Genomic DNA, 104,486 nt, shown 5'->3' with positions numbered 1-104,486 from the left:
TATTGACCTCAGTCTAGCATTAGTAAAATGGTGTCACATTTATCTTCTTCTACTCCAGCAATTTCCTAGTGGTCACCAGGCAATTAGTATAAGCCCCCTACTGTTCTCAGTTATAAGTCCTGGTGGCATCCTAAGTACCGGTGTCGTACACTAAGGGAACAGCACCTAGCTGTTATAGGCAGAAAACCTTTCTAGAGTAACTCTAGGGGCCTTATATAATTGCCTGAGTGTATCCTAACATTAAAACATTTTATGCAAACATTCCCAGGCACCAATAAGTTGCTGAAAGTATTTAGAATGACTACATTATACAATATTTCATGTGCATTACAGTACAATAACATTTTATTGCTAGAGTTTAAAACCTAACTGATAGGAGGGACGGTTTTATGCAGGTCCTATAAAAGCACAGCTCCGGCAGACTGTAGATATAGCTGTTTTATATGTACGTCAGTGACACCATGGAAACAAAATGGCAGTCTTTCCTTCCTGAAATCAGGACGGTGAGGAGCTAATAAGGAATACAGGGCCTGGTTCAAAGTTGTACACTAATGCCGCCGCCACTGCTTCAATAATGTAAATGTGGCAGCCGCCAGGAGATGTATTGAGGCACCCGTAGTATCTAAAATTTAAGAAACACTAGTGTCTGCGCCTATAAACACCTGACCATATAAACAAACCAGAAAAGTAATATGAATGAATTTATTTCAATAACAATAGACCTGTTAGAACTGCAGCTCCTCAGGACATAAATTAAAACAATGCAGTGATATAATAAACCACTTTTGATGCTGAATAAAAAAAAAATGAATAACAAATAAAATGAACCAGTTCCTGTGTGGATGACAAAAGTTCCTCTGAATATAGAAATCTGGGTATAATGATTCAATAAAGATGGCAAACAATTGTCCCAGAGGTATAGGTTATCCACATCTCCTTGGACCAAAAAAGGGGACTACTCACTGCTGATAAATTCAAGTTCCAAGTAAGCCAGTATGGATGGACATACGATGATTAATGGGAACCCGGTCAGCAGAAAATTCCACAGTGGCAATGATGGGCAAATAGAAATTCAGCCTACCCGTTACAAGAGTCTCCAGACTCCGGGCTGGTATGCACAGTCTCAGAAAATCGATCCCACGGACAAGATGATGTCCGCCGCCTGCAGACAACAGAGGGCAAGGAGCTGTAATGTGAACTTCCACACTCGGGATCAGCTGAAACAGGTAAGCGGTGATGTGATGTAAGCTCCAACACCCGGGATCAGCTGAAAACAGGTAAGCGGTGGTGACAGCGGGGAAATGCCACAGAGTGGAGAATAAGAGCCGCAAGGTCCGCAATGGTCTGTGACCGGGATAAACACTCCAGTGTGTGCAGTCTCCTGTAGCAGCAATGGTCCGTCTGAATTACGGAGCAGCAGTTAAGAAAAAGGTCAAAACCTTAAAGAGACGCTGCTTGTAACTAGGGTAATGGACTTTCACGCATGCGTAGTGGGACTCAGAAACATGGGCAGTCATCCAATAATCACTCAACTGCGAAAACATCGCCATAGCGTACAGCTCTGAAACAGGCCCAAAGATGTTTATTCAATTAAAGAGAATAATCAATGGCGCAGATGATAAACGGGTGATAACACTGATGTGAAGTTTATTAGGACCGATAATCAAGGTTTGTAAATAACACAACTAAATTTTTTGGAAGTGTTTCTGTATGTATAAACCAGGTAAATAAAGTCATACAGACTTACAGTACATGTCTACCTTTATTGCACATGCAAAGACTGAAACCTCCTGGCTTGAAGGCCGGGTGCCCGCAACAACGCAAAAAGTTTCTCTACTTGTGAATTTTTACATGTGCGGACAAAGCGCCCTTGCTCACAAAACTCCAGCCACACTCCGAGCAGGAGTAGGGCTTCTCTCCCGTGTGCCTCCGCCTGTGTACGACCAGATCAGAGTTCCTGATAAAACATTTCCCGCAGTCGGCACAAGCGTAGGGTTTCTCCCCAGTATGACTTCTCTGGTGTACGGCGAAAACGGAGCTATTGGCGAAACACTTCCCGCATTCCGAGCAAGAGTACGGCCTCTCCCCAGTGTGGCTTCGGTTGTGCACGGCAAGATCAGAGTTTCGAATAAAACATTTCCCACACTCAGAGCAGCAATAGGGCTTCTTTCCTGTGTGGATCTTCTGGTGCTTGACTAATTCAGAGTTGCTGATAAAACATTTCCCGCATTCCGTACAAGAGTACGGCTTCTCACCCGTGTGAGTTCTCTGGTGGATCACCAGGCTTGAGTTACTGATGAAACGTTTTCCGCAAGCAGAACAAGAATAGGGTTTCTCTCCCGTGTGGTTTCTCTGATGTATAGCCAGACTGGCATTAGTGATAAAACACTTTCCACACTCAGAGCACGAGTAGGGCTTCTCCCCTGTGTGGATTTTCTGGTGTATGACAAGATGAGAGTTCTGTATGAAGCATTTGCCACAGTCAGGGCAAGAGTATGGTTTCTCCCCTGTGTGACTTCTCTGATGTTTAACCAGACTCGAGCGAAAAGCGAAACGTTTCCCGCAGTCAGCGCACGAGTAGGGCTTCTCCCCCGTGTGAATTCTCTGATGCTCCACGAGTTGCGAGCTGCTGGCAAAACACTTCCCGCAGTCCGGGCAGAAATAAGGCCTCTCCCCCGTGTGGGTTCTCTGGTGCACCACAAGATTCGCGTTGCTGATGAAACATTTCCCGCAATCAGCGCAAGAGTATGGTTTCTCTCCAGTGTGGACTCGCTGATGTTGGACAAGATGGGCATTGCTGGTGAAACACTTCTCGCAACTCGTACAGGAATACGGTTTTTCTCCTGTGTGAATCTTCTGATGTTCAAGGAGGTGTGACTTCCTAACAAAACACTTCCCGCAGTCAGAGCAGACGTACGGCTTCTCCGCGGAATGGTTCTTTTGGTGTTTAACAAGATGCGAGTTGTGGGTGAAGCACTTCCCGCACTCGGGGCAACAATGTGGCTTGTCGCCGCTGTGCGTTTCCTGATGTTGGACAAGATGCGATTTCCTCATGAAACACTTTCTGCACTCAGAGCAAGAAAAAGGTTTCTCCCCTGAGTGAATTTTCTGATGTCTGATAAGACTTGAGTTACTGCAAAAACATTTCCCGCAGTCTGGGCAGGAGAAGGGCTTCTCCCCTGTGTGAGTTCTCTGATGTATAACAAGATGTGAGTTATTGATAAAACCTTTCCCACACTCAGAGCAACAAAATGGTTTATCTCCTGCTGTGGTCCAATGGTGAACAGCTAGCTGCGATTCATCAGATAAATCTCTCCCACATTCAGGTAGGTTTCCCATAAAAACATCTGTAACCGATTCCTCCTTAATATGAGCAGATATATAAGGTGTATGATCTTGGGGTGAATAAATGTCAGTGTCTATGAGCTTTCCTTCTTCCCATAAGACTGATTCCTCTTTATTATGAGTAGATGAATACTGTGTATGATCGGAAGTGGTAATGACAGTGTGCGTGAGGGTTCCTCCATCACATGAGACTGGTTCCTCCTTAGTATGAGTAGATGTATACTGTGTATGATATGTGGGTGTATACATGTCATTGTCTGTGAGGTCTCCTCCATCACACGAGACCGATTCCTCCTTAATAACAACAGCTAAATATTGTGCATGATCTGTCGCAGAGTAAATGTCCGTGTCTTTCAGACTTTCTTCTTCACATGCGTCCGATTCCTCCTTATGATCTGTCAGGGTAGAATGGTCAATGTCTCTGCGGTGCCCTCCTCCTCCACATGAGACCGATTCCTCCGCCATATGAGCTCTTGCAGATTCTTTGGGTGAATCTGTTCAAAAGAAAGGCACAGTCATATTTTTATGAATGTATTTTATCCTCCATAAAACTGAGGTCATACCGCGAAGGGGCTTCTGAAACAGATCGTTAAACTAATAGTGTATTTTACTATAGATCTTAACGGGTTGGGTATGGGATGCCTGCACTCAGGATCCCTGCGGTCAGAATGCCGGATTTAGGATACCGACACCTGTTGGTAAGTATCCTAACCCTCCCTCCCCCGCACCCTAAACCTAACCATAACCCGTAACCCTACTACTTACCGCTAGGATGCAGGCTCTGGGATTCTGACTGGTGCCGGCGCTGAGTGCCAGCATCCCAACAGCCGGCAAATCAACTACCTCCCATCTTAACAATTATTCCATAAGCAAAGTCACAAAAAACTTATTTACTAATGACATTTTAACATAAGAGACTGTGAGAGATGGGATGATTCCCTTCCTTCTGTAATGTATATATATGGATATTACAAGTCACCAAGTTCTGTTATCATGTAAAAGTTTCATATTGTAGTTTTAGTATTTTTTTCCGTAATACCAGAATTTCGAGGTGACCACTAACCAGCTTTAAAATTTACAGTAGGGGGTGCGTTATCCCTTATAAAACACAGGCGAGACTACAGCGTCAGAACACACTGTATAAACACAAATATATCTACAGGAGTTTATGCGTTATTACTTGCGTACTACATAATAATACAAATGTCTAGAGTTTAGGAAGTGTGTGTATATTTCCAGTATATGTACACATTAATGACATGGAGCACCCCCTACTCCCTTTCTTCTTCCCATTTATATAATTGTTTTATGTTTTTACACTAAAATTCGCAATGAAAGCTATGTGGAGGAGGGAGTCTTTTCTAGTAGAATGCAATTGCTGTCTCGTAGGTAGTTTACAACCACCAGCAGTATAAGCGAAAGTTGGTTAATAAATCATAGTAATTTATAAATAATCCACCATTCTAGGATTACGGATTCCCGGCCTGAATTCTAGGCAGCCACATCCCCTAAACCAAATCCAGGTTTCGGTCAGCTAAGAACGGGAAAATGAGGCAAATAAAACAGTATTAATAAAGAGACTACACCCATTGTGGTTCCAGCTCTCCATTCAGTGTATTCCAGAGACTTCATTCACATCTGTTAGTTCACAAACATCCATATGTCTTCTAGTAGTACTGGTCTAATGAGAAAGAACTTGATCTAGGCCTCAAGCTTCTGCTATTATAATTACAAAGCTAATCCGGATTTTATATATATATATGGACCAGACACCAAACAGTTAAGCTTTTGCTGTGCCAGGATGCTCTGGTCCTTCTCCCCAATACCCCACCCACAGCCTAAGGCAATCAGTTTTGCCAACAAGCCCAAGGCAGGAACAGAATAGGAGAGAAGGAAGACTGGTACACGGAAGAATCACACTCTCATACAACAGAGAAGGAAACCGGTGACCAAAAGAAAAAACCCTTAGAAGTGAGGTGCATCAGGGCGGGTGTCCTGTGGACCCTATGCACTTCGAAGATAGAGAGTCTACCATGACTCTCCTTTTCTTCTTCAGGGTCCACAGGGAGACAATGGGGATGTCCCAAAGCAGTTGTTTAAGGGCGAGGACACTCTTGAGCTGAGAGGAGAATCCGGCGTCCAAATGAAGCATCCTGAGAGGAAAATGTGTGAAAGGCATAGAACCTAAAAAAGGTTTGGACAGAAGACCACGTGGTCGCCTTGCACAGTTGTTCGGCAGACGCACCACGGTGGGCTGCCGACGAGGGACTCACAGAGCGAGTAGAATAAAGCAGAGACAGTAGCTGGCACAAGAAGACCAGCTTGCGAGTAAGTGAGATAGTCATGCGAAGCCATCTGGCCAGAGTCTGTTTATTAGCTGGCCAGCCCTTCTTGTGAAATCCATATAGGACAAAGAGGGACTCAGTTTTCCTGATGGAACTCGTATGGTCCACGTAGATCCTCAGAGCACGCACCACATCCAACAAGGCCTCACCTGCTGAGAGGTCTGGTGATAGGATGAAACCACCTTGAAAAGGAAGCCATGGCGAGTCCGAAGAACAGCCCTGTCCTGATGAAAGATCAGAAATAAAGAGCGACATGAGAGGGCCTCCAAACCTGACACCCTACGGGCAGATGAGATAGCCAGAAGAAAAAGTCTTTGCAGTGAGCCATTTGACGTCTACTTAGTCCAGGAGTTCAAACGGAGGTCACGGAAGTGCATTTAGAACCACTGTCAATTCCCACGGAGCCACAGGAGGGAGAAAGGGAGGTTGTATACGGAGGACACCCTGAAGGAAGGTGTGAACATCCGGTAGTGAAACAATTCTGCGCTGGTAACAAATGGACAGAGCAATAACGTGCACTTTCAGAGAGGTCTGATATCCAATCTAGCTTGAAGGAAGGCAAGGATCCGAGAAACCTGAGGGTCATAGCTTCTGGTAGCAAAACAATGGAAGTATGATGCCACACCCGGTGATAGATCCGGATGGAGGCTGGCTTATGCGCTCTGAGCATGGTCTGGACCACAGAGCAAGAAAAATCTTTGGACCTTAGCAGGGATGTCTCAAGACCCACGCCGTCAAAGACAGACGGACCAGGTCCGGATGTAGACAGGGACCCTGAGACAACAGGTCCGGTCGTTGAAGTTGGAGAGGAGCGTCTATGAAGAGACTTTCAGGATCGGAGTACTAATGGCGTCTAGGCCAAGCTAGAGCTACCAACAGGACCGTGCCCGCTTCTTGCTTGAACTTCCGAAGGACCCGAGGAAGAAGGGAGACTGGAGGGAAGAGGTATGAAAATTTAAAGGTCCACTTCACTGACAAAGCGTCCACGAAGGTTGCTTCGGGGTCCCTTGTCCTGGACCTATACACTGGAAGCTTGTGGTTGTGTCGTGAGGCCACATCCAGTAGACCCCATTTGTCCACAAGGAGCTGAAAGACTTCTGGGTGTAGAGACTACTCCCGGGCATGCACATCGTGACAGCTGAGGAAGTCCACTTCCCAATTGAGAATCCCCGGGATGAACACTGCGGAGATGGCGTTCGGCCCATGTGAGAATGCGTGATACTTCTGCCATTACTGAGCGACTTAAGAGTGCCTACCTGGTGATTGAGGTGGGCCGCCGCCGTGGTGTTGTTGGACTGTACTTGTACTGGCCTGCCCTGAAGAATATCCTGAGCGAGGGCTCTGTAGTCGGCTTGAAGTTCTAGGACTTTGATTGGTAAGATCGCCTCGGCTGGTGACCAGTGTCCTTGGAAGGAGTGCTGGCCGGTCACTGTGCCCCACCCTTGTGTCCGTGGTGAAGAGTACCCATTCCAAGATCCAAGAGGGGCGACCTTTGTTTAAGTGGGATGTCTGTAACCCCCCGGAGGACAGGCAAACTGCCGGAGACAGAACCATCATCTGGGATCTGATCAGATGGGGCAGCCCAGCCCATTCCACCTGGAGAGGATTAGAAGTTGTAGGGGCCTGGAGTGGAACTGAGCGAACTCCACCATGTCGAAGGTGGTGAATTGACACTCGGTGACTGGAGTAACCTGCGCACTTGTTGCTGCAGTGCGGAGATCTTGTCTGCTGTCAGGAAAATTCTCTGAGCCGGAGAATCCAAAAGAGCTCCCAGATGTATTATCATTTGTAAAGGGGTCAGGGAAGACTTTTTCCAGGTGATCAACCAGCGTGCCTCTGTAGAAAGACAGTGAAAATGTTGGTGAAGGACCTCTGGAGAGTGTGCTAAGAAAGGTCATCCAAGTATGGGAGTAGCCTGATTCCCCGATGATGGAGGTGGGCTGCTATAACTGCCATGATTTTGGTAAAGACCTGTAGAGCTGTAGAAAGCCCAATGGGCAGTACCTGAAATTGAAAATGTTACTGTAGGACAGCAAAACGGATATATTGCTGATGAGAGGGCGCTATAGGTACATGTAGATAAGCGACCTGAATGTCCAGAGATACCATAAAGTTCCCAGGTTCCATTGCTAGGACAATAGAGTGGAGTGTTTCCATACAAAACCTGGGCACCCTGATAAACTTGTTCAGAGACTTGAGGTTGAGGATAGGCCAATGAGAACAATTGGGCTTCTGAACCAAGGAAAGGGTGTAATAATAACCGTTCCAACGTTGTGACGATGGGACTGAAATTATTACCCCCGTGTGCAGCAAGGACTGAATGGCCTTCTGGAGGAGCAGGGCTTTGCTCGGGTCTGATGGAGGGCCTGTGTAAAAGAACTGCTGGGGGGAATGTCTCAGGAATGAAAGGACGTACCCGTGAGAGACCACTGCTGAAGAAGTCGGCCTCCCACTCTGGGATCCCCGAGGGGCAGGCCCGTCCCGTCAGGCTGAAGGTTTGTCCTCTGATTTAGCAGCTGGATGTCTGGTGGCCCAGGCCTGCTAGGTCCTGGGATTGGAGGCCTTTGTGGATGCCGACAGCCGAGGAAAGGACTGACCTCTAGCTTTTCCCTGGGAACAAAAGGACATAAAGGATGACATCCAAGGCCTTGGTGTAGATGCTGAGGGCAGAAAAGCAGTCTTAGAAGCCGCTAAGGTAGCCACAATCTTGTCCAACTCTGGGCCAAACAGTGTAAGGCAGTGATTTCAAGGCCTTCTTAGAGTTTATGTCGGTCTTCCATGAACGAAGCCAAATAATACAGCAGGCTACTACCAAAGTAGCAGATGCCTTGGAAGCCATGAGACCAGTATCCAAAGCCACTTCTCCCAAATAGGAGGCTGCATCCCTGATGTGGAGAATGTAGGACAGCTGTTCCAGGGAGGTATCAGAGGGAAATGTGTCCTTTAGAGTATCTGCACAGCTCTCAATGGCTTTTGACACCTAGGCAATGACCATTGCTGGACGAGTAATAGCTCCTGTAAGAGAATACACAGATTTGATGCAAGCTTCAATCTTCCTATCCATCGTATCCTTTGGGGAGGATGCTGTAGGGATAGGCAAAATGATAGTTAAGGTAAGGACTCTTACCTTTGTTAACTCTCTTTCTTCGAAGTCCATATGGTCCACAGGGAAACCTTTGGGTGTAGGTGGTGGATCAGGATCCGGGCACCACGCAGTTAAAGCTTTACAGCTGCCAGAATGCACTGGTACACTCTCCCTATGCTCTGACCCCCGAGCCAGAGGCAACTCCGTTTGCAACAAGCCAAAGACCGGAGGAGGATAAAGAGAGAAAGAAGACTGGTACATGCAAGAATCACACTCTCACAGTGTGAAGGAGAAGGAAAAATGGTGACCAGAAACAAAACCCATCTGAAGCCAGGTGTGTCAGGGTGGGTGCCCTGTGGACCCTATGGACTTCGAAGAAAGAGAGATAACAAAGGTAAGTTCTTACCATAACTCTCATTTTCTTCTTCAGGGTCCATAGGCTCCACAAGGAGACCTTGGGGATGTCCAAAAGCATCCCTCCTCCTCCTCACTCCTTTAAGGGTGGGGACGCTCCTGGAGAATCTGGCGCCCAAAGGAAGCATCCTGAGAGGCGAAGGTATCAAAGGCACAGGAACCTGAGAAAGGTCTGGACAGAAGACCATGTGGCCGCTTTACACAGCTGAACAACCGAGGCGCCACGGCGAGCTGCCCATGAGGGACCCACAGACTGAGTGGAATGAGCATTAACAGAAGCCAGAGCAGGAAGGCCTGCCTGCATGTAGGCCTCTGAGATAGTCATACGAAGCCATATAGCTTGTTTGTTGGCGATCCTTTCTTGAGAAATCCATAGAGCACAAATAAGGAGTCCGATTTACGGAGGGAACTGGTACGGTCCGCATAAATCTTGAGGGAGCGGAGCACATCCAAAGAGGCCTCACCTGCCGAGAGGTCCGGTGATTGAAAGGCCGGGACTATAATTTCCTCATTAATGTGAATAACTAGAAACAACTTTAGGAAGGAACCAGTGTGAGTGCGAAGCACAGCCCTGTCCTGGTGAAATATCAGAAAAGGGGAGCGACAGGAGAGCGCCCCCAATTCTGACACCCTTCTGGCAGATGCAATCGCTAAAAGAAAAAGAGTCTTATCTGTTAACCACTTGAGCTCCACCGAATCCAGTGGTTCAAATGGAGGACCCTGGAGGGCCCGAAGAACTACGGCCAAATCCCAAGGAGCCACAGGGGGGATAAAAGGAGGTTGAATCCGTAGGACACCCTGGAGAAAGGTGTGGACATCCGGTAGCGGAGCAAGTCTACGCTGGAACCATACTGAAAGAGCAGAGACATGTACTTTCAGTGAGGCCAGGCGGAGTCCAAGGTCCAGTCCAGCTTGAAGGAAGGCCAGGTCTCTGGAAATTCAAAACACCTGGGGGTCATAGATTCTGGGACGACATAATTAGGTAGCGTTCCCGCTAGGCTGTTTTAGCGGGGCGCGGCGCCCTGCCCTCCTTCTGGAAGGCAAAAAGCGCCCTACCCTCCAGAAGGAGGGCAAAAAGCGCCCTGCCCTAACAGCCCGCGGGAGCCGTCTTCACCCGCGGGTCGCAGTGTCCCGCGGGTGAAGAAATGTGCGGTGACCCGGTCACCGCCGGAGAATAGACACCGGACGCATGTGCCCGGCATCTATTCTCTCTGTCTGCAGGGCGTGTCCGTAAGTGCCGGGTACACCCCCAAGAGTGACGAAAAGGGGACGCGTCTTATAGACACGCCCCCTTTTCAATGACCACGCCCCCTTCTCGGTCGCGCGTGCACAAACGTGCCCTCTCTAGCTCCGGCACCCCGCCTCGCGCCGGAGCTAGAGTGAACACTAATTAGAAATATGTATGCCATACCCTGTGGTAGATCCGAGCAGAGGCTGGCTTACGCGTTCTGAGCATAGTCTTTACTACATAGTTATAGAACCCTTTAGACCTCAGGAGGGTCCATCAAAGACAGATGGACCAGGTCCGGGTAAAGGCAAGGACCTTGAGACAATAGATCCGGTCGTTGAGGTAGTAGGAACGGAGTGTCAATGGAGAGACTCTGAAGATTTGAGTACCAATGACATCTGGGCCATGCTGGAGCCACTAGCAGGAAAGTGCCTCCGTCTTGTTTGAACTTCCGAAGAAATTGAGGAAGAAGAGAGACTGGAGGAAATACGTACGCAAATATGGAAGGTCCCACTTCACTGACAACGCGTCTACAAAGGTTGCCTCGGCGTCTCTTGTCCTGGACCCGTACACTGGCAGTTTGTGATTGTGTTGGGAGGCCATGAGGTCTACCTCTGGGAGGCCCCATCTGTTCACTAGGAGTTGAAACACCTCTTGGTGAAGAGAGCATTCCCCGGGATGCACGTCGTGACGGCTGAGGAAGTCTGCTTGCCAATTGAGAACTCCCGGAATGAACACAGCAGAGATGGCCGGGAGGTGACCATCGGCCCATGTCAGAATGCATGACACTTCTGTCATATATGCCCGACTTCGAGTGCCTCCTTGATGATTGATGTAAGCCACTGTTGTGGCATTGTCAGACTGAACCTGTACAGGTTTTCCCTGAAGTATGTGCTGGGCCAGTTTGAGGGCCCTGTAGACAGCTCGAAGTTCCAATATGTTGATTGGCAGGGTTGATTTGTCCGATGTCCAACGGCCCTGAAAGGAGTGTGGGCCGGACACTGCACCCCAGCTCTGGAGACTGGTGTCCGTTGTTAGGATTACCCAGTCCGGGATCCAAAAGGGGCGACCCTTGGTCAGATGAGATGTCTGTAGCCACCAAGATAGAGACAGATGCACTTCCGGAGAGAGCACCATTGTTTGAGCTTTGATCCGATGGGGTAACCCATTCCACCTGGAAAGGATCAGCCTTTGCAAAGGCTTGGAATGGCACTGAGCATATTCCACCATGTCGAAGGTGGACACCATGGATCCCAGTACCTGCATTGCTGAGTGAATTGACACTCGGCAACTGTGGAGACATCTGCGCACTCGTAGTTGAAGTGTGGAGATCTTGTCTGACGTCAGAAAGATTCTCTGATCCTGAGAATCCAGCAGGGCTCCCAGATGAATCATTCTCTGTGAAGGATGCAGGGAGGACTTTTTCCAGTTGATTAACCATCCGTGCTTGTGCAGGAAAGCAATAGTTAGCTGTAGATGTCGGTGAAGCACTTCTGGGGATCCTGCAAGGAGCAGGAGGCCATCCAGAAATAGTAACAAGCGGACACCCTGACCACGTAGGTGGGCAGCCATGATAGCCATAATTTTGGTAAACATCCGTGGAGCTGTGTATAGTCCAAAGGGCAGAGCCCGAAATTGGAAGTGTTGCTGTAGTATAGCAAACCGGAGATATCGCTGATGTGAGGGCGCTATAGCTACATGTAGGTACGCGTCCTGAATATCCAGAGAAACCATGAAGTCCCTAGGCTCCATAGCTAGGATGATGGAGCGTAGAGTTTCCATCCTCAACTTTGGCATCCTTAGGAATTTGTTCAGGGATTTGAGGTTGAGGATAGGCTGATGAGACCGATTCAGCTTCTGAACCAGAAAGAGTAGAATAATAACCAGTCCATCGCTGAGGTAGTGGGACCGGCACAATTACCCTTGCCTGCAGCAAGGACTGTATGGCTTTCTGGATTTGTAAGGCCTTGTTCGGGTCTGAAGGAGGGCCTGTGTAGAAAAACTGGTGGGGAGGCCGTCTGAGAAATGAGAGTGCGTACCCGTGAGAGACCACTTCTCTTACCCAAGCATCCATGACAGTTTGACACCAGCACTGGGAGAACTGAAGAAGTCGGCCTCCCACTCTGGGATCCCCCAGAGGGAGGCCCGTCCCGTAAGGCTGAGGGCTTATCCTCTGGTTTAGAAGCAGGGCGTCTAGTGCTCTAGGCCTGTTTCCTGGGTTTAGCAGCCTTCTTGGCAGCAGACTCTCTAGGAAAGGATTGTCCTTTGGGCTTTCCTTGTGGACAAAAAGACCAAAAGGAAGAAGTACGAGGTTTAGAAGACAGTAGAAATGCTGACTACGATGTTGCCAATGTGTCCACAATCTTGTCTAGATCTGGGCCAAACAAGATCTCCCCATTGTAAGGTAAGCCTATCAGGCCCTTTTTAGAATCAGCATCCACCCTCCAAGAGCGCAGTCATAGGGAACGTTGAGCAGACACTGCCCTGGATGTTAGGAGATTGGTATATTAGTGTAGCTTCTCCAATGTATGCAGCAGCATCTCGAATGTGATCAGCCAACACCTGATCCTCAGGAGCCTCCGAGGAGAAAGAGTCTTCAAGTGCATCAGCCCAGCTATCTATGGCTTTTGCTACCCATGAAATAGCCATGGACGGGCGTGCAACGGCACCTGAGAGTATATAGACTTCAGGCAAGTTTCCACCTTCCTATCTGTAGGTTCCTTTAAGGAAGAAATGGAAGGCATAGGTAACATAGCACTCTTGATTAGACGTGTAACATGGGAATCCACCACAGGGGGTGACTCCCATTTTTTGCAATGAGCCTCAGGAAATGGGTAACATTAGGCCAAACACTTTTGAGGTTGGTACCTCTTACCAGGCGATTGCCAGGCTGCAGTCATTTGTTCAAATAGTTGATCTGACAGAAGGAATTCCACTGAAGGGTGCTTGGATTTAGAGTCCGGCTCGTCATCTTCTAGAACTAAGACGGATCTGACAGCTCACACCAGAGCAGGAATATTAATTCTAGACCGAGTCTCCACCTCCTCCAGAGGGGGGTTAGAGACATCAGCTACCTCTCTGTCATCAGATGATATCTCAGACTCAGAAAGCTGTGTTGACTGTGATGACAATACCGTATGTTTAGCAGGTTTCAGGGTTTTCTCACCCTGCAGCTTAGTCTACATGGCCGTAGAAGCAGCCGCCAGACTCTGCACAGAGGTTGAGAAAACGTCTACCCGACTCCGGCTGGGCACCAACGAAACTGAGTTGCCTCTGGCTCGGGGGCGGGGTATAGGGAGAGTGTACCAGTGCATTGTGGGAGCTGTAAAACTTTAACTGCGTGGTGCCCAGATCCTGATCCACCACCTACACCCCAAGGTCACCCTGTGGAGCCTATGGACCCTGAAGAAAGTAGAGCTTTTAACTAGATGCGTCACATGGGAATCTACTGCTGGGGGAGCTTCCCATTTAGCGCAATCAGCTGCTGGAATAAGGTAAAAAGAATCCGGGCATTTTGGGGGCTGAAACTTTTTACATGGGGTATTCCATGCTTCGCTCATGAGCTCAGAAAGCTGATTAGAGTGAGGAAATTCCAGTAAAACCGCTTTGTCTCTTAAACAGTGGCTGTTTTGTTTTAGGAGCGGGCTCAGCATCTTCTATCTGAAGAATTGATCTGACAGCCCGCACTAGTGCAGGTACATTCACTTTAGACTGAGGCTCCTCCTCCCCTGAGGGGGGACTCAGTGAGAGAGCGAGATCAGAGTCTTCTGCCTCCCCAGATGACACCTCAGAATCTGAGAGCTGTGTAGACTGTGAGAATAGCACTGTACGCTTAGTAGTTTCACTGGGAAGGGGTCTCTCACTTTGCAACAATTGTTGAAAAGCTGTAGAAGTAGCCGCTAGACTCTAGAAAGCAGATCTACCCATGGAGGAGGCTCCTATGCCTGGTATCGCCTGTACCTGTTGTGGCAACCCCATAGGAGGATTACTGCCGGACTGCTAGGTAGTCTGCAACTATAGCTAACACCTGTAAGAAGGAAGCCCAGGGGGGGGGATCCTGAGCAGGGGCTGGTTGGCCTGGTGTATTATAACAAGTTGCACATAGCCCACCCTGAATTAAATTCTCCTGGGCTAAGCCTGCTGATCAGGACCTGTAAGAGACCAGTAAAGGAGCAGCAGTCTGCTTGCTACCCTTGCCTTTGCTAGACATAGCTGCAGCATAGTACAGCACACAATATGGCACTGAGCAGCGTGTAACCACACAGTATGTGACAGCCTTCACAAATACAAGTACTGTAGATGTGAAGTACAGGGAACCCCCTATACACCAGTATTCCAGGGTTATTGTGAAAGAAAAGGGAAAGGCATAAGCTGACAGTGAGAAAATGGGATTTTGGTACTTACCATTAAATCCTTTTCCCTGATTCCACAGGGGACACTGGAGGTGCTTACCCTGGGGTATAGAGGCGTGGATAGCTGGAGCTGGCACTTTAAATAATTTAGAAGTGTGAAGCTCCTCCCCCTCTATTCCCCACAATCCCTCAGTTTAGAAAATGAAGACCTAGAGGAGATGGAGAACAACAGGAGTGAAAAGGAGAGAAGATCACACAACAACAAAACCATACAACATATGGAACAAACTGAACATGCAGGCGAAGAGCGCTGAGGTGGGCGTCCAGTGTCCCCTGTGAAATCAGAAAAGGATTTACCGGTAAGTACCAAAATCCCATTTTCTCTTTCATCCACTAGGGGACACTGGAGGTGCTTACACTGGGAACGTCCCAAAGTTTTCCCCACGAGCGGGAGCGCTCTGAGGAACTTGCAGAACAAGGCGGCCAAAAACTTGATGCAGAAGCCGCAAATGCATCATACCAGTAAAACGTTATAAAAAAAAAAAAAGGTGAACTGATGACCAATTGGCCGTACGGCACAATTGTAAGAGGAGGCACACTTCCCAGGTGCCCACGACGCACCCACAGAATGTGTACAATGAGTCGAAAAGGACAAAGGAGGCTGACTATCATCATTGAAATAAGCCTGACGGACAGTCAGTGTAATCCAACAGCTGCGTGAATGCTGTTCAACCCTTCCGAACAACAGCATAGATGAGAAAAAACTACTCCGACTTGCGGAAGGACGCCGTCCGAGCAACATAAATGCGGAGAGCTTGAACCACATCAAGAGTAGAAGAAACACCCGAGGCCTCTACCAATAAGGCACCACAATAGGTTGGTTTATGTGGAAAACCGACACCACCTTAGGAAGGAAAGCGGCTACCGTACTGAGTTTCACCCCATCATCATGAAACACACGGTAAGGCGGCTTATAGGACAGATCCCCCATTCCGAAACTCTGCTAGCCGAAGCCAAAGTCAGGAGGAGGACCGTCTTCCAAGGTAATTACTCAATACCAACCTCCTCAAGAGGTTCAAACATGGAAGACTGAAGAAATAAAAATACCAATTTTAAGTCCCAGGGAGCATAGGTGGTACAAAAAAGGTGGCTGCACAGTCAAAACCACCTGAAGAACCGTCTGCACTTCAGGTATTAGGGCCAACTTGCACTGAAAGAAATTGGGAAGAGCTTAGAAAATCCCAAGTGCAGGCCCGACTCTTATCCGGTTAGGAGAAAAAATAAAAAACAGGAAAACCGGAAAGTCCTAGACGGAAGTACCCGACTTATACACCAAGTATATAAGAACGCCAGAGGCGATGATAATGCGCAGCCGAAACCAGGTTCCTGGCACGAAGCATAGAGAGGATAACAGAGTATGGGAAGCCTCTGCGTCTTAAGATATTGTACAAGAGCCACCCCGTTAACGCAGCAGCGCTAAGTTGGGGTGTATGAAAAGACCCTGAAGCAGAAGGCCCGGGCGAAGAGGAAGAGGCCTGGAAAGTCTGTTAGGAGGGACCGAAGGTCCGAGAACCAACTTCAACGAGGCCAGTTCGGACCCACGAGAAAGACGAGACCGACTCGTGATGTATTCTAGAAGACGAGGAGTTAAAGGAATAGGAGGAAACAGGTGAACCAAGTCATAGTTCCACGGAACTGAGAGCGCGTCAACAGCCACCGACTGTGGGTCCCGGGTTCTTGACATGTATGCTGGGAGCTGCTGATTTAATCGAGGCGCCATAAAGTCCACCTGAAAACGATCTCATTGATGTACTAATGTGTGGAACACGTCTGGATAGAGCTTCCCTGCTCCGGGATGGATATTCTGGCGCCCTAGGTAATCTGCTTCCACTCCCGAGATAAATACTGTCACCAGAATTACTAACTCTTGGCCCGCCGGAGAATCTGAGATACTGCCCGCATGGCCATGCAACTCGAGTTCCTCCCTGGCGGTTGATGACTGAAATCTTACCGGAAGAGACCCTAGCCACTGTGCTGCTTCTAACAGAGCATTGTAAAATACTCTGAGTACCAACACATTTATGACCCACCGTCTCTCCTGTGGGGACCATCGACCCTGAAAATGATAGTTGAGGACCACTGCTCCCCATCCTCGGAGACTGGCGTCCATTGTCACTATTAACCAATTCCACACTCCAAATGGTATTGTTCCCACCAAAGGAGAGCTACCCTGGTGGTCGAAGCCAAACGGATCAGTCGATGTAGATTCAGGTGAGATCCCCGGTGATAGCAGGTCTAGCTGGAAACCGCGCAAGTGGAATCGTCCGAATTACAGTGCCTCTAAAGCAGCTACCATCTTCCCCAAGAGATGCAGGCAAAAAGGCAAGGACACCCTCTTCAGTTTGAGGACTAGCTGAACCAGCAACCGGATATCCCGGCCTTATCATCCGGAAGGCAAATCCTCTGTAGTGCTGTATCCAGAATCATCCCCAGAAACTGGAATCTCTGGGCCGGACTTATCTTAGATTTCTTGAAATTGATTTTCCAACCGTCAGTATTAAAGTCTAATATGTCAGAGAGGTGGTCCAAGAGAGGAGATTCCAAATGGAACCTTGATTAACAGGTCGTCCAAGTATGGAATTATGTTCACTCCTGACGACCGAAGGTCTGCAATCACGACATAATCCTTATGAAAATGCGGGGAGCTGAAGATAACCCGAACGTCAATGCCTGAAACTGATAGTGATTTTGCAAGACTGCAAAATGCAGGAAGGCCTGATGAGGTTCCCAAATGGGGACATGGAGATAGGCATCTTTTATATCCAGGTAAATTAGGAACTCCTCTGGTTCCAAGTTCGCAATGACAGAGCGAATTGACTCCATATTGAAACGATACATCTTCAGATACAGGTTTAAGGATTTCAGGTTTAAGATGGGCCTGTCTGATCCATCCGGCTAGGGCACCACAGAGAGGTTTGAATGAAACCCCATACCTCAAAGATGCACTGGAACCGGAACTAGCACTGCCGATTCTTGCAAAGACTGGATAGCTTCCAGCAGAATCCTGGCCCTGTGTGTATGTATTGGCAGACTCGTGGTGAAGAACCAATTTTGTTCCAAACTTGTTGAACAGTCTGTAAGCGAGCTCCCACCGCAGGAGATCCCAGGTGGGACGGAAGATTGGCATGCCACCTTGTCTTGCAACTGTATGAGAGCGACCCTACCTCTGCTGCCTCTTGTGGGAGCACCTCTGGGCCTACCTCAAAAGGGCTGTGGCGTACGAAATAAAAGGAAATAGGAACCCGTGTAAGTACTTCTGGGAGCCGAAGCAGTAGAAATGTAGAAATGGAGGAAAGAAGACTTACCCCCAATTGCCTGGGATACTCCTTTGTCCAATTCTAGGCCAAAAAGCATATCACCAGTGAACTGTAAACCTTCAACAGCACGTGTGAATACTGCGACCGCATGCCAGGAACATACCAGAGAACTCTGCGGCCAGAAATGGCAGAAGCGGATATGCGAGCACTGATGTGACTGATATCCCTGAAAGCCTCGCCCAGGTAAACTGCTGACTCACGGATGTGTTCTGCTAGAGGACATAACTCTGCTCTTGAAGCCGGAGTCCCAGCCTCAACTTATACCGCGTGAACATGATTGAGTAATTTTGTAGTATGCACTCAACCACCACATGGTCTAATCTCTGTGTGCGTAAGCAACTGGACTGCCCAGCAAGTAACAGCTTTGTTAACCCAAGTGCTAACAAGTGTAGGTCTAAGTTGAGCTCCCGCTGCAGTATAAATAGATTGCAGTGTTGTCTCCAACTTAAGATCAGAAGGGTCCTTAAGCAACATTGCACCCATCATAGGAAGTGTTGTATTCTTAGACAGACGAAAAACAGACGCATCAACAGGAGGTGGTGTTTTCTACTCTTCCATCATGGATGACGGCAATGGATATGGATGGGAAACGACGGGGAATCTCTTATCCGGTTGTTTCCCGGGCACTGACAGCTGTTGTGAGAAAGGAAAAACAGCCGACCCTTTTATGGCTGGCTATTAAATAATTCAATAGGGTTGCAGGAACTATGTCCTCAGGATTAAGAATCTGCCTGACCCCACCAATTAAGGACTCCACCCCTGTAGAGGTGGATTCCAAATCTTGGGGGGCATTATCGAAAACCTCCTTCAATTCCCCTTCCTCAGTATCCTCATGTGCGAGGAGCTCCTCGTCCGACTCCTCTGACTGGAGGAATGTCGTGAGAGGCCGCTTATGAGAAGGCTTTGATAGGAAGCGGTGAATAGCAGTAGCCCCATAACCTATACCAGGCCATCTAGAGACTCAGCCCTGCCACCCAGGGGGGTTGGGACTTACAAGTCCAAGTCTGCTATAACCCCTACCATGTCAACGGCACCTGGTGGGGTGGGTGATGCAGTAATAGAATTATCTAAACAGTGCTTTTAGGATAAGCGCTGTGCACTCCTTCCTGATCCTAGCGATTCAGGGCGCCAGGTACCCAGACCCCACCTTTACAGAGGTGGCGAAGGGTACCCAATAAGTGTAAAAAAAAAAAAAAATTAAACTAAATAAAATAAAATTCAATGTATTGCTGGATCATAGCAGATTGTGACCAGCTCCAAAGGGCACATTTTCTAAACTGAGGGATTGTGGGGAATAGAGGGGGAGGAGCTTCACACTTCTATATTATTTAAAGTGCCAGCTCCAGCTATCCATGCCTCTATACCCCAGCTTAAGCACCTCCAGTGTCCCCTAGTGGATGAAAGAGAAAAACACAGACAGCAGCGCTAGCATAAGTCACATACAATGCAGGAAATAAATAACTGCACTGGGTACTAAATTCAACTACACAGACCGCAGTGGCTGGTAGAAAATAGTGCTACATAACCTTGTTCCTAGGAGAGGTATGTGAGGAGACTGGACCCAGCGTTCCCTCAAAGAGCTGTGGCTGCTGTTTAGAAAATGGCCGCCGGAGGTCTCTGAAGGAGCTGGGGGAGGAGGAGCAACTCAGAGGCGGCAGGACCGCAGTGGAATGGCGCTCTGAGCTGGGCCGCAGAAAAAGAGAGCTGACCTCCCCTAAGCTGAAATTAACCACCGGTTCCCTGGCCTCTTGCGCCAGTAACGTTAGCCCTGGTGGTCTAGTGGAGTCTGGGGCGTACCTGTTTCCACATTAGCACCTCCGGCCTGTCTCCAGAAAACGGAGGTATGACTGCGCTCGATGCCTTACCTGTCCCCCTGTGTCCCTGCTGCAGTCTGGGGTCTGCCCGTGGAGCCCGCTAACAGGGCCCCCTGTACCAAACCGAGGGCTGGAGTTGCAACACCGTGATGGAGCAGCAGCACAGACGTCCGAATGACTGTCTAGTGTTGCTTGCTCTGTCTTGAAGTTAAAAGAAATAAAATAAAATAAAGCAGCCCCACTGTTCTAACGGCGATCCAGCTCCTGCCGGACACCAAGACAAACTGATTGCCTCAGGCTGTGGGGGGAAGGACTGGAGCATCCTGGGACAGCAAAAGCTTAACTGTTTGGTGTCCGGTCCTCCTATCCACCACCTATAAACCACTGTCTCCCTGTGGAGCCCTACGGACCCTGAAGAAGAAAATTATGTACATATACAAGACAATAATTAACACTAGGCTTACCCAGTGATGTGAGGGACCATTGATTCTCTATCATAACCTTCTTGCCCAGTTCCTTGTGTCCCTCTATATACTCCCATTGCTCCATGTAGATCTAGTGAAATTAATGTGCCATTCCCAGCAGCTGAATGATCTTGTTGATGAATTCCAGGAACTTCTGGTCATTGTGTCTCTCATGTATCAGTGAGTGAGGTGGAGGCACCATGATGGGGCTCTGGGTCCTGCTCAGTTCTCCTGACACATGGGAATAGCCCACTGGTGTCACCTGCTCAAAATAGGTCTTCTTCACTACTGTGTAATCCTGTGTAATGGGAGCCAGGGTGTCTGTTGCAGTGAGTGAGACACAAATGATTTCACAATTGCCGACTCCAAATTCCTAATTTCACTATACTATTTGAGATCTTTGTCTCTTGTGAATAAACTTTTCCCTTTCCTCGGCAGGATTAGGTCTCCAAGGCAGCATTCTCTTGACTGTTTTCTTAACTGCTAGATCTCTTCTTAGGACTTACCCTGCCAAAGACATTCATTTAAATTATCAGCTCATTAGATATTCATCCTACTTTGGCCTTCTAAAGATATAGGGGGTCATTCAGACCCACTCGCGAGCGGCAGTACGCTCGCAAGTGGGTCGATGGTCCCCACTGCGCATGCGCACGACGGAGGGAGCTCCGTCGTGCGCATGCGCGAGACCCGGCGAGCGAAGGACTTTCCATCGCTCCGGTTCTCGCACCAAAGGGGGCGTGCTGTCAATCAACATCGACAGCACGCCCCCTTTGGTGGGCGTGCCGAGGGCGTGCCTGCCAGACGGAGAACGCCTACCGTCTGAAGCCGGCCCCACTGACATCATTAGTGATGTCAGTGGGAGTGATTTTGGCTTTGATAGAGCCAAAATCACTCCAGGGCTTGTGGTTGAGAAACCCGACCACAGGGTTTCACTCGCAAGTCCGATGGTCGCGATGGTCAAGACCATCGCGACCATCTTGTTGCACGCTCGTATATGCTGTGGGTGGTGACCCACAGCTATACGAGCGTCCAGGAGGACGCTCCATATTAATGGAGGAGGGCCCTGATTCAGAGCGAGCGCTCTGGTCAGAGCGTCCGGCTCTGAATCAGGGCCATAATACATTTGATGATGTTGATATCACAAATATACAATCAATTAAAAAAAAAGATTGAAATTGGCTGCAAGATGTAACGTTGTTGTGACTCTAGCCAACTCTTACACTATTTTGTGATAACAAAAATGAGAGATATGGTAAGAACTTACCTTTGTTATCTCTCTTTATACGAAGTCCACAGGGTCCACAGGGAGACCTTGGGGTATAGGTGATGATGGGAGTCATCCGGGCACCACGCAGTAAAATTTTTCTCCCAGGATGCACTCCTATACCCCGCGCCTGGGCCAGAGGTACCTCAGTTTCGTAGCAAGCCAAAGGCCAGAGGACGATAAAAAAAAAGAGAGAAGAAAGTCTGGAACACTCAAGAATCACGTTCTCACACAGAAGGAGACGGAAAACCGGTGACCTGAGCAAAACCCATCTGAAGCACAGGTGCGTCAGGGTGGGTTGCCCTGTGGACCCTATGGACTTCGTAGAAAGAGAGATAACAGGTAAGTTCTTACCATATCTCTAATTTTCTACTTCAGGATCTATAGGCTCCACAAGGAGACCTTGGGGATGTCCCAAAGCAGTCCCTTTAAGGATGGGGACACTCCTGTGCAGAGAGGAGAATCCGCCGCCCAAAGGATGCATCCTGAGAGGCAAAGTCATCAAATGCATAATACCTCCGAAATGTCTGGACAGAAGACCACGTGGCCACCTTACAGAGTTGAACAGCCGAGGCGCCACGGCGAGCTGCCCAAAAAGGACCCACAGACCGAGTAGAATGAGCAGTAACAGAGGGCGGCACTGGAAGGCCCTCATGATTTAAAGCCTCAGAGATCGTCATGCGAATCCACCTAGCCAAAGTTTGCTTATTGGCTGGCCATCCCTTCTTGTGGAATTCGTAGAGAACAAACAAGGAGTCTGACTTCCGAAGGGAACTAGTACAATCCACATAATTCCCGAGGGCCTCACCTGGAATTAAAGGACGGTACAATAATTTCCTCATTAATGTGGAAACTAGAAACCACCTTAGGAAGGAACCCAGGGCGACTCCGAAGCACCGCACTGTCCTGTTGAAAAACTAAAAACGGGGAACGGCAAGAGAGAGCCCCCAAATCAGACACTCTTCTGGCAGAAGCAATAGCCAGAAGGAAAACAGTCTTAGCTGTAAGCTATTTGAGATCCACTGAGTCCAGGGGTTCAAATGGAGGGCCCTAAGAACAACAGCCAAATCCCAAGGTGCCACAGGAGGGACAAAGGGAGGCTGAATGGGAAGGACACCCTGTAGGAAAGTGTGGCTATCAGGAACAGGAGCAATCCTTTGCTGGAACCACACCGAAAGAGCAGATACATGCACCTTCAGTGAGGCAAGGCGGAGACCAAGATCTAAACCCGCCTGCAGGAAAGCCAAAACTCTGGATATACAAAACACCTGGCGATCGTAACCTTTGTGACAACACCATTAAAAGTAGGTATGCCACACCCTGTGGTAAATCCTGGCAGAGGCAGGTTTCCGTGCTCTGAGTATGGTGTTAACCACAGAGCCGGAGAAACCCTTGGACCTTAGGAGGTATGTCTCAAGAGCCACGCCATCAAAGACAGACGAGCCAGGTCCGGGTAAAGGCAAGGACCTTGAGACAACAGGTCCGGACATTGAGGCAACAGCGAGTCGATGGAGAGACTCTGAAAATCTGAGTACCAGTGGCGTCTGGGCCACGCTGGAGCCACCAGGAGGACAGTTACCCCTTCTTGTTTGAACTTCCGAAGTACTCAAGGAAGAAGGGAGAGTGGAGGGAACAGGTACGCAAACTGGAAGGTCCACTTGACTGACAGAGCTTCTACCAAGAGAACCTTGGCGTCTCTTGTCCTGGCTATGAGGTCCACGTCTGGAAGGCCCCACATGTCCACTAGGAACTGAAACACTTCTTGGTGAAAAGACCATTCCCCGGGATGCACGTCGTGATGGCTGAGGAAGTCCACTTCCCAATTGTGAACTCCTGGGATGAACACTACCGATATGTGAGATGACCTTCCGCCCATGTCAGAATGCGTGACACCGGTACAATCATTTCCTCATTAAACTAGAAAATACCTTAGGGAGGAACGTCCTGGTGAAAAATCAGAAATGGGGAGCAACAGGAGAGCGCCCCTAAGTCTGACACTAAAGCTATGGCCAGAAGAAAAACAGTTTTAACTGTCAACCATTTGAGATCCACTGAGGCCAGTGGTTCAAATGGAGGGCTCTGGAGACCCTTAAGGACAACAGCCAAATCCCAAGGAGCTACCGGAGGGACAAAGGGAGGCTGAATCCTGAGGACACCCTGTAAGAATGTGCGAATATCCGGCAACGGAGCAATCCCTCTTTGAAACCAAACTCAAAGAGCCAAGACCTGCACCTTCAGTGAGGCCAAGTGGAGACCAAGATCCAAACCAGCCTGAAGGAAAGCCAAATTTCTAGGTATCCTAAACACAAGAGGGTCACCTCTGGAACGACACCACTGAAAAACAGGTATGCCACACTCATATGTGATATATTCGATCATAGGCTGGTTTACGTGCTCTGAGCATGGTATTAACCACAGAGCTGGAGAAACCTTTAGACCTTAAAAGGGATGTCTCAAGAGCCACACCGTCAAAGACAGATGACCCAGGTCCAGGTAAAGGCAAGGACCCTGAGACAACAGGTCCGGACGTTGAAGCAACAGCAACAGAGTTTCCATGGAGAGACTCTGAAGATCTGAGTACCAGTGACATTTGCGCCACACTGGAGCCACCAGCAGGACAGTGCCTCCTTCTTGATTGAACTTCCAATTACTTAAGGAAGAAGGGAGACTGGAGGAAACGGGTACGCAAACTGGAAGGTCCACTTTACCGATAGAGCGTCTACCAAGATCGCCCTGGCATCTCTTGTTCTGGAACCGTACACTGGCAGGTTGGGACTGTGTCGGAAGGCCGAGGTCCACTAGGAGTTGAAACACCTCTTGGTGAAGAGACCATCCCCTGGATGCACGTCGTGATGGCTGAGGAAGTCGGCTTCTCAATTGAGAACTCCTGGGATGAACATTGCCAATATGGCTGGGAGATGACCTTCCACCCATGTCAGCATGCGTGACACCTCTGTCATTGCCGCCTGACTTTGAGTTTCCCCTTGATGGTTGATGTACGCCACGGTCGTGGCGTTTTCTGACTGAACTTGCACGGGCTTTCCGTGAAGTATGAGTCTGGCTTGTTGCAGGGTCCTGAAGACCGCCTGAAATTCCAACATGTTGATTGGCAGGGCAGACTCCTCTGCTGTCCACCGTCCCTGAAATTAGTGTGGACCTGTCACTGCGTCCCAACCCCGGAGACTGGCGTCCGTTGTTAGGAGGAATCCAAAAAAGGCACCCCCTGGAGAGGTGGCCCGTCTGCAGCCACCAAGTCAGAGACAGACGCACCTCCGGAGAGAGCACCATCGTTTGTGCCTTTATCCAATGGGGTAATCCGTCCCACCTGGCGAGGATCAATTTCTGTAGAGGCCGAGAATGAAACTGGACATATTCCACCATGTCGAAAGTCGACACCATGGATCCCAGCAACTGCATTGCTGAGTGGATGGACACTCGGTGACTGTGAAGGCATCTGCGTACTCGTGACTGCAAAGTGGAGATCTTTTCCGCAGTCAGAAATATCCGCTGCTGCTGAGAATCCAACAAAGGTCCCAGATGGAGCATCCTTTGAGATGGAATCAGGGAAGACTTCTTCCAATTGATCAACCACCCTTGCGCCTGAAGCACAGATATTGTCAGATGTAGGTGGTGGTGAAGTACCTCTGGATACCCTGCCAACAGTAAAAGGTCGTCCAGGTAGGGTAACAGGCGGACTCCTCGCAGCCGCAGATGGACTGCCATTACCGCCATAATTTTGGTAAACACCCGAGGTGCAGTAGAGAGGCCAAACGGCAGAGCCCGAAACTGGAAATTTTGTTGTAGAACAGCAAACCTGAGAAAACGCTGATGAGCCGAAGTGATTGGAATATGCAGGTATGCATCCTGAATATCCGGAGATACTATAAAATCCCCATGTTGCATAGCCAGTATAATTGAGCGTACGGTTTCCATCCTGAACTGAGGTACCCTGAGAAATTTGTTCAGGGACTTGAGATTGAGGATAGGATGATGGGATCAGTTTGGTTTTTGAACCAGAAAGACATTAGAATAATAACCCATTCCCCTCTGGGGCAAGGGGACAGGTACTATGACCCCTGCCTGAAGCAAGGACTGTACGGCCTTCTGTGTTTGTAAGGTCTGGTCTTTGTCTGACTGAAGACCTGTGCAGAAAAACTGATGAAGAGGTCTTCTACAGAAGAAGAGGGCGTAACCGTGAGAGACCACTTCTCTTACCCAGGTGTCTGTGGTGGTCTGACACCAGTACTGGGCAAACTGAAGTCGGCCTCCATCCTGGGATCCCCCAAGGGGAGGCCCGTCCCATCAGGCTGAGGACTTGTCGTCAGGCTTGGCAGCCGGACGTCTCGCACGCCAAGCTTGTTTCTTGGGCTTGACAGTCTTTTTGGGGACTGAGGGCCTAGGAAAGGACTGACCTTTTGGCTTACCTTGAGGCCGATAAGTCCGAAAGGACGAGGTCCTAGATCCAGTGGGAGTAGGAGCAGAAGGCAGACACGCAGACTTAGCTGCTGCCAACGTATCTACAATTTTATCCAAGTCAGGACCAAACAAAACCTTACCGTCATAAGGTAAGCACTCCAAACCCTTCTTGTCCACACCCGCTCTCCAAGAACATAGCCACAGGGAGCGGCGAGCTGCGATCGAAATTCTGGAATTCAAGAGGCTGACATCCAGAGCCGTCTCGTTAATATATGTAGCTGAATCTCGATTGTGTTACCCACTAGAGTCACCTGCTCGCTGGTAGCATCCGAAGACAAGGACCCTTCCAGGGAGTTCGCCCAGACCTCCATAGCCCTGGCTACTCAGCAGATAGCCATGGCCGGCCTGCAAGCTGCCCCTGAAAGAGAATATATGGATTTCAGACAAACCTCCACCTTCCTATCCGTAGTATCCTTTAAGGATGACATGGATGGCATAGGTAACCAAGTGCTTCACATGAGAATCCACCACTGGGGAAGTTTCCCATTTGGTAAAATAGTCCTCAGCAAAAGGATATGCATGGGCCAGGCGTCTTTGAGGCTGGTAATGCTTTCCAGGCGTTTTCCATGTCTACCAGCTGATCCAATAAAGAAAATATGGCAGCGGTTTAAACCTGGGAGCTGGAGGTTCGTCCTCCTCTATGACCAATGCCGCCCGAACAGCCCGTATCAGACTTGGAATATACATTTTTTACTTAGGCTCGCGGTGGTAAGGCGCGCTGTGAAGCGGGGAGGAGACAGCTGATGAACAGGGAAAGCTGCCTCCCCTGGCCAGCGTTTAACCCCGGGGATGCTGGGTTCTCTCGCAACTATTTCCAGCCTGTGTCCCTGGTGGCCCAGTGGAAGCGCAGGACTCAGTGCCTGGATCCACTTGCTGTCATCGCCAGGGAGTGCCCAGCCCTGGGGGAAAAGACTGCATTTCAGCGGGTCACCGCTTACCTTGTCCCCGTAGCGCCTGGCCGCAGTCCAGGGATCCTACGGGGACCCTGCTAGCCAAGACCCCAGAGGCCCGGAGAGATCCCCGGATCCATACCGGTGTTGGCGGAGTGACGGAGCGGCAGTGCGGACGTCTCTTGGACTGTCCGCACTTGAAGAAAGCTTGACAAAAAATAACAAAATCTTCAGGGGCTGAATAACAGCCCCCACTGCATCAGTGACCCAACTCCGTTGGGCACCCAACGAAACTGAGGTGCCTCTGGCCCGGAGGCGCGGTATAGGAGGGAGACCCAGTGCATCCTGGGAAAAAAAATTAACTGCGTGGTACTCGGATGACTCCCATCATCACCTATACCCCAAGGTCTCCCAGTGGAGCCTATGGACCCTGAAGTAGAAATAATGTAATGTAAGAGTGTTGTGGACAAAAACGGCTGTCAAATTCCAAACAGGAACAATATTCCTTCTCAGCAGCACTTACAGCCTTGCTTCCATACAATGTATAGGTAGCTCAGAGGATGTGCAGCGCCATACATACACAGAGACGAGAGCATAACATAGGAGCTGTAGGGAACATATAGGATAACAGGAGATGTAGGGATAAATAATAGTATAACAGGAGGTATAGGGATAACATATAGGAGGTAGAGGCATAATATAGGATAATATAGGAGGTGTAGGGAGAACATATAGGATAATATAGGTGGTGTAGGGATAACATAGGATAATATAGAAGGTGTAGGAAGAACATATAGGATAATATAGGAGGTGTAGGGATAACAGGATAATATAGAAGGTGTAGGAAGAACATATAGGATAATATATCTGGTGAAGGGAGAACATATGGGATAATATAGGGGATGTAGGGAGAACATGTAGGATAACATAGTATAATATAGGGATAACATATAGGATAATATAGGGATAACATATAGAATATAGGGGATGTAGGGAGAACATGTAAGATAATATAGGGAGTGTTGGGATAACATATAAGATAATATAGGGATAACATAGTATAATATAGGAATAACATATAGTATAATATAGGGATAACATATAGGATAATATAGGGGATGTAGGGAGAAAATGTAGGATAATATAGGGAGTGTTGGGATAACAAGATAATATAGGGATAACATATAGGATAATATAGCGGATGTAGGGAGAACATGTAGGATAATATAGGGAGTGTTGGGATAACATATAGGATAATATACGGATAACATACAGGATAATATAGGGATAACATAGTATAATATAAGGATAACATATAGGATAATATAGGGGATGTTGGGAGAACATGTAGGATAATACAGGGAGTGTTGGGATAACATAAGATAATATAGTGATAACATAATATAGGAATAACATATAGTATAATATAGGGATAACATATAGTATAATATAGGAACATATAGTATAATATAGGGATAATATAGGAATAACATAGTATAATATAGGGATAACATATAGGATAATATAGGAATAACATAGTATAATATAGGGATAACATATAGTATAATATAGGGATAACATAGGATAATATAGGGGATGTAGGGAGAAAATGTAGGATAATATAGGGAGTGTTGGGATAACATAAGATAATATAAGGATAATATTAGGATAATATAGGGGATACAGGACAGAGTATAAGGACAGGGACAGGACATTCAGACTATAACAAGGATAATAGAGACAGAGGACACAGGTGGGGACTGACAGACAAAATGGTGGGATGATGACAGAGAGGTACAGCCATTTCCCACACCCCCTCTCACTGTCAGCCTATCACCCGGCCTGGGGCAGAAGAATGTATGGGGCTTATCTACCAACCCCGATGTGTCCGCCCGATTTCTGTTACCTGCGGTCACTCTCAGCAGTGTTTTCCTAGTAGGAGCGGTAATAAGTTACAAGGGAGGAATAAAGCGAAGCACAATCCGGTCAGGTGAAACGCACCACCAGGAAGTCAGGTGGAACGCACCACCAGGAAGTCAGGTGGAACGCACCACCAGGAAGTCAGGTGGAACGCATCTGTTCAACCTCATGTTTTCCTCAAATGTCAAAATTAGATTCTTAAATCCCTACTATGTTTATACAGTACCCTATATATCTTATTTTATATTACTGTATATTGTCATTTTACTTGTGATAGTATTATATGTCCCTTATATAGATTTATTTTTTTTTATCTTTTTTTTGTGCATATTGTGTTTGCCCCTTCAGAGAACTGGATCTTTCCAAGTCGCATCATATATTATTAGACATTATAGTTTTATAAGCAGGTTGCACTTGAAAATACCTTGTCCCTCGGTCTTGGCACTGTAATGCAGTATAAATATATGTAATATATGAATAGAAGTATAGCATCAGCAACTGATATGGAGTTGAGTTTAGCCATGGGCATCAATCTCCGATATTTCCAAATGATCAATGTTTAAAGTGGAAGGAGAGAAAGTGAGTTATGCTGATATACATAAGCTTTCCAAGTAGTTTGGAAGTAAATGGGAGGAGGGAGACATGGGGGTAATTGGAGCGATTAGAGAGATAGGGCTGAGAGATAGTTTCTTGATGATAGGAGATTAGAGCATATATTCAAAGTGATATCCACTCTTCCCTCTCTTATTCCCTCTGCGTGGGATTAGGCAAAGCAGTGTGCCATCTGATCAACATCCAACTCTAACAGGGGTATTCAATATGGGGCGAAAACTCAGTTTCTGCAAGGTTTTCGCTCGGATGACGTCATTTTCGCCGGTTTTACTTTTACACCGTATTCAATTTGAAAACTTTTCGCCGGTGCGAAAAGTATATTGCATTCGACCCTGCGAAAAAGTATCATCAGGGAATGGGTGTCGAAAAAAAATGCAGAATTGGGGTTTTGGAGTGCAACATTTCGGAAACCACCCTGCACCCTTCAAACAGTCCCCCAAAGGTAAACTGTGTCAAATTCTTTTTAAAAAAGACCTTAGAACACCCCAAAAAAAGCACTTTCATTTTGGGGGCGAAAAAAAAAATGGGGGTACAAAGGTAAAAACTAGCAAACTAGAATCTAGGGGGGTCCCCAAGAATGCCCCAAGTGTTTTTTTCATTGCAGGTGCTTGCGGCAGGTGGATTTTTCACGTTTTTTAAAACTTCACTTTAGCAACTTTTAAATATGCTCACCCCCATTTTCAAGCACCCCAAATTTGCTGGGACTAGTTATTTTCAGCTAAAAAAACTTTAAATACTATTCTTCACCACCTTCCCAAATCCCCAAAATAGCAGCTATTGAGCCCGTTTAAAGACCCCAAAAAACTTCTGAAGGGCTAATCGGGGGTACCCAGAGTGATCCCCCGTGTCAAAACAACTTTTCGGGGGTGTTACGGTCTTTCTCCCGAAAATCAGCGAAGTTATCGCCGTTTTCAACGATTTCATATTGAATACGGGGATATCGGGAGCGCGCTAAACTTTTTCAGCGTAAAAAACCTCCTCCGACGAGCGGTGAAAACCTCGCTGGCGAGGTTAACGTTTCATATTGAATACCCCTTTAAGTGTATCCCTCAACCCTTGGACTTCCAGACTGCCTTTTCCTGAATGGAACACAAATTTTGCATCTCAATTCATTTCTGCATATCAATCGTTTGAAACTTCATTTGGTTAATTGGCATGTTTATTCTTAAACCTGCTGCCCATTTGGCAGCTTCATCTGCCCTGTTATTGCCCAGTGACACCGGATCATCCTCACATGGGCTTTACACTTAATTACCACCAGTCCTTTTATATGTCTGGAATGTGCGATTGGTGTGCCTGCTGCTGTCATAAAATTTCTCAGACGCCATAGAGCGCCGAAATCATGTACCACCCCGAAGGCGTACCTAGAGTCAGTGTAGATATTAGTAGATTTACCTTCCGCTAATTCACACGCTCTCTTTAATACCATCAGTTCCGCCACATGGGCCGAGTGTGGTGGTCCTAAAGGTTCGGCTTCTATGATATCTTCGTCATTTATCGCAGCATAACCTGTACATTACTCTCCAGTGTCAGTTTGTCTATGACAACTCCCATCCGTGTAAAATGTCACATCTACATTTTCTAAAGGTGTATCCCGTATGTCAGGTCTTGCAGTAAAGGTCTGATTCAGATATTCCATACAATCATGTGCATCAATATACCTGCAGAACTCACCTTCCGCCAGCGACTCACCTCTCTCCACCCTTTGTGCAACCTGAGGCACATATGGTAAATACGTTGCTGGGTTTAACATACTGCACCGCTTAATGGTGATGTTTGCAGGTGCTATGAGGAGTAGCTCCCATTTCGTGAACATAGCTGAGGAGACATGTCTGGTTTGGGCAGAATTTAGCAAAGCAGATACAGCATGGGGTGTATAGACAATCATATCATGGCCTAATACCACATCCTCACTCTTACTGACAAATAGAGCAGTTGCTGCTACACTTCTTAAACATGTTGGGAGTGAACTTGCCACAGTGTCCAATTGTGCACTGTAGTATGCTACGGGTCTATTGGCATCACCATGTTTTTATGTGAGGACACCTGCTGCACAACCATTAGCTTCCGTACAGTACAAATCAAACAGTTTTTCATAATCTGGTATTGCCAATGCAGGTGCTTTTGTCAGACTGTCCTTAAAACGAAGAAAAGCCTGCTCTGTTTCCTCTGTGTGTATGACACGATCGGGCTTTGAGGAAGAGACTAAGGCTCTTATTCAGAGTCGATCGCAAGAAGCGATCGCTCACTCTGAATGAGGGCGGGCACTTCTTGTTTAGAAGTGCTGCCTCCAGGTCGCAAGCTAAGCTGTGGGTTACCACCCACAGCTTAGCTTGCAATCAGGGTGATGGTCGCGATGGTCATCACCATTGCGACCATCGGGGCTTATGACCAGACCCTAAGGTTGGGTCTGGGCTCTCGTAAGCCCCAGGGAACTTCCTGCTCTGTTTGAGCAGGAAGTTCCCCACTGACATAATCAATGATGTCTGTGGGGCCGCCCCCAAACGGCAAGCGTTCTGACTGGAACGCCTCCGTTTGGCTGGGCACGCCCCCGGCCCGCCCAGCAAATGGGGCGAGCTGTCACTCAACATCGACAGCTCGCCCCGTCTGCTACGAGACCCCAAGCGACGGAGCGCACGTCGCCAGCCGGGTCTCGCGCATGCGCACGACGGAGCCGGCTCTGTCGTGCGCATGCTCTGTGGGGACCATCGACCCGGTTGCGAGCGGCAACTTGCGACCGGGTCTGAATGAGACCCTAAGTCCTGTAATGGCACGGCCAAAATAGAAAAACCTGGGATCCAAATTCTGCAGTATCCACACATTCCCAAGAAGGTACGTATTTGCTGTTGGTTCTGCGGCAGTGTCATGGTCTGTATGGCTTGGATTCTGTCAGTGGTCAGATGTTGTAACCCCTGGGTTAGGCAGTGTCCCAAGTATTTAACCCTGGTCTGGCATGGCTGTAATTTGTCCTTAGCAACCTTGTGTCCTGTCTGTGAGAGATGAAGCAACAGTAGTTTAGTATCCTTTAAACATGCCATAAACAAATCAGAACACAACAATAAATCATCTACATATTGTATTAGTACAGATCCATTGGCAGGTTGAAAAGATTGTAAACAGTCGTGTAAGGCCTGGGAGAAGATACTGGGGCTGTCTATGAAGCCCTGGGGCAATCGTGTCCATGTGTATTGTACACATGGACACGATTGTATGTAAAAGCGAATAGGTACTGACAGTCAGGATGAAGAGGTACAGAGAAGAAAGCAGAGCAGAGGTCAATGACAGTGAAATGGGTTGCATTTGGTGGGATCTGCATAAGAATGACAGCTGGATTTGGCACTACAGGAAATTGGCTCTCTACTACCTTATTAACCCCTCTTAGGTCTTGTACCAGCCTATAACCCCTCCCACCACTTTTCTTCACAGGAAAGATGGGACTGTTGACTACACTTGCTGTATGGACTAAAATTCCCTGTAATAACTGCTCAATTATGGGATAAACCCCTATCTCTACCTCCTGTTTTAATGGGTACTGGGGAATTTTTGGAGCTTGCCTACCACTTTTTAGATTTACCATTACGGGAGCTACATTTGCCATTAATCCAGTGTCCTGTCCATCCTTGGTCCAAAGTGAATCTGGTATTTAGGATAACATTTGATCTACCTGAGATGGATTTTTACCTGAACCGGTAGAGTGATACATTAACCTTTGGGGAGTGTTCAACATATCCCTCACCTTGTGCGCAACTCTCTCTGGGATATCTAGAAATATACCATCAGGGGTACAATATATGACACATCCCATCTTACATAACAAATCCCTTCCCAGTAGGTTAGTAGGAGCCACTGCTGCCAGGAGAAAAGAATGCCTGGTATGCAATGGCCCGATAGTAACCTCTGTGGATTTGGTTAAAGGATAATGTTGCACTTTACCCGTTACACCCATTGCTGGTACTGTCTCACTGGTCACCTGTAAATTAGCTGGAGATTTTATCACTGATCTGGTCGCCCCTTGTGTCTACAAGAAAAGGATGTTTAGTACCGCTACATCAACCATCATCACCGGTTCTTCCCTAGTACTTCCCGTTAACCTGACTATCTGTAGACTACAGGTATGACCTGACCCCTAGCATTGACTCTCACTCTAAAATACAGCATTTAAGGCCACAATTGGAGCTGGTGACTGTTGGAAATTTCCTGCACTCTGTGTATATCCCTTATGTGGATATCCAGATACTCCCTGGTTAGGGGGTCCTACATTCTTCACCTTTCAGTTTCTACTTGGTTGCAGTTAAAGCACCTTCGTGAGTGGAGTGGGTGAAAAGGTTGCTGTGTGGGTTAGGCGGTAGGGAAAGATCGTGGGTGTGGATAAGGATTTTGAGGGTAATATGGTGGCTGTGGATAGTATGGGTTTTATGGCTGTGTGTGATAAGTGGGGTAGGGCTGTGTTTGTGGCGGTGCAGGATTGGTGAGGGCATGTAGCTGTGCAGGTGCATGTGTGTCTGGTGGCTGTGATGTTACATTCATTCCTTCTAGAGCTTGAATACTAACAGCCATTAGCTTCTCGTTCTGGGTCTCTCTCTTCTTGAGGATGTTTTTATCATACTCAATAGCAGACTCCCTGAGTGTGTCTAAAGTAACTCCCCTCCAGCCAGGTAGAGCGGTCTGGACTCGGGTTTTTAGATTGTCTTTAAGACCATCCATAAGCACCGTGATGACCATTTCCCTATGGTGAGTGCTATCTTTAATATCTTCTATCCCAGTGTACTGGGTGATAGCCTGCAGAGCTCGGGTACAGTAATCCTCTGCAGATTCACTCTCTTTTTGTTTTATGGTGAAAATTTTACTGCAGTTAACTACTACTGGAAAATATACACCCAATTGAGTTATTATGCGGGTAATGTTACCTTGGTTACTCTCGTCTGTTAAGGGACCATCTCCCTCCAATACGCAATCCGTGAGAAACTTTTTCACATTGGTATTGTGTGGAAGACAAGCCCTTAACACCACTCGCCAATCCTTATTGGTTGGCTCGTGAGCATTACCCACATTTTTCAAAAATCTTTGGCATTTTGTTAATTCCTTCTTAGGGTCAGGGAAAATCATTCATTATGGAATTTAGCTCCGCTCTTGTCCAAGGACAATGCATTGCTACCTCCCTTGTGGGCACTACACCGTTCGGATCCAGATTCCCATTGGGAACAGTTATTGTCCGGATGGGATGGATACCAGTCACACTGTTACCTTTGACCTTGTTACCTGGCTGGGGATTTAGTCTATTACTGCTACGTATAGGGTTAACAAACTCCTCTACGGGTGCAATGGATGTTAACACTTCCTGTACTACCACTGATGAAGATGGGGCCACCACTCGTGCTTGTTGTGGTGGAGCATCTAACATGTGTACAGCATGGGTAATGGCAGACATAACAACAGGTTCATCATCCGCATCAGAAACATTTTCTTTGTGATTACTCAAGAGATGGTACAAGTTACCTGTTAAATTTTAATGAGTTTTTACATTGACTGTACCTACACCCCCATCCGCATAGGGCGGTGGTGGTGCGCGTGAACCACTGGCAATACCTTCCGCAATGCTACCTTGCCGTGCGTGCTATTTCGCGGCGCACGCGCCCGCACCGCAGTTTAGCGCTGCGTGCGCACTCCCTTGCATCGTGCACATGACGCTGGTTTGCGTCGCATGCACACCCTTAAGCCACGTATGCCCCTCGTGCTGCCACAATTTCAAACAGTCGTTATACTTTATCTTTTTCATTCGAGAGTGCACCATACAGATGCTATCTCGGACATTGTTCAATACCTCCTTATCAAAGCTGCCAATTCTGGGAAATGGTCTAACACTCTTCATCGTCATTTTAAACCATACATTACCATACCTAGTTGCATAAGCACCGTGCCTAGTATGCATAATATGCCGTGCCGACCCAAGCGGCGCTTCCAACAGCAGCACATCATCTAACATCTCTACCGTTTGTTTGCCTCCCATCTTTGGGAAAATAACGCTAAACTTTTCAATAGAGATTTAGACTGGTGAAAGAACGTCAAGGCTACTTTCACTTACCTGTGGACGATATTAACAGGATGCGCCCACACACCTATGGAAGAATAACCAGGCTGCTTCCACGCACCTAATCCCTTTTTGACAGGGCGCCAGCACTGAAGGGGCACCTCCTCCATCACCCACAATGTATTCACCCCACTTAGGGCTGTAAATATGGGGGATAGGGGGGGCACTAAATGATAACTTGCCTCCGGGCGTCAGGGATGAACTTACAACATGGTTTTGACTACCTTTCAACTGCTAGCATTTAGGCATTCCAATAACACCTACCCTTTTCAGTGATTTCGTCCACCCTCTGCTCAGTTCACAATCACAATTTGCCGCAACTGTGCGGTTCAATCACAATGCCCAATAACCCTAACTGATCACTGGATGCTGCAATCACACTGAGAGCTGATACCTACAACAAAGACAACAACTACACCCGCTTATATGTATAGACTGCGGTATCTACTACCGAGCCACTAGGCCGACACCAGGCGCCTAGCACTTAAGGGTCCTACGATACCCTTAACTAGGGAACATGTTACCCCTACCAACACACGTTCACTGTTACACACTCTTTTCCTGCGCAGAAAAATAAACGATTTCCCAGATTATGGCAACATTGACCAAGATTTTATAACAATGTTACCTATCAATGCAATCTCAACGGCTTTGTTTAAAACATGTGGCAGCAATACAGGAAATACGTATTCGCTATTGTGCGACTAGTCGCATACACAATAATGCGACTACTACACAAAACGTATTATTACCCTTACGCTATTATGCGACTTCCCCTTTTAACATGAAAATTCTATCAACGAAGGAAAACAAACTTCTTCCTCCCTCTAAGCAGCGCTCCTTGAACTCACACAATAACGGGTAGCGGACTCTCAGCAACAAAGTGGTAGCAGGTATTTGAAGGCACAATGCGTTCTTTCCTGCTATGGCGCCTCCACCCTTTTGCTGAGAGATCGCTGACCAAGTGTTACCATATGACTGGTAGCGTGATTCACACTGCGAGCCCCCAACTATCGATTCCTGCCTGTCTATACCTTCTAAAATTGTCGCTGTTTAGCGTTATGAGTTGCACAAGAAATAATTGCTTTCAGACTTTGATTGTGGTTCCAAAGCACAAAAAGTTATTATCCACCATAAAAGCAGATAGTTACACGCTGTGATCTAAATACAATAAGCGCAAACAAATTATACAGACACACAAGGTACAGTCGTTACATACACACATGCTCTGGACCCAGATCCCGGCATCAAAGATGAAACCTCCGTCAACAGCAAAGCAAGAAGACTAGCATCTAGTTTCAGAGAGCCTGCATATATATACTCTAGCAGAGATAGGCAATACAATAGAATAGGTTGGCATGATTCCATTGGTTCTTCTTCTTGGTTCTTCTGTTACAGTACAGTTCATAGGTCAATTCGTATGGTCACATTCCAGCCTCCAACAGCCCTTTGTGTCTATTTTCCCGCTGCATAATAAATCTAAGATGGCTGCATTACAGAAAACATTTCAATCCCTAATTCTTTATGATCCATAACTTGCAGACACATGTTGCGATCTCCTCACCGATGGAACCGGAAATCTGCAAAGACACAGTAGTTTAGAATGACACCAAACACTGTCTGCTTATTATGTACTAAACCTCAGATATCAAATAACATGTATTCCACAACCTTGCTAATAATGAATAAAACCTTAAATATAAACCTTTATGCTAGGGAACATTTTTATGTAAGTGTGCAGTGTGTAAGTATTGGGGTATTGAGAAAAGACGCTAGTTAGCGTTGTGCGACTACGTGTTTGTGAAGTACACTGTGGTACGTGTTTTGCAGGGTTGATCATATTATGTTTGTATCAATGTATGCATTTATATAATGAGGACTTTTAACATCTTTCTATTGCGTAGGAATCGCACAACGCTAAATAATAGCATTGCCGTATGTACTTAGGTGTGAGTTCGCTAAAATGGCGCTGGGCGGCCAGTCGCAAAATGGCGTCTTGTTGCCATCCGCAAAATGGCGTCGTGCAGATTTAATTTTAAACAGATTCTGTTTTAGCCAATTATCTGGCTACGACAGTGTATAAATGTCAGTGTGTGTGAGGTCTCCTCCATCACATGAGACTGATTCCTCCTTAGTATGAGTAGATGTATACTGTGTATGATCTGTCGGTGTATAAATGTCAGTGTGTGTGAGGTCTCCTTCATCACATGAGACTGATTCCTCCTTAGTATGAGTAGATGTATACTGTGTATGATATGTGGGTGTATAATTGTCAGTGTGTGTGAGGTCTCCTCCATCACATGAGACGGATTCCTCCTTAGTATGAGTAGATGTATACTGTGTATGATCTGTGGGTGTATAAGTGTCAGTGTGTGTGAGGTCTCCTCCATCACATGAGACGGATTCCTCCTTAGTATGAGTAGATGTATACTGTGTATGATCTGTGGGTGTATAAGTGTCAGTGTGTGTGAGGTCTCCTCCATCACATGAGACGGATTCCTCCTTAGTATGAGTAGATGTATACTGTGTATGATATGTGGGTGTATACATGTCAGTGTGTGTGAGGTCTCCTCCATCACGAGACTGATTCCTCCTTAGTATGAGTAGATTTATACTGTGTATGATATGTGGGTGTATACGTGTCAGTGTGTGTGAGGTCTCCTCCATCACATGAGGCTGATTCCTCCTTAGTATGAGTAGATGTATACTGTGCATGATATGTGGGTGTATACGTGTCAGTGTGTGTGAGGTCTCCTCAATCACATGAGGCTGATTCCTCCTTAGTATGAGTAGATGTATACTGTGCATGATATGTGGGTGTATAAGTGTCAGTGTGTGTGAGGTCTCCTCTATCACATGAGACTGATTCCTCCTTAGTATGAGTAGATGTATACTGTGTATGATATGTGGGTGTATACGTGTCAGTGTGTGTGAGGTCTCCTCTATCACATGAGACTGATTCCTCCTTAGTATGAGTAGATGTATACTGTGTATGATATGTGGGTGTATACATGTCAGTGTGTGTGAGGTCTCCTCCATCACATGAGACTGATTCCTCCTTAGTATGAGTAGATGTATACGGTGTATGATATGTGGGTGTAGAAGTGTCAGTGTGTGTGAGGTCTCCTCCATCACATGAGACTGATTCCTCCTTAGTATGAGTAGGTGTATACGGTGTATGATATGTGGGTATATACATGCCAGTGTGTGTGAGGTCTCCTCTATCACATGAGACTGTTTCCTCCTCAGTATGAGTAGATGTATATGGTGTATGATATGTGGGTGTATACATGTCAGTGTGTGTGAGGTCTCCTCTATCACATGAGACTGATTCCTCCTTAGTATGAGTAGATGTATACTGTGTTTGGCACCTATTGCTATAAAAGGCTTGTTCCAAAAGAATCGGGTGAAAAAAAAAATTGTTGCAAGATGTCACAGAAGCTGAAATCCATAAATAAATAAATATATATATATATATATATATATATATAAATAAAACTTACATTAAGGATGATGTTTAATCTTTGTAAAGTTGTCATTTTCCAGAGCTAAGTGGCTCCCGGGATCTGGGAGAGAGATCTCTTTTGCTACGGGATAATACTGGAGAGTTAGCAAACGCTCTTCAATTCACCATCGGCTAAACTCGAGAACCTTTTCACTAGTGAAGATAGGATTCGGGAATTTACAAAGCAGAGAGTTCCTAAACTCTCATGAGATGGGACAACTCTCCTGTAAAAACTCGTGAAATAAATTCACTTGGCTGTGATCTGCGAGTTTGGCAGAAACATACACAGATCACTGTGATCCATGTATGTTTCTGTCTGTAAATATAAAAAAAGGATTCATTTTTATTAAAAAAGACATGAGGTCCCCCCGAAAAGCTTAACCCGCCCCAGACTTGTCAGCCTGTCCTGGTACCTAAAATTACGGGGAACAAAACGAGTAGGGTTCCACCGTAATTTAGGTACCAGCACCAGGCTGCAGTGTCAGTCCTGGTTTTAATTATAGGGGGGGGGGGAATGCCCACCTCCTTAATCTCTCCCTCTCTTCTGGCACTGTCCCTTCTGCATTCAAGCATGCCTTTGTCTCCCCCATTCTTAAAAAACCTACCCTTGATAATAACATTCTCTCCAACTACCGACCCATCTCCAGGGGCGCCGAGAGGGGGGGGGCGGGTACAGTTTACCCGGGCCCGGGCTTCCAGAGGGGCCCGGCAGGGGCCCAGGTTTGGCGCCGCCCCCCCCCTCACTTCCTCCCTCCCTCCCTCTGCAGCAGCCCAGCACACAGCGTGTGCTGGACTGCAGCGGAAGATTGCTTGCGGCTGCTAAGTAGCAGCCACAGCAATCTCCTATGCCTGAAGGGGGGAGCGATCACACTGATCGCGCCCCCCACTGGCTTTGCGCCGGGCTGAGGGGCTCACAGCGCCCCCTCCCCGGTGCGCAGCGCCGCTTGCAAAAATCTTTTTTTTTCAAGGGGCCGTGGTCACGCCTCCTGAAATTAAGCCACGCCACCCTCTTTACCGGGGCCCCGCGTGGCTCTCTACGCCCCTGCCCATCTCTCTCCTCCCTTTTGCCTCTAAACTCCTTGAGCGTATTGTTTACAACCTCCTTGCCACATTTCTTTCCTCCCACTCCCTCCTTCACCCTTTCAGTCTGGCTTCCGTTCTCTCCACTCCACTGAAACTGCCCTCACGAAAGTCAGCAACGACCTCCTTCCTGCAAATCCAAGGGCCACTACTCTCTGCTTATTCTGCTTGACCTCTCTGCTGCTTTTGACACAGTGGACCACCCTCTACTGCTGCATATCCTTCACTCCCTTGGTCTACGTGACACTGCTCTCTCCTGGCTGCCCTCCTACCTCTCTGACTGTACCTTCTGTTTCCTCTTACGACGACTCCTCTCCCCCTCAGCCTCTTACAGTAGGTGTTCCCCAAGGTTCTATTATTGGACCTCTCTTATTCTCTATACATCCTCTCTAGGTAAACTCATCTGCTCTTTTGACCTCCATTATCAATTCTATGCTGATGATACTCAGATCTACCTTTCCTCACCTGATCTTTTACCCTCTCTACTGACTCGTATCTCCAACTGTCTCTCTGCTATCTCTTCCTGGATGTCCCAGTGATTTCTCAAACTTAATATGTCTAAGACTGAGCTGATAGTCTTCCCACCCTCCCACATAACCTAATTTCCCACTATTTCTTTATCAATAGATGGCATAACTATCTCTTCTGGTCCCAAAGTGCGCTGTCTTGGAGTTATCCTGTACTCTTCCCTCTCCTTCAAACCACATAATCAGAACCTCTCACAGTCCTGTCGTTTCCATCTCAAGAATATTTCCAAGATAAGACCCTTTCTCACCCAGGATGCCACTAAAACCCTCATACAATCCCTTCTCTCTCCTCTCCAGTCTGTGCGCAATGCTGCTGCTCGGCTCATCTTCCTCTCCAAACGTGCTACATCTGCCTCCTCCCCTCTCCTACAAGCCCTCCACTGGTTCCCCTTCCCTTTCAGAATCCAATTCAAGGTTCTCATACTCACTTACAAAGCCCTCACCCATTCCTCTCCCATTTACATCTCTGATCTAATCTCCCTTCACTCTTCTGTCCTCCCTCTTCGTTCACTTAATACACACCGCCTTTCATGCCAATTGATTACTTCCTCCCACTCCCGCCTCCAAGATTTTGAGAAACTTCCTCCCTCCCCCATCAGACTCTGCACCTCTCTACAATCATTCAAACGAGCTCTTAAGACCCACTCCTTCATTAAAGCCTTCCAGCTCTCATCCTAACTTGCTGCTACATCTTCCTTCCTCCCCACCTACCCCATCTGTGTCACTCCTGTTTGTCTGCCCCTCCCTTAAAGAATGTAATCTCTTTTGAGCAGGGCCCTCTACCCTCTTGTGCTTCTCCCTACTGTCATTTAATTTATTTCTTACTTCCCACTAGGGCAACTAACTCTTGGCTGCTTATGTGGGTGTAAAGGTCGCTAATATAACAATGTTTATTATCCATGTCCGTGTCCTACTTTGTATTGTATTGTAAGTCGCACGTTACTTGTTTATGTACTTTGTAAGGTGCTGCGGAACACTTGTGGCGCCACATAAATAAATAATATTAATATATAATTGAACGATATCGTTATCGTCCATAAAAATCGTCTAGTTAGGTACTATGGGAGGGTTAGGCACTAGGGGGAGGATAAAGCCAGGGGGAGGGTTTGTTTATGGGAGGGGAGGATTAGGGCTATGGGAGAAGGGGTTAGGCACTAGGGGGAGGGTTTGTTTATGGGAGGATTAGGGCTATGGGAGAAGGGGTTAGGCACTAGGGAGAGGGTTTGTTTATGGGAGGGGAGGATTAGGGCTATGGGAGAAGGGGTTAGGCACTAGGGGGAGGGTTAGGCTTTGGGAGAGCGTTAAGCACTAGGGGAAGGGGAAGTCACTAGTGGGAGTATTAAGCTATGGGAGAGAAGAGTTAAGCACTAGGGGCGAGGATAAGGCACTAGGGTTAGGCACTGGGGGAGGGTTATGCTATGGGAGGGGAGTTTTAGGCACTAGTTGGGGGTTAAAAGTTATGGAAGGGAAGAGTTAGGCACTAGGGGGGAGGCTAAGTTATGGGAGAGAAGGGTTAAGCAATAGGGGGAGGAAAGGCACTAGGGGTAGCGTTAGGCACTAAGTGGAGGATTAGGCTATGGGAGGTGAGGGTTAGGATATTGGAGGGAAAGGTTAGGCACTAGGGGGGGTAAGTCACTAGGGTGATGGTTAAGCTATGGGAGAAAAGGGTTAAGCACTAGGGGGCGGATAAGACACTAGGAGTAGGGTTAGGCACTGGGGGAGGGTTACGTTATGGGATGGGAGGGTTGGGTTATGGGAGGGGAGGGTTAGGCTATGGGAGAGGAGGGTTAAGCAATAGGGGGTGGAAAGGCACTAGGGGTAGCATTAGGCTATGGGAGGGGAGTGTTAGGCACTAGGGGAAGGGTTAGGCTATGGAAGGTAAGGGTTAGGATATAGGAGGGAAGGGTTAAGCACTAGGGGGCGGATTAAGCTATGGGAGAGGAGGGTTAAGCACTAGAGGAAGTATAAGGCACTAGGGAAGGTTAGGATATAGGAGGGAAGAGTTAGGCACTAGGGGAAGGGTTAGGCTATGGAAGGGTTAGGATATTGGAGGGAAGGGTTAGGCACTAGGGAGGGTTAGCATATAGGAGGGAAAGGTTAAGCACTAGGAGGAGGATTAAGCTATGGGAGAGGAGGGTTAAGCACTAGAGGAAGTATAAGGCACTAGGGAAGGTTAGGATATAGGAAGGAAGGGTTAGGCACTAGGGGAAGGGTTAGGCTATGGAAGGGTTAGGATATTGGAGGAAAGGGTTAGGCACTAGGGAGGGTTAGGATATAGGAGGGAAAGGTTAGGCACTAGGGGGAAGGTTAGGCTATGGAAGGGTTAGGATATTGGAGGAAAGGGTTAGGCACTAGGGAGGGTTAGGATATAGGAGGGAAGGGTTAGGCACTAGGGAGGGTTAGGATATAGGAGGGAAGGGTTAGGCACTAGGGGAAGGGTTAGACTATGGAAGGTAAGGGTTAGGATATTGGAGGGAAGGGTTAGGCACTAGGGAGGGTTAGGATTTAGGAGGGAAGGGTTAAGCACTAGGGGGAGGGTTAGGCTATGGAAGGTAAGGGTTAGGATATTGGAGGGAAGGGTTAGGCACTAGGGGGAGGGTTAAGCTATGGGAGAGGAGGGTTAAGCACTAGAGGAAGTATAAGGCACTAGGGAAGGTGAGGATATAGGAAGGAAGGGTTAGGCACTAGGGGAAGGGTTAGGATATTGGAGGGAAGGGTTAGGCACTAGGGAGGGTTAGGCTATGGAAGGGTTGGCACTAGGGAAGGTTAGGATATAGGAAGGAAGGGTTAGGGACTAGGGGAGGATTACGCTATAGGAGGGTAGTGTACGCTAGGGGAAGGGTTAGGCACTAGGGCGAGGGTTACGTTATAGAAGGGGAGGCTTAAGCTATGGGAGAAGAGGGTTAAGCTATACAAGGGTAGTGTTAGGTGCTAGGGGAAGTGTTAGGCTATGGAAGGGAAGGGTTAGGCACTAGGGCACAGGTTCCCAATCACGGTCCTCAAGGCTCCCCAACAGTTCAGGTTTTAGAGATATCCATGGTTGAGCACAGGTGATTTAATTAGTACCTCAGTCAATTTGATTTAACCACCTGGTAAAATCAAATAACCATGGCTATCTCTAAAACATGAGCTGTTGGGGAGCCTCGAGGACCATGTTTGGGAACCTCTGCACTAGGGGGAGGTTAGGCTATGGAAGGAGAGGGTTAAGCACTAGAGGTAGGGTTAGGTGGAGGGTTACGCTATACGAGGGTAGTGTTAGGTGCTAGGGGAAGGGTTAGACACTAGGGGGAGGGTTAGGCTATGTGAGAGGATATTAGACACTAGGGCAGTGGTTCCCATACTTTTTTGAATCAAGGCACCCTGGAGTATCAGCAGTTTGTTCAAAACACCCCTAGGCCAACATTTTCTTATTGAGAAATTCAGCAAAAATTATTAAATTAAGCAATTGTATTTACCCATCATCCATAGGGTCAGTTATGTGGTGGTGGGCAGGCTTTGACTTCTGTTTGTCCACATATTTTACAGGGTTTGACTTCTGTTGTTTTGCCTATCACATGAGCCATAAATAATTTGATTTGGTCCTGGACCACCAACCCGTGGCCCCACTGCTTGTCCCCCAAGTAGGAAATGTTTAATTTTGAGGTTACCCCACACCTCTGCGTTAGGCAGTCACCATGTGTTCTGTATATTACCAGAGGATGACACACCTGCTGAACCAACCAGCTGGCCTACATGTGTTATCCCTTCTATTTTGATTACAAGCATTACTGATATAGCCATTCATAGCTTAACATCCTACATTGAATATTAAATACTAAAATCAATATTTAATATTTAATTTAAACACCACTCCTCTCTCCTCCTAGATGGTAATTATTAGGCCAATATTAACGGAGGGTGTGACACCCATTTGTTCCATTTTCCCAATTGTAGAGATTGGTCAGGTCACATTTGCATAAGTATCGCTATGTAAACCGCTCCACCGTTACGGGAGACCACATTCCTTATGAAACTGGAGACAAAACTTTTTTTTTAAATTTATTTCTATTTTTTTTTTTTTTTTTTAATGCTTCTAGTTAATTTTATCTAAACGTTTTGTTCTGGATTGTGCAGTGGGCTGCATAAATATACTATACCACTAATGTATTAATGACTACAGATGACAACTTTTGGATCATTTTACTGTAATATTATACAAGGTTGGTGTACAGAGACAAGGATATGACCAAAAGTGGTATACATACACGATAAGAGTTTAGACAAATTACTCTACCCATGACAGTTTAAATACAACAATATTCGTGTTCGGACTTTTCCCCCATATTCCTTTAAAGATCCTTATTTGTGATACTACAGGTCATCTCCGACATACTTATTCAATATAACTAATTCATAGGCAGTTCAAAAACATCTATGAGAATTTGGTACCTTCAGTTGTATACTATAAGCGTTGTCATCTATGTTTTTTTTTTTCCCTATAAACAGACCATTGCTTTGCTCGCTAAGAAAATAAAAAAGAAGGAGTGGCATCTTACATTAAGTATTTCTTTTAGGATGTCAATTATAAATATTTTATTATTAGTATTAGCATTTCTGTGGTACAAGTGTTAATATATATATCTCTATATTTAACTACATTTGCCATACAAGACTTATTGCACAACAGGTTTTCTTTATATGTGTTTTTTTTTTTTTAAACTTATCAACATGGGTACAGCACGGCATTATCCGGGAACCATATAAAAAATTGGGGGAAGAGTCCGAATCTCTCGAGGCCCCTGCTGTACTTTTCTAAGCATGTCTGGGGTGTGAGGCATGTCCAGTAAAAGCCCAAATTGTGCTTGGAGCAGAGGTCTCCCTTCTATTAATTAGGATACAAAAATAGGACAAGCATGCAAAGTAGTTATCCAATGGAATGTGTAAAATGTCATACGCTTCACAATTCCATCATTGTCCAAAATGCTCTTCTAGTGAGGCCGATTTATTTTATGGTCTATGGGACTGTCCCATAGTTGGGGGCTTCTGGTCCCAGGTACGCATTACTAGGATCAGTAAGAAATTACTTTTAGTAATTAGCGCAGCTGGTAAAAAAAAATACATTCTTAAAAATTTTATTCAAAAGCAGCCTCACCCTCTCTTGGCTCTTCTCAGAGAGAAATTGGGACATGTTTTTAGACTGGACTGGATCGAGACGTTATGGAAAAAGGAGAGATGCACAGGCTTCTTTCTCCAATTCTGGGAAAGTTGCATTGCTACACTTTCTGCAGCCACCAAATATCAAATTCCTAAGAGTTTACAAACATACCTCCTGGTATGAGTTTAGAGTGCTTACTAATGAATCTACAATTTCTGTTAGTAAACGTTGACTGGAGTCTAGGTTATTGTTTATTTCATTCTTTTTTGTAAGTGCCGGTTTTTCTGCTTATTGCATATTTGATAATTTCCTGTTTACACAACACGTTCTTCACAAGCTATTTATTCAACGGTCTTTGGATTTTTTCAATTATTTTTTACATTTTTCTGTACTAATGTGATGTACCTTCTGTATTATTGCAATGCACTTCAATAAAAATTGTTTAAAAAGTACAATACTAGTAGACACGCGATCAGACCAAAGTGGGATCTATTATATGGAATGCTTGCCGACTCCCTGGATATACTGCAAAATATATATGAAATGAAAAATAAAAAAATTGTCCATGCCTGTCCCTGCTGTTAGCTGCCTCCAACTGTTTATAAGTGCCCCTCACAGTTAATGTAGGCGGGGGTACGTTCAGTCATCATTTTTGTGCATATAACATTATCATGTGTTAGCTGCATTTTCTTTTTCATTCTGTTTGTGTAACGTCCTATGTGAATTTTTTTTTATTATTTATTTTACAAGCAGTATTGCTGACAGTTGTATTATTATTTAAAGCACATATAACCTTTTTTTTTTCATATATGTTTTTTTTTTACAATTAAAAAAATTATAATTATATATACAATTTTTTTTTAAATTGTAAGAAAAAAAAAAAAAATCAGTAGTACCCATATTGCATTAAGGATAATATTATTAGAGGGTGTGTCCCAAATGCTCAACTTACCAGACAACCAGTTTTGGGTAACAGATCACAGAACAGTCTACGGAAATCAACCAGTATTTTAGAAGATACATCTTTATTGACTAGGAAAACTTAGCATGCAAGTCGCATATAACATAAAAGGAGTACATTAATAGCAAACAGGGACCCAACAAAATATCTCTTACATGATATATAAAGAGGTCCATGTCAGAGTTGGAGAAATACTATATGATTCCTGAGCTTTTTTTTAATCAAACATGCCTTTTCTGTTACTTGTGTAAAGGTAGGTGACTTTTCTGATGGTCTGCAAGACTTGCTTTATTTGAAAAACAATCCCCGCATTCGAAGCACAGGAAGGGCTTCTTCTCTTGGTGGGTCCGGTCATGTTTAATGAGATGCGTTTTCTGTGAGAAACATTTGCCGCAGACAGAACACTAAAAAGCTTTCACTCCATCGTGAGTTTTCTGGTGTTTAACTGCTGTGGATTTCTGGGTGAAACGCTTCCCACAGTCGGAACACGAAAATGGCTTCTCGCCGGTGTGAACTCTCTCGTGGTCATTAAGATTGGACTTGTACGAGAAGCATTTCCCGCACTTGGAGCATGAATACGGCTTCTCGCCAGTGTGGATTCTCTGGTGGTTAATGAGGATGATTTTCTGCATGAAGCTCTTCCCACACTCCGAGCAGGAGAATGGCTTTTCCCCCGTGTGGCTCCTTTGGTGTTTGTGCAGGGCCGATTTCTGTGAAAAGCTTTTCCCGCACTCAAAACAGGGAAAAGGCTTCTCGCCTGTGTGCGTTCTCACGTGAATCATGAGATAGGACTTGTGCGCGAAACACTTGCCGCAGACTGAACATACAAACGGCTTTTCTGTTCTGTGGACTACCTGGTGAGTAGCAAGAATGGACTTCTGCACAAAACACTTCCCGCACTCGGGGCATGAAAACGGCTTCTCGCCCGTGTGCGTCCTCTGATGTTCTACTAGGTAGGATTTATGAGTAAAAGATTTCCCGCACTCAGAACATGGAAATGGTTTATCACCTGTGTGGGTTCGTTGATGCTGAACAAGGCATGTTTTACGGGTAAAACATTTATCACATTCAAGGCAGGGAAACATTTTACCGCTCGGTTGAGCTGTACTGGGGGTAACAGTATCCAAGTTGTCAGGAGAAGAACTGCTGCAATTAGAGCGCTGAAATGAGTTAGGGGGGTTTTCTCCTGGAGTCTCTTTACGGTCTCCCGAGGTATTCCTGTTGTAGCGTCCATCTACTGCGAATGAAATAAACATATTAAAGTATCACTGTTTGTAGTAGCTGAATGGTTTACCAAGCTTTCCTTGAGCACGTGATATGATGATATGACAGCAATTCAGGTCGCTATATAACAAGAGATATGGTAAGAACTTACCTTTGTTATCTCTGTTTCTACGAAGTCCATAGGGTCCACAGGGTTGACCTTGGGTTATAGCTGGATCTGGATCCACGGGCACCATGCAGTTAAAGCTTTCACTGCTCCCAGGATGCACTTGGGTCCGTCCTCCTCTATACCCCGCCCCCGAGCCACAGGCATCTCAGTTGGTAAGCAGCCAAGGCCGGAGGAGGAGACTAAACAGAGAGAAGGAAGACTGGAACACACAAGAAACCATACTCACAGAAATGGGAGACGGAAGACTGGTGACCAGCCACATAGCCCATATGAAGCCAGGTGCGTCAGGGCGGGCGCCCTGTGGACCCTATAGACTTCGTAGAAACAGAGATAACAAAGGTAAGTTCTTACCATATCTCTTGTTTTCTACTTCAGGGTCCATAGGGGGTCCACAGGGTTGACCTTGGGGATGTCCCAAAGCAGTTCAACTAAGGGCGTGGATGCTCCTGAGCAGAAAGGAGAATCCTGCGCCCGAAGGATGCATCCTGAGAGGCAAAGGTGTCAAACGCATAAAACCTCAAAAATGTCTGAATTGAAGACCAAGTGGCTGCCTTGCACAGCTGAACAGCGGAGGCACCACGTCTAGCAGCCCAAGAAGGACCTACAGACCGAATGGAATGAGCCTTAACAGAGGCTGGAACAGGTAAACGTTCCTGTATATAAGCCTCCCTAATAACAGAACAAAGCCAACGGGCTAACGTTTGTTTGTTGGCAGGCCAACCCCTCTTATGAAAACCAAAGAGGACAAACAAGGAATCGGACTTTCTTACAGAAGCCGTCCGATCAACATAAACTCTGAGAGCACGGACAACGTCCAATGAAGCCTCACCAGCTGTAAGCTCAGGAGATTGAAAAGCTGGCACCACAAGTTCCTGATTGATGTGGAACTTAGAGACTACTTTAGGCAAAAACTCAGGACGAGTACGAAGCACGGCCCTGTCCTGGTGACAAATTAGGAAGGGGGGACTACAGGAAAGTGCCCCCAACTCGGATACCCTCCTGGCTGAAGCAATTGCCAGGAGAAACACAGTTTTCAGTGTTAACCACTTGAGGTCAACGGACTCAAGAGGCTCAAAGGGAGGTCCCTGCAGGACCCGGAGAACCACCGCCAAGTCCCATGAGCCACTGGAGGCACAAAGGGAGGTTGAATCCTAAGCACACCTTGGAAAAAGGTGTGAACATCAGGCAGGGTAGCGATCCGTCGTTGGAACCAAACAGACAGAGCCGATACGTGAACCTTCAGGGAAGCAAGACGTAAGCCCAGGTCAAGACCTGACTGCAGAAATGCCAAAATCCTAGAAACCCTGAACACTTGAGGATCAAAGTTTCTGGACTCACACCACTGAAAGTAAGTGCGCCACACTCTGTGGTAAATCCGCGCAGAGGCAGGCTTACGTGCCCTCAGCATGGTACCGATGACAGAGGTATAAAAACCCCGGGACCTTAAGACGGCTGTCTCAAGAGCCACGCCATCAAAGACAGCTGACCCAGATCCAGGTAAAGGCAGGGCCCCAGAGACAGCAGGTCCCGACGCTGAGGCAGAAGGAACGGAGTGTCTACGGACATGCTCCTGAGATCGGAGTACCAAGGACGTCTGGGCCACGCTGGAGCCACCAGCAGAAACGTGCCCCCGTCCTGTTTGACCTTTCTGAGTACCCGAGGTAGCAGGGAGATCGGAGGGAACAGGTACGCTAGGTGAAACGTCCATTTCACTGACAGCGCGTCCACTAGGCTTGCGCCTGCATTTCTTGTCCTTGAGCCGTACACGGGCAACTTGCAGTTGACGGGAGGCCATCAGGCCCAACTCCGGCAGTCCCCATTTGTCCACGAGAAGTTGAAACACCTCTGGGTGAAGCGACCATTCCTCGGGATGCACGTCGTGACGGCTGAGGAAGTCTGCCTCCCAGTTGAGGACTCCCGGGATGAAGACTGCCGAGATTGCCGGAAGGTGGCACTCCGCCCAAGCCAGGATCTGAGACACCTCCGACATCGCAGCGCGACTGCAAGTCCCTCCCTGGTGATTTATGTACGCTACCGTGGTAGCGTTGTCCGATTGCACCTGAACTGCTCTTCCGTGAAGAACGGTGCCTGACGACAGTAGAGCACGGCACACTGCCCGCAGCTCTAGAACGTTTATGGGAAGGGCGGCTTCCTCCGCCAACCAACGGCCCTGAAGAGACAACGAGCCTGCCCGAAACTGGTAGTGACGGTTCAGAATAGCATACCTCAGATACCGCTGATGTGCCGGTGCTATGGGCACATGGAGATAGGCATCCTGGATATCGAGGGAGACCATGTAATCCCCGGGTTCCATCGCCAGAATGATGGAACGTAACGTTTCCATCCTGAACCTGGGAACCCTGAGGTATTTGTTCAGAGACTTCAAATTCAGGATAGGGCGATGAGAACCATTGGGTTTCTGCACCAGAAACAGAGACGAATAGTACCCCGTCCCGCACTGAGACTGCGGAACTGGAACAATGACCCCTGCGTGTAGCAAGGATTCTATAGCTACCTGAATCTGGACAGCTTTGGTCTGGTCCAGAGAAGGACTCGTGCAGAAAAACTGGCGGGGCGGCCTGAACCGAAAAGACAGGGCGTACCCCTTAGAGACTACTTCTCGAACCCAGGCATCCGTGGTGGTACTGTGCCAACACTGGGCGAATTGGAGAAGTCGGCCTCCCACTCTGGGGTCCCCCAGAGAGAGGCCCGTCCCATCAGGCAGCAGGTTTATCTCCTCCTGCTTGGAAGAAGGGCGCCGAGCACTCCAAGCCTGCTTCTTGGGCTTGGGTGCGGCCTTGGTCGCCGAATGCCTCGGGAAGGACTGACCCTTGGCCTTACCCTGAACCCGAAAGGACCGAAAGGCAGAGCTCCGAACCTTAGCCGGTGCTGAACCCGAAGGAAGGAAGGCCGACTTGGATTTAGCCAAGGTATCCACTATTTTGTCCAAGTCCGGATCAAATAGTAACTCACCATTAAAAGGCAATGCCTCCAGACCCTTTTTAGAGTCCGAATCTGCTCGCCAAGACCTCAGCCACAAGGGCCGACGAGCAGACACAGCTGCAGCCGACACCCTACAGGTCAGCAGACTAGCATCCAACGAAGCTTCCCCTACATAGGAAGCGGCATCCCTCATTTGTCCAATTAACGCTCTCTGGATCTCCGGAGCATCCTCTGGAAAAGTATCCTCCAAAAGCGTTAGCCCTGCTCTCAATGGCCTTAGCCACCCATGAGATGGCCATGGACGGGTGCGCCACCGCCCCTGAAAGAGAGTAAATGGATTTCAAACATATCTCGACCTTCCTGTCTGTGGGATCCGTCAAAGAGGAAATAGACGGTAATGGGAGCGTAGCGTTCTTAATCAAGTGGGTGACGTGGGAATCCACAGCGGTGGATTTTCCCACTTCCTGCAATGCGCTTCAGGAAAAGGATAATTCGATGCCAACCTCTTTTGTGGTTGGAATCTCTTACTGAGCAACTGCCAGGCCCCCGCCATATGATCGGTCAACTGGTCAGACAAACGAAAGACACTCGACGTAACCTTAGCTTTTTTAAAGTTAGGGTACTTAGATTTCGGGGCCGCTGCATCATCCTCTATATGAAGGATAGCGCGCACCGCCCTAACCAATGCCGGCACATTAATGGAGGACTTAGTCTCCATCTCCTGGGCCACGGCGTCAGAGTCGGTGTCTTCATGAACTTCTCCATCATCCGAAGACACATCCGAGTCCGACAGCTGCGCTGTTAGAGAACTCACAACGTGACGCTTGGGCGCCTTAGGGGGCAAATCACTCTGCAACATAGACTGAAAAACAGAGGATGAGGCCGCCAGACTCTGCACAGAGCTGGAGAGTACATCCACCCAAGGTGGAGGCGCAGCATGAGGATAACCCTGAAAAGGCACCATCGACTGCTGAGTCACAGGGGGGGACTGGACATACACAGGGACCCCCGCATAAGGACCCACGGTTTGAGACCCGGGGGGAGACTGCAATAAATGCGGAATACCCGGGGAATGGGGGATGTTAGGCTGGGGCAACGCCCTAACAGGCACCGCAGCCGGCACCGCTAAACGGTCCGCAATAGATGCCAACACCTGGGAAAACATCGCCCAAGGAGGATCCTGTGAAATAGGGGGCACAGAGGGGCCAGGCACCAGCTGGCACCGCCCGCACAGACCATCCTGAGATAGATCCACCCTATCAACTCAAGCAGCACAGCGTCTGCAGGAAAACAGCACAGGAGCTCCGGAGTGCTCAGTCTCCTCATCAGACATGATACAGAAATGCTCAATGAAAACAAATCACCAGAGGGAATACGGTGAAAACACCTCCGCACTCACAGTATGCAACACCAACAGCCCACAATATGGAACTGTGCAGCACACAACTGTATGTGACTGACCTCGCAAATACTTGATTTATACAAGCGAGGTCCACAGAAAAAAGCCCTTCCCCCACACACCTGTCGGGCCGTATGGAAAAGGAAAGGGATAGGTATAGGCTGACAGTAAGTTAGAAATAAGTCACAGACAGCAGCACTAGCAAAAGTCACATACAATGCAGTAAGGATTTGACTCACTGCACCTTCCGCTACAATCAACCTCCCAGATTCAGTGTCTGGGAGGGCTATAGCGCTGCGCACACTGTCCCTTTGCAGAGGAGAGGTACACAGGGGGACCGGTCCATGCATCGCCTGGGAGTCTGCGTTACAGCCTAGAATATGGCCGCCGGAGAGCTCTGAGGAGGAGTGGCCGCATGAGGAACAGCTCAGCGACGCCAGCACACGTGGGAGAAGGCGCGCTGAGCTGAGGGGAGGAGCCACTAAACCTCCAGCCATTATTCCCTGGTGGTCCAGCGGACGCACGGGGGATGCCTGCAGAGGAGGAGCCCGCCGCCGCTACTAGCGCCGCCGGTCTGTCCCCAGAGACCGGCGGCTAGAGACTGCATTTCCCTGTCAGCGCTGCACGCGGCTTACCTTAATCCCCGTAAGCCCGGCAGCAGTCAGTGGGAGGTCCCGGAGCCACGCTAGTACTGACTCCGGGGTCACGCTGCGATCCCCAGATCAGTACTGGCGTCGCAGCGCCAGCGGGGTTGTTGGAGCGGCAGCGTGGACGTCCAGCTGGACAGTCTGATGCTGCCGCTCAGAAGAGTAAAAAAAAAATAAAACAATAAATCTTCTATCTCCTATCTTCTTAAAAATAAAGCTTAGGGGCTGCCATAAACAGCCCCACTGCGACAGGGTGACCCGACTCCGGACGGGCACCAACTAAAACTGAGGTGCCTGTGGCTCGGGGTATAGAGGAGGAAGGACCCAAGTGCATCCTGGGAGCAGTGAAAGCTTTAACTGCGTGGTGCCCGTGGATCCAGATCCAGCTATACCCCAAGGTCAACCCTGTGGACCCTGAAGTAGAAACACACCACAAGGATGTATAGGTCCCACCATCTCCATCATAGCATGGAGGACACTGAACAATACCCTTAGATGTGAGAGAATACAGGCAATGTGTGTCAACTAAAAAGTCCATTACAATCTGCAAATATTTTGAAGAATTATATGGTCATATATAAGAACAAGGCTGCAAGATGAATGCTCTTATACAGCCTGAGGGGGACCTCTAATATGCAGGATAATTTACTATAAGTTGTGTCTAATAAAATACATGGCTTAATGATATAAAAACACAAACAGACTAAAGCTGCCCACACACACAGCGATTTTTCATCCAATTAGGCCGATTTTGACGAATCGTGACGACGAATCGGTTAAAATAAGTCCAAATCGTGAGTTTATACTCACGAGCACGAAGCGCGTCCCCGCTCATCGTACCTCGTATCCTCTGATCTGCCGTGCTGTAGGGCAGATTAGCCAACCTGGAACACGATGGGAGCCGATCGTGAGGGTTTTTTTTAACTTATGACGAATCGTAAGATTCATCGCACAATGCAGATTTTGATTGGCAGAACCCTGTACACGCCCCTCCACCATCTTGTGCAGCATCGTGTATGGAGGAAGAAAGAAGCACAGTCCGGAGCCTGCACACTGAAGTGTTTTTTTGTGTGGAAGTTTAATCAGTATTTGTACCATTTAAATGCAACCACACTGACCACCAATGTGTGCCCTCCACTACCCACCAATGTGTGCCCCCCAGGTAATAAATGCATGACCCAGCCACCGTCAGCCGTAATGAGGCGGCGCGGTGGCTGGGTCATGCATTAAGCTCCCACTACCCAATGTGTGCCCCCCACCTAACCAACTGGCCACCAATGTCATGGACCCACCTAATAATTAGAAAACAATTAAACTTTTTGAAAAATTAATAAACAAATATATTTAAACAAGATAAACAAATACATTACAGGAAGATTCTTCATATTAAAATAACATAAAATAATTTGTCAAAACATGTTCAAAAATAAATACAATACAGATAAAATAAAAATAAATTTAAAGTAATAAAACTTAAAAAACAAACAAACAAAAAAAAACACGTGTTTACTGTAACCAAAAAAACACCATACATTACATTTAAAAAGCACACATCATTCCTGTAAAACAGGGGTCTTCAACCTTTGGTCCCCCAGCTGTTGTGGAACTACTCATCCCAGCATGCCCTGCCAAGGTTTGGAAATATCAGCATGCTAAAACTGTGGCAAGGCATCCTGGGATCTGTAGTTCCATAACAGCTGGAGGGCCAAAGGTGGAAGACCCATGCTGTAAAACAAAGAAAATAACATTAAAATACCACAAAATAAACACATGACATTCCAGTAAAAGAAAAAACACGATTACAATACCATACCAAATATTAAAAACCTGTAAAAAAAAAATGAACATTAAAAATTTTAACCATAACATTAAAATATAACAAAACTATAACTACTCATAGATATGTCCATGGATAGTGAACGTGAGTTCGTTAGAGGATTCATCGAAATCCTGTACTCTAAAGAGTGTCTGTGGAGAATAAGTTTGCGCAAATACAACATCAAGTCGCACAAGTTGGCCACATTACAGCTGCTTTTGGAGTATACGAAACGGTACATTGTCGATGCTGACCTGAGAACTATCCGGCACAATATTCAAAACCTCAGGACAGTGTACATTAAAGAAAAAAAGAAGGTGGATGACTCCAAAAAATCAGGAGCGGGCACAGATGATATATATGAGCCCACGCTCTGGTACTACCATATGATGTCCTTCATCAGTGATCAAGAGCCACAAAGGGAATCTATCGTGTTGATGGCTGAGCGAGAGGGAGAAGAGGAGGTTGCAGAAGTGCCTGGACCGTCTGCTGAAGTCTTGGTAAGTAGTGACACAGTTAATACACCAAAATCCTTAATGTTTTTGTTGTTCAATCCCAAATGTTCAATATAGTCAGCTAGTTCACCTGGTCCGCTGAAATAGGCCATGTACTCCTCCCTCACTTCTTTGGCACGTGCTGTCGATGTTGTAGAAATTGGTGGTGCAGACACAGATGTAAACTGGGCAATGTCCTCCGGAGGTCCTACATCTTCTGGTCTAGCTGGGACTGGTCCTCGTTGGGTAGTTTTTCTTCGCAGAAAGTTGTGCAGCACACAGCACGCCATCACGACCCAGTCTATCTTCTCCACACGTAGGTTGATGGTGGTGTGGAAAATGCGGAAGCGGTTGCTCATTATTTCAAACGCATTTTCCACAATGCGCCGTGCCCGGGATAGACGGTAGTTGTAGATCTTCTTCTCTCTGGTCAGGCCCCTCTGTGAAAATGGTTTCATCACATGTTCATGTAATGCAAAAGCCTCGTCAGCGACGTAAACGTAATTTAGGCCATGCTGTGTATTGTCCAGTGAGGGCAAGTTGAGGGTTTTGTTGGCGAGTCTCTGGTAGAAAGTCGTCTGTTTGAAGGACCCACCATCCGAAGCACGGCCATTCTTGCCGACATCCACAAACACAAAAATTCGTAGTTGGCATTCAGCACTGCCATGAGAACGATGCTGAAGAATCCTTTGTAGTTGTAGTAACAAGATCCGGTGTTGGCAGGTGGGTTGATGTTGATGTGTTTCCGATCGATGGCTCCTCCACAGTTAGGGAAATTCCAACGTTGTTCAAATTCTTCAGCGATCCTCTTCCACTCCTCCACGGTGCTAGGAAACTGTAAAAGTAGTAAAAAAGGGGTTAAAACATGACTATAATATATTTTTTTTTCTTTGCTTCCTATATAGACTCCCACCCAAGACCTTGATTTGGGATCCACACCGGACCTCAGTCTGCTTGGTGACAATGAGGTGGAGAATACCACACAACTGGCAACACCCATTGCACCTGGACCCTGGGGAGAAAGGAGAACCATACGGAACGGGAGGACTTATTTCTCAAGAATGCAGAACGCCTGCTTCAAAAACCTCCTGACACTATCGATGACTTTACGGCACATGTAAACAGCACTATGAGGAATATGGATGAAGATACAAAAAAAAAAGTTCCTAAGGCTAAATTATGATCTATTGAGTAGGTGTATGAGCGAAAACATACACAATTCAACGTATATAGCTGACCCAATGCTATATTCCCCTGCCCCAAACACCTATATCAGGCCCCCCCCAGCCCAATTAGAGATACTCCCCCACCCAGCACCCCAAGCACCAGCACTACCGTGTTTAATGCTTTGCTGGATGAATCGCCCCGTTATAGATATCTAATTTATTTTTCTTTATTTTGTTCTTGCTTTTACCATCACCACATTTTATGACTCCCAATCGGTGCTGGCTGCATGGGATAGGGCGGTGATGACGCTGTTTGAACAAGGTCACTACGCACATGGCAGAAGTACACATTGATGGAAGCCGGGGCCACAATGTATACTTGTGCCATGTGTGTATTGGCCTGTTCAAACTGGCGTCTGACCCACCCTATCACATACAGCCGGCTACCTATTGGGATTCATAAACTTTGGTGATAATGTTGTTTTGTAAAAATGTTATTGCAATCTAAATTGTCTACAGTTTAGTGCACACTTTGGGTTGCCTACAGGTCGGTGCATATTGTAGTTAATGCAGCCTATTTGCTGCCTAAAAAGAAAAAAAAAAGTTGTATACCAAAAAAAAAAAAATACATTTGTGAGGACATAGGACCTCATTCAGAGGCGGTCGCAAGAAGCGATCGCTCTCACTGAATGAGGGCGGCCGCTTCTTTTATTAAGTGCGGCCTCCTGGTCGCAAGCTAAGCTGTGGGTTACCACCCACAGCTTAGCTAGCGACCAGGGTGATGGTCGCGATGGTCAAGACCATCGCGACCATTGGGGCTTGCGACGAGACCCTAAGGTTGGGTCTTAGCAACCGCAAACCCCAGGGAGCTTCCTGGTCTGATTGAGCAGGAAGCTCCCCACTGACATCACTGCTGATGTCAGTGCGGCCGCCCACAAAACGGCAGGCGCTCCGTTCGGAACGCCTCCATTTGTGAAACCACCCCCCCGCCCCGCCTACAAAACGGGGCGAGCTGTCGATCACCATCGACAGCCGGAGCGAAAGATTTTCTCTTGCTCCGGGGCTTGCGCACGTGCAGTGCAGCCGCTGCGCGTGCGCAGGGCCAAAACCGTGTCGGTTGCGAGCGCTCAGCGCTCGCGACCGACTCTGAATGAGGTCCATAGTGTGCAAGTGTTTTTTTGCCACAGTGGCTGTGTATGGTTCGAATGTTTTCAAAAACCTTTATTACTACTATGTAGTGTTGTTTAAGCAAAATGGTTGATATGCAGCACAGTTTTCTGCCTTATTGGCATAGTGTTGTAGTGTTCTTTACACCAGTTGGCTCCTATACAGCACAGTTTTCTGCCTTATTGGCATAGTGTTGTAGTGTTCTTTACACCAGTTGGCTCCTATACAGCACAGTTTTCTGCCTTATTGGCACAGTTAAAAACTCAAATTTAAAACAATATTTAACAACAAATAAAAACAACATTTTTTCTTTGCACAAGAAACCAATGTGTGGTGTTTTTTTTTTACATACCTTGTAATACTGGTCCTGCAGCACTTTAACGATGGCTTTGCAGGTCTCCCGAATTATGACGCCCAAGGACAGAGGTGAGATGAGAGTCCCAAACTTCAGGTTTTCCAGTGACCTTCCTGTAGCCCGATACCCCAGGGTAGCCACCAGTCTCTTTTCAGCAGGGATTGCCCTCCGCCACCTTGTGTCCTGTCTCTGGATGTGGGGGGTCACCAGATGCAGCAATTTCTGGAAGGTGGCGTCATCCATGCGCAGGTAGTTCCGATAGTCCTCCGGGTTGTTCTCCTTGATCTCCATCAGCAGAGACATGTGAGAGCGGGTATCCCTTTGTAGAAGCCACTCCTTGGTCCAGCATGCTCTGGTCCTTCTTTGCTGGGCCCTCTTCCTAATCTCCCGGACCCCAGCTTCAGCGACCAACACTCTATACCGATAGGGATGCATCAGTACAGAATTCAGGAACAGGATAGAATGCAGGTAGGTAGCACACACTTTCAGGTAGAATAAACTTTGTATAAGGCAAGCCAAATACAAAGAGCACAGTAGCAATGTACAGGATTCAGCAGGAATACACCTAGCCTCATCTAGTAGCAGAGCAGAATGTACACAGAGTTTAAAGGGTGCCTGCCTTTTATACTCCCAAGCTAGCCCCTCCCATTGTTATGGCTATTTAAATTTCCCACCAATAGTCAAGAGCCTATTTTTTTTTTTTTTTTTTTTAAACTCACGATTTGTTATGCCCAATCTCACGACGCGTACGATCCGATAGATCGTGAGATCGTAAACAGATTGGGTGAGTTTTTTGCAAAATCGTGATCACGACGGCAAGGGAGCTCCCGTGAAAGTTCATGAGGAAATTGGACAAGAAATCGGATCATGAGCACATCGGTATGTGTGTGGGCACCTTAAGAAGGATGGATCTCTGGGTGAAGCACTGCCCGCACTGCGAGCAGGAAAACGGCTTCTCAGTTTTGTGGCTCTTTTGTTGTGTAATCACAGTTGCATTCTGGGTAATGTATTTATCAGATTCCCAGCACCGAGACACTGTATAACCACCATAGACTGCCCCGTGTGTATCTACATCCTCATGATGTGAGGGGGAGAGCAGGAGTATAATAGGGGCTGATGGCTCCTGATGTATGAGATACACCAGAGAGTGTGGGGAGGAGACTGGTCAGATCTCTGGGCTGGTAACACACAGTGACATGATGTGAGGGGGAGAGCAGGAGTATAATAGGGGCTGATGGCTCCTGATGTATAAGATACACCAGAGAGTGTGGGGAGGAGACTGGTCAGATCTCTGGGCTGGTAACACACAGTGACATGATGTGAGGGGGAGAGCAGGAGTATAACAGGGGCTGATGGCTCCTGATGTATGAGATACTCACCTGTGCTGATAGCTGTAGGGATTTCCTTCTCCTTACACTGCTGATCACCCCTCACATACGTCTTCTCTTTCTCCTTTATATTGTTAGTACCAATCAATTCATCCTAAAACAATAACAATGACCCCTTTAATATTGTTTAATGTAATGAACGGAGGAACAGGATGCTGATCCCTGTGTGTGATAAATGTTCCCCCTGTAGCTGGGAGGGTCAGGGAATGTCTTGCTGAATACAGATTAGCCTCAGTAATGTAGTTACAGGTCTCTGTATATTCAGGTTTCTGCGTTTTTTTTGCAGAAAAGGGACATTACTAAGCTGAATTTTTGTTACTATTCTGTCTCTGCACCCGGACGTAAACCTGGGATAGACGTTCGGAATAATGGACATTAAAATTTGCACCTAGATGTAATGTTCCTCTTAACACCTTTGTAGAAAATATATGTCTTACACAAGATATAGGCCAACATGCCTGGGTCATCCCATGCCAAATCATCACAGCTTCCAACCCGACCGTCTCAGATTTTCATGAAATTTGGTAGGATAATAGATGATACAAAGTAACGTTCGTACGTAATATATTAGCCCTCAGTGATACACGGTGTTCATGTTACAGAAAAATGATGCTTGTAAGGTCAACTAAAACCAATCATCACTTTGCTTCTAATTGCGGTAGAACTTTCATGTTGGTCTTGTTTTGAAGCTAAGGGACCAGAGAGCCTGATTCTGACCCGCTCGCGAGCGCTGTACGCTCGCAAGCGGGTCGATGGTGCCTAAGTGCGCATGCGCGAGACCCGGCGAGCGACGGGGCAACCGTCGCTCGGGGTCTCGCACCAAAGGGGGCGTGCTGTCGATGGTGAGTGACAGCACGCCCCCTTTGGTGGGCGTGCCGGGGGCGTGGCTGCCAGACGGAGGTGTTCCCATGGGAACGCCTACCGTCTGGGTCCGGCCCCACTGACATCACTAGTGATGTCAGTGGGAGTGATTTTGGCTCTGATAGAGCCAAAAGCACTCCAGGGCTTGCGGCAGCGAGACCCTACCGCAGGGTCTCGTCGCAAGCCCGATGGTCTTGACCATCGCGACCATCATCATGGACGCTCGCATAAGCTGTGGGTCGTCCAAGAGGCCGCTCCAATTTTAGGTAGGAGGGCCCTGATTCAGACCGAGCGCTCTGGTCAGAGCGTCCGGCTCTGAATCAGGCCCAGAGTTTTCATAAAAAATTGTTTTAGATTTAAATATTGACTTTTACATTCCAAGGTCACATGATGTGACCTTTGATATTGAATATCTAAAAAAAAGTTGTATGTTAATTTTTTTTTTTAACATAAAGTACATTATACACTTAAATACAATCTCTCTTTGGCATGGCAGTTGAACCCTTCTTCCACTAACCATGCAACTGGCAAGTTCAGACTTGTCTTGTAGGGTCTCTCTCTGTGTTCTAGGGTTGGCCTTCGGTGGGTTTCCATCGATGATAACCATCGATGGTACAATAACAATCCATGGTGAACCATGGATGGTTTGCACCACTCAGTCTGGCAGCAGCTTCTGCATTATTAGCCAGCATTGGAAGTGGAGTGGGGCTGGCGTAACCAAGCAATCACATAATTTTGGTCCCGCCACCAAGCACTGGTCTGGACCATAACGACGCAAGCCTTGTCAGCTTCTCCCTTGGGACCAGGAGTGCCACCTGATGTTTAGGAGGCTCCCAGCCGGTTTTGTAGAGTAGCAAAGTATGATACAAGTGACTAATTCAGACCCACTTGCGAGCGGCTGTCAACTCGCAAGTTGGTCGATGGTCTGCACTGCGCATGTGCACGACGGAGGGAGCTCCGTCGTGCGCATGCGCGAGACGCGACGAGCGAAGGACTTTCCTTCGCTCGTAGTGTCTGATCAAAGGGGGCGTGCTGTCGATGTTGATTGACAGCACGCCCCCTTTGGTGGGCGTGCCGGGGGCGTGCCTGCCAGACGGAGGCGTTCCCAAGGGAACGCCTACCGTCAGAAGCCGGCCCCACTGACATCTCTAGTGATGTCAGTGGGAGTGATTTTGGCTCTGATAGAGCCAAAATCACTCCTGGCCTTGCGGTTGAGAAACTCAACCGCAGGCTTCTGCTCGCAGTGGCGATGGTCGCGATGGTCAAGACCATCGCGGCCATCATCCTGCACGCTCGTATATGCTGTGGGTGGTGACCCACAGCTATACGAGCGTCCAGGCGGACGCTCCATATTTATGGAGGTGGGCCCTGATTCAGAGCGAGCGCTCTGGTCAGAGCGTCCGGCTCTGAATCAGGGCCTAAGATAGTTTATCTCAGAGGTTCCCAAACTCAGTCCTCAGGGCATCCTAACGGTCCAGGTTTTAAGGATATCCATGCTTGACCACAGGTAACTTAACTCGTACCTCAGTCAGTTTGATTTAACCACCTGTGCTCAACCATGGACATCTCTAAACCCTGAACTGTTGGAGTGCCTGGAGGAGCACGTTTGGGAACCTCTGGTTTACCTAATACAGTTTATCAGTGAATAGTGGTAGTTTGATCAAGAGCGTGACAAATGGATAAGTAGTACATTATTACTCAGTGCTGCAACCCATTTGATATTAAAGGACACGGCAGCAGAAGAAATGGACAAATGGATAAAAGGTGTTAATGTACTTTTTATCCATTTGTCACGCTCTTGATTAAACTACCACTATTCACTGATAAACTGTCTTAGTCCTTTCTATCACTAGTTCTCAATGCAGAACTTGAAGCTGCAGCCAGACTGGGAAGAACACAGTAGGGATGGCCGTCGACCATCAATAGTTTACAAATATCGATGGTTTACTACCGAGGATCGATGGTTTTGCCATCGATAGCAGAGCCCATTCTTTTCCTGCCATCGATGGCAAGTGGAACCCAATGGGTTTTTTCTGTTAATGAAACAGAGCTTAGCCCCGCCCCCTGACTGTGCGCTAAGCCCCATCCCGTTTTTTTAATAGCCCGCGGCTTGCCAGACACCCGCCGGTGGTGGCCATGGAGTGGTCCAAACTAGTGATGGTATTATGGTCATGTCTTACTGTGAATGTAATAAGTTATGGGATGGGACAGCTGAGATAAAATACCTATAAAAAACAGCTATTTTAGTTTATAATTTAACATTTCTGTACTATAAAGATTACTGGTAAATGGACCTGATACATGGCGGGTCACCGTGGCCTGCCCTCCTGCTCCGCGACCCCCAACCCCTCCCCGTTTCGCCCGCCATCTTTCCCACATTATGTTTTCATTGCAGCTTACTGTTTGTTGAATAGCTAATGATCAAATCAATTTTGCTACAAGTTATCTGTCGAGAGAATAGAGTGATCACATTTTAGGACTTGGTGAGGACTAGATGATTATTAATGATGCCCTGATAAGCCAGAGGTCACCATTTCTTTATCACATCACTGTACTTGCTCTCGTGTTGGCTGTCATTAGATTGGGTCATACAATCAAAACCCATCACACGTGGGGATCCGGTCTATGGATCTACAGTAATAAGGTCGACAATGTCTAGACAGACACCACATGTTAGATAGTCTATAGGTTGACAGGAACATAAGGTCGACACAGTAAAGGTCGACATGTAAGAAAGTCAACAGGTACAAATGGTCGACATGGTGAAAAGGTCGACACACCAAAAAATGGCTGCCATGTTGTTGAATTTTTTTTTTTTTTTTAGGGTTAGGCACCAAGGGGAGGGTTAAGGTTAGGCACCAAGGGGAAAGTCAGGATGAAGATTAGGGTTAGAAAACAACAAATAATGATGCGTTGACCATTTTTGTGTGAAACTTTTGTACCTGTCGACCATCTTACATTTCGAACTTTGGGACCTATTGACCGTCTAACATCTGGTGTCTATCTAGACATTGTCAAACTTTTTACTGTAGATCTTTCAATCGATATCCCTCACACGTGGTGATGATTGTCTGGGCAAAATTGTGAAACTAACTTCATACGTTATGTGAGTGTGTATTAACATAAGGACACATTACAAGGTGGTGTCCATACCTGTTACTAGCCACCACTTCAAACAAAACATCCTTGTGTGCGAGGTTTTACTGTCAACGCAATGTGGCTTATACAGTACAGGTCGGATTTTATGAGACAACTAGAAAAGATGAAACTAACTTAAGGTGGGTACACACCTGACAGAGATATCTGCAGATGATGGTCGTTCATACACACTGACCAACCATCACCTGCATGCTGCAGCGGGTCCCGGCGGCCAGGTAGGGGGCGTGGCCTAATAGCAGAAGGCGTGGCCACGCCCCCTTCGAGGAAAAAACGAAAAACATTTGCGGCGCTGGGGAAGGGGGCTCATCGTGAGCGCACCCCCCCTTGGCATAGGAGACTGCTCGGGCTGCTGCTTTAGCAGCCTCGGACAGTCTCCCAGTGCAGCCCGGCACACAGCAGCGTGTGCTGGGCTGCTGTGGATGGGGAGCTGTGCCGGACCCGGGTAAGTAGTACCCGCTCGCGGCTCCCCCCCCCTCTCTGCTGATCGCCCGTACACATTTGCCGATGGACAGATATGTCTGCAGACAGATCTGTTCATTGGCTGTGCAGCACAGCCAATGCGATATGTCTGTGAACGACGTGGTCTGTACACAGTGGCCGATGGGGGCACGATATATTGGCCGATCAAATGATCGGCCAATATATCGGTCAGTGTGTACCCAACATTAGAGGTGGAAGTAAAGACGTTGTAGGAAGGATGATGAGGAGACGTTTTTCCTTCTAACCGATGAGCATCTCCCACCTTATACTACAACCCAGCATATAGTCCCTCAGTCTGTCTGCATGGACTACTTCCCATATAGTAGGGGTTATCCATATGCTGTACGTGTGTCGTGGTCATAAATACAATGTGCACTTTTTTTCCAGTTTGCATATGACCCCTTATTGTTTCCCTACACAACACAGATTGTAAGAGAGGTTTTGTCAAAGGCATCAACTCCACCTACCTGACCCTCCTGTGGGACACTGTGATTCTCCTCTGTATCATCCTGGGAATAATGAGGACGGGGACATCTCTCTGGGGTATTCCAGTTACTGGCTCCATCTGCAGGAGACACACAGTGACTGATTACACTGTATATATATGATTATCAGATGATGTGTATATAGGTGGCCCCATAGCTGCTCTCCCCATTACAATACATGACAGTCTCCTCTTACCCAGTGATGTGAGGGGCCGGTGATTCTCCATCATCACGTCCTTGTACAGACCCCTGTGTTCCTCTATATACTCCCACTCCTCCATGGAGAAATAGACAGTGACGTCCTCACACCTTATAGGGATCTGACACACACAATGATACAGTCATCACCCAGACACATCCCCTGGTGTTACTGTATAATGTCCCATTCCCAGCAGTCACCTCTCCAGTCATCACCCAGACACATCCCCTGGTGTTACTGTATAATGTCCTATTCCCAGCAGTCACCTCTCCAGTCAGCAGCTGAATGATCTTGTTGGTGAGTTCCAGGATCTTCTGGTCATTGTGTCTCTCATGTATCAGTGAGTGAGGTGGAGGCACCGTGATGAGGCTCTGGGTCCTGCTCAGTCCTCCTGACACACGGGGACAGCTGCTGGGTGTCTCACATTCCCCAGATGTCTTCTTCACTACTGTGTAATCCTGTGTGTTGTGAGACATTAATGTATCATTATGTATAGATTGTAACTTTCACAGAATTATCTCCCCAGTCAGGTCCCTGTGTTAGTAATAGAGATAACAGTGATGTCGCTGTGACACTCCCAGACTCCCTCACCTCCCCAGTCAGGTCCCTGTGTTAGTAATAGAGATAATATTGATGTCACTGTGACACTCTCAGACTCCCTCACCTCCCCAGTCAGGTCCCTGTGTTTGTAATAGAGATAAGAGTGATGTCACTGTGACACTCCCAGACTCCCTCACCTCCCCAGTCAGGTCCCTGTGTTAGTAATAGAGATAGGAGTGATGTCACTGTGATACTCCCAGGCTCCCTCACCTCCCCAGTCAGGTCCCTGTGTTAGTAATAGAGATAAGAGTGATGTCACTGTGACACTCCCAGACTCCCTCACCTCCCCAGTCAGGTCCCTGTGTTAGTAATAGAGATAAGAGTGATGTCACTGTGACACTCCCTCACCTCTCCAGTCAGGTCCCTGTGTTAGTAATAGAGATAATAGTGATGTCACTGTGACACTCCCAGACTCCCTCACCTCCCCAGTCAGGTCCCTGTGTTAGTAATAGAGATAATAGTGATGTCACTGTGACACTCCCAGACTCCCTCACCTCCCCAGTCAGGTCCCTGTGTTAGTAATAGAGAGATAATAGCGATGTCACTGTGACACTCCCAGACTCCCTCACCTCCCCAGTCAGGTCCTTGTGTTAGTAATAGGGATGAGTGATGTCACTGTGACACTCCCAGACTCCCTCACCTCCCCAGTCAGCAGGTAGATGATCTCCAGGGTGAGATGTAATATCCTCTCAGTCAGGTGACTCCTGTCCTTCTCCATCCTCAGTGCATGAGTTATATGATCTATACAGAACTCTGCTGACATATTTGTCCTTCCGCTGACATCCAATGAAGTTTTCACTTAATTCCCCTGTACCTGCGTGACAGACATCTCAAATATAACGCCATCATTGATACCTGTGTGCCAACTCTCCTAAAAGCAAAACATACTATTATTGTTATAACTAGATTTCAAAGTGACCTATCCAATGCATACAATGTGTGATCACTGTATAGGACAAGGACGTGGTACACTAGACTGACATTCATCATGTTAACACTGCTGAAATATTGACATGATATAATGTCCACAAACCTTCCCTGATGACCCAGCAGTCACTTACCTGCTCCCAGCGGTATCTCCAATGGTGTATTCTGGGTCTTGGCGGTCACGTGATGAGCAGTTCGGGCAGAGTCATCTGATGCACCAGCGTTCCGGTAATTTCAGTCCCCGTATCCCTAGCCCTCTACGTAGGGCCTAACCTTACTCCCCCTCCCCTCCATCACACAGCCTCACCCTGTTACTGAAAAACAACTTTCCCACACTGCCAAATGTTAGAGGAGTACAATATATATATATATATGACCTCCGCAAACCAAAATATTTATGATCCAGGGCCTGGCTATGACCTGGGGCCACAGTCAATGGATCGGCGTACAGGATGCCTGTGCTTAAACTACTGGCACCAGAATCCCGACACCTGTCAGAATCCCTTAGGGGGAGGATTAGGGTTCGGGACTAGGAGGTGGATTAAGCGCTAAGGGGGGAGGGTTAGGTTTAGGCACTAGGGGGGGGGGGGGAGCATAGCGTCCGGGGAGGGAGGGTTAGGGGTATGGAGTGGGGGATGGTTAGGATACCTACCGACATGTGTCAGTACCCTAACCCTGTCGGGATGCCGGCGTCAAGATTTTGACCGCCGGGATTCCGAGCACCGGCATACCCCTCAGCTGTACCCATCCAGCCTTGGGGGTTAATCTGCCACACGGCGCTATTAGATACTGATTTAAATAAAATTTCCTAAAAGGCAAAACCACGCCGTGGCATCATGTTCAGTACATCCCTGTACACTAGGGGAAAAGGATATACACAGAAAGTGGGGTACATAGGCACACACACCTTGTGACGTGGGAGTACATAGGTATATTACCCACACTCATTAGGAAGTAGCAGGTGCAGAGGTATAATGCTTCCCCCCCAATGGGGCAGGCGGAAAGGAAATAAGGGACACGGCGAGGGAAATGTAGGAGGCAGATTGGCACAGGAGGAACTGGGGGCAATACAGAAAGTGGGGACACAGGTACTTGGACAGGAGAAAGTGGGGGAAGGCAATTCAGGAAGTGTGGGCACACTGGGTTACATGAAGGAGGATAATTAGGTCATCAGAGACGTCATTTGACCACCCCTACTGATTTTTTAGCACCTTGTACATTGGGATAATCCAGTACTAACCTGCAGCAGTTCTACAGCAGTCACAGGCAGGGGGTCACCCGGGAAATAAATCATTTCCTGTACTCAATGACCTTTATTGTCTTTGCCAGGCTGTGACTTCCGTATTCTGCGTTCCAACTGACTTCCTGGTTCTGCGTTCCAGCTAACTTTCGGTTTCTGCGTTTCAACTGGCCTCTTATTGTTATTGTATATTCCCAGTCACATGACACCGCTCAGGAGCCGCAGCGTGTTCACGTCGGGGAAGCGATACCAGAATTGAACAGGAGAGGGCGCCCTAGTAAACAACTGACCTTTACAGCCATGACTCCATCGTGATAATTACATTGTCCACCAGGGGGCGCTCCAGAGCCTTACACTGGGGATGTACATAGAATTTACAGCATAACAAGTACAGAATAGTGCATTAAATAAAAGGTGAAATGTGCAGAATAAAATACCAGTACATGAGGCAACTAAAAATCTCATCACCAATGGTCACATATTGTGCACTGTTAGTAGATAAAACACTCTGGTGGAGGTGATCATTAGCTGTGTCTGTTATATGGATATTAGAAGTCACGGAGTGCTCTTAACATGCAAGAGCCTAGGAGCCGAGAACCTCTATACAGCTCCCTGCATACAGACTATGTCAGGCTGGGCTGGTCCCACTGTAGCACCGTAGCCTGTTTAGCAGCGGCCCAACATGTAAAGAAAAATACGGTACGCCACACCTCTTGAAACGGCTCAGACACTACCGGTCCCAGCAAGCCCTTGCATTCATATACTGGCATGTGTACAACTACTGATGTCCATAGCCGGCTGGGTCACCCGTACATTGTATTAAAATGTATTTCTTTTAAATTAAGTCTCACCCAACCACTGGTTGTCCTCTTTGCACGTCCAGATTCTCAGCGATCTTCCTTTGTCTTCACCTCTTCTTAATTATTTCCTTTTTCTCTGTTCACTTCTAATCCAGCGGTCACAAACAAGGAACACCTCCAGGCCCTGCCCAACCTGCTCCTGGCGGAGCCACAATGTGCCATACAAGTGATGTCAGAGCGACTACTTTAGTTTTAGAATATTTAGAAGCGGTTTGACAAATTGGGTTTGTCTCAAAGACCGAGTTTGAGACCCTGCGGTTTGGCTTGATGTTATATCATATGCAGCTAGGCCTTTAGTAAATCACTTCGTTTACAAACCGCACATACGGAACCAAACACTGCAGCTCATTCTGAAGGGCGCAAAAGCGCAGCGCAAATCTAATTCTGTGACCTCACCTACCTACCTACTCGTGCTCATACGCTGCCTTGCACCAGTTTTAGCATGGCTAAATAGAAAAACTGTGGCAGGGAATGCTGGGAAGTGTAGTTCAACAACAGCTGGGGGCCCACTTATTGCCCACCCCTACTAGGGGCTAAATTTACTACGTAGCACTTTTCAACGCTGCTGCGTCTTCAGTCGCTGGATTTAAAGGGGCAACTATATTCAATACACAACACATCTGGTTTTGTTTTTTAGTTTACTGCCCATTTAAATCCAGCAGCCGAAACCACCAAAAACGTGCTGAGTCACCTCATCGTGTCCCCGCCCCCTTTTTCACAATGCCGTTAATTTCGGCATTGTGGAGAGGGGGCGGGGCTGCTATGACGTGGTCACACCCCATGGTCCACCCCGATTGGAGCATCATCGTTACGACACGCCCCCTGGTCCTTAAGTCTGACCGCTCCCTCCCGGAAGGCGGGAGCTGAAGGTAGGCGACCCAGCAGCATAGATGTCGCATATTCTGTCGTAGATACAGGATAGCGGGATGTAGTTAATAATATCCCAACGATCGGGTTGCCAGCTGCTGAAATCCCAATCACAGAGCGAACACCGGTGCCAGAATCCCGACAGCTGTCATCCCGAACGTAAGGAGACCAGGGACGAGTTACGTATCGGCCGTTTGGGGATGGGTAGTTTTAGGCTCCAGATGGGGGGTTAGGTTCAGGCATCACCAGGGGGAGGTTAAGGTTAGGCATTGAGGGGGGAGGGTTAGGTTTAAAACCAAAAAATATAAGGAAAGTACTGTGCTCTGTCAGTCGGTCGGTCGGTCGGTCAGTCAGTCGGTGCTTATAATAATTATACCAAATAAAATAGTGAACGGTGTTGTTTATTAAAATCTAAATTGCATACAATGTTGCACGGGACCCAGCAAATAGAATAAAATATTGCAAATATAAGACACAACAAGTATAGGCAATAATATTAGGAAATATTCAAGTAATTTAAACAATTTGTTCCCTTTCTCCGTCCATTTAAATGAATGTCCAGAATATTTAAAAAGTTCAAGGGGCAGAGAGGCACAATAATTCCTGTATGTTCTCCCCGTAACGCAGCCTGTGTAGTATTCGGAGTTAGTAGTCCGGATGGCAGTATCCGATATTATATACCTTGCTCGTCAGCTTCCAATAATAGCACCACACTTCGACCTGGTGAGACCGCTGTCTCTCCCATATAGTGTGCAGCCACTGCTGGTTCTTGCGTCGGTCAATAGAGGGGAGATAGGATGTTAAGTCCAAAGTCACAGCCACCGGCTTCCACGTTAGTGCTGTGTCTTACGCTGACAGGTAAAACTGCTGGATCCCTGCTCCAATCGGTAGTCACAGTATGGTAAAGGCAGGCTTCCTAACTAGTGTCTTTACCAACAGGTCATTTCATTGTTGCAAGGGTTAGGTTTAGGCACTTACCGGGAGGGTTAGGGTGCGGGGTAGGGAGGGTTAGTGTTAGAGTACAAAAAAGGAGGGTTATGGATGGGGTAAACAGGACAGGGGAACATTATTTACTGCTCCCCTGTCGGGATTCGAACCATCGGGATGCAGCTGTCAGTGTACTTACAGCCGGCATCTCCTCCGTCGGCATTTCATACCGATTCCCAGGATAGCTCTATTGAGCCGCTGCCTGCTCTCCTGGTTTCACAGGCGCCTCCGGGACACACTCCCTTGCAGGCACTGTTGAGTGGTAAGGTCCCCAATTGTAGCCCCCAGTTAATTATTCAAGCAGTTAAAATATGGCGCGAGGTGCATGTGTTATTTCAGTTTACTGCAATTGCTCCTGACACTCCTCTGTGGCATTCTTCTTGTAGATTCCCTGAACTGGACGCTCTCTCTGTAAGACGGATCGGGGACTCTCGAGGTGTTGGTACGGTGGGACGGTTGTATTATGACTGAGTACTGAAATCCTTTGTTCAATTGAGGGATGAGTTTAGTTGGCCAGGCACTTATTTCTATAGATTCTTGTAAAACAGACACGACCATTACCGTCCAATTCCAGGATGGACCTCCACATATTGAACACTCCTCAGTGAAACAGTTTGTGTCAACCTTGGTACCTGTTAAATCTAAGGACCTGATTCAGAGCCGGACGCTCTGACAGAGCGCTCGCTCTGAATCAGGGCCGTCCTTCTCTTTTTTTAGAGCGGCCTCCTGGTCGCTCGCATAGCTGTGGGTGACCACCCACAGCTATAGCGAGCGGCCATGATGATGGTCGCGATGGTCAAGACCATCGCGACCATCGGGCTTGCGACGAGGCCCTTGCAGTAAGGTCTTGTTGCTGCAAGCCAAAGAGTGCTTTTGGCTCTAACAGAGCCAAAAGCACTCCCACTGACATCACCTGTGATGTCAATGGGGCCGGCCCTAGACGGAGGCGTTCCCATGGGAACGCCTCCGTCTGAGCAGACACGCCCCCGGCCCGCCCACCAAAGGGGCCGTGCTGTCACTCAACATCGGCAGCACGCCCCCTTTATAGCGAGACCCGGAGCAACGGCCTGCCCGTCGCTATCCAGGTCTCGCGCATGCGCACGACGGAGCCGGCTCCATCGTGCGCATGCGCACTGGGCCAACATCGACCCACTTGCGAGCGCTTAGCGCTCGCGAGCGGGTCTGAATCAGGCCCTATGTCCCTTGTACACTCCTTTTTATTGTCCTCCCATCACAAAGATTCTTTGCCTACACTGCATAGAGGTTGGGAAACTCTGGCGAGGACCCTTAGTGATGAGGAGTGGGAAGCTGCCTTGGAATTTCCTGGTAAGGATTCCACATCTATAAGATTTTAGCAGATACAGTTATTTATCTTGCGCAGAACGTATTTAACTCCTGTTCGCAAAGTGAAATCTGCTCTGTCTAATCCTGGTATTCCCCTCTTGGTACTTACACCACAGTTCTGTGGCCTGGGAGCTAGAGAGGATGATAAATTGGAACGCTATATATCCTGATTCACTATGGTAGGCAATATTGTGTATGTGCGAGGGTTCAACTGCAATAGTATGCTAATCCATTGCGATCGCAATGCAAACTCAGCACTACATAAGGACGCCCACTTTACATTGCACACATCCGTAATACTTAGCAGAACAGCAAAACCATCGGTAACATGGAGTACCATCGCAGCCTCACGCACACTTGCACAAGCTCTGACCTTACTCAGAAATTGCTAACAACCACGCACTCTATGAGGCCTCAGACTGTGTATGACATTGCAGTGGATAATTTATCAGTTTATGCGTCCTCGTGCCCCTCTATTTAGTACACTTTTTTTCTGAACCTGTTAGTTTTTATGTGATGATATTCCGTGTGCAGTATTTTATATATATATATATATATATATATATATATAGACCAAAATTCCCCACTGAGCTGTACGTTTCAAGGCCAACACAGGACCTTTTCTTCAGGACGTGTGTGTGAAGAAAAGGTCCTGTGTTGGCCTTGAAACGTCGACCACTGTTTGTGTTACCATGTTGTGGACTTAATACAACCTTATTCATTTCAACTACGGAGTGCCGCCTATCTTTTTCCATTGGGACCTATACAGCTCAGTGGGGAATTTTGGTCTATCTTATTTACAGGATGGCACCCGGAATCTACAAGGTTTAGTGTGTCAAGTGCCGAACCATCGGAAGATATATATATATATATATATATATATATACAGTCAGGTGCATAAATGTTGGGACATTGACAGAATTTTCATATTTTGGCCTCTATTCACCACCACAATGGCTTTGAAATGAAACAAACAAGATGTGCTTTAATTGCAGACTTTCAGATTTAATTTGAGGGTAATTACATCCAAATCAGGTGAACGGTGTAGGAATTACAACGGTTTCTATATGTGCCTCCCACTTTTTAAGGGGCCAAAAGTAATGGGACTATCAACTCAAAAGCTATTTCATGGACAGGTGTGGGCTATTCCCTCGTAATTTCATTATCAATTAAGCAGGTAAAAGGTCTGGAGTTAATTCTAGGTGTGACATTTGCATTTGGAATCAGTTGCTGTCGACTCTCAATATGAGATCCAAAGAGCTGTCACTATCAGTGAAGCAAGCCATCATTAGGCTGAAAAATCAAAACAAACCCATCAGAGAGATAGCAAAAACATTAGGTGTGGCCAAATCAACTGTTTGGAACATTCTTAAAAAGAAAGAACGCACCGGAGAGCTCAGCAACACCAAAAGACCCGGAAGACCATGGAAAACAACTGTGGTGGATGACAGAAGAATTATTTCCCTGGTGAAGAAAAACCCCTTCACAACAGTTGGCCAAATCAAGAACACTCTCCAGGAGGTAGGTGTATATGTGTCAAAGTCAACAATCAAGAGAAGACTTCACAAGAGTGAATATAGAGGGTTCACCACAAGATGTAAACCATTGGTGAGCCTCAAAAACAGGAAGACCAGATTAGAGTTTGCCAAACAACATCTAAAAAAGCCATTACAGTTCTGGAACAACATCCTATGAACAGATGAGACAAAAATCAACTTGTACCAGAGTGATGGGGATGGGAAGAGAAGAGTATGGAGAAGGAAAGGAACTCCTCATGATCCAAAACATACCACCTCATCAGTGAAGCATGGTGTTGGTAGTGTCATGGCGTGGGCATGTATGGCTGCCAATGGAACTGGTTCCCTTGTATTTATTGATGATGTGACTGCTGACAAAAGCAGCAGAATGAATTCTGAAGTGTTTCGGGCCATATTATATGCTCATATTCAGTCAAATGCTTCAGAACTCATTGGACAGCGCTTCACAGTGCAGATGGACAATGAATTGGGTGTTTATGAGCGCTCTACAGAAATAAAATAAAATAAATTCAAATAAATAATTATATTAGTGGCACCTGTGGAAAAATATTTGTTAAAACGTAGTGTTTATAGCTCCTTTATGAGGATATTGTTTTAAGGTGAGGTCCGGTTTAAAACGTAAGTTGGATCGCACTGTATTAGTCCAAAATCTTTCCCTACCTTGCCCTCATAGAGATGGTGCAGCAGGACAGGTCCGGATTATGATGTTACGTTGGTCGAGAGCGGCCTGGCCTCGGCTCTCTCTCCACGTGCTGCCGGCGTCTGGCCGTGCGCGGCTGCTATCGATGACGTCAGATGACGTCAGCGGGACAGTGCGGGTAGTGTAAGCGGCTTCCACCAAGGTCAGCTTGCTGCCGGATACCAATCACCTGAATGCCTCCAACGCGTTTCGTACCATTCGGTACTTTGTCAGGGATAGCATTGGGCTGATCTTAGGTCCTTTATATACCTATAACTTTATTAACTAATTGTTTAAAACACAGGAAGTTGTCACCGGAATCACTTTAATAAAGGCGGTAACCACATGTTTGTCCTCCATTTTTATGGATTCTCCTATAATTTAATAAATAAATACGGTGCCACTGAAATTGTTAAAAGGAAAAAAAAAAAGGGGGTGAACGAAGCGTACTGCAAAAGCAACCAAAGAGTTTTTTAAGGCTAAAAAGTGGAATGTTATGCAATGGGCAAGTCAATCCCCTGACCTGAATCCGATTGAGCATGCATTTCACTTGATGAAGACAAAACTGAAGGGAAAATGCCCCAAGAACAAGCAGGAACTGAAGACATTTGCAGTAGAGGCCTGGCAGAGCATCACCAGGGATGAAACCCAGCGTCTGGTGATGTCTATGCGTTCCAGACTTCAGGCTGTAGTTGCCTGCAAAGGATTTGCAACAAACTATTAAAAAGTGCAAGTTAGATTTAGGATTGTTTAGTTTGTCCCATTACTTTTGGCCCCTTAAAAAGTGGGAGGCACATATAGAAACCGTTGTAATTCCTACACCGTTCACCTGATTTGGATGTAATTACCCTCAAATTAAATCTGGAAGTCTGCAGTTAAAGCACATCTTGTTTGTTTCATTTCAAAGCCATAGTGGTGGTGAATAGAGGCCAAAATATGAAAATTCTGTCAATGTCCCAATATTTATGCACCTGACTGTATATGTATATATATATAGTTTATTTTTATATATTTTTCCTGTGTTTTTCTTTTTACTTAAAAAAAAATAAAAAATTATATTATGTAAATTCGATACATTTTATGTTTCTTCAGCAATGTGTATGGTGTTTGCCATTCTATTAAGGAAATGCCTGTATTCCTTGATATGGTGTTTAATGTGTTGGTCACATTTATTGTGTTTTACATGTATTACATGTAAACTGATGACAATCTATGGACCTTATCGGTTTACTTTATTGTGTTTATTATTGTATCATTGCTTTCAGAATATGTTATAAATGTGTTTATTTTATAGTTGTACTGCTAGTCTGTATGATTATGGTTGATTAATAAAAATTACTGGGCGAGGACTTTCTCGTGATTATTTGTTATAAAAAAGTTATATAGTCTGTATACAGGGAGCTGTATAGTGGCTCTTGCATGTTAAGAGCACTCGGTGACTTGTAATACCCATATAACTGACACAGCTAATGATCACCTCCACCTGAGTGTTTTATCTACTAACAGTGCACAATATGTGACCATTGGTGATGAGATTTTTAGTTGCCTCATGTACTGGTATTTTATTCTGCACATTTCACCTTTTATTTAATGCACTATTCTGTACTTATTATGCTGTAATTCTATGTACATCCCCAGTGTAAGGCTCTGGAGCGCCCCCTGGTGGACAATATAATTATCACGATGAAGTCATGGCTGTAAGGGTCAGTTGATTACTAGAGCGCCCTCTCCTGTTCAATTCTGGTATCGCTTCCCCGACGTGACCGCGCTGCGGCTCCTAAGCGGTGTCATGTGACTAGGAATATAAAATAACAACAATAAGAGCCCAGTTGGAACGCAAAACCCGAAAGTAAGCTGGAACGCAGAACCCAGAAGTTAGTTGGAACGGAGAACCCGGAAGTCAGTTGGACCGCAGAACCCGGAAGTCAGTTGGACCGCAGAACCCGGAAGTCACAGCCTGGCAAAATGACAGCAAAGGTCATTGAGTACAGGAAATGATTTATTTCCCGGGTGACCCCCTGCCTGTGACTGGTGTGGAACTGCTGCAGGTTAGTACTGGATTATCCCAATGTACAAGGTGCTAAAAAAATCAGTAGGGGTGGTCAAATGACGTCTCTGATGACATAATTATCCTCCTCCATGTAACCCACTGTGCCCACACTTCCTGAATTTCCTTCCCAACTACCTGTGTCCCCACTCTCTGTATTGCCCCCTGTTCCTTCTGTGCCAACCTGCCTCCTACATTTCCCTCGCCTTGTCCTTTGGTTCTTTTCCGCCTGGCCCATTGGGGGGAAAGCATTATACCTCTGCACCTGCTACTTCCTAATGAGTGTGGGTAATATACCTATGTACTCTCACGTCACAAGGTGTGTGTGCCTATGTCCCCCACTTCCTGTGTATATCCTTTTCCCCTAGTGTACGGGGATGTATTGTACATGATGCTTCTGTCCCAGAGTACACGGTGTGGTTTTGCCTTTTAAGAAATTGCTGCTTTAAATCAGTATATAATAGCGCCGTGTGGCAGATTAACCCCCAAGGCTGGATCGGTACAGCTGAGGGGTTGGGTACGGTATGCCGAGGCTCAGAATCCCGGCGGTCAAAATACTGACGCCGGCATAAAGATAGGGTTAGGGTACCAACACATGTCGGTCGGTATCCTAACACTCCCCCTCTCCATACCACTAACCCTCCCTCCCCGGTGCCTGACCCTATACTCCCTCCCCCCCCCCATCCCCCCCAGTGCCTAAAACTAACCTCCCCCTCCCTGCACCCTAGACCTAACCCTCCCCCCTTAGTCCCTAACCCTAATCCTCCCCCTAACCCTGCTATTTTCCTTTGGAATGCTGGTGGCGGGATTCTGACAGGTGTCGGGATTCTGACGCCAGTAGATTAAACGCAGGCATCCTGTATGCTGGGCTATTGACCGTGGCCCAGGTCATATCCAGGCCCTGGATCATAAATATTTTGGTTGGCGGAGGTCCTACTGGCAAAGTTCTCCTCTAACATTCGGCAGTGTGGGAAAGTTGTTTTTCAGTAACAGGGTGAGGCTGTGTGATGGAGGGGAGGGGGAGTAAGGTTAGGCCCTACGTAGAGGGCTAGGGATACGGGGACTGAAATTACCGGAACGCTGGTGCATCAGATGACTCTGCCCGAACTGCTCATCACGTGACCGCCAAGACCCAGAATACACCATTGGAGATGCCGCTGGGAGCAGGTAAGTGACTGCTGGGTCATCAGGGAAGGTTTGTGGACATTCTACCATGTCAATATTTCAGCAGTGTTAACATGATGAATGTCAGTCTAGTGTACCACGTCCTTGTCCTATACAGTGATCACACATTGTAGATCACTTTGAAATCTAGTTATGACAGTAATAGTATGTTTTGCTTTCATGAGAGTTGGCACACAGGTATCAATGATGGCGTTATATTTGAGATGTCTGTCACGCAGGTACAGGGGAATTCAGTGAAAACTTCATTGGATGTCAGCGGAAGGACAAATATGTCAGCAGAGTTCTGTATAGATCATATAACTCATGCACTGAGGATGGAGAAGGACAGGAGGCACCTGACTGAGAGGATATTACATCTCACCCTGGAGATCATCTACCTGCTGACTGGGGAGGTGAGGGAGTCTGGGAGGGTCACAGTGACATCACTCTTATCTCTATTACTAACACAGGGACCTGACTGGGGAGGTGAGGGAGTCTGGGAGTGTCACAGTGACATCACTCTTATCTCTATTACTAACACAGGGACCTGACTGGGGAGGTGAGGGAGTCTGGGAGTGTCACAGTGACATCACTATTATCTCTATTACTAACACAGGGACATGACTGGGGAGGTGAGGGAGTCTGGGAGTGTCACAGTGACATCACTATTATCTCTATTACTAACACAGGGACCTGACTGGGGAGGTGAGGGAGTCTGGGAGGGTCACAGTGACATCACTCTTATCTCTATTACTAACACAGGGACCTGACTGGGGAGGTGAGGGAGTCTGGGAGTGTCACAGTGACATCACTCATCCCTATTACTAACACAGGGACCTGACTGGGGAGGTGAGGGAGTCTGGGAGGGTCACAGTGACATCACTCTTATCTCTATTACTAACACAGGGACCTGACTGGGGAGGTGAGGGAGTCTGGGAGTGTCAAGTGACATCGCTCTTATCTCTATTACTAACACAGGGACCTGACTGGGGAGGCGAGGGAGTCTGGGAGTGTCAAGTGACATCACTCTTATCTCTATTACTAACACAGGGACCTTACTGGGGAGGTGAGGGAGTCTGTGAGTGTCACAGTGACATCACTCATCCCTATTACTAACACAGGGACCTGACTGGGGAGGTGAAGTCTGGGAGTGTCACAGTGACATCACTCTTATCTCTATTACTAACACAGGGACCTGACTGGGGAGGTGAGGGAGTCTGGGAGGGTCACAGTGACATCACTATTATCTCTATTACTAACACAGGGACCTGACTGGGGAGGTGAGGGAGTCTGGGAGGGTCACAGTGACATCACTCTTATCTCTATTACTAACACAGGGACATGACTGGGGAGGTGAGGGAGTCTGGGAGTGTCACAGTGACATCACTATTATCTCTATTACTAACACAGGGACCTGACTGGGGAGGTGAGGGAGTCTGGGAGGGTCACAGTGACATCACTCTTATCTCTATTACTAACACAGGGACCTGACTGGGGAGGTGAGGGAGTCTGGGAGTGTCACAGTGACATCACTCATCCCTATTACTAACACAGGGACCTGACTGGGGAGGTGAGGGAGTCTGGGAGGGTCACAGTGACATCACTCTTATCTCTATTACTAACACAGGGACCTGACTGGGGAGGTGAGGGAGTCTGGGAGTGTCAAGTGACATCGCTCTTATCTCTATTACTAACACAGGGACCTGACTGGGGAGGCGAGGGAGTCTGGGAGTGTCAAGTGACATCACTCTTATCTCTATTACTAACACAGGGACCTTACTGGGGAGGTGAGGGAGTCTGTGAGTGTCACAGTGACATCACTCATCCCTATTACTAACACAGGGACCTGACTGGGGAGGTGAAGTCTGGGAGTGTCACAGTGACATCACTATTATCTCTATTACTAACACAGGGACCTGACTGGGGAGGTGAGGGAGTCTGGGAGTGTCACAGTGACATCACTCTTATCTCTATTACTAACACAGGGACCTGACTGGGGAGGTGAGGGAGTCTGGGAGTGTCAAGTGACATCACTCTTATCTCTATTACTAACACAGGGACCTGACTGGGGAGGCGAGGGAGTCTGGGAGTGTTAAGTGACATCACTCTTATCTCTATTACTAACACAGGGACCTGACTGGGGAGGCGAGGGAGTCTGGGAGTGTCACAGTGACATCACTCTTATCTCTATTACTAACACAGGGACCTGACTGGGGAGGTGAGGGAGTCTGGGAGGGTCACAGTGACATCACTCTTATCTCTATTACTAACACAGGGACATGACTGGGGAGGTGAGGGAGGCTGGGAGTGTCACAGTGACATCACTCATCCCTATTACTAACACAGGGACCTGACTGGGGAGGTGAGGGAGTCTGGGAGGGTCACAGTGACATCACTCTTATCTCTATTACTAACACAGGGACCTGACTGGGGAGGTGAGGGAGTCTGGGAGTGTCAAGTGACATCGCTCTTAACTCTATTACTAACACAGGGACCTGACTGGGGAGGCGAGGGAGTCTGGGAGTGTCAAGTGACATCACTCTTATCTCTATTACTAACACAGGGACCTTACTGGGGAGGTGAGGGAGTCTGTGAGTGTCACAGTGACATCACTCATCCCTATTACTAACACAGGGACCTGACTGGGGAGGTGAAGTCTGGGAGTGTCACAGTGACATCACTATTATCTCTATTACTAACACAGGGACCTGACTGGGGAGGTGAGGGAGTCTGGGAGTGTCACAGTGACATCACTCTTATCTCTATTACTAACACAGGGACCTGACTGGGGAGGTGAGGGAGTCTGGGAGTGTCACAGTGACATCACTCATCCCTATTACTAACACAGGGACCTGACTGGGGAGGTGAGGGAGTCTGGGAGGGTCACAGTGACATCACTCTTATCTCTATTACTAACACAGGGACATGACTGGGGAGGTGAGGGAGGCTGGGAGTGTCAAGTGACATCACTCTTATCTCTATTACTAACACAGGGACCTGACTGGGGAGGTGAGGGAGTCTGGGAGGGTCACAGTGACATCACTCTTATCTCTATTACTAACACAGGGACCTGACTGGGGAGGTGAGGGAGTCTGGGAGTGTTAAGTGACATCACTCTTATCTCTATTACTAACACAGGGACCTGACTGGGGAGGCGAGGGAGTCTGGGAGTGTCACAGTGACATCACTCTTATCTCTATTACTAACACAGGGACATGACTGGGGAGGTGAGGGAGTCTGGGAGTGTCACAGTGACATCACTCTTATCTCTATTACTAACACAGGGACCTGACTGGGGAGGTGAGGGAGTCTGGGAGTGTCACAGGGACATCACTCTTATCCCTATTACTAACACAGGGACCTGACTGGGGAGGCAAGGTAGTCTGGGAGTGTCACAGGGACATCACTCTTATCCCTATTACTAACACAGGGACCTGACTGGGGAGATGAATAATTCTGTGAAAATCACAATCTATACATAATGATACATTATTGTCTCACAACACACAGGATTACAGAGTAGTGAAGACATCCGGTGAGTGTGTGATACCCAGCAGCCGTCCCCGTGTGTCAGGAGGACTGAGCAGGACCCAGTGCCCCATCACGGTGCCTCCACCTCACTCACTGATACATGAGAGACACAATGACCAGAAGATCCTGGAACTCACCAATAAGATCATTCAGCTGCTTACTGGAGAGGTGACTGCTGGGAATGGGACATTATACAGTAACACCAGGGGATGTGTCTGGGTGATGACTTGGGAGGTGACTGCTGGGAATGGGACATTATACAGTAACACCAGGGGATGTGTCTGGGTAATGACTGGAGAGGTGACTGCTGGGAATGGGACATTATACAGTAACACCAGGGGATGTGTCTGGGTGATGACTGGAGTGGTGACTGCTGGGAATGGGACATTATACAGTAACACCAGGGGATGTGTCTGGGTGATGACTGGAGAGGTGACTGCTGGGAATGGGACATTATACAGTAACACCAGGGGATGTGTCTGGGTGATGACTGGAGAGGTGACTGCTGGGAATGGGACATTATACAGTAACACCAGGGGATGTGTCTGGGTGATGACTGTATCATTGTGTGTGTCAGGTTCCTATAAGGTGTGAGGACGTCACTGTCTATTTCTCCATGGAGGAGTGGGAGTATATAGAAGGACACAGGGGTCTGTACAAGGACGTGATGATGGAGAATCACCGGCCCCTCACATCACTGGGTAAGAGGAGACTGTCATTTATTGTAATGGGGAGAGCAGCTATGGGGCCACCTATATACACATCATCTGATAATCACATATATACAGTGTAATCAGTCACTGTGTGTCTCCTACAGATGGGGCCAGTAACAGGAATACCCCAGAGAGATGTCCCCGTCCTCTTTATTCCCAGGATGATACAGAGGAGAATCACAGTGTCCCACAGGAGGATCAGGTAGGTGGGATTGTGGGTCTCGCCATATAACTATGTGACTGCCACTATATGATTTGCAGAGTATCTTATACACTGTTATGTCTCTGTTTAATGTGAACTAATTTGATTCAGATTTGTTATTTTTATGTCATGGCTAATTAGGGTGATGACCTGAATTACTTTAAGATAGAAGATATAAAGGTGGAAGAAGAGACGTATGTGAGGGGTGATCAGCAATGTAAGGAGGATGGAATCCCTACAGCTATCGGCACAAGTGAGTACCTCATACATCAGGAGCCATCAGTCCCCTATTATACTCCTGCTCTCCTCACATCATGTCACTGTGTGTTACCAGCCCAGAGATCTGACCAGTCTCCTCCCCACACTCTCTGGTGTACCTCATACATCAGGAGCCATCAGCCCCTATTATACTCCTGCTCTCCTCCTCACATCATGTCACTGTGTGTTACCAGCCCAGAGATCTGACCAGTCTCCTCCCCACAATCTCTGGTGTATCTCATACATCAGGAGCCATCAGCCCCTATTATACTCCTGCTCTCCCCCCTCACATCATGTCACTGTGTGTTACCAGACCAGAGATCTGACCAGTCTCCTCCTCACACTCTCTGGTGTATCTCATACATCAGGAGCCAGGTATTTTTTTTAAATAATAGTATTTTCTTTGTAGATGATAATTGTGACAGTCAGTCCGTTCCACACATAGGTGCTGCCCAGGTTGCTGCAGTTCTTCTCTTCCCAGCAGATTCAAACTGTGAGTTCTGGGAAGCCGAGGTGCCTGAAGTTGGCTGATACGGCCACTTTGAATGGTTTGTTAGGTCCTCAGCGGCTGCTCAAGGATCTGCCCATACCTCAAGGACATCTTAAACAAGCAGAGGTTGTCTATATATGCAAATTCATGACATCTCTGACTTGGGAAAAGGTGCTGTAAACCACAGATATATAATATAATCACTGCCTCTAGGTGGGCGCAGAGATGTCGGAAGATCCAGCCCCACTCTCCATTATTGTCTATCTGTGACAGCCTTTAGTGACTGAGCACTTCAGCTGGGTCTACTGGAAGCTGGTCTATGTCTGAAGGCAGCTCCAGTTCCTAAGTGAAATCTGGATTACTTGAGCACCAAACAGTGGGTTCTGTGTTGTACGCTGGTCTTCAGAATGTGGGCTTTGTACGGTACACTGGGCACCAGGCTGTGGGCTCTGTATGGTATGCTGGACACCAGGCAGTAGGCTCTGTGTGATGTACTAGTCACCAGGCTGTGGGCTCTGTATGGCACACTGGTCACCAGGCAGTGGGCCTTGTATTATATGATGGTCACCAGGCAGTGGGCCCTGTATTATATGCTGGTCACCACGTAGTTGGCTCTTTATTATATGCTGGTCACCAGGCAGTGGGCCCTGTATTATATGCTGGCCACCAAGCTGTGGGCTCTGTATTCTATGCTGGTCACCAGTCAGTGGGCTCTGTATTATATGCTGGCCACCAAGCTGTGGGCTCTGTATTCTATGCTGGTCACCAGTCAGTGGGCTCTGTATTATATGCTGGCCACCAGACTGTGGGCTCTGTATGGTACGCTGGTCACCAGGCAGTGGGCCCTGTATTATATGCTGGTCACCAGGTAGTGGGCTCTGTATGGTATGCAGGTCACCAGGCAGTGCACCCTGTATTATATGCTGGTCACCAGGTAGTGCACCCTGTATTATATGCTGGTCACCAGGTAGTGCACCCTGTATTATATGCTGGTCACCATGTAGTGGGCTTTGTATGGTACGCTGGTCACTAGGCAGTGGGCTTTGTATGGCACACTGATCACGCAGATAGGGCCCTGGTCAGGGAACTGAACTCACATTCCTATTGCTGTGATGCTGTAATGCTAACCACTGTGTCACCTGCGGGAAGGTGGGTTAGGCTGCGGGAGGGGTGGTTAGGGTTTGGTTGTGTGAGGGAAGAGTTAAGGTTAGGTTGCGGGGGAAGATAGGGATAGGTTGTGGGAGGGGGGGTTAGGGTTAGGCTGCGGGAGGGAGGGTTAGGGTTAGGCTGCGGGAGGGGGGGTTAGGTTTATCCTTCGGGAGGGGGGGGGGTTAGGGTTTGGTTGCGTGAGGGAAGAGTTAGGGTTAGGTTGTGGGAGGAGAGGTTAGGGTTAGGTTACATGGGGAGGTTAGGGTTAGGATGCTGGGGGAGGTTAGGGTTAAGGTTTGGTTGCGGGGGAGGTTATGGTTAGGTTGCTGTGGGGTGGGGGGTGTTAGGTTGTGGGGGGAGGTTAGGGTCAGGCTCCAGGACGGGAGGTATAGTTTGGCGTTAGGGGGAGGGTTAGCGTTTAGGGTTAGGGAATGTCAACAAAATATACAGAACCTGTTGCTAAGATATATTGTTTAATCACCATGGCAACAGTGCTGTTTGTCCAGCACTGACATATACATTATAATAAATGGTGATATAGATTGACACAAGAGCCTGGCTCACACTCACCTTTGAAAGCACGCTTTTACTGCACTGTTATGTTTAACTACAATTGTATTTACTACAAGCATTCGCATTTCCATATATGTATTCCCAGCAGATGGACATGACAGCAGGAACACCTCTGAGGGACCTCACATTTCATCTTCTGATTTTGAAATAGAAGATAGTGACATCACACGAGATTCTCCAGGAGACGGCTCCATTACTCCAAGTATAGATCCAGTGCCTAGCAATGCCGATGTATCATCTGGTCCCTCTAATCATGAGGAGTGGGCTGATCAATCAGATATTTCCTATAATGCAGCTCTTGGCGATGGCAAAATGTTTCCCTGCCCAAAATGTCATAAGTGTTTTACCCGTAAATCATATCTTGGTCAGCATCAGCGAATTCATACAAGTGAGAAGGAATCTCCGTATCTCGACGATGAGAAACTTTTTACATTTAAATCGGCTGTATCTAAACATCAGAGAACACACAGCGGAAAAAAAACATTTCTGAATTCCGAGGGTCAGAAAAGTTTCACCCAAAAATCACAGAATACAGTGATTAACGCAGATGAGAAGCCGTTTTCTTGTGCCGAGTGCGGAAAATGTTTTGCGCAGAAATCGTTTCTTGTTAAACATCAGAAAATTCACACCGGCCAGAAGCCTTTTTCGTGTTCGGAGTGTGGGAAATCATTTACTCATAAAGCTAATCTGTTTGAGCACCAGAGAATCCACACCGGCGAGAAGCCGTTTTTGTGCCCCGAGTGTGGGAAATGTTTTCGGCAAAAGTCAAATCTTCTTAATCATGAGAAAATTCACACGCGCAAAAAGCCATTTCTGTGCTCCGAGTGTGGAAAATGTTTTTCGCATAAATCAAATCTCAATGACCATCAAAGAACTCACACTGGGGAGAGGCCATATTTTTGCTCTGACTGTGGGAAATGTTTTGCGCAGAAATCAACTCTCGTAGATCACCAGAGGACTCACACGGGTGAGAAGCCATTTTGTTGCACTGACTGCGGGAAATGCTTTGCAGATAAATCAACCCTTGTTAAACATTGCAGAATTCACACGGGGGAGAAGCCTTACTCCTGCTCGGAATGTGAGAAATGTTTTGCGCAGAAGTCGTTTCTGGTTAAACATCTAAGAACTCACACGGGTGAAAAACCATTCCCTTGTCCTGAGTGTGGTAAATGTTTTACGCAGAAGCCAACTCTAGTAAAGCATCAAAAAACTCACAAAAAGTTACACAGGTGAAACGCGCTGTGTATGGTTTTTAGTGAAACGCGCTGTGACGGAAAAAGTATTTTAACAACCCTGACACCAACACTGGTTCGATCTCTCTTCCTCATCATTGGAGCTGAAGCAAAGGTGAACGCATGTTAGTTTTGAAGTTCATCTCCACTTGAAGGAACATAACTGGGTGTCAACGGGGCGTAAGTTGAGTTCAGAGAGGGCGTATCACTGGAATGCCGGGATACGCATAGTTGTGTGTATACGTAATTACATCTGTTTCTCAGGCATTTTGTTTTGTTGGTGTTAATGCTCACCGATAAAGTGATGCCTATGAAACCCGGCATAGGGTAGGGGCTATGTGGTCACAAGGATGCATACCGGTAAATATGCGCATTTAGTTCAGCGGGCGCAACATGGGAGCAAATAAAGATGACTTGTGTTCAGCTACCTCATTGGCTCCTCTTTGTTTAGAATCTAGAAATCTGATTGGTCCTGTGTCGGCTATTATTTTGGTCTTGTGTTCTATGATTATTTTTATTTTTTTATTACATCATTGTTTATGTTCAAGACTGTTTTTTGGTCACTGACAAGTGCAAGTGATGATTTAGAAAATAATGGAGGTTTCTCCTAGACAAGTATAATACCTTTCTCCTGGAAACCAGCTATACACGAAATTCCAAAACCAGAATGATAAGGTAACAATCTGATGCTGATTGATGAGAATTATATTTGCATGCAGATGGGCGCTGATAATTTTTACCTATTATCACTGAGAGGAGCACCGCTAAACAATTTCATAAGGAAGGTAATCACAAGATCAGCGCGGGGGGATGGGGTATTTTATTACGTTTACTATAGATATTTTTCCAAATTTAATATATTTTATATTATATCCAGGAATCGATGTTTGTTATTGCTGTGACGTAAATTTGTATTGCAATTCTCACACATTCTGTTGGATACCTGCACTGTATGTTTGCATCCTGTTTTTGTTTGGCACCTATTGCTATAAAAAGGTTTGCTCCAAAAGAATCGTGTAAAAAAAATATATATATATATAAATAAAAAAAAAATTTTTATTGCAAGATGTCACAGAAGCCGAAAACCATAAATATATATAACTTACATTAAGGATGATGTTTAATCTTTGTAAAGTTGTCATTTTCGAGAGATATGTGGCTCACGGGATCTGGGAACGACCGGTTTAGTCTCCGCAGTGTAGAACACAAAGGGTTAAATTTACTAAGAATCGAGTTTGGGAGAGTTTGCAATCTCGGGAGAGTTTGGGCATTTTTTTCCACTCGCAAATTTACTAATGTTAAACTCGGGAGAGAGATCTCCTTTGCTACGGGAAAATACTAGAGAGTTAGCAAACTCTCTTCAATTCACCATCGGCAAAACTCGAGAACCTTTTCACTAGTGAAGATAGGATTCGGGAATTTACCAAAGAGAGTTTCTAAACTCTCATGAGATGGGACAACTCTCCTGTAAAAACTTGTGAAATAAATTCACCTGCCTGTGATCTGCGAGTTTTGCAGAAACCTACACAGATCACTGTGATCCATGTATGTTTCTGCCTGTAAATATAAAAAAAGGGTTAATTTTTATAAAAAAAAATGACGTGAGGTCCCCCCTCCAAAAGCCTAACCAGCCCGGGACTTGTCAGCCTGTCCTGGTATCGTAAATTAGGTAACAACACCAGGCTGCAAGATCAGTCCTGGTTTTAATCATAGGGGGGGGGAAATACGTAGGGGTCCCTTTATAATAAAATCTAACACCGGACTCAAAACGACCGGGGTGTAATGCCACAGCCCTGGGACCCTATTACCGGGTCTCTAGGGCCAAAGCATTCTCACCCTAAGTCGCTCAGGCCAAGCTGGAGATCTCAGGGGAGATGGGGACCCCCTAAAAAGGGGTCCCCTCTCTACCAAACACCAGGCCTGGTCTGAAGCCCGGGGCTCTTCCCCGCACCCCTGGGCTGTGGGTACTGGGGTAATAAAGTGTTAAATTGAAAGAAAACTATTGTATTTTACAGTGGAACTACAGGTGCCAGCATGCCTGCCCTTTGGCACTTGTGGAACTACAAGTGCCAGCAGGCGGCCAGCACCCATACCGCCACTGTAAAATACATAGTTCAATAAAGACACAACACACACCTTAGACAGTACAGCTTTATTACACACACACATCAATCACACATACCTGTACCAGCCAGTCTGCCCACTTCTCCAAGTAGATATCCGTGTGGAATGACCAGCAAAAAAAGATCATATACTCACCTCCATCCTCGCGCTGGTCTCCATAGCATACTTACCATTAGCGGTGTATGTGTGTGACCACAGTTAGCGGCTGCTGATGGCTGCCAGCTCCTGACTGTTCAGTCGAGAGCTGGTTAGCAGTGTATGTGGTCACACAATTACACCACTAACACTTTATTACCCCCGTACTCACAGCCCAGGGGTGCGGGGAAGAGCCCCGGACTTCAGACCAGACCTGGGGTTTCGGGAGAGGGGGGACCCCTTTTTGGTGGGTCCCCACCTCCCCTAAGATCCCCTGCTTGGCCTGAGCGACTTGGGGTGAGAATTATTTGGCCGTGGAATCCCGGTAATAGGGTGTCCGGGCTGTGGCATTACACCCCAGTCGTTTTGGGTCCGGTTCTGGCTTTAATTATAGGGGGACCTCTTCGCATTTTTTTCCCCCCTATAATTAAAACCAGGACTGGCTCTGCAGCCTGGTGCTGGTACCTAAATTACGGTGAAACCCTACTCATTTTATTGCCCATAATTTTAGGTACCAGGACAGGCTGACAAGTCTGGGGGGCTGGTTAGGCTTTTTTTTTGGGGGGGGGGGGGGAACCTCACGTAATTTTTTTTTTTTTTACACAACCCATTTTTTACAGGTACAAAACACAACCAGCTTACACATATCTCACTGATATGTGCAGGCTGCTTGCTCGGGAGAGTTAGAGCTATTTCACACACTCCGGTTCTGGCCGGCCAGGCAAGAACCGGGCGGTAGCTGGCCGAGGTTTTTCAGGCACTCTGCGCCTTTCACAAGCAGCGGCTTTGAGCCGCTTTTATTTATTTATCCTATTGGGCATGCACAGCTGCTGCACAAGCCCGGCCAGCAGAAGCCAGTGCGTGTCAAAGGAAACATTGTTTCCGTCACACTACTGGCGTGCAGGGACGGCATGACACCGTCCTGCATAGTAGTTTTTTCCGGCTATAACATGGCGGCCGTGCCGTATGAAAGGACCCGCTGAATTCCTGCATGAACTAGATTTTACACCAGGCTGAAAACCGGGTGGCTTTTTGCCGCCCGGTCAAAACCGGAGTGTGTGGAATATCTCATAGGCAGAGAGAAGACACTGCAATCTGGGGTGAGCAATCTGCAGAACCTTCTATTCGGGGGAGAAATCTCGTTCTGCTTCACCATCGGCCATCTCACTCTCAGCAAAACTCACTTCTTAGTAAATTTGCGAGTTTCAGGAGCCTCAAATCACCCGAGTTTCGGCGACGCTAATCGAGTTGAAAACAAAAAAAAACAGAAAACTTGACCAGACTCGATTCTTAGTGAATTTTCCGCAAAGTGTCTTAAGTCCACACAGATCTAAGTGTTCCAGAGTGCGATGCCTGAAAGTGATACAGGAGTGAGGTACAAAAAGGTTTAGCTGGTGCGGTGGCATGGGATGTGACTGCTGCCAGATGGACTTTCTCTGACACGGTGCAATTGAGCCCTGATCCTCCGTCCCCTGGTGTCTAAGATAGAAATCAGTTGTACACAATTGCAGAGCTAATTTCCAGCTCTGGTCCGGCCCCCGCCAGAGACCACTGACGTCATGTAGTCATTTTTATACCCCAGAATGCTGTGCAACCTGCATTTTGGAGTCCATGTGCCCTGCAGCAAGTAAGCACTATAAGCTGGGGGGCTGCTGAGATCCGCTCTGCATGAGAGTAAGCGGAGAGGGGGTGATGCTTATGGGGAATAATTGAGAGACGGGGTAATGTTTATTACCACTAGAGGGATTATATTTTACCATGGAAGTTAGAAGGATAATGCTGCAATGGGAACTGGGAAGGTGGGGAGGATGCCACTAGGGCTAATGCCACGGGGGCTCTTTTGCCACTGGAGAGGGTTGGAGTAATGTTATAATGGACACTTGCGGGGGATAGACTACCTCTAGGCCAGTGGTTCCCAAACTGGGTGTCACGGGGCAATTGCAGATGGGCCACGGGTTGTGATCCAAGACCAAAATAAATTATTAATGGTCCATGTGATAGGCTAAACCAGAGCCAATCATAAAATAAGTGGACAAACAGAAGCACGACCCTGTCCACCAGCACCAGCACCAGCACCACCACATAACTGGACCTAAACATGACCGGTAACCACAATTTACTTTAATATTGTTTTTTCTGAATTTCTCAATAAGAAACTTTTGGTCTAGGGGTACCATGAAATAACTGCTGATACTCTGGAACGCCGTGATTGAAAAAGGTTTGGGAACCACTGGCCTAGGAATTTTTTATTTATTTCTTTTTTCACTAAAATCATTAAATATGGTTTTTAGCTTAAAATTTTTTTTATTTTTTTTTAACTTTTTTGAAAAAAAAAAACATTGTCCAGTTGATTGGTGAATAGAGTAAAATCACACTAGGATGTGCTCAGCGGAGCTGGTTCTCAGATAGTACAAATTCTTTGTTCTGTTGGATCTTTTGTAATAAATAGACTATAAAGGTCCACGTAGCAGAAGAAGGAATACATTCCAATATTTGGGCCACGCAAAGGTGAACAGCATTATTCAACATTTAGACATCCAGCTGCTGTTGAACTACACATCCCAGCATGCCCTGCCAGTTTTAGCATACCCTAATAGCAAAACTGGCAGTGCATGCTGGGAAGTGTAGTTCTATTTGCAGCTGGAGGTCTACATGTTGCTACCCCTGCCTTAGAACAAAGAGTACCATAACCAGGCAGAAGTTACAACAAGAGGACATAGCCAAGCAGATAGGTTAGGAATGGGAGGATGAGTTACCAACAGGGCTGAGAATCAAGACAGAAGACTGACCAGAAATCATCAGTGCTCAGCGCACCTAGGGGGCATCACCAGTGGCCGGGCCAGAGACTCAGCCACAACGAAGCATAGTTCCAGCTGGCGCATCACATGGATGTAATGATGAGAGGTCCGTGCTCAGTAACCGAAAAGAAGAGGAGCAGCAGAGGATAGCAAACACTGTAGCAACCCGAATTGCCTAAGATAAAGGCAAACCGATCGTGAAAACCACACAGGAGGTGTCAGCCGTCCGTGGTAATTTGGTATCTATGGAGACCAGGCTACAATTCTACTTTTGTTATATGTATTTTGTTATATATCCTGTGTATACATTACATTAATTATGTATGTATGTAGGTTCCTATTGGTAATATACGACCTTTAGGAGGAAACCCACTTTGCAGAGTGAAGCACGGTGGGTTCACCAATTTCTCACCATGGGGCTGACACTGAAACTCCGGCAATGCCGATGTGGAGCTGAGCGATTTTTTTTGCTACTGTGCGTGCGTGAAAATCCCTTAAATAGGTTCGGTGGCTGCGTTACACTCTGTGTGTACGGACAGAGGTGCAATAGCCAATGAGACCCCCGGTGTGTGAGATATATTGTAAATTACTCATTGTTCCAGGGCGGTCACTGCAAGGTGGCTATGGAAACGTATGGGGATGTACCGTGTTATGGACAGGTTATGGGACTGTTGCCAGTGTGCGGCAGAACTGGTTATGAACTTGCTCACATTGGATCCGTACTTTGACGGAGAATCTGCAGCTAGCATGGGTCTATGGTGCGACGATGCTTGCACTAAAAGAGGCACCAATCGGTATTACATAATCTAAAGATTTTTTGGCCTTGCACCTGCAGACATACACCAGGGATGGGCTTGTATCCGTATTAGCTTAAAGTTGCATACGCAACACTGGCTAAAGACGGACGCGGCAGCGTCAGAATCAAGCGTCATGGCTCCCATTTATGATTGTGTTTCTTATATTGTATTTGTTGAATTATTACCCTGATTTTGGTGCTGCTCATTATTTTAAATAACGGCCTGCGTCCTTATAAACCCACATTAGAGATCTAAATGGCTGTTGTGCAATCTGACGTATATCGTGAGCTAAATAAAATTAATTGGATATTTTGTGTGAATTGTGAGTGCCGGCTACGCCATATTGTGGATGGACCTACTGGGCATGTTACCTGCTGTCCTGCGCCAACTTGTGGATCTCGCTGAAGGCACAGTAGGTAGGTAGGAAAAGACGGCAGGAAGAGAAGATGGCAGGGTCGAGGGCATCAATACTTTGCTGGATGAGTATGGATTTAGGGACCGGCGCAGGTGCTGAGGAGAGACTGGAGCAGAGGAGGTAGAGGTAAGAGAGGAGAAAAGGTGAGTTGGACGTTCACTGCATACACCCTGAACTTTCTTGCCATTACTGAAACCTGGATTTTACCCTCTGACACCACTTCTCCTGCAGCTCTCTCCTATGGGGGCCTCACCTTCTCCCACACCCCCAGGCCTGGGGGTCGCCATGGGGGTGGTGTTAGGGTCCTTCTATCCCCTGGTTACTCATACCAACTCATACCCTCAGAACCATCCCTTACATTCTCTACATTTGAAGTTCATGCTATACACCTCTTCCAACCAGTACACCTCCGAGTAGCGGTCATTAACCGCCCCCCTGGCCCTCCCTCCAACTTCCTTGACAACTTTGCTTCCTGGCTCACTCACTTTCTCTCCTCAGACCTTCCCTCTATTATCCTAGGTGTCTTCAATATTCCAATTGATATCCCCACAGAATCCTCTGCCTCCAAACTACTCAACCTCACATCCTCATTTGGCCTCTCCCAATGGGCCTCCTCACCCTCCCATGTGAGTGGGCATTTGCTTAATCTGGTATTCACTCAACATTGTGATATTTCTGCCTACTCCAATTCCCCATTCCCCCTCTCTGACCATTACCTTCTCTCTTTTGACGTATCCCTCTCTCCTTACCCTCCTCTACCTCCGCAAGCCACCATCACGAAGCGTAACATTGAGGCTATCGACACTGCTTTCATTTCTTCCCTACTTGACTCCCTTCTCTCCCCTATCCTCTCTTTCTCCTGCCCTGAACAAGCTGCTTCCCTATACAATGACTCCCTTACTTCTGCTCTTGACTCTGTTGCTCCGGCGATCACTACTCACCCTCGCAAATCCACACCACAACCCTGGCATTCCAAATGCACCAGATACCTGCAAAAATGTTCGCGAACCGCTGAGTGACAGTGGAGAAGATCCCGCTCTCAGGCAGATTTTCTCCATTTCAAATTCCTGCTGTCATCCTACAGTGCTGCCCTTTCCCTCTCTAAACAGTCATATTTCAAGAATCTCATCTCCCAGTCCTCAAATCCCCAGCGTCTTTTTTCCACCTTCAACTCCCTCCTCCTCGTCTCCCCTCCTTGCTCTCCACCTACTCCTTTCCCGGATCACCCCTCCCCATCCATTTTACAGACATTGACATCCTTCTCCCCTGTAACTGGAGATTAAGTAAAGGCCCTCCCCCCTTCCACCTCTCCCTTATCCCCTCCCTGCCTCCTCCTCTACCCCTCTCCTGCCTGCTCCGATCTTGCCCACCTCCTTAATCTCTCCCTCTCTTCTGGCACTGTTCCTTCTGCATTCAAGCATGCCCTTGTCTCTCCCATTCTTAGAAAACCTACCCTTGATCCTAATATTCTCTCCAACTACTGACTCATCTCTCTCCTCCCTTTTGCCTCCAAACTTCTTGAGCATATTGTTTACAACCACCTTACCACATTTCTTTCCTCCCTCTCCCTCCTTGACTGTTTTCAGTCTGGCTTCCGTTCTCTCCACTCCACTGAAACTGCCCTCACGAAAGTCAGCAACGACCTCCTTGCTGCCAAATCCAAGGGCCACTACTCCCTGCTCAATCTCCTTGTCCTCTCTGCTGCTTTTGACACTGTGGACCACCATCTACTGCTGCATATCCTTCACTCCCTTGGTCTACGTGACACTGCCCACTCCTGGCTATCCTCCTACCTCTCTGACCATTCTTTCTCTTTCCTCTCACGACTCCTCCTCCTCCCCCCTCAGCCTCTTACAGTAGGTGTTCCCCAAGGTTCTGTTCTTGGACCTCTCCTATTCTTTCTCTATACGTCCTCTCTAGGTAAACTAATTTGCTCTTTTATCATCTCTATGCTGATGATACTCAGATCTACCTTTCCTCACCTGACCTCTCCAATGACTCGTATCTCCAACTGTCTCTCTGCTATCTCTTCCTGGATGTCCCTGCGCTTTCTCAATCTTAATTTGTCTAAGACTGAGCTTAGTCTTCCCACCCTCCACCATAAACTCACTTCCCACTATTTATTTATCAATAGATGGCATAACTATCTCATCTAGTCCCAAAGTGCATTGTCTTGGAGTTATCCTGGACTTTTCCCTCTCCTTCAAAGCACATATTCAGAATCTCTCACAGTCCTGTCATTTCCATCTCAAGAATATTTCCATGATCAGACCCTTTCTCACCCAGGATGCCACTAAAACCCTCATACATTCACTGGTCATCTCCAGATTGGACTACTGCAACCTCCTCCTATCTGGCCTCTCCGAAATCCCTTCTCTCCCAGTCTGTGCTCAATGCTGCTGCTCGGCTCATCTTTCTCTCTAAACGCTCTACATCTGCCTCCCCTCTCTTACAAGCCCTCCACTGGCTCCCTTTCAGAACCCAATTCAAGGTTCTCACACTCACTTACAAAGCCCTCATCCATTCCTCTCCCATTTACATCTCTGATCTCATCTCCCTTCACTCTTCTGTCCGCCCCCTACACTGAACCAATGCACGTTGCCGCTCATGCCAACTGATTACTTCCTCCCACCTCCAAGATTTTGCCCACACTGCTCCCCACCTTTGGAACTTCCTCCCTCTCCCCATCAGACTCTGCACCTCTCTACAATCATTCAAACGAGCTCTTAAGACCCACTACTTCATTATAGCCTTCCAGCTCTCATCCTATCTTACTGCTACATCTTCCTTCCTCCCCACCTACCCCATCTGTATCACTCCTGTTTGTCTGCCCCTCCCTTAAAGAATGTAATCTCTTTCGAGCAGGGCCCTCTACCCTCTTGTTCTTCTCCCTACTGTAATTTCATTTATCTCTTACTCCCCACTAGGGCAACTAACACTTGGCTGCTTATGTGGGTGTAAAGGTCGCTAATATAACAATGTTTATTATCCATGTCCTGCTTTGTATTGCATTGTAAGTCGCTGGTTACTTATTTGTGGCACCATATAAATAAATGATAATATATAATTTGAACGATATCGTTATCGTCCATATCATTCATAAAAATTGTCTAGTTAGGCACTATGGGAAGGGTTAGTTTATGGGAGGATTAGGGTTACAGGAGGAGGGTTAAGCACTAGGGGGAGGGTTAGGCTTTGGGAGAGGGTTAAGCACTAGGGGAAGTCACTAGGGGGAGTATTAAGCTATGGGAGAGAAGGGTTAAGCACTAGGGGTAGGGTTAGGCACTGGGGGAGGGTTACGCTATGGGCGGGGAATTTTAGGCGCTAGGGGGAGGGTTAAGCAATAGGGGGTGTAAAGGCACTAGGGGCAGCATTAGGCTATGGGAGGGGAGTGTTAGGCACTAGGGAGGGTTAGGATATTGGAGGAAAGGGTTAGGCACTAGGGGGAGGGTTAAGCTATAGGAGAGGAGGGTTAAGCACTATAGGAAGTATAAGGCACTAGGGGAGGATTAAGCTATAGATGGGTAGTGTTAGGCTATGGGAGGGTTAGGCTATGGAAGGGGAGGGTTAAGCACTAGTGTTAGGTGCTAGGGGGAGGGTTAGGCTATGTGAGAGGATATTAGGCACTAGGGCAGTGGTTCCCATACTTTTTTCAATCAAGGCACCCTGGAGTATCAGCATTTTGTTCACAACACCCCTAGGCCAACATTTTACTATTGAGAAATGCAGCATAAATTATTAAATTAAGCAAATTGTATTTACCCGTCATCCATGGGGTCAGTTATGTGGTGGTGGTCAGGGTTTGACTTCTGTTGTTTTGCCTATCACATGAGCCATAAATCATTTGATTTGGTCCTGGACCACCAACCCGTGGCCCCACTGCTAGTGCCCCAAGTAGGAAATGTTTAATTTTGAGGTAACCCCACACCTCTGCGTTAGGCAGTGACCATGTGTTCTGTATATTACCAGAGGACGACACACCTGCGGAACCAGCCAGCTGGCCTACATGTGTTATCCCTTTTATTTTGATTACAAGCAGCATTACTAACAGAGCTTATATATCACAGGCACAGAGACACTCTATCTCACATGACGTCTCTGGCATTTGCCCAAAATGTCATGCCTCTTCTGCAACATTTATACATAATGTGTGGCAATGCTCTAAGGTTAAGAAGTTTTGGCGTAAGCTTCATAATTTTATTGTGGATATGACTAAACTTCATTTACCTTTTTCTTGGGCTCCATTATTGCTAGTAGACTTTACATCCTGGATTCAGATATCCTTACCTAAATAATATATCCCTTTTCTGTCTCTACTGATTACAATAGCTAGAAAAGCTATATTGCAAAACTGGTTATCTCCGAACCCACCATCGATTAATATGGTGAGAACTGAACTACTTTCTATCCTATATTTTGAGAGAAGGAGGGCTTTAATTGATATAGAAAAAGGGATTGCACCTTTTCATAAGAAATGGGAGTTATAACAAGAGATATGGTAAGAACTTACCTTTGTTATCTCTGTTTCTACGAAGTCCATAGGGTCCACAGGGTTGACCTTGGGGTATAGCTGGATCTGGATCCATGGGCACCACGCAGTTAAAGCTTTGCTGCTCCCAGGATGCACTTGGGTCCGTCCTCCTCTATACCCCGCCCCGGCCACAGGCACCTCAGTTGGTAAGCAGCTAAGGCCGGAGGAGGAGACTAAACAGAGAGAAGGAAGACTGGAACACACAAGAAACCATACTCACAGAAATGGGAGACGGAAAACCGGTGACCAGCCACACAGCCCATTTGAAGCCAGGTGCGTCAGGGCGGGCGCCCTGTGGACCCTATGGACTTCGTAGAAACAGAGATAACAAAGGTAAGTTCTTACCATATCTCTTGTTTTCTACTTCAGGGTCCATAGGGGGTCCACAGGGTTGACCTTGGGGATGTCCCAAAGCAGTTCAACTAAGGGCGGGGACGCTCCTGTGCTGAAAGGAGTACCCAGCGCCCGAAGGATGCATCCTGAGAGGCGAAGGTGTCAAACGCATAGAACCTCAAAAACGTTTGAATTGAAGACCAAGTGGCCGCCTTACACAGCTGAACAGCGGAGGCGCCACGTCTAGCAGCCCAAGAGGGACCCACAGAACGAGTGGAATGAGCGTTAACAGAGGCTGGCACAGGTAAACCCTCCTGTGCATAAGCCTCACAAATAATGGAACGAAGCCAACGGGCTAATGTTTGCTTGTTGGCAGGCCAACCCCTCTTGTGAAAACCGAAGAGGACAAACAAAGAATCCGACTTCCTAACCGAAGCAGTCCGATCCACATAGTTTCTAAGTGCCCGGACTACATCTAAGGAAGCCTCACCAGCTGAAAGATCAGGCGACTGAAAAGCTAGCACAACAAGTTCCTGATTAATGTGGAACTTCGAGACCACTTTGGGCAAAAACTCAGGACGAGTGCGGAGCACCGCTCTGTCCTGATGAAAAATCAGAAAAGGAGGGCGACAGGAAAGCGCCCCCAACTCTGACACCCTCCTGGCAGAAGCAATTGCTAGGAGAAAAATGGTCTTGAACGTCAGCCACTTGAGGTCCACCACCTCAAGAGGCTCAAAAGGATGACCCTGCAAGACCCGTAGCACCACCGCCAAGTCCCAAGGAGCCACAGGAGGCACGAAGGGAGGCTGTATCCTGAGAACACCCTGGAAAAAGGTGTGAACATCCGGTAGTGTAGCAATCCGTCGCTGAAACCACACGGACAAAGCAGACACATGAACCTTCAGAGAGGCCAGGCGTAAGCCGAGGTCCAAACCTGATTGAAGGAACTCCAAGATTCTGGAAACCCGGAACACCTGAGGATCATAGTTTCTGGATTCACACCACTGAAAGTAAGTGCGCCACACCCTGTGGTAAATCCGTGCGGAGGCAGGCTTGCGTGCCCTAAGCATGGTACCAATGACTGAACTGGAGAAACCCCTAGACCTCAAGACGGCTGTCTCAAGAGCCACGCCGTCAAAGGCAGCCGACCCAGATCCGGGTAAAGGCAGGGCCCTTGAGACAACAGGTCCCGACGTTGAAGAAGAAGGTACGGATCGTCGATGGAGAGACACCTCATTTCGGAGTACCAAGGACGTCTGGGCCACGCCGGAGCAACCAGCACGAACGTGCCGCCGTTCTGCTTGAATTTCCGCAGAACCCGAGGAAGTAAGGATATCGGAGGAAACAGATACGCCAGGTGAAACGTCCATTTCACCGACAGCGCGTCTACCAGACTGGCGCCTGCGTGTCTTGTCCTTGACCTGTAAACGGGCAACTTGTGATTGTGACGGGAGGCCATCAAGTCCAGCTCCGGCAGCCCCCACCTGTCCACGAGTAGCTGAAACACCTCTGGGTGAAGCGACCATTCCCCGGGATGCACGTCGTGATGGCTGAGGAAGTCCGCCTCCCAATTGAGGACTCCGGGAATGAAGACTGCCGAGATCGCTGGAATGTGACACTCCGCCCAAGCAAGGATGCGAGACACCTCCGACATTGCTGCCCGACTTCGAGTTCCTCCTTGGTGGTTGATATACGCCACCGTGGTGGCGTTGTCGGACTGCACCTGAACCGCCCGTCCGTAAAGAGCGGGACCGGACGACTGCAGGGCCCGATAAACCGCCCGCAGTTCCAGAATGTTGATGGGAAGAAGAGCTTCTTCCGCAGACCAACGACCCTGAAGTGACAACGAGACGGTCACTGCCCCCCAACCCCGAAGACTGGCATCCGTCGTGAGCAGGACCCAGTCCGGGATCCAAAAGGGACGCCCCTCGACCAGATGAGCTGTCTGAAGCCACCAAGCCAAAGACTGCCGAACCTCCGGGGACAACACCAGCAACTGAGAGCGGATCCGGTGAGGTAACCCGTTCCATTCCGATAGAATCAGCCCCTGCAGAGGCCGGGAATGGAACTGGGCAAATTCCACCATGTCGAATGTTGACACAATGGAGCCCAAAACCCTCATAGCCGAATGGACCGACAGGCGGCAACTGCTCAGGCAACTGTGTATCCTCAGCTGCAGGGAGGAGACCTTCTCTGGGGTCAGGAAGATCCTTTGCTGCCGAGAATCCAGCAGGGCTCCCAAATGAACCATCCGCTGAGATGGAATCAGGGAGGACTTTTTCCAATTTATCAGCCACCCGTGCGCTTGCAGGCAAGCGACCGTCAAGTGGAGATGATGAAGCAGTACCTCCGGGGAACTCGCCAGCAACAGGAGGTCGTCCAGATACGGTAGTAGCCGTACATTCTGGTTCCGAAGATGTGCGGCCATGACCGCCATAATCTTCGTGAACACCCTCGGTGCCGTGGAGAGACCAAAGGGTAGCGCCCGGAACTGGTAATGGTGTTGAAGGATAGCGAACCTCAGATACCGCTGGTGCGAAGGTGCTATCGGAACATGGAGGTAGGCGTCCTGGATATCCAGGGACACCATGTAATCCCCCGGTTCCATCGCCAGAATGATGGAACGTAACGTTTCCATCCTGAACTTGGGAACTCTGAGGAATTTGTTCAGAGACTTCAAGTTGAGTATAGGGCAATGAGAACCATTGGGTTTCCGCACCAGAAACAGAGAATAGAACCCCGTCCCTCGTTGTAATTGAGGAACGGGAACAATGACCCCTGCTGTCAGCAAGGACTCTATAGCTTCCTGAATCTGTAAAGACTTGGTCGTATCCTGAGAAGGACTCGTGCAGAAAAACTGGTGGGGCGGTCTGTGCCGAAAAGACAGGGCGTACCCCTGGGAGACCACTTCTCGAACCCAGGCATCCGTGGTGGTATTGTGCCAGCACTGGGCAAATAGAAGAAGTCGGCCTCCCACTCTGGGGTCCCCCAGAGGGAGGCCCGTCCCATCAGGCAGAAGGTTTATCTTCCTGCTTGGAAGAAGGGCGCCTGGCACTCCAGGGCTGCTTCTTGGGCTTAGAAGCGGCCTTGGTCGTCGACTGCCTCGGGAAGGACTGACCTTTTGCCTTGCCCTGAACCCGAAAGGACCGAAAAGCAGAGCTCCGTACCTTGGTAGGAGCAGAAGCCGAAGGGAGGAAGGCTGATTTAGACTTAGCCAGAGTGTCCACAATTTTGTCCAAGTCTGGACCAAAAAGCAACTCCCCATTAAAAGGTAAGGCCTCCAGTCCCTTTTTAGAGTCAGCATCAGCTCTCCAAGACCTCAGCCACAAGGACCGACGTGCCGACACAGCTACAGCCGACACCCGAGAGGTTAGCAGGCTTGCGTCTAACGATGCTTCCCCAATGTAGGAAGCCGCATCCCTCATTTGACCTATCAACGCTCTCTGGATCTCCGGAGCATCTTCCGGAAAGGTATCCTCCAAAGCATTGGCCCAGCTCTCGATGGCCTTAGCCACCCAAGAGATGGCCATGGACGGACGGGCCACCGCCCCCGAGAGAGAGTAGATAGACTTCAAACAAGTCTCCACCTTCCTGTCCGTGGGATCCTTCAGGGAGGAGATCGACGGCAAAGGCAGCGTAGTGCTTTTAATTAAGCGGGTAACGTGGGAATCCACCGCTGGAGGAGTTTCCCACTTCCTGCAATGAGCCTCCGGAAACAGATAGTACGAAGCCAACCGCAACTGCCAGGCCCCTGCCATATGATCCGTCAATTGATTGGACAGGGGAAAAACCGTCGAAGCTACTTTGGCCTTTTTAAAATTTGGGTATTTTGACCTGGGGGCGGGCACATCCTCCTCAATGTGAAGGATGGCCCGCACCGCCCTAACCAATGCCGGCACATTAATGGAAGACTTAGCCTCCATCTCCTGGGCCCCGGCATCCGAGTCAGAGTCTTCATGGATCTCCCCGTCATCCGAAGACATGTCCGTGTCCGTGAACTGAGCCGCCAGTGAAGCCGGAACGGAACGCTTGGACGCCCGTGGGGGCAAATCACTGTGCAACATATGTTGAAAAGCCGATGATGAAGCCGCCAGACTCTGAACAGAGCTGGAGAGGACATCCACCCAAGGCGGGGGTACTGCCTGAGGATACCCCTGAAAAGGTACCATCGACTGCTGCGGCACCGTGGGGGTTTGCACGTATACCGGCAAACCCGCATAAGGACCCACAGTCTGAGACCCGGGAGAAGACTGCACCAGATGAGTCACACCCGGGGAACGGGGCATGGTAGGCTGGGGCAACGCCCTAGAAGGGGCCGCAGTCGGGACCGCAAGTCGGTCCGCGATTGACGCCAGCACTTGCGTAAACATTGCCCACGGAGGATCCTGCGCCACCGGGGGTTTAGAGGGTCCAGGTACCAACTGGCACCGCCCGCACAGACCGTCCTGAGACAAATCTGCCCCGTCAACCCCTGCCGAACAGCGTCGGCAGGAAAACAACACAGGAGCCTCGGAGCGCTCATTCCCCTCATCAGACATGACACAAACTTTTTTGCTAAAAAAGTGTCTCACCGAAACGAGGTAAGGCGTATAACACCCACGCACTCCCAAGTATGCAACCCAAACAGCCCACAATATGGTACTGAGGAGCACACCGCAGTATGTGACGGACCTCACAAATACGTAGATTTATATAAGTGAGGTACACAGAAAGAACACCCCTCCCCCACGCACCTGCGGGCCGTAGGAGAAGGAAAGGGATAGGTAAAAAGCTGACAGTAAGTAGAAAATAAGCACAGACAGCAGCACTAGCAAAAAGTCACATACCATGCAGGAAGATATACTCACTGCACCTTTCACTACAATCACCCTCCCAGATTCAGTGTCTGGGAGGGCTATAGCGCTGCGAACACTGTCCTTTGCAGGGGGAGAGGTACGCAGGGGGACGGGTCCACTGGAAGCCTGCCTGGGAGCTCTGCGATGCTGCCTGAGGAAGATGGCCGCCGGAGAGCTCTGAGGAGGAGTGGCCGAGTGAGAACAGCCCAGCGACGCCAGCACACATGAGAGAAGGCGCGCTGGGCTGAGGGGAGGAGCGCTGAAGCGGGGAAGGCTGCCTCCCCTGCTAGTACTAAACCCCCGGGGAAGCCGGTTCCCCGCCGGTACTTACACCCCGGGGGCCAGCGGACACGCGGGGTATTCCTGAAGAGGGGGAGCCCGCCGCCGCTACTAGCGCCGCCGGTCTGTCCCCAGAGACCGGCGGCATGAAGACTGCATTTTCCCCGCCTGCAGCGCTGCACGCGGCTTACCTGGCCCCTTCAGTCCGGCAGCAGTCCTTGGGAGGTCCCGGAGCCACGCTAGTACTGACTCCGGGGTCCCGCTGCGATCCCCGGATCAGTACCGGCGTCACAGCGCCAGCGGGGCTGTTGGAGCGGCAGCGTAGACGTCCAGATGGACAGTCTGATGCTGCCGCTCTGAAGACAGTAAAAATAAAATAATAAAATCTTTTTAAAAAAAAAAAAAATAAAGAATAAAGCTTAGTGGCTGCTTATGCAGCCCCACTGCGCAGGGTGACCCGACTCCGGCCGGGCACCAACTAAAACTGAGGTACCTGTGCCCGGGGCGGGGTATAGAGGAGGACGGACCCAAGTGCATCCTGGGAGCAGCAAAGCTTTAACTGCGTGGTGCCCATGGATCCAGATCCAGCTATACCCCAAGGTCAACCCTGTGGACCCCCTATGGACCCTGAAGTAGAAATTTGGACTATCTCCCTCCGGAAAATGTGACATATATAAAAAGATGGTATTGGATCTATATTTTCAAAAAATTGTACTGTTTGTTACGGTTTTCTCATAATCTTTAAATATATTTTATTGTATTCTCTGTTTTGTATTTTCGAAATTGAGATTGACTGTATTATTTTTGTATACCCTGTGCATAATTTATTTCTGTTTTATTTGTTCTTACAATACTAATAAAAATTGTTTAAAAAAAAAAAAAAAAAAAAAAAAAAAACAAGCAGCATTACTGATATAGCCGTTCATAGCTTAACATCCTACATTGAATATTAAATACTAAATCAATATTTAATATTTTATTTAAACACCACTCCTCTCTCCTCCTAGATAGTAATTAGGGCAATATTAACAGAGGGTGTGACACCAATTTGTTCCCTTTTTCCAATTGTAGAGATTGGTCAGGTCACATTTGCATAAGTATCGCTATGTAAACCGCTCCACCGTTACGGGAAACCACATCCCTTATGAAACTGGAGACGAAACGTTTTTTTATTTTTTTAATGCTTCTAGTTAATTTTATCTAAACGTTTGGTTCTGGATTGTGCAGTGGGCTGCATCAATACACTATACCACTAATATATTAATGACTACAGATGACAACTTTTGGATCATTTTACTGTAATATTATACAAGGTTGGTGTACAGCTGCCAAAAGGATATGACCAAAAGTGGTATACATACACGATAAGAGTTTCGACATAGTACTCTACTCTTGACAGTTTAAATACAACAATATTTGTGTTCGGACTTTTCCCCCCATTTTCCTTTAAAGATCCCTATTTGTGATACTACAGGTCATCTCCGACATACTTATTCAATATAACTAATTCATAGGCAGTTCAAAAACATCTATGTACCGTACTGGTACCTTCAGTTGTATACGAGAAGCGCTGTTCTCTATGTTTTTCCTATAAACAGACCATTGCTTTGTTCGCTAAAAAAATAAGAACATAAGCTGCCGCTCCTTTAAGTATTTATTTTAGGATGTCAATTTATAAATAATTTAATTATTAGTATTTCTGTGGTATAAGTGTTAATATATCCAGCTCTATATTTTACCACATTTGCCATAAAATTCTTTTAGTACAAGAGTTTTTCTTTATATGGGTTTGTTTTTTATGAAAAACAAAACAATCACCATGGGTACAGCACGGCATTATCCAGCGGGGGCCTCGAGAGTCCGAAACTCTCGAGGCCCCTGCTGTACTTTCCTAAGCATGTCTGGGGTGTGAGGCATGCCCAGTAAAAGCCCAAATTTGGCTTGTAGCAGAGGTCGCCCTTCTATTAATTAGGATACAAAAATAGGACAAACATGCAAAGTAGTTATCCAATGGAATGTGTAAAATGTCATACGATTCACAACTCCATCATTGTCCAAAATGCTCTTCTAGTGAGGCCGATTTATTTTATGGTCTATGGGACTGTCCCATAGTTGGGGGCTTCTGGTTCCAGGTACGCATTACTAGGAGCAGTAAGAAATTACTTTTAGTAATTAGCGCAGCTGGTAAAATAAAAAAAAAAAACATTCTTAAGAAATGTATTCAAAAGCAGCCTCACCCTCTCTTGGCTCTTCTAAGAGAGAAATTGGGACACGATTTTAGACTGGACTGGACCGAGACGTTATGGGAAAAGGAGAGACGCACAGGCTTGTTTCTCCAAGTCTGGGTAAGTTGCATTGCTACATTTCCTGCAGCCACCAAATATCAAATTCATAAGAGTTTATAACATAACATATCTCTTGGTATGAGTTTAGAGTGCTTACTAATGGCCCTACAATTTATGTTAGCATACTTTGACTGGAGTCTAGGTTATTTTTTATTTAATTATTATATATTTTTGTAAGTGCCGTTTTTTCTGCTTATTGCATATTTGATCATTTCCTGTTTACACAGCACGTTCTTCACATGCTATTTATTCAACGGTCTTTGGATTTTTTTTCTAATATTTTTTAAAATATTTCTGTACTAATGTGATGTACCTTCTGTATTATTGCAATGCACTTCAATAAAAAATTATTAAAAAATAAAATAAAAAGTACAATACTAGTAGACACGCGATCAGACCAAAGTGGGATCTATTATATGGAATTCTTGCCGACTCTCTGGATATACTGCAAAATATATATGAAATGAAAAATAAAAAATTATCCATGCCTGTCCCTTCTGTTAGCTGCCTCCAACTGTATAAGTGCCCTTCACAGTTGACGTAGGCGGGGGTACGTTCAGTGACCATTTTTGTGCATATAACATTATCATGTATTAGCTGCATTTTCTTTTTCATTCTGTTTTTTTAACATCCTATGTGAATATTTTTTTTTGTTATTTA

At 47.3% G+C, this 104,486-nt stretch overlaps 3 protein-coding genes across 5 annotated transcripts; 1 reads left to right on the top strand and 2 right to left on the bottom strand.

The window, feature by feature from the left end:
- Positions 1-1,624: 1,624 nt before the first annotated feature.
- On the bottom strand, positions 1,625-67,736 carry LOC148506431 (uncharacterized). Its single transcript, XM_088446742.1, is given in 13 exon segments — positions 1,625-3,839; positions 20,425-20,515; positions 25,757-25,830; positions 26,113-26,319; positions 27,103-27,261; positions 29,399-29,418; positions 47,125-48,118; positions 59,641-59,743; positions 64,617-64,714; positions 64,831-64,954; positions 65,100-65,291; positions 66,074-66,247; positions 67,601-67,736. Coding segments are annotated over 12 exon segments (4,191 nt in total). The 5' UTR covers positions 66,197-66,247; positions 67,601-67,736; the 3' UTR covers positions 1,625-1,833.
- LOC148506432 (uncharacterized) lies at positions 55,491-59,311 on the bottom strand. The gene is made up of 3 exons (XM_088446785.1): positions 59,290-59,311; positions 58,259-58,374; positions 55,491-56,408 (listed from the first exon to the last, which is right to left on the bottom strand). The coding sequence occupies exons 1-3, from the start codon at positions 59,309-59,311 to the stop codon at positions 56,079-56,081; spliced, it is 468 nt and encodes a 155-aa protein (XP_088302911.1). The 3' UTR covers positions 55,491-56,078.
- Positions 67,737-75,869: 8,133 nt separating the features above from the next.
- LOC148506430 (uncharacterized) lies at positions 75,870-85,293 on the top strand. 3 transcript variants are annotated; one of them, XM_088446754.1, is made up of 7 exons: positions 75,870-75,923; positions 77,326-77,499; positions 80,597-80,785; positions 81,195-81,318; positions 81,435-81,532; positions 81,674-81,785; positions 84,091-85,293. In XM_088446754.1, the coding sequence occupies exons 1-7, from the start codon at positions 75,870-75,872 to the stop codon at positions 85,233-85,235; spliced, it is 1,896 nt and encodes a 631-aa protein (XP_088302880.1). In that variant the 3' UTR covers positions 85,236-85,293. The 3 variants fall into 3 exon arrangements, with proteins under 3 accessions (XP_088302880.1, XP_088302879.1, XP_088302881.1); XM_088446753.1 differs by having other exon boundaries at positions 84,088-85,293; XM_088446755.1 differs by lacking the exon at positions 75,870-75,923 and adding an exon at positions 76,902-77,089 and having other exon boundaries at positions 84,088-85,293.
- The last annotated feature ends 19,193 nt before the right edge of the window (positions 85,294-104,486 follow it).

Source organism: Taudactylus pleione, unplaced genomic scaffold, assembly GCF_031769625.1.
Source record: "Taudactylus pleione unplaced genomic scaffold, aTauple2 ptg000404l, whole genome shotgun sequence".
Lineage (NCBI taxonomy): Eukaryota > Metazoa > Chordata > Amphibia > Anura > Myobatrachidae > Taudactylus > Taudactylus pleione.
The sequence above is the reverse complement of the archived record's forward strand: the minus strand, read 5'-3'. Positions and strand labels throughout refer to the sequence as shown.

Coding starts and splice junctions, on each gene's coding strand:
- LOC148506432 (XM_088446785.1), bottom strand. CDS start 59,311: ATGGTGGTTATACAGTGTCTCG. Junction 58,375..59,289: donor GGTGGTTATACAGTGTCTCG/GTGCTGGGAATC, acceptor ATCGGGCTACAG/GAAGGTCACTGGAAAACCTG. Junction 56,409..58,258: donor TGCAGGACCAGTATTACAAG/GTATGTAAAAAA, acceptor CTACTTTTACAG/TTTCCTAGCACCGTGGAGGA.
- LOC148506430 (XM_088446753.1), top strand. CDS start 75,870: ATGATTTATTTCCCGGGTGACCCCCTGCCTGTGACTGGTGTGGAACTG. Junction 75,924..77,325: donor CTGGTGTGGAACTGCTGCAG/GTTAGTACTGGA, acceptor TCTGTCACGCAG/GTACAGGGGAATTCAGTGAA. Junction 80,786..81,194: donor TTCAGCTGCTTACTGGAGAG/GTGACTGCTGGG, acceptor TGTGTGTGTCAG/GTTCCTATAAGGTGTGAGGA.